The 119028-nt window shown below is 51.1% G+C and overlaps 4 protein-coding genes across 12 annotated transcripts; 2 read left to right on the top strand and 2 right to left on the bottom strand.

Moving 5' to 3' along the window:
- Nucleotides 1-26250: 26250 nt before the first annotated feature.
- Nucleotides 26251-33404, bottom strand: CLEC11A (C-type lectin domain containing 11A). 2 transcript variants are annotated; one of them, XM_081031221.1, is made up of 5 exons: nt 33367-33404; nt 28350-29281; nt 27865-28054; nt 27356-27547; nt 26251-26903 (listed from the first exon to the last, which is right to left on the bottom strand). In XM_081031221.1, exons 2-5 carry the CDS (start codon nt 28494-28496, stop codon nt 26470-26472), a joined length of 963 nt encoding a protein of 320 aa, XP_080887347.1. In that variant the 5' UTR covers nt 28497-29281; nt 33367-33404; the 3' UTR covers nt 26251-26469. The 2 variants fall into 2 exon arrangements, with proteins under 2 accessions (XP_080887347.1, XP_080887346.1); XM_081031220.1 differs by having other exon boundaries at nt 28350-29545; nt 33367-33385.
- SHANK1 (SH3 and multiple ankyrin repeat domains 1) lies at nt 32099-76397 on the top strand. 6 transcript variants are annotated; one of them, XR_013992128.1, is made up of 25 exons: nt 32099-32534; nt 34968-35265; nt 35464-35667; nt 36130-36201; nt 37247-37355; nt 37440-37591; nt 39252-39419; nt 39865-39981; nt 44104-44181; nt 44408-44474; nt 44755-45085; nt 46036-46229; nt 49526-49639; nt 49822-49897; nt 57810-57892; nt 58100-58224; nt 58731-58866; nt 59124-59204; nt 59734-59757; nt 59950-60018; nt 60393-60511; nt 66847-66943; nt 68637-71706; nt 73121-73197; nt 73598-73667. XR_013992128.1 is itself a non-coding variant. In XM_081031129.1 (25 exons), the coding sequence occupies exons 2-24, from the start codon at nt 35011-35013 to the stop codon at nt 73160-73162; spliced, it is 5787 nt and encodes a 1928-aa protein (XP_080887255.1). In that variant the 5' UTR covers nt 32099-32534; nt 34968-35010; the 3' UTR covers nt 73163-73197; nt 73598-73736. The 6 variants fall into 6 exon arrangements, 5 of the variants coding, with proteins under 5 accessions (XP_080887255.1, XP_080887254.1, XP_080887251.1 ...); XM_081031129.1 differs by having other exon boundaries at nt 73117-73197; nt 73598-73736; XM_081031128.1 differs by lacking the exon at nt 73121-73197 and having other exon boundaries at nt 32100-32534; nt 68637-71048; nt 71310-71706; nt 73598-76397.
- A 96-nt stretch (nt 76398-76493) lies between these two features.
- LOC308489705 (uncharacterized protein C19orf81) lies at nt 76494-80374 on the bottom strand. Its single transcript, XM_081031243.1, has 4 exons — nt 79705-80374; nt 79483-79603; nt 78115-78254; nt 76494-77254 (listed from the first exon to the last, which is right to left on the bottom strand). Exons 1-4 carry the CDS (start codon nt 79824-79826, stop codon nt 77059-77061), a joined length of 579 nt encoding a protein of 192 aa, XP_080887369.1. The 5' UTR covers nt 79827-80374; the 3' UTR covers nt 76494-77058.
- Nucleotides 80375-88214: 7840 nt separating this feature from the next.
- On the top strand, nt 88215-102630 carry SYT3 (synaptotagmin 3). Of its 3 annotated transcripts, none has more exons than XM_081031154.1 (11): nt 88215-88275; nt 90675-90801; nt 92293-92402; nt 95574-96099; nt 97307-97700; nt 98209-98427; nt 100725-100845; nt 101040-101211; nt 101319-101451; nt 101832-101900; nt 102120-102630. In XM_081031154.1, exons 1-10 carry the CDS (start codon nt 88239-88241, stop codon nt 101895-101897), a joined length of 1905 nt encoding a protein of 634 aa, XP_080887280.1. In that variant the 5' UTR covers nt 88215-88238; the 3' UTR covers nt 101898-101900; nt 102120-102630. The 3 variants fall into 3 exon arrangements, with proteins under 3 accessions (XP_080887280.1, XP_080887282.1, XP_080887281.1); XM_081031156.1 differs by lacking the exon at nt 88215-88275 and adding an exon at nt 89900-89918 and having other exon boundaries at nt 92293-92458; XM_081031155.1 differs by lacking the exon at nt 88215-88275 and adding an exon at nt 89977-90042 and having other exon boundaries at nt 92293-92458.
- Nucleotides 102631-119028: the final 16398 nt, after the last annotated feature.

Genomic DNA, 119028 nt, shown 5'->3' with positions numbered 1-119028 from the left:
TCAATAACCATGACTGAATGGATTAGTGGACTCAGACCCTTCAAGTCATGACCACCACTCACGCGCTGTGTGACCTTTGGTAAGAACTTCTCTGAGCTTCGATTTTCTCATCTGCACAATGGACAGAATCATGAGATGCCGCTTTTGGGAGTCCACAGGACCTGTGGGGCACAGGAGGTAATCCATACCTGCTAGCGGTCCTTGTAGGATGCCTGGAGGACTGAATCGCCTTCTTGAGTTCTCGTGGAAATCTTATTAGAGAAGGATTTTAAGTCCCTGTTTGGCACAGTAAGAATCTGAGGCTTAGGGCACCTTCCACAACCCTCTCTCTCTGAGGCTGTCCAAGGAAATGCTGATTCCCTCGCTGGGCCACGCCGGGGTGCTGCGCCCTGTCTGGGCGGGAATCAAAACCCGCTTGTCAACCATGCGGGCTCCCACGGCAATCTCCTGCAGAACCTTGCAGCCCGCTCAAAAAACCGCAGCGTCTCCTTGACAGACTGCTTAACCGCATTCATTAGAAAATCAATGAAAATTTAAAACCTCACCGGGATCCCACTATTCTCCTCGGAGAAGGAGAAGATCAAAGAGACTGACAGCGCGGTTGCCATGGCGAAGCGTGGGAAACAGCCTTGCGGAGCCCACCTGTGGCGGAGTCTGGCAATGTGGAATACGCCCTCTGACTCTGCCAGTCCCCGAGGAGGAATCTAGCAGATGAGACTGTCAATAATAGCAAACAGTTACATCAAACTTCCGCGCTGCCAGCAACAATGCACGAAATCGGCACAGCCCCTCTTTGAGAGAGGTACAATTATTATCCCATTTCACATAGGTGGAAACTGAGGCATGACGAATGGAAGCAACTTGACTGGTGTCACCCAGCCATAAGCGATTGTCATGCCATTTTGCCTTCTTGAGTATTCACCAAAAGACATCAGTACGTACAAATATAAAAGGATATTAGTGTTGGAGAAACAAAAGAGACAGAACCAGCTTCTTATCATTAGCCACTGTTTCTTTTTCATCAGTTGCCTCATTAATATACCTGTCAATGCTTTCTTTCAACTTTTAGTTCATTTGTTTTATTGTTCTCTTTATAGCCTCTTGAATTGTTTGCTTTGCTCATCCCCTTTTGAGCTCCTCCACCCCATTAGCATTTAAAGCTTTAGAGTTTCTGCAGCTTTGACCCCACCTCACAAGTTTTGATGTGCAGTGTGCTTATTTCTAAATAAATAGCACTTCAGTTTCATTCTATTATATAACCCAGGAGTTATTTAGAAGGGTGTTTTGAAATGTCCAAGGCAATCTGAATGTTTTTGGTTATCCTTTGTTATTAATTTCTCATTTTGAATGTGGCCTGTGTTACTTCTGCTTTAGGGAAGCAACCTGCAGGATGAAGTAACAGGAATGTATGAGCCATAGTCAACAAAGGAAACAGTTCATAGAAACAAAGATAACACCTCCAAGATAATACGGATATTACAATATGCAAAGATGTTAAAGCACCTAATCCAAGTATGGTCAAAGATTTAAAGGGAAAGATATGCATAATTTAAAAACAGTTGAGGGATCCTAGTAGGAAAGAGAAACTAACTATTTCAGTAAACTCCAAGCAGGATGAATACAAGAAAATCACACCCAGGTACATCATAGTCAAATTGCTGAAATTTAAAATATAAAGAGACAATCTTGGAAGCAGCCAGAGAAAAATGACACATTGTGTATAAGAGAACAATGATATTACTATTGGCTGACTTCTCACCACAGTGGAGGGGATGCCATAAGACAATGAAACAGTGCCTATAGAAGAAAAAAAATCTGTCAATCCAGAATTCTGTAAACATATCCAAAAAAAGAAGGTGAAATAAGGACATTTTCAGACAAACCAAATCTGAGATAATTTATTGCCTGCAGACCACAAGAATTGCTAAAGGAAGTTCTTTAAGCTGAGGAAATGACACTAAGTAGTAACTCATCTATACAGGAAAGTGTTTTAAAATCAAGGTAAGATGGATTGGGAATGTGGGGCATGAGGCAGAAAGAGGCTGCTGTAGTATGAAGAAGGCAAGAAAACATTTGAGCAAAGATTTGAAGGACGTGAGGAAGTCAGCCATGTAAAGGTCTGAAGGAAGAGGATTGCGGGCAGTGGAACAGCTTGTGCGGAGGTCCTGAGGTGGGACCATTTTTAGTGTGTCCAAGGGATAATGAAGAGGCCAGTGTGGCTGGAGCAGAATGAAGGACGGGGGAGGGGTTGGAGGTGAGGTAAGACAAGGAATAGGAGCAAATTGTGCAGTCACAGTGGTCACAGTGAGGACTCCCCCAGCTCTTACCCTGAATGAGGTAGATGCCACAGGAGACTCTTGACAAGAGAAGGGACAGGCTCTGACTTAACCACAATCGCTGTAACTTCTGAGATGAGGCTAGACTAAAGGGGACTAGGATGGAAGCAGAAGGCCAATGAGGAGGCTGCCCCGATAATCCAAGTGAGCAATGCATGGTGGGACGCTTGCCAACACTTCTAGACTTCTCCGGCTCCTCACTCACCCTCAATCACTGCATTCCAGCTTCCCTGCTCTTATCTCCCTTGCCAAGACTCACTGTGTTCCTCCTACGTCGGGGTCTTTGCACATGCTGCTCCCTCTGCCTGGAACACCCTTCCTTTCCCTCTGCTTTCTAAAACAACTAATTCTTGAGATCTCAGTAAAAATTTCCCTTCCTCCTCAAAAGCCTTCCCTGACAACCTTGACTGAAACAGACTCTCCTGTGGAAGCTTCTCACCTGCGAAAGCATTGTGGCAGGTAGCAGTTAAAACCTGAGTTCTTTTTTTTATATATATATATATAACTCTATTAGTTTTTTTTGTTGTTTGTTTGTTTTTTAATTTATTAGTTTCAGGTGTACAAGACAAGGTAATACTTAGACGTTCATCATTTATATCCCTCACACTGTGAACCCCCCCCATCCACTATCCCTCCGACCTCGCACCGAGCCATCACATTATATATATAAAATTATAGTTGGCATTCATTAATGTTTAGCTTCTGGTGTACAATGCCATGATCAGGCATCCACAGTATCTCTGAGGTGGTCTCCCAAATAGGACGCATGTCCATCGGATACCCAACAAAATCTTTACAACATTATTGAATACCTTCCCCAAATTAATTTTCAAAAACCCTGAGGCCATTTTGTGGTTACCAGCTGCTTCCTAATCCCTGCACCTTTCCCCTTATCCCCACCCCACAACCTCCGCCCATCTAACAACTCTCGGTTTTTTCCTTTTTGTCCCCAAAACTGTTTCTGATTAGTTCATTCACTTATTCTTTTCTTTAGATTCTGCATATAAGTGAGATCATATGGTACTTGTCTTTTTCTTTCTGACTTATTTCACTTAACATAATGTTCTCTAGGTCCATCCATGTTGTTGCAAATGATAAGATTTCTTTTTTCTTTATGGCTGCGTAATACTCCATTGTATAAATGTACCACAGCTTCTTAATCCAGTCATCTACCGATGGGCATTTCGGTTGTTTCCATATCTTGGCTATTGTGTAAAGTGTTGCAATAAACATAGGAGTGCATACAGATTTTTGAATTGGAGTTTTGGATTTCTCCAGGTAGATGCCTAGGAGTGGAATTACTGGATCATAGGGTAGTTCCATTTTCAGATTCCTGAGATACCTCCATACTGTTTTCCATAGTGGCTGCACTAATCTGCAGTCCCACCAACAGTGCACTAGCGTTCCCTTTTCTCCACATCCGCGCAAAACCTGAGTTCTTTAGGTGACCCGATTCACATCCATCTCTCCCACTCGACCCTGAGCTCCACAGAGGCAAGGCCACTACGTGGCTCGTTCACCGTCCCCCAGCACATAGTAGGCACTCAATACACAATTAACACATGACTGGTCCAAGAGAACAGTCCCCCCCTTTGTCACTTGGAGGATGGATCCAATTCACGTGGTCTGAAAATAAGCATCAAACCCATGCTGTCTTCCAGACATACTCCTCAGCATTGGGGATACAACAGTGAAGAAAATAGTCAAACAGTAAAAAACATCTCCCCTGGTGGAGCTGACGAGTGGCATGAGAAAGTTCTTCATCCTGAGGAGGTATTCCAGAACTTTCCATCTCTGTTGCCACCTCCTTCTTGTACACCCCGGTGGTGCTTCATCTGTCCTTGCCCCCAAGCCCTCATCCTCTGAGCTCCCTGAAGCCCCTCCCACCAAATTCCCGTCCCGTGTCACCGTGTCCTGTGTCCGAGGGCAGGGGTCAGGCCAAGGGAGCTTTGTCTGTCTCTGTTGCCTGTCTGTCCAGGACAGCCACCAGCCTTGAGGATGGATTGTGGTTGGGACATATGGCAGGAAGCTGGCCAGTGAGTTTCAGAGCAAATAAGGGTCCAGGAAAGAATCTTGAGCAAGAGTCGTGGTGGCCCCAGAGACCAATATCAGAACCTGTAACGTGTCCCTAGATGTGGGTCCTGATAGGCCTTGGAGGCTGGGCGGGTGGGGGGCTCCAGAGAGATCATTTCTGTGTGCCATTCCAATTCTCTTTGTCTATCCTTTCTCATGTCCCAGGCCCAGGCCCCATCTCAGAAAGGAGCTCAGCTTCCTTAAGCACCTGCTATGTGTTTTCCATGTGTTACTGCACGGCGGAGGGGTTAGAGTCAGGCAAGCTGAGTTGGAATCCTGGCTCCACCTCTTTTGAGCTCTGTGACCTTGGGTGGGTTACTTAACCAGTCTGTGCCTGAGTTTCTGCACCAGTAATATGCAGGTAATCATAGTTCTTGTTTTACGTGCTGGGCTTGGTGAATGTCAGCTATGCGTAATCCAGGGCGTGGATTTATGTGGACGTGGGTGTGGATGGTCACGTTCCGGACACAGTTCTGGCTGCAGTACTGAGACAGACACAACTGTTGTGTGGATAACATGAGTTCGTATTTATGCTGTGCTCTGGGCTGTACCCGACACAGAATTCATGTTTTGTGAGTGTCTGTTAAATAAGTAAATAAGCAAAGGGTTCTCAGGTAAGAGTTTGCAGACTATAGGTGAAGTTTTCTCCAGCACTCATGTAAAGGGGAACGACGTAATAAGTTTTTAAATTAAGCTGGATGTAGTTATTTCTGTCATTTTTTGATTTGCCTCCTTTTTTTCCGGCAGACACTGATAGCTGTCTACCCAATTTCCTACCCAGTTTCCCCTTCTTCTTGCCATCAAAAGCCCAGTTTTGTTCAGGGCACAATGGGCCCTGAGAGAATGATCTGCTTTCCCAACTTGCCTTGTAGCTGGTAGTGGCCACATGACACTGTTCTAAATAACCAGGTGTAGGCTGAGAGTTTCCGGAAATTGCTTGCTTTCCTTGATACAGGTACCATCTTATTTATTTATTTATTTATGTATTTATTTATTTAAGATGCAAGAGTTAGATTCTAGGATTGGAATTACTGGGTTAATAGGATGTGTGTTTGTAATTGATGTTGCTACACTGCTTTCCACAAATAACAGAGTATTCACATTTCCACATGGGCTGGATGTTGAAGGGAACAGGGTGAAACACACCCCCAGGCCCGGGCCCTGCTCATAGGAAACTCTGAGTGCTGAGAGAGACAGACAGGAAACCAACACCCTCACAAATAAGTGTATTTATTTACACATGGGGCTAAGTCTTCTGAAGAATGGGAACTTAGTCTGATGGGAGTTGCAACAAGGAAGACGTGTCAGGGCCAGAGGTTTGCTGAGGAAGTGACAATCAAAGTGAGATGTGAAGGATGACAGGTGTTTATTGGACAAAGAGGAACGCAAGAGTGTTCCAGAGAGTGGGAATGGCATGTGCAAAGTCCCTGAGGATCAGATCTGCTTTTCTATAGCCGCCAGGGACAACAGAGCCTGTGCCCCTTTTTATATTGCTGACGCTTCTTTTACCAGCAGTTTAGAATGGCTGGAATTTCCTAAACCAAGCACCGGAATTGCCATAGTTGACATTAAAAGAAAACAACAGATACGTAAAGCTCTCACGAATATGGGAAGAAGGTTTTCAGTAAGGGATTATTAGCAAATAGACAATATGGAGCGTGAAATGTTTTTACCTGCACAGAAGAAAGCCAAGAAGTCAGCTTTGAGAGGGCCCAAATATTTAGAAAATCAATTTCATTGAGATATAATTTACATGTAATAAAAATTTCCCATTTTAAACATACACTCGTTTAGTTTCTGCTAAATTTATACACCCATGCAACCAGCACTATGACCAAGATATACAACATTTTTATCCCCTAGATTTCCTCACCACACACCTAATCTGCCAGCTGCCTTAATCCTAGGCTTGCCAGTCTCCAAAAATACAAGAAACAAATTTATGTTGTTTCTAAGTCCCAGTCTGTGGAATTCTGTTGTAGGAGCCCGAATGGACTAAGACAGGGCAGTAATGAATTAAGCTTTCAATATCCAACCTCAGTGTTTAAAGTCTTCTTCTCCCCACAGATCATGCTGGTGGCCCTTGAACTTGTGGTCACTGTAGATACATAAACCTGAGGATGTAGGGAGCTGCAAAGACAGTTTGTGGAGAACTACACGGCACTCTGCTCCTAAAAAGCCCCAAGCTCGTCTCTGGCATGCAGGGCCCTCAGTCCTGTCTCCCCACTCCCTTCTCTTCTCTTTCTGAGATTGCCAGGGCTGTTGTGTTGATGAAATTAGTTAATACCTGCAAAGCACTACAACATTGCCTGACATACAACAGGTGCTCAAACTGGCAGCTCTTGTGATTAAAAGGATGGTTTCTTCTGCAGAATGTTTCAAAGGCTGCAAATGTTTCAAAGTTCCACGGACTCTAGGACATACCATTTTTATGGGTACCAGGAAGAAAGAAAAAGCAGAACCTATGCAATATAACACAATGCTTCTTACCACTCTGAGTTTTACTTTATATTGAAAAGATCTCCGATAGATGAATTTTGTGCATGCTCAAAAAGGAAAATGTAAGTGAAATACGTTAAGGTATTTGTAAACTTTCTTCCTGGTTGCCTTTTTGGTTGTTAGAAATTTTTTTTTATTATGGAAAATTCTTCAAACACATACAAAAGTAGTCAAAATAGTGTAATAACCGTTGCATGTACCTACTACTCAACTTCCACTATCCTGTTTCATCTCTATTCCCACGCATTCTCCCCCAGCCAGATAAATTGGAAGCAAATTTCAGATATACCATTTTATTTCAATATTTCAACTTACATCTCTAAAATAAAGAACTTTAAAATGTGCTATTGCATTATCACACCTAAAAATAATAATTCCTTAGTACACACAAAATAAATTCTGTCAGTGTTTACATTTGTAATTGTCTCATATATTATGTGTTGTATTATAGAATGCATTTATTTATTTTATATATATTACAAATTAGAATGTTTTGAGGGGTGGATCGCTTTTGACTCCGAATCATTGATGTTCATATATTTCTAAACAATACCCTCCTGGGTGCCACCTAGATCGGGGGTGTGCAAACTTTTTCTGTAAGTGTTGAAAACAAACATTTTCAGCTTTGTGGGCCACTCAAATTGCATGGTAACTACTCAATTCTGCATTGTGGGAAGCAATTACATAGATAACAGTGAGGTGGTGTGGCCGTGTGCCACTACGACTTTATGGACACTGAATTTTGAATTGTATATAATTTTCACGCATCATGAATATTGTTCTTTTGATTTTTGTTCAATCACTTTAAAATGTGAAAAACATTCTTTACATGCAGAGGATGTACAGAAACAGGCATGTGCCATGTTTTTTCCCAACCTTGAACTAGACCCTGATCTAGCTTTGGTGAGTCAGCCTTTCTTTCAGGATGACATGTGAGAACTAAAAATCATCACTATTGGGCTCTTCAGTAAGTTGCAATTCCGTGCCCTAGCCTATTATTGATTTCTGTTTCCGGAACATTCCCAAACACAACTTATCGACCACCAATCCCTCCGCCCCATGCAGACCAAGTCTGTTCCCAGGGGCTCAGGGTACCCCACTCTCATCTGCAGGATTTTCTTCTAGGCGGCAGACACCCTTTCTGCAGGTGTTCATGCTTCACCATGGGCAATTGTGCAGTGCCAGCCATTGGAAGATGTCTCCCAGTTTCAGAGGGGTCAAGGTGAGGGATAACGTGCTTCTAAGAATTGATCAAATATGTTACCTTTTTGATGTCCTCCTTTATCAAAGCCAGTTCCTTTTTTTAAGGGGAACACTGGGGGCAACTAGTAAAATGATAAACGTTCTCACCAGGCTATGCTCTACTTAGATATTGGGATTGCTTCTTGAAGTGGTGACATCATAAATGGTATACTCAAGCAGGTAGCCTTGTTTTGTATAATTCATTTCTAGAGTTAAGAATTTCCCCTGCTGCTATATATTCTTCAACCTTTTAAAAATCATAGTACCCCATGCAATATGTAGAGGAGAGACTGTTCCATGACATGGCCTCTAACTCGTGAGCTGGACCCAGGCCAGAATGGAGATTGCTTACTGCAAACCCCCCTTAGAGACTGTCTGATCATAATCATGTTCATTCTGACATAAACCAGCACCCCGCCTCTGTCTTGTGCTACATACTGGTTTCTGGACATTGTCCTTATCTGGTCAAGCGTGTGAAGTAATTTCCCGTACCTGCTGGCATTTACGTACTTGTACCTGTGACTATCCCGCTTTGCCCTATATAATTCTCCATCTCCTGCTAAGCAGCGCGCGATCTATTTCATCTTGCAGCTGCCCAAGACGTGCCTCATATGTAAGTTTCCTTTAATAAACTCTATTAATTACCAGACTGGATTGGTCAGCCTCTTTCTTACATCTTTCCCTGCCAGTCCCGGCACCTTTCCCTGGGTTTGTGTGTCTTAAAACAATAATTGTGACATACTTACCCAATTCCTTCTCAGGACAAATTTAAATTGTTCCTCCACCACCATGTGTTTTGTTATTATAAGTGGTGCTTCATATAACGCCTTTGGGGATAAGGCTTTTATTTTTCCATGTTTAGGTTTATTTCTTTGGGTTCCCAGAAGTGGACCCCAAAGAAGACCCTGAGGATTCGAGGATGTACAACAGGGGAGAACCCACCTCAGCCTCACACACCAGCTTTGGTCTTCTTGTTTAAAAAATGTCCCCCTTATTGATTTATTGGAATGATTTTGATTTCCTGTGTGATAGAATATCTTCCTGGAGTCGTTGGTTACTTACTATATATTCCCTCTTTTGTGAACTGTCTCTTCATGTTTTTTGCCCACTTGCCTCCTGGAATCCAAGAGTTTTGTTCCCTTTTCTGTCATTTTACATGATGACATTATTAATGCTATTTCTGTCACATGAGGTACAATTTTCCTGAAGTCTATTCACTTTTATTTTTAGTGTGAGTTGTTTTTTATACACAAAGCTTTTAAATTTAAGGTTGTCAAATCTGTATCCTTAATATGAGAAAAAACGGAAAAAACTACTTTAACTATTTTTAAGATTTCTGCATACAAAAAAATTCACTCTTTTTAGTGCAGTTCTAGGGTTATAACAAATGCATACATTGCATAACCACCATCCCAACGAAGACACAGAGTGGTTCATAACCCAAACACTCCCTTGCACCCCTTTATACTTTAAGTATTTTTAAACACAGGAAAGCTAAAAGAATTGACATAATAAATAAGCAACTGTTTTCTCCTAGTCACTCTGTATCTTTAAATATTGAACCCATGCGTGGGAGGTCTCTAGCAAATAAAGGTTATGGTAAAATTGGTTTCATTATACATTGTTTAGTAGCAACTATTGCTGTTATTAAGCAGACCAACATATGCATAATGGGAGTACCAGAAGGAGAGGAGAGAGACGGAGGAACAGGAAAAAAAATTGAATAAAAAAATGGCTGAAAACATTTCAATTTATTACACTAACCTACACATCTAGGAAGCTCAATGAGCTCAAATAGAATAAATATGAAGAGACCCCCAACCAGACACATCTTTGAAAAGTCAAAGACAAAGAGAAATCTTGAAAACAGAAAAGAGAAAAATGAATTTTCGCATGCAAAGAAACCCCAATAAGAAAAATAGCTGACTTCTCAGCAGAAAGGATGGAGGCCAGAAGGCAGTGGTATAACAAATTCAAAGTGCTCAAAGAATGAAAAGTGTCGACCAAGAATCCTATACCTAGCAAAGCGATCTTTCAAAAGTGAAGGCAAAATAAAGAAATACCCAGATAAACAAAAACTGAGAGGATTCTGTTGCTAGTTGATCTGTCTTATAAGAAATACTAAAAGGAAGTTCTTCAGGCTGAAAGAAAAGTGATTCCAGATGGTAATGCAAATTCATAGTAAAAAAACCAGCAAAGGCTATTATGTAATTATAAAAGTATACATGCATAGTTTTTTCCCTTTTTCTCTTAACGCTTTTAAAAGCAATTGTGTGTGTGTATATATATATATGTGTGTGTGTATATATGTGTGTGTGTGTGTGTGTATATATATGTGTGTGTGTATATATATATATGTATATGTATATGTATACATATACATATATATATATATATAAATCCGGGGTGCCAAAAAAATGTATTCACATTTTAAGAGATGTTATCGATGCTCAAGCAGTAGTTCACTATAATCAGAAGTGTCTGGACACTTTGATTACCTCTTGTAATTGCAGAAGTCAAACATGATTTGTATTCATCTTTTGTTATTGGTATATATTGAGTATCACAATTAATACAGTGTTTTCCTTCCTTAAAATGTGTGTACATTTTTTGGCACCCTATATGAGTGTATATATACGTAAATGTGTTGTTGGGCCTATAACACGTAGACATGTACAGCAGGTCATTCATTATAACACAACTTAACTCTTTTTTATATCAGTTAGTTTATGGCAAAATTGGTTTCATTATATATCATTTGGCTTAAAGTCACAGAATCTATCAATGATATTACTTACTGTAATATATTTACCCATAACAACACAAAGAAGGTGGGTGAGGAAAAAGCTTTATTGGGCTAAGGAATGACAACAGATGGTAAAGTATTAATGATAATAATGTGTATTGGGGTTTGAAATATTAATATACATAACAACAATACCACAGAAAGGGAGAAAAGGGAGTAGAGATATATAGGAGTAAGGATTTTCTATCTCGTTGGAATTAAGCTAGTATAAATCTGAATCTGGTTCTGCTCAATTCAAACATATATGTAAACTCCAAAGAAACAACTTGAAAACATAAAATATGTAGGGGTAGCCGGTTAGCTCAGTTGGTTAGAGCGCAGTGCTCTTAACAACAAGGTTGCTGGTTTGATCCCCACATGGGCCACTGTGAGCCACGCCCTCGACAACTAGATTGAAACAACTACTTGACTTGGAGTCACATTTAAATAAACAAAAACACAAATAAATTTAAAAGTTTTTTAATGTTAAAAAATAGAATATATAAAGAAGTCTTACAATTCAATAACAAAAAACAAAAGTTTTTTAAAAGGGCAAAGGATCTGAATAGACATTTCCCAAAGAAGATATACAAATGGCCAAAAAAGTTCATGAAAATATTAACACCATTATTCATCAGAGAAGTGCAAATCAAAACCACAGTGGGGAACAAATTCACACACACAAAAATGGCTAGAATAAAAATGTCAGATAGTAACAATGTTGGTGAGGACACAGAGAAATCAGAATCCTCATAAACAGCTGGTAGGAATGTAAAATAGGGCAGCTGCTTTGGGAAACAGACTAGCAGCTCCTCAGACAGAGTTACCTCATGAGACAGCAATTCTCCTCCTAAGTATATATCCAAGAGACGCTAATACAAATGTCCACAGAAAAACTTGTAGATTTGTTCACAGCAACATTGTTCATAGGGTGGAAACAACCCAAAAGTCCATCAAGTGACAAATGGATAAACAAAATGTGGTCTATCCATACAATGAAATGTCATTCAGCCATAAAAAGGCACAAGGTACCAATACTTGATACAACCTGGATGAACCTTGAAAACATCGTGCTAAATGAAAGAAGCCCATCACAGAGGGCCACATACTATATAATTCCATTCATATGAAATGTCCATAATAGGCAATTCTATAGAGACAGAAAATAGATCGGTGGTTTCTGAGGGCTGGGGTCAGAAGGGGAGATAGGGGTAGCTAAAGGGTATGCAGTTTTTTTTGAGATGGTGAAAATGTTCTACAGTTCACTGTGGTGAAGACTGCACATATCCAATCATACTAAGTACCACTGAATTGCACACTTTCCTGTTAAAATAATCCAGATAGAAATTTGCTTGCAATTGTATTAAATCTATAAATTATCCGTGAGATATTGACATTTATATAATATTTACTCCCCCCAACCAAAAGCGAAGCATGTCTTTGCTTTTATTCAGATCATCTTTTGGGTCCTTTATTAGACTTTACATGTTTTCCACAAAATCCTATGCTTTCTTATTTGCTAGTTCCTAGATGATCTCTAGATTTTGTTGGGATTGTGAATAGTATTTTTAATTACAATTTATGTTTGTTTACTTTTGGTATAGAGAAATGAAAATGATTTTTGTAGGCTAATTTTGTAACTGGCGACAGTTACTAACTGGGGACCTTGCTTATATCTCTTATTATTTGTTCTCATAGTTCGTTCATTCTATTGGTCTTATTGGGTATATAATTATATCATGTTCAAATAATGACAGGTTTTTCTATTCCCTTCTGCTATTTACACCTTTTCTTTTTCTTTTTTATAAAGCATTTGTCAGGATTTATGTACAATATATGTTAAGCAATAGCCATGATGAGGATATCCTGATGTTATTCTTGATTTTAAAAGGAAGGCATTCAAATTTCTGTGGTGTTTGCTGGAAGCTTTAAGAAGAAAATTCCCTTTTTTCTTAGTTTACTGTCGGAAGCCATAGAAATCCCCAGGCCTTGCCTAGGCAGAACTTCCTGGTCACAAAACCCAAAGCCCGCGCGCGCCAAACCCAGAGCCCGCGCGCGCCAAACCCAGAGCCTGCCCATTTCCTTGTACCTCATATGGCATCGCCCTGTCCTAGCCTATCAGCCCGCGACAAGTACCTCGCCACCCTATGACATAGCATATCCCACCCCCATCTGACATAGCTATATATATAACCCGCCATCTTAATAAAATTTTGAGGCTTGATCAGATCCCTGTCTTGCCTCCATTCTTCGCGTCTCCTGTCTCCCCTTTTTTTTCATCCTCAACAGGTTTCTTCCCCTCGTCCCACGTTGCATTGTCCTGCCGGTCGGGACATTTTGGCGCCCAACGTGGGGCCCGAGGTACGAAGATTCTATGAGGACACCTACTCTGGAAACCGCCGCGGCCCCCCCCCTCCCTGAGCCTCCACGGGCTGGCTTCTTTCGAGCCCACGCAGTTTTCACTCGTGGGACAAGACTCGAGGGCCTCCCCGGCGCGAGCGTGGCTTGTTTCGAGCCCGTAAGGGACAAGACTCGACAGCCCCCTCGGCAGTAAAAAGGCTCGTTTGGAGTTCACGAGGTATTCACCCGTAAGAAAAGACTCCAAGTTTGCCCGACGTTGGAGTAGCCGCCCAGCGAAGGACGAGAGATTGGTGAGTAGGTGATTGACATGGGACAGGAGTTGAGTTCACATGAACTCTTCCTTAAGGGTATTAAGGAATCTCTCAAGATGCGGAGAGTTAAGGCTAGAAAAAAGATTTACGTGAGTTTTTCAGTTTTGTCTCTGATATCTGCCCCTGGTTCCCCCAAGAAGGAACGATTGATCAAAAATATTGGAAGAGAGTTGGAGACTGTTTTAATGATTACTATCGGGTTTTTGGACCCAACAAGGTCCCTGTATCGGCATTCTCATATTGGAATCTGATTAATGATATCCTAAAAATACATTCCTCAGACCCAGATGTTAGAGAGATCTTACAGACAGGGGAAACAGTCCTAAAAGAGAGTTCCCGCCCCCCTTCTGTCTGCCAATCTGTTTCAATAGACATGCCAGAGGAACCTAAAAAACAAGCTGATAATCAGGAAGCCTCTGCCTTAGAGAATCACCCATTAAAAGACCCCCCTAAAATCTACCCTTCCCTTTTGGCCTTTAATAATCAGGACCAGCTCTCCCCAAGAGACCAGATAGATTTAGAGGAACAAGCTGCCCGCTATAATAAAAAAGAAGATCCCTGGGGCCTCGCCGCGCCAACCTTGCGCGCCCCTTCACAAAAAATACATACCCCTCCCCCTTATGTCCCCCCTCAGGAACTCCCAACATTCTATAACCCAGTCTTAAACCCAAACCCACCCCTATTCCCTCAAGACACCCTAGTTCAAAACACCCCATCCTTAACCGATCCCATTAGGCAGGCAAAAATATCTTTAACCCAAGAAATTTCTTCTCTTAGAGAGACACTCCAACAAAAACGCGAACATATGCAACTCCTAAAGGAGCTGCATGCCCTTGAAAAAGAACTTAAAACCTTAATGCCTAACCAAAACCCTGAAAAACCTCAAAAAGGCCCAATACTTAATAAAAAGACCCTAATGACCTTTCCAGTTACCCGCAGCCAAAACCGTGGCCCACCCTCTCAAGAGGATACAATGGAAGAGACTGACAATGAACCCCCCGACTCTCATAATCCCCCCTCGGCCGATGAGGCCTCTGACACAGAAGACCCAGAAGATAACACTCCCAACTCCAATGATCCCACTGGCCAAAAATATCACCGGCTAGGCATCAAACATATTAAAGATTTAAAAGGTGCAGTAAGCTCTTATGGCCCGACAGCGCCCTACACCTTGGCAATTCTTGAAGGTCTCAGTGACCGTTGGCTCACACCCAATGATTGGTTTAAATTAGCTCGTGCCACCCTTTCTGGGGGGGACCACGTCCTCTGGCACACAGAGTTTAAAGAAAACTGCCGAGAGATAGCACAGCGCAATAGTGAAAATAGAACAACAAGATCATGGACTCGGGATAAATTACTAGGAGAAAAACCCTATCATACCAATGAAATCCAGGCAACTTTTCCCCCGGGGCTGTTAGCTCAAATTCAGAACGCTGGTCTCAAGGCGTGGCGCCGCCTACCTCCAAGAGGCTCCGCTACCACCTCCCTGGCAAAGATTCGTCAGGGCCCCGAGGAGCCATATTGTGAGTTTATCAGCAGACTCACCGACGCCGCCGAACGGTTGGTCGGAGAAGGCGAGAACGACAGCGCCTTTGTTAAACATTTAGCCTATGAAAATGCTAACCCCACTTGCCAGGCAACCATTCGCCCCCACCGTGGAGGCAACCTTGCTGACTACATTAAACTATGCTCAGGGGTTGGAGCCTCCCATACCTTGGGACTCGCTATCGGAGCCGCCCTCCGAGACTTTGCCTCAAACAAGCCTCCTAATCAACAATCTAGGTTATAATCCACCTTCTGGGCCTTAAATCATTCCAACCCTTCTCTTGCCCAGGACTGCTGGCTTTGCATGACTATGGGAACTCCCATACCTACTGCAATCCCCTCCAATATCACAGTAAACACACAAATCTCTAACTGTTCCCGTCTCTCCCTTCCTCTTAGAGTTCAACCTGTAGGATTTAATACCTCCCCCTGCTATCAGGGACGATTTCAAAACAACACTTTTGATGTAGATCTAGGGTTTGTCACTTTTACTAACTGTTCTGACATCATTCAAGTTAACGGAACCTTGTGTTCTAGCCCTGGACAAGTTTTCATATGTGGGAACAGCCTCGCTTACACCACGTTACCCACCAACTGGACTGGACTTTGTGTCTCAGCTAGTCTCCTCCCTGATATCTCTATTATCCCAGGAGACACACCTGTCCCTCTCCCCAGCCTAGAATTTGCCACCGGGCGCCACAAGCGTGCTATTACAGCCATTCCCTTACTCGTAGGGCTAGGAATTACTGCTGGAATAGCCTCGGGTACCGCGGGAGTAGGTGTTGCAGTCCAGTCCTACAATAAACTATCACGCCAGCTGATAGATGATGTCCAAACACTTTCTGGGACCATCAATGATCTCCAAGATCAGATTGACTCTTTAGCTGAAGTAGTCTTACAAAACCGTCGAGGCCTAGATCTTCTCACTGCAGAACAGGGAGGTATCTGCTTAGCTTTACAGGAACGCTGCTGCTTCTATGCTAACAAGTCTGGGATCGTCCGAGACAAGATCAAAAAACTACAAGAGGACCTAGTAAAAAGACGCAAAGAACTCTTCGAAAACCCACTCTGGACGGGTCTCAACGGACTTCTCCCCTACCTGCTCCCCACCCTTGGCCCCCTCCTATGCATCCTTCTCTTAATAGCCTTCGGGCCATGGGCTTTTAGGCGCATTACTGACCTCATTAAAAACCAAATCGATGCTGTCTTGGCCAAACCAATCCAAATCCATTATCAGCGGCTAGCAACAGGGGACGGCCTCGAAGAAGGCTATCTTGGCTTCCTCCCCACGGGGACGACATAATACTAAGGGTATGTCTACTCCCCCCACGAGTTGGGGAGGGGTATGGGCACCGAGGTGAGTGCAAAGCAAAGCATTTGCAAGGAAAGGGCTCGACTCACAACGGTCGGCTCCCTTTAACTTTCCTGAGAACATACCTGGTTTGCATAGAGGTTGGTATCAAAAAATCTCTACCTCTCCTCCACAAAAGATACCCAAAACCATCCAATAACGAGCTCTGCTCGTTGGAGGAACCAGGCCTCTGTTCCCTCACTCGGTCAAGGCCCACCTCCTTAAAACAAACAAAAAGGGAGGAGATGTCGGAAGCCATAGAAATCCCCAGGCCTTGCCTAGGCAGAACTTCCTGGTCACAAAACCCAAAGCCCGCGCGCGCCAAACCCAGAGCCCGCGCGCGCCAAACCCAGAGCCTGCCCATTTCCTTGTACCTCATATGGCATCGCCCTGTCCTAGCCTATCAGCCCGCGACAAGTACCTCGCCACCCTATGACATAGCATATCCCACCCCCATCTGACATAGCTATATATATAACCCGCCATCTTAATAAAATTTTGAGGCTTGATCAGATCCCTGTCTTGCCTCCATTCTTCGCGTCTCCTGTCTCCCCTTTTTTTTCATCCTCAACAGGTTTCTTCCCCTCGTCCCACGTTGCATTGTCCTGCCGGTCGGGACAGTTTACTACATGTCTTAATTTTTAATGATGAATAGATGCAAAACCTTACCAAATTATTGTTCCACATGGATTAAAATAATTACATTTTCTTCCTTGGTCTATTAACACGGTGAATTACATTGAAATAGCATTTTTAAAAATTTTTGAACCATTTTTGCATTACTGGGATAAATCCTACTTGATCATGTGAATTATGACATAATGTTGGATTTAGTAGGCTATTATTATTAGAGTTAGGATTTTTACACCCACATTCACAGTGAAATGGACCTATAATTTCCTTTTCTTGTATCTGTTCCTTATCTGGTTTTGGAACAAACATTGCATTAGCTTCCAAAAGAAAGCTAGACAGATTTTACATGATTTCTAGTTTCTGGAACAATGTGTATAAGATAAGAATTAAACATTCCTTGAGTGTTTGTTGTCACTCACCTAGAAAACCATCTGTGCCTGTGGATTTTTTTTTTAAGAGACAGAGGGGAGATACTTGATTATAACTTCAAATACGTTAGTACTTATTGATTTATTCAAGTTCTTTGATTCTTATACAATTTTTAACATTTTATATATTTTTTAGTAATTTAACTATTTCATCTAGGTTTTCAGATGTTAGCACATAATTAATCATAATAGTATTTCATTATTTTTTTATAGCTCTGCCCTGGCTGTAATTATTCATTTCTACAGTTTGTGTTTACTCGGTCTTTCTCTTTTTCCTTACTCAATTTTTTTTGTTGTTCAAATGTCAGTTTATCGGGGGCCGGCCCGGTGGCTCAGGCGGTTGGAGCTCCATGCTCCTATTTCTGAAGGCTGCCGGTTGGATTCCCACATGGGCCAGTGGGCTCTCAACCACAAGGTTGCCAGTTCAATTCCTTGAGTCCCGCAAGGGATGGTGGGCAGCACCCCCTGCAACTAAGATTGAACACGGCACCTTGAGCTGAGCTGCCGCTGAGCTCCTGCATGGCTCAGATGGTTGGAGCGCATCCTCTCAACCTCAAGGTTACCAGTTCGATTCCTCGACTCCTGCAAGGGATGGTGGGCTGCGCCCCCTGCAACTAGCAACGGCAACTGGACCTGGAGCTGAACTGTGCCCTTCACAACTAAGACTGAAAGGACAACAACTTGAGGTTGAACGGCACCCTCCACAGCTGGGATTGAAAAGACAACAACTTAACTTGGAAAAAAGTCCTGGAAGTACACACTGTTCCCCAATAAAGTCCTGTTCCCCTTCCCCAATAAAATCTTTTTTTAAAAAGTCAGTTTATCTTAATAACTTCTTCAAAAATAAAAATAGCTGTTTGTTTTTTTAATCTTCTTTTTTTCCATTCAGTTCTTTGACTTCTGCTCCTACCTTTAAAAAAAAAATTAGTTTGCCCGTACTTTTTTTCCCCATTTATTTTGCTCTTGTTTCTGTGGATTTGCTTTATTGCTATTTTCCAACCATTTGAGTTAGATGCATAGCTCATTCTATATAAAAAAATTTATTGGATAAAGTTTTTATCAAATGTTTTTTCTCCATCTATGAAGGTTGTCATCTGGTTTTCCTCCATTAATCTGTTTGATGTGATGAATTAATTAATAGATCTTTCTAATGCTAAATAACCTTGCATATCTGGTATAACCTCATCAAGTATCCTATTTTTATATATTGATGACATCAGATGGTAATACTGTATTTAGGATTTTCTTATTCATGAGAGAATAGACTGATTTCCTTGTATAAGGTGTTCTTGACTTTTTTTTTGTATTAACATTGCAGTAACTTCATAACATGAGTTAGGGAATATTATTTCTTTTTATAATCGCTGGGAGAATTCACACAAAATTTTTTGTGCATGAAATTTTGTATAAAGCAATGGTTACTGAGACACTGTGGTCTTGGTGAAGGCTTAGACAAATAAACTAATGTGCAAAATAGAGAACCACAAATCTGAAAAAGACCCACAAATCCTAAAGTATAACAGCAGGGACCACAGAGAGCTTGGGAAAGGATAAATATTCAACAAATGCTGTTGAAATAATTGGTCATCCTATGGGGGGAAAATTAAATTGGATTTCTACTTCTCACCTCACAAAAATCAACTTCAGATGGATTAAATACTTAAATGTGGAATTCAAAAACTTTTAGAAGATAATGAAGGAGAATGTCTTGATCGCCTTGGGGCAGGGAGAGGATTTCTTAAATGAGTCCAGTAAAGGACCCAGTATAAACACTCATAAATTTGCATTAAAATTAAGAACTTCTGGGGGCGGCTGGATAGCTCAGTTGGTTAGAGCGTGAGTTCTCAACAATAGGATTGCCGGTTCAATTCCCCCATGGGATGGTGGGCTGCGCCCCCTGCAACTAAAGATTGAAAACGGCAATTGGACTTGGAGCTGAGCTGCGCCCTCCACAACTAGATTGAAGCACAATGACTTGGAGCTGATGGGCCCTGGAGAAACACACTGTTCTCCAATATTCCTCAATAGAATTAAAAAAGAAAAAAAAATTATTGTAAAAAAGAAATGAAGATCTTCTGATCAATTGACAACATTATAAAGAAAGTAAAAGAACAGGTGACAGATTTGTAACGCATAAGCAACAAAGTATTAATATGTAGAATACAGAAAGACTACCAATTATCAAGGAGACACCCAGTATAAAAAAATTCCACATGTATTTAAAATTGTATACGTAAAATCCTACAACAGGTACTTCAGAGAAGAGCATGAGAATATCAAATAAGCAGATAAAAAGACTCCCAGCCTCATCAGTGTTTGGGGACATGCAAATTAAGACCACAGCGAGCTACCATGTTCCACTTACCAGACTGGCAAAGCTTTCACACCTGATGGTACTGAGAGTTGACAATGACATAGAGAATTGGAAGGATGCATTGTTCACAATAGCAGAAAATGGAAACACAAATGCTCATTTGTGAAATGCACAAATGTCAGCCGGAACAAAGTACAGTCACTGTGGCATCTCTCCCAGAGGACACTGTACCACGGTGGCAACGCATGAACCATGGCTACAGGTACCAACATGACCGAATGTTTGTAATATATGTTTTCCTTTAAAAAGCAAGTTGCAAACTGTACACAGGTGTTTATATCAGCTTTACTTATAATTGCCAAAACTTGGAAGTAACCAAGATGTCCTTCAGGAGGTGAGTGGGTAAATAAACTGTCGTCCATCCAGACAATGAATATTATTCAGTGTAAAAATAACTGAGCTATCAAACCATGAGAAGACATAGAGGAACCTGAAATGCATATGAGTAAGTGAAAATGCCAGTCTGAAATGGCTGCGTACTGTATGATTTCAACTACAGGACATTCTGGAAAAGGCACAACTATGGAGACAGTAAAAAGATCAGTAGTTGCCAGGGGTTGGGGGAGAGTACACAGAGGATTTTTACTCTGTATGATACTATAATCATGGATACATGTAACTATACATATTTCTAATCTGATAGAATGTACAACACAAAGAGAGACCCTTTATGTAAACTTGGGGTGACGATGAAGTATCAATATAGTTTCATCAACGGTGGCACATGTGCCACTTTGTGGGAGATGTTGATAGTGGGGGACACCATGCATGTGTGGGAACAGGGGTATATGGGAAATCTGTGTACCCTTCTCTTAATTTTGTTGTGAACCTGAAACTGCTCTAAAAACAAACTTGAATAGTAAGGCTAGCTGCAGACGACATACAGTAAGATGTACTTATAGGATGAATTGTGGCCCCCTCCCAAAATTCATATCCTGAAGCCCTAGCCCCCAGTACTTTAGGATGTGACTGTATTTGGAAAAAGGGCCTTTAAAGTGATTAAGTTAAAATGAAGCCATTAGAATGGGCTCTATTCCAAGAGGATTCGTGTCCTTATAAAAGGAGGGAATTTGGACACACAGAGAGACACCAGGGACGCCCAAGCATAGAGAAAGAGGACATAGCAAGAAGGCAGCCATCTGTAAGCTAAGGAAAGAGGTCCCGGAAGGAACCAATCCTGCCGACCCTTTCATCTCGGACTTTCCACCCCCAGAACTGTGAGAAATAAATGTCTGTTGTTTAAACGACCCAGTCTATGGTCCTTTGTTATGGCAGCTGTGGGGAGGAAGGGAGGATGAGGAATGGGATAAGGGAAGGGTCACTTAAGAGTAATGCCTTATTCCTGGGTAGGGTAGTGGGCTAATCTGTGGTGTTTTTATACCTCAATATCTACACATATTTTACATGTATCAGATATTAATAATTGCCAAAAAGATTGTTTTTAAGGCAAAGCTGGTGTTCTACTTCTTGCCACCTCCCTCAACTCCACCCCACCTGTGGCTTCTTGCTCACAAGGCTGCCAGAAGCTGTCACTCGCGCAGGGTCAAAACCCGAAGTCCAGTTGTGTTTCGAATAGGTGGAAAGAGGGATTGAGAGGGGAAAGTTACTCGCTTCCCCATAGAAATTTCCAAAACCTGTGCTCACACAGACACAGGGTCCTGCTCACACAAACACCTGTGCTTTGAAAAGAAGCAAGTCGCTTCTAGCAATGATGACGCTGGCATTTTAGGAGGAGGTGGTGGCTTGGTGCCAGAGCAGAGAGGTTGTTCAAATGGAAGAATGAAGAACGGCTAGCATGGGAAAAACCTGTAAAAGCCAGGAAGGAGTCATGTTCAAGGAGAACTATTGACAACAGAAAAAAATGACTTAACAACAAAATAAAGCTGTTCCATGCTTTACACATTTCATCCAACAGACCCTAAAGAGGAAGGTCACACCTTACCTCATATATTCTGGTGGAGCATATGTAACCTGAAACCAATCATCACAAGGATACATCAGGCAAACTCAAGTGAGGAACTTCTATTTTTAAAAAAAGGGGCGGTGAGTTGTTCTTCCAAAATGTCAATATCATAAGTATGGAAATATTCCAGATTCAAGAAGACATGACAACTAAATGCGATACCAAACCCCGGGCTGGATTCTGAACTGAGAAGGGAGGTGTGAAAGGCATCATTTGAGTCAACTGACAAAACTGGCATGTCACTGGTAGATTAGATAAAAGAATTATGTAAACATTACATTTACTGACGTTGATTATTGTGGTTATGTAAGAGAATATCTCCAATCTTAGGAAATACACACTGAAGTATTTAGGGCTAAAGGGCCATGATGTGTGTAACCAACCCTTACATCTTATGTGCTTCAGGAGAAATATATACATGGTGTTACATATTAGGTATATATTATGTATATAATATACATATATCAAAAAATGTATACACATTTTAAGAAAGGAAAAAACTGTATTAATATATACGGATAACAAAAGATGAATACAAGTCACGTTTGACTTTGTGGACTGGCCAAAATAACTCTCCAGGAAATCCACCAAAAAGTGGTTTATTCAGGAAAAGAAAAAAGAAACCAGATCACCCCAGCAGTGTGTGAACAGCACCCCTCAGGCAGGAGATCCAACCGGCTGCACACGTGCAAAAAGAGAGCAGCGTGAGTTCCTAAGATGGCAAATATATATATAGTTACCACAAAGTTTAACAGGAAATCAGGACTAGAGAGTTAACAAGGGGCCCAGCTCCACCATAGTCCTCCCAGCTCTATGGTTAATCATCTTAAGATGCTAGTTCACTTTTATCAACTTCTGCAATTACAAGGGGTGCTCAAAGTAGTTACCATCAGCGTCCAGACACTTCTGATATATATGGAGAGAGAAAAAGAGAAACAATAACCAACTAGGACTGTAAAAATCTGCCTGCCAGCAGATATCTCTGGACACAGATAAAGCCAGTTGCAAAGTTAACAGCAAACCTCTCCCAGGAACACACCACAGCTGTAATGTGTTCTAACCACCCACTTTTGTGAGCGGCTACTGTTATCTTGCTCACCGAGAGACTTTGTTCTCTAAAATCAGGGATTTTGGAAATTTTGCTGTTTGAAATCATATCCATAAGAATGATGAAACATCCGGTTCTTGCCTAGAAGATCTAAGGCACTTTGACACAGACAAGAAGCCTCAATTTGCAGCCCTGATGCAGAGGTTTAGATAGTTTCTGGACACAACATGCCACATTTATCTTAACTTTGTAGTTTCCAAAGAAACAGGACCCTGATTCCATTTTGCAGTCCAGACCTGATGTTGACTCGTTTATGCACACCTCTGCTTTGCTCTGAAGCTATCAAAACACTGTTTCACTTAAATTTCACCCAAATTCCTCTCTTTCCACCAATCCTATAACTTGGTCACAGCTCCTCCTTTGAGGTGTGGGCTCCTTCATTGCAATGGGTCAGTAAACCTGACAGATGAACGGGTGGGGAAGATGGATAGATGGATAGAGATAAAGCTAAAGCAAAGGGCAAACTATTAACAATAGATAAACCTGGGTAAAGGATATATACTACTTGTATTTGTGCAAGTTATCTGTAAGTTTGAAATTATTTCCAAATAAAGATTTTTTTTTAAGTTAAGTTGGTTCGGACCAGCGTTTAGCAAACTTTTTGCAGGGAAAAGAAAAATTTTTGTTCTGTTTCGTACTGTAATTCAGTACATACTTAGAAATTTTGAGAACTATTTCTAACGATTTTCTATGCATTCTGATGTTTTCTATGAATTTATTTCACATTTAAAAAATGGTTTATGATATACCCGTGGAAATTCACTCGCATTTTGAAAAAGTCTGAGCGCCTTTTACAGTATAAGCCTAAATGAATATTAGACTGTGGCTTCGGGTTTTCCTACCGGTTGACACGTGACCGGACTACATTTCCCAAAGTGACTCGGGGCCACGTCCGCTGGGTGGGGAGAAGAGGGTCTGAGCTCTGATTGGAGACTGCTGAGCTCTGTCGTTTTGCGAAGGGCGTGGGCCCAAGCTTGCTGGGAAACGTAGGAGATTCTTCACGTGGAAAGAGAGGGCGGAGCTTATGGGAGGACCTGCGTGAGACAACCGATGGCTGCTGGGAAACGTGGTTCTGAAAAGGTGATAGAGGGCCTGTCGCTCAGCCGCCGGGGATTTGTAGTCCTAGCAAGTCCAGACGCTCTCCGCCGCCCCCCGTCCCCCCCGCCCCCACGGCCCGTAGTTGTTCCTCTGGTTGGGTCATCTCAGACCTTGCACGCTTCCTCCACCACTTACCTGGGACTCATTAACGCATCGATCCCAACTAGCTGCTGAGGCTTTCCTGGTCCGCGGCTGCCAGCTCTCAAACCGCAGACGCTCCGCAGAGAGCCAGGGAAGTGGAATAGGCAAATGCTGACCCTTGTGAGGCCTGGGAGGGCTTCTTGGAGGAGGGGGCAGGGTTGCTGTACCTGAGTCAGGAATCAGCCCAGAATGCTGATCTGATTCATAAACAATCTTTGCAAATGCCGTCTACTCGTCACTTCGGACCTCTGCCGACAACTCTGTCCCTTGGCTGGTATGACAGACATTGACCAGACAGTATAGCACCTAGAGTGATGAAGGGTGTGATGAGGAAAGCCTGGACCCCCTTGGGAGCCTAGGGGAGGCCAGGGAGGAAGAGAAGCAGCTAGAGGTCCAACGCATCTCAGGGTCCCCAACCTGGCCCCAGTCATCTTCCTTTATTCAAAGGGTCCCCACGTGCTAGGGGATGCTGGGGAAATGGAGTTAGGTATACCCAGCCCTGCCCCACCACCCCAGTCTGGTTGATCAGTGCTGGGTCAGAAGAGGTCTTACGCAAATTTGCCCAGTAGCTAAGTGGCCTAGGTAGGACTAGAACTTTGGCCATCTGGCTCCAGAATCCAGGCTGGTATAACCATTGAACTGCCCCATCCATTTACTTTCCAGAACGTCAGGTCTGTGAGGGTGGCCCCTGCCTGGGCAATAACACATACTCATCAATGTCTGCCTAATCTGCCTTCTGGTTACTTCTCATAAGACATCCAGCTGGCCCACATCCACCCTGGAAAACAAGCTCAGTGGGGGAAGAATTCTAAGCAAGGTCTTCAGTCCAGATTAAAGCCTTCCTGAACAGAGACCACCCTCCAGTCTCTTATTGTGCATCTCCTATGGCGGCTTGGGGCTGCAAAATGACTTCTGGGGGGGAACATGGTGCTCCCCCCTTTTGGAGATGACAGAGGTGGCTCGTTCCTCCCACCAGTGGATCCAATGGTGACACTTGAGGCTGGTGGTGCCATGGCTGAAGGAAGGGAAGGGGCAGAGATGTAAAGACAGACAGGGTCGGGCCGGCCCGGTGGCGCAGGTGGTTAGAGCTCTATGCTCCTAACTCCGAAGGCTGCCGGTTCGATTCCCACATGGGCCAGTGGGCTCTCAAAAACCAAAAAAAAAAAAAAAAAAAAAAAAAAAAAAAAAAAGACAGACAGGGTCACACTCTGGTTTCTGGGCTCCATGATGATGTCAGTGTCAGGACCATGCCAGTATTGGGGGAGACACTGGGGGTAGTCCCTAGGTGTCTTCATTGCTCCAGGACGTAAAAGTATGAAAAATGACGGGGAAGGAAATGTATCGGGTGGCTTCTATTCCACCGTTTCCCAAGTGCTCACATATCTGGGCTCACCTAAACATTCCGAGAGCCATACAAGGTAGGATTGATTGTGCCCATATATTCAGATGAGGAAACTGAAGCTCAAAGCAGGAAAAACTGGCTCATGGCCTCACAGGCAAGGAGTAGGAAACATTGGGAGGGAGCCTCAACTTCCAGGCTGGGTAGGTCCTCAAGTTTGTGTCTCAACACATGTCCCTGGGGATGGAGGGAGAGGAAGGCAGTGGGGCAGTGCCAGATTTTTTTACATGTTACAGTACCATCTGGTGAAACAAGTCTGAGACACACTGAACAAGAGCCTTTAGCTCCTTTGTGTTGCCCAGATCTCTTTGACCAGGACCAAGACCTGGGATAATGAAGGTCCTGGGCTCCAAAGACGGTGAGTGGGGCATGATGGGGATGGAGGCAGCAGCAGTGTGTGCACGCGCGTACTCCAGACATCTGTGTACAGAAATGGATGACCGTGTGTACATACATATTCACATGTGTTCTCCGTCACTCTGATTACGGGGTTCAAATGATACCTGTAAAAGTGGGACAGGACAGGCATCCTGTCCCAGGCCAGTCTTCCCTTTCCAGGCCTCACTGTCAAGCAGTGAAATAAAGACCAAAAGTGCCACCACTACCCCTCAAGTCAGATTCCACAAGGCTTTATTGTCGCCGGACTTAACCTGGTACTCATGACTCCCAGAAAAAACACTGGCAAGGAACAGGCCCCTCAGGAGCCCACCCTCCCAAACCCAGGGATCGCCCAACCAGGCAAGATGGGAAGGAAGGAGGGGTGCACAACCCTGGCAAAGCGCCGGTGGTGGCATGGAGTGGAGAGGCGGGGCACAGGCCCCGCTAGAAGGGGAACTCGCAGACGTAGTAGAGGCGCCGCTCGCAGTCGTGGTCCCACCAGGAGCCGTCGTCCGAAGCCTGCGCCACGCAGTTCTCGAGTGTGCCGCCGTTGGGCTGGTTGGGGCTGAGCGGGTGCGGCGCGGCGCTGGGCTCGGGGTGGGGCGCACGGTGCCAAGCGAAGAAGGACACGCGCTGGCCGTTCTCGAAGAGGTACAGGCCCTCGGAGCGCCGGTCGTGCACGCCTACCCACACTGGCCAGTTGTAGGGAGCCAGCGCCCCGCGCAAATAGCGGGTGAGCGCTTCCATCTGCTGGCGGTCGGCGGGCTGTGCCAGGCTCCCGCCCCGCGCCACGCATCGCGCCTGCGCCGCGGCCTGCGCCTCGAAGTCGCGCGAGAGCAGGAAGCACTTGTGGCCAAGGCGCAGCCCCTTCAAGCAGCCTGCGGGCGGGGAGGGGTCAGGGCCTCGGAGGGCGGGGACAGGGCCTCGGGGGCGGGGTGAGGTCCTCCGAGAGCCGGGTGGGCGGGGTCAGGACCTCCGGGGGCGGAGAAGAGGCAGGGCGGGAGGAGTCAAAATCCCCGGGAGCACCGAGGCGGAGTCAGGTCCGCCAGAGCCGAGCCAGACTCTGGGGACCCGACTGTAGGGGGCGTGGCGCGTCCAGAGTGGGGTCGACCCCACCACGTGGTGAGGAGCGCGCCTTCCCCACCATCCGCCTGCTCTGGGCATGCACCCTCCCCGCTACTCTAACCTCCCCTTCAGCCAACACACCCCAAGTCTCCAGGAACTCCCTCATCCCTAGGGTCCCCAGGCCTCTCCGGGCACCCACCTCCCGCCAGTTCCCCGCCCGACCCAGAGCGCCCGGCTTTCCCCGCCCCGCACAGTGCGAACTCACCCTCTAAGCGGCCATGCTCGCGCTCAGCGCGGCTCTGCGCCTCCTGCAGGGCTTGCACTGCGTCGCGGGTGTCGCCCGCCGCTGTTCGCAGCTGCCGCAGCCCCTGGGTCAGCTCAACCACGCGGGTGTCCAACACGTGCAGACGGACGTGCAGCTGGTGCAGGCCTGCGTCTAGACCGGCCAGGCGGCCCACTGCGGACGGACAGGGCGCACACTGGACGGGGACCCCGAGGGCGGAACCGGGGGGGGGGGCGGGTGCCGGAGGTCTTGGGCCACGGGGATCTAGGGCTTCTGGGGGCGGAGTTGGGGAGAAGGACTCGGGAGTCTAGGAAGGTCGGTGGCCTCGGGCTCTTGGGAGGCAAGGCCGGGGGCTCTGAGCTCCTAGAGATGTGGGGACGACGGGCTGGCGGTGAGCACTTGAAAGGCCCCCGGGCAGTGAGAGGACAGTTCATTTTTTGTGAAAATGACGGCGGAGGCCTGGAAGCAGGGAGGAGAGTATGATAACTCACGGATATAAGTGACAGGGTCCTCAGGGGTGGAAGAGGGGCTGGGGCTAAAGGAGAGGGTAGGCGTTGCTTCCTCCTCCTCTTCCTCTCCCTGACGGGTTTCCTCAGTCCCCCAGGCCCCTTTGTCTTCAGGGGTTCCTTCAGGATTCCCGTCTCCCCTCTCAGCGGGCAGTCCCAGGGCCTCCTGTAAATGCTGAGGCAGGGGAGGGGTGGTCAGTGACAGCCTGTCGCCCCATTCTGACTCCCCAGATCCTCCAACCACCCCTCTCCAGCTGTAAGCTGTCTTTCTGCCCTTGAGTCCCTTCTGTGAACCCATCACCCCTGTCCTCTGAGCCTATCCCATCACTCCCCTTTGTCCATTTCCCCAGCACTGGAATACCTCCTCCCAAGCCCACAGTCCCCCAGAGTCCCAGCACTCCCCACTGAGTCCCAGCACTCCCCACTGAGTCCCAGCACTCCCCACTGAGTCCCAGCACTCCCCAACTCACCTTCAGCATCAGGGCCTCCCGCTCCCGCTCCTCCTCCTGGGCTCCTCCCCAGTCCCCCTCCCATTCCCTCTCAGCTCCTTGAGTTCCAGGGCTTAAGCCCAGGAGCTGGGGGACCACCAGGGCCCCAAGGAGCCAGGCTGACTGCATCAGGCTGGGCTTGCAGCACCCAAGGCTTCAGATGAATGTCTTGCGGAGGGGATGTCTCTGGGAACTGGAGTGTGTATACAGATCACTAGCCCCCTAGTCCCTGCCTCTCCCAGCTTCTCTCTGGTCCCTCTCCTCCCAATTCCTGTCTCTGTTCGTTGGTCTCTGCTCCTCAGTGTGTCTCTCTCCGCCTCTCTTGGCTCCCCCGAGGCCCTGCCTCTGTGGCCGGAAGCCTCCAACGTTCCAAAGCCTGGATCCCGCCTTGGGTCTCCCCACACCCCCCCTCTTCCCACTTTCCAGAGCTCACTTCCGCCCTGCTCTTTTCTTCTGCCCAGTCCAAAAGCTCCAATGGTTAGTTAGGAAGAGGATGGAGCTGGCTTTCCAAGGGATCTTGGGAACACAGCCTCTGCCCAAGAACCCCCTTAAGGGATTGTTGGGGCTTGGCCCTGCTCCCCTTTGTCCCCCTGACCAATCCTCAGGAGGGGGGAAACCACAGGGTCTCTCTAAGGTTGTTATTACTCTATGGTCACCATCACCCACACACCCTGCTTGAGGAGACTTTCCCACCGTTCTCAGGCTCTAGGGCAACTTCTGCCCCCACACCTCCCATCCAGCCCTCCAAGCCCTTGCCCCAAGATGCAAGTGAGTGTGTGGACCTGTCTGTGGAACACATATGAAGACCTCGCATTCAGCTGTGCTTGCAGCAGGAGGCGGGGCTCTGAGATTCATTTGCTGTACTTCCTGGAAGCCTCCTGCAGGCCAGGCTGTGGGTGGGGCAATTCTGGGGACTCCAGACAAGCAGAAAGAATATCCCACTGGGTGAGGGGCTGGGGCAGAGGGTTGGGAGGAGCATGGGTGGATGGGGCGTCAGGGAAGCTTTCTGCAGGAGGTGGAGTCAACACGCTGAGCTGGGTGCACAGAGGGCTCTGAGCAGTCAGCGAGGTGCGTCTCTTGCCTGGACCACTGCAGTCGTCTCCTCCTGCTCTCCCCCTCCTTCCTCCCAAGCCCCTCCAATCCACGCAGCTTGCCGCAGCCAGAGCAATGCTTCCAAACTGTAAATCAGATCACGTCACTCCCCACTCCCCTGCTCCCCCAGCTTCCCATCACAGGCAGGAGGGAAGCCAAACCCTGTCCTCTGCTCAGGGCCTGGACTGCCCAGCAGGGGGCTGGGAAAGGTGGACCCCTGGCCCCTCTGTAAGCTCATCACCCCCACTTCCCTGGCCCCCAGGTTGCAGCCACACTGTGGGTTGCCTCTTTACTATTTCATGAATGCTAAGCTCTTTCCCACCTCAGAGCTGTGCACTAGCCTTTTCCTCCTTCTAGAAGGCTCTTTCCCCAGCCCCTTCTCATTGCTGAAATCTCAGCTCAGAGAGGCCTCCCCCCACCATCACCTACCGTCTTATCTAAAGAAGCTGTTCTTCCACAAGTTACTTTATTAAAACACCCCATTTTATCTTTTTGGTATAAATACTCAAGACTGGTATTATTCTGTTTGTTTACTTGTTTGTGGTCTATCTCCTGCCAATGAAGGCAGGCATTCTTGTTCATTGCTGTATCCCCAGGTCCAGAACAGGGCCAACCTATCACATAGTAGGTGCTCAATCAGTCTGTTGAGTGAGGAAGGAAGTAGCCATTTATGGCAAGGTAACAGCCAAAAGACTGAAGGTTTGACTATTGTGTTCAGGTGGCACCAGAGTTCCCTGAGGCAGGGGCACAGGGACATGAAGGAGGGGGTCACGGGTAGCCAGGGTAGAGGTGGTGAGGGCTGCACAGACAAGGGAAGCAAGAGGCCATACCATGCCCACTCTATGCCAAACCCGTGACTCATGCAGGGCTTTCCCAGCTTCAGTGCAGCTGGTTGTGCCAACGAGAATGGAGCTCACCAGCCAGGGATGGCAGGGGCCACTCTTCAAGGGACGAAACCAAGACTCAGAGAGGGGGCAGCTCAGCCTACTGGAGGTCACCAGCTAGTCAAGGCATCTGGCTCTAAGCAAAAGCAGGGAACCTGCCCTCAGCTGCTGGGAGCCCCAGGATGGGCCTTGGACGTCAACATGTCCAGGCTTCCGTTTTCCAAGAATGCAGAGGGCAGTATGACCTTCGGGAGGCTGCTCACCATCTCAGAGCCTAGACCTCTCAGGTGCATATTAGGAGTCTGGGGACCCCTTACCAGCAGCTAGAGGCCTCTAGAGATACTGCAGAGGCCAGGAATGGCCTCATAAACTATAAAGGAATCCACAGCCTCTCTTGCTGCTGGTACCAACATGGGCAGCTGTTCTCTCCCAGGTCCCAGCTGTTCCCCACCTGGGATGGTGGGTGTGTATCCAAAGGGAGGCCTCCCAGAGCTGGGTGGGCACCAGCTGCAGCTCATGCAGTAGTACCCCGGAGAGGCTGCCTAGACCTGCCCTCTGCAGCTGCCTGTGCTCCAGCTGTCACCCCTGGAGGTGCTGTTGGAGCTGGGAGAAGGGTAGGGTCTGGGGGACACTCTATTGCTGCCCTATGGGGTCTGCCCTGTCTCTGTGGGTGCTTCCTGGGGCCCAGCAAACTGAGCTGTGAAGGAGGATATACAACTATAGTATATCCCATAGTGAACAATAGCAGTGTGGAGACTTTGAGCCAGTCTACCTGCCCCTGATCTCTGGCCCCACCTCTTTAAAGCTGGTGATCTTGGGTAAGTTGCTTAGCTTCTCTGTGCCGCAGTTTACCCCTCTGGAAAGTGGGAATGGTGAATGTCCCTAGCCTATGTGATTGGTGGGAGAAGTTGATGAGTAAATCCAGAACAGAGCCTGGCACACAGGAAATGCTCAAGACATGCCAGCAATAATTATCATGGAGGGGAGCAATGGTCTGGCACTATGCATCTAAATGGGCATGTGCACACGTGTGTGATGGATGGTGAGGTGGATGAGTGTGATGGGGACATGTGCACACATCTCCCTACAGTGTGGTCTGTTTCTGGGTTGCTTGTGAGCTGGTGAGTGCATACTGGGATGCAGGCCATGTGTGGGGTATGTGCGCGGTGTGATATGTACATGTTCTAGCTGAGTGTGTTTGTGGAAATGTATGCTCAGGTAGGTCGGGTCTGGAGAGTATGTGTATGTGGGGATATCTGCACCTGCAGGGCCAGCTAGTGACTATGCACCTGTGCCTTGGGGGAAGGTGTGTATACGTGTGTGTTGTGGTGTGTGTGTGTGTGTGTGTGTGTGTATGTGTGCGTGTGTTGGGTGGGGGGACAGCACAGGAATCTATATCTCTCACAATTCAATTTGAGGGTGTAGAGTCCAGCAACAAATATTTATTGAGCCCTGCTGCATGTAGAGAGGGTGGGGAGCGCTCTGAGAAGGGGCAGTCCAGGGGTGTGTGGAGGGGTATTCTTAGGGGGGCGGGGCCCCATAATCAGGGTATGGGGTCAGGCACACCCTGGTACTTGAGTCCGGGTTCGAGGATCTGGTGGCGGTGAGGAGCAGTGGGGGACGGCAGGGGGAGGGGGCGGAGCCAATTGTGGGGGGGGATGGGCGAGGTTTGGGGGCGCTGGGAGGGGCGATGTCTCCTCCGCCGGCTCCCGGAGGGAGGGGAGAGGGCGGAGGGAGGGGAGGGAGGGAGAGAGGGAGGGAGAGAGAGAGAGACAGGGTGAGGGAGAGACAGCGAGAGCCAGAGAGCAAGAAGGGAGGCAGAGGAGGCGCGGAGCCCGCGGTGGCGGCGGCGGCGGCGGCCTGAGAAAGAGGAGGAGGAAGAGCCGGCGGAGCCGGGCGCCCGGAGCTGGCCGGACCAAGCCGGGGGCGGGCTAGCCAGGAGGGGCGCGGCGGCCGCGGCGGAAGGGGGGGCGCTCTGCGGATGGCCAGGCACGGCCCGCGGGGGGGGTGAGGTCCTCGGGCCCCCCGCCCTCCCCCCCGGCCCCCGCCCGCCCCCTCCCTGGGCCCGCTTGCCCTCCTGGGCGGTGGGGCATGGCCTGAGGGTCCCCCGTCTCCGGGGGGGTGGGGGGTGGGGGGAGGGGGGAGGGGCCGCGGGCGCCGCCGACCGGGACTCAGCAGCCCCGCCAGGCAGGTAAGAGGGCTGAGAGGCAGAGGGTTTGGGGACGCCGCGGGGCGGGGGCCGCGGGAGGGGGCGGGGGCGCCCGGATGTCCTTGGCCATGCTCCGGGCTCCGGGCCCGGGTGTGCGTTGTGGGGGGGACCAGGAGCGGAGCGTTGCCCCGGGCGACGCCAAATTGGGTTACGCCCGGGTCCCCGGTGCCCCGTCCCAGATCGCAGACTTGATGGGTAGATGCGCCCCCCAACCCCGTCAGCAGAGCCCCCATTCCGAACCCGCTTCCCGGCCCTCCAAGACCAAGGGCTCGGTCGCTGTACCCGCCTCCTGGCCCTGCCCGGCCACTCCCCCGCCTCGCCCACCCTGGCCCGAGGAGGCCGGTGGACTCCTCCTGCTGCCCCACCTTGCGAGGCCCCTCCCCCAGGTCACCCTGGTGCCCACCGCCTTCCAGCAGGGTTTGGGCCTTGGCCTCCTCCACCCCCTGCGACCCCTTCTGGCCCCTGCTTCTCCTTCCAGCCTCCTCCAATCCGCACCCACCCCCTTCACAAGCTCCCCCCATCCCCACCCCGTCGCCTGTCCCTTCTTCACCGGCCGGCGCGCCCCCTCGGCTCCCGCCCCCGAGTACCATTCCCGGGTGCCCCCGCCCCCTTTCCCCGGCCCAGGGCTCTCCCCCACCAGCTGCTCAGCCCCAGCCCTGGCTCCCTCTCCCGCCTCTCTCCGCCTCCATTCATTCTCCCGGGTCCCGCTCTCGGCCACGCCAGCCGCCCCTCCGTCACCCCGCAGCCTCCCAGGGCACCCCCTCTCTCCCGTTCTCCAACCCCCCCCCTCCGATTCCTCAGCCCGTCTCGGTACCAGCTGCGTGCCAGCTATTCTTAGCCGCGGAGCGTTTGATTCATGCCGCCCCGGCTGAGTGTGCCGGCTCCCTCCTTCGGGGCCGGAGGGGGAGGGGCCGGAGCTGGTCCTGGGGTTTGGGGGCAGCTGCACGCACGGGGCGCCGGGGCCAGGTTTGCTTTCATCCCACTGGCCACCTCTTTAGTGTCGGGTGGAAGCTGGGGGTCAGCCAGGGTCAGCCGAGGGGGAGTGGCTGCGGGCCTCAGGTCGGGAGGTGGGGTGTGGAATCGCGCGGAGTGCAGGAGACCCAAGGCTCTGCTAGGGCTAGGCGGGGCAGCAATGCCCAATACCTAGGGTGGGGGTCGCGGGGGGGGGGGCTTCGAAGTCCTGGGCACTCGTGGGGGAGGGGTTGGCCTGCCGATGGTGATGCTGGCTCGCCCACAGCTCTTGGAACTCTTCTCCCCACACACACATTTTGTCCTCCCTCCCCCAACCCCCCAGCCCATCCCCACTCTCCCAAAGTCAGCAATACCCTCCACTGCTTCCCATCGCCATGGCAACGGTGCAGGAGCCGGGCCTGGTGTGGGGGGGGGAGGGACCAAACCAGACATTCTGGTTTCCGGTGCTGGGGTGGGAGCTGGGGGATAAGATGAGCCAAGTGGACCCCATTGGGGACCCACTCTCCTAAGGCCACTTCAGGGGAGAAGAATAGGGATTCGGAGATGACCTCTCACCCTAGTCCCCCAGACCCTCTCCCCACTCCTTAGTTTCCCTCCCAGCCCCCTCCATCTCCGTCAGAGTGGGGCCACCAGTACTAGGCAATGCTGATCCACCCAGCCTGCAGTGCCAGTCCTCAAACATGTCCACAGGTCATCTGCAGCCACCTCCCAGTGACCCACACCCTCTTCAGATGCCCCCAACAACCTGCAAAGGCCGCTTCTTGTGGTTCCCTCGGGTACACCCCATGCATGATTCTTTGCCCTGTGACACCCCCATTCGGTGCCCGGGCTCCCTGGGCCACCCATTCCCCAGCCCTCTGCACAGGTTGTCAGCCACACTTCAGTGAAGTCCCGGGCTCCACCCGCTCCAGGTACCACGAGGGCTCCTGCTTCTGCTGCCCCAGGCTCATGACACCTCCCTCTCCCTCTTTCAATATCTCAGCATCCCCCCACCCCCAGCTATCTAGGAGGAAGATGGGAGGGCCTCAGGTGAGGGGCCAGGCTGGGGCCAGGAGGGCAGGATGCTGGTGAGTCGTCCACCTGTCTGTCCTCAGCTAATTTTAGCTGCATTTTCCCTGGCCTGGCAAAGTGGGCCAGTAGCTCCCGCGGTGATTCTGCGGTTTCTGGGACACTGCCACGCTGGGTCAGCGGCAAAGTGGGGCGCAGGAGGGGTGGGGGCTCGAGCAGGGCCAAGGGCAGGGAAGGAGACATGTGCTGGCAGCATGGCAGGGATGGGGTTGTGTGTGCAGGAGGCAGCAGGAGTATCTGGGGGTGTGTCCAGCCTCCTTCCTGCCTACCTCAGGCAGTGTGGGGCTGCTGCCCTGACCACTGGTCCACTGAGTATGCCTGTGGCCTCTGATGGGTTGGGGCTCCTAGTCTGACAGCCGCCCTTGGCCCCAGCAGCTGCCTGTGATGCTGCTGTCCCCCGTCGCCCCGTGGCCCCACGATGACCCACAGCCCCGCCTCAAGCGAGGACGAGGAACGCCACAGTGCCAGCGAGTGTCCCGAGGGGGGCTCAGAGTCCGACAGCTCCCCAGACGGGCCTGGGAAAGGCCTCGGGGGGATCCGGGGCCAGGGCAGCGGGGCGCCTGGTAGCCTGGCCTCCATCAGGGGCCTCCAGGGCCGCTCCATGTCTGTCCCGGACGACGCCCACTTCAGCATGATGGTCTTCAGGATTGGCATTCCGGACCTGCATCAGACAGTGAGTGACCCTGTCACTGGACAACATGGGGACGGGTGCAAGCCCACACCAGGGGGCCCTTGGTGCTGGGTGTCCTCCCACTTGGCCCCCATTCGCAGACCCCCACATACTTACTCAAATCCCCCACCTGTCCCCAGAATCACCCCCCAATCCCTCCCCAAAGCACCTCAGGCTCCTCCCTGTCACCTCCCCCACTAGAAATGCCTGCGCTTCAACCCTGATGCCACTATCTGGACAGCCAAGCAGCAGGTGCTCTGTGCCCTGAGCGAGAGCCTGCAGGATGTACTCAACTACGGCCTGTTCCAGCCGGCCACCTCAGGCCGGGATGCCAACTTCCTGGAGGAGGAGCGGCTGCTGCGCGAGTACCCCCAGTCCTTCGAGAAGGGGGTACCCTACCTGGAGGTGAGGCCCACAGCTCTCCCAGATGAGAGAGGCGTGTCCCACCATCTGTCCTCTCCCCATTTTTCTCCCAAGACTGTAGCAAGGGAAAAACCCAAGGGGCCCTTCCAGATCTTCAGGCACCTAAAAAGTCACCTAAGAATCAGAGTCAGAGATACCTGAGTTCACATTACAGTCCATGCTCTGACCAGTGGAGTGCCCCAAGCTCGTCCTCCACCTGTCAAATTGGGGAAAGATTCCCAATTACAGTAGGTATTCCAGAACATACCCTATGGGGTCCATACTCCTACTCCTTCCTGTTAAGGGTTGCAGTTTGCACACCCCGCAGTGGCCCTACACCCCTCTGCCCACCCAGCCGAGACGGGCTGTTTCCACCCTGACCCTGAGCTCAGAAGGGAGTCCAGCCTCCTCCCCAGGCCCCTGACTGAGTCTCTGTCTCTCCCCTCACCCCACCCCTGGCCTCAGTTCCGGTACAAGACCCGAGTTTACAAACAGACCAACCTGGATGAGAAGCAGCTAGCCAAGTTACACACGAAGGTGAGAGAATCCTACTGGCATGTACCTGCCCTCTATAGCACTCCTCACCACCCGGAATGCCTTCCCCAACCACTTCCTCTGCCACCTTTTCCCAATAGCCCACCACATTTCCCAACCCTTTTGTTCCTCTGCCAGGGTCCCCGTTTGGAGATAATTTGGGGTAGCCCCCAAAGCTCCCCCATTTCTCCCCATAACCCCTTCTTAACTTCCGTTTTTATCGCTTATTCTTCTGCCCAGACCCACACCACTTCCACTTGACTCCCACTTTCTTCATTCTTGAGCTTGCCCGTTTCATCTCCCATGTCCACACAGGACCCCTCACTCCTCTTAGCTTGGACTCTGACATCAGTGTCCCGCTGCCTGGGGCTGTTTCATAGACACCTTGCAGCTTCCCCAACTCCATGGCCTAAATCTCTACTAGATCCAAGGATGGCCCCTCCCCAGCCACACTCTACTCCAGTCCTTGGATCATATGTCCCTGTGTCTCTCTTGGTTCCCTAGGAGCCAGAAGGAAGCCAGGGAGCTGTTTTGGTCAGCAGTAAAGTGAAGGATTCTGGACACTTGGGAAAAATCCCCCTGGTTCCTCCTCACCACCTCTGCCATGCATTGGTCCTTGTCGTCCCCAAATATTCCATTCCTCCACACCTGCATTGCCCACGGTGGGAGCCACCAGCCACATATAGCTTCTGAGAACTTGCAGTGTGGCCAGTTTCCACGCTGAGCACACTGTGAGTGTGAAATGCAGGTCAGATCTCAAAGACTCAGTACCCCGCCCCCCTCCAAAGGTAAAATATCTCCTTAATAAATTTCATACTGATTACCTAGTGAAATGGTGGACGTAGTAGGTAAAAAAGAGATGTCATTAAAGTGAATTTCAATGCTATTGACAGTTCCCCTGCCTTTTTTTACAAAAGTGGCTCCTAGAGACTTTTTGATGTCATATGTGGCTCACTGTGCATTTCCACGGGACAGCAGGGCTTGAGACCCCAGCCTTTGTCCCCTGCTCCCTGACATGACTGTCTTCTCTCTCTTGTCCATGGCTCAGACGGGGCTGAAGAAATTCCTGGAGTATGTGCAGCTGGGGACCTCCGACAAGGTGGCACGGCTGCTGGACAAGGGGCTGGACCCCAATTACCACGACTCAGATTCAGGAGGTAGGGAAGGAGCTGAGGACCTTGGTGGCAGCACCCAGCATGAGGCCTGGGAGCTGCATGTGACTGGCCTGTCCCGCCTCTCAGAGACACCCCTGACGCTGGCTGCCCAGACTGAAGGCTCCGTGGAGGTGATTCGAACCTTGTGCCTGGGTGGAGCTCACATCGACTTCCGGGCCCGGGATGGCATGACAGCACTGCACAAAGCTGCGTGTGCCCGGCACTGCCTTGCTCTTACGGTGAGGTGCCACCTCCCGCAGGACCCTCCCCTAGATCTGAGACGCCCCCTAATTGCCGTGTTTCCCACACAGACTACACTGTGTGAATTGCCCCAGACCCTCCCTCTTCCTCTCCTCCACTGTCACTCCTCCGACTGAATCTGAGACCCTCCTCACACCCCAGGTCACCCACTCTCCCCGGCTCACAAACAGCTATAGCTGATAGTCACGCTGGCCTTTCCCCTACGCCCAGGTAAATGACATTCATTACTCTCCCCACGCCCAGACACTTGGTGTCCTCCATTCCCTCTGACCCAGCTCAATGTGAACCCCTACCTCTGTCTCGCTGAGGTGTAGACCCTCCTAGTGTCCCTTAGAATGTAGCTAGAGACCCTCCTCCATACATAGGCCGCAAACACAGCCCCTCGGCCTGCATCCCCAGACACTGGCCCGCGTGCTTCCCAACACAGCCCCTTGCCTACCCTTCCAACCTAGTGTTCACTCTTCCAAACGCACGCCCCCTTCTCTAATGCAAACACCGCCCTCTCCTACCCAATGGATAAAACTCATATACCTACAAAATGCATACACGAAGTTGGCTTGCCTAGTTGCATTTGAAAATGCACTTCCTTTCTCCCCACCGCCCCAGCCAAGGGCGCTCGATCCCTCCTCACGTACAGGTCAGGATAAACTGCCTCGTCGCTGTGGGTAAACACCCTGATTCACAGATGCCTCAGCTGAATGGACCCTCCTTCCCCTTCTCCAACCCTTTCTTGAAGGATCCTAAATGCAGTCAGGCGCCAGCCACAGAGACCTGCTCTATGCCCTGGCATCGGCAGACTCTCTTTATGGACCCCCAATGCGCTGCCCTCCCCCAGACCTACATCTTGCTCACACCCCACCTCAGGCCTCCAGAACTATGCTGTCCAATCCAGTAGCCACTGTTTAGATTTGGGGCTGTTTAGATTAGAATTTATTAAAATAAGCTAAAATCAGAACTTCCGTTTCTTGGGCTCACTAGCTCCATTCAAGAGCTCAGCAGCCCACATGTGGCTGCCATGTTGGATGGTGAAGTTATAGACTGTTTCCATCACAGTGGAATGTTCTGTTGGACAGCACTGCTATAGGCTGTCCTCACACCGGGCCACCGCCAACACTCTCTCCTAATAATACTCGGGGACACCAGCCTTCTGTGCGCAGAACTGTTCTAAGTGGGATCGCTCCTTGCCCCCAATCCCCCGGCCCCAGTGAGGCTAGCCCAACTTGCCTTAACCCAAGCTTGCCCTTTCCCAGGCCTCCTTCTGTACCCCATCTTTGGGATCTTGGTCCTAATAACCCCTCCCACTTGACCCGGAGCCTCCTGCATCCACACTCGGTTCTCTTATTTGTCCCTACAACCATCCCACTGGGTAGGTGGGCACTGAGGTACTGAGCTCCTTCAATGGCTCCTCTAATGTCAACCTAGGGGGAAGGGTGGGCAGGATGTCAGAGTGGGAGGGTCCTCTGGAGGCCTCTTCCCAATCCCCTCCTTGTTCACAGGGGATGGGAGAGACTTAGAGAGACCCAGGAAGCGGAAGGGCCAGACTCAAGGTCACACAAGGGCATCGTGGCTTGGCTAGTGTGCTCCATCAGCTCTTCAGAAAGAGATGGTGCTCTTGTGACTGTCATCTGTCTTGTCTAGGCACTCCTGGACCTTGGGGGCTCCCCCAACTACAAGGACCGCCGGGGGCTGACCCCTCTGTTTCATACGGCTATGGTGGGGGGTGACCCCCGCTGCTGCGAGCTGCTTCTGTATAACAGGGCCCAGCTGGGCATAGCTGACGAGAACGGATGGCAGGAGATCCACCAGGTGCTCCCCACTTGGCCAGGAGGGGCTTGGGGCTGGGTGGGGGTGCCTGGATTCCAAGGGGTACAGGGATCAGGGACCTTGGTCATAAGGGCTGGGGTTCCAGATGGTGGGCGCCTCCAGAGGGTGGGTGTGAGAGATCATGGTCCCCCCCCCAAAAATGGGAGTGTTAACACTGGAAACTTAAGGGGCATGGACTGGGGGACGGAACACCTTGGTCTCTGAGATGGGTGGGGATAGCCTATTAGGCCTCTCGAGGGGCCAGACCAGACACCCAGGCCTTGGGACGACTTGTGAAGCTGACAACCTGGGTCTCTAAACAGGAGCAGGGGCTGAAAGGAGAAGGGGAGGTGGATACAAGGCTTCCTGACCTCGAGGCGAAGGACGTAGACAGACGCCATGGTCAGGAGGGTCTGACCCAGCCTCCTCGGCTCCTTGTCGTCCCCAGGCCTGCCAGCGGGGTCATTCTCAGCACCTGGAGCACCTTCTCTTCTACGGGGCTGAGCCTGGAGCCCAGAACGCCTCAGGAAACACGGCCCTGCACATCTGTGCCCTCTACAATAAGGTCTGCCTGGCCCTTCTCCTGACTCCAGCCTCCCTGCATCCTCTGCTCCTTAACTGTTTCATTCATTCATTCATTCATTTATTCATTCATTCAACAAATATTGACTGAACATCTTCCTTGTGTCAGGCTCAGAGTTGGGTGCTGAGGACCAAGTAGCAAGCAAGAAGGACAGACCCTCCAGCAGGGGACATACGTGCCATTACAATCCAATGTTCAGAGGGAGGTCACAGGGAATCCAAGTCCCTGTGGGAGCCCAAATCTGGGCTTGGGCTTGGGGCTGGGGTGGAGGTGGCTCTGGAGGAATGCCACCTGTGCTAAGATGAGCAGTAGTCAGACGAGTAGAAAGAGAGAAGAAAACGTGTTCCAGGCAGGAGGCATGGCCTGGGCGAAAAACCTGAGGGGAGACAGTTGGGACCGTTACCAGAGGGAAAGGAACTCCAGGCTCCTATTCCCCTGCAAGTCTTTATTCAGGCGCCAGGGGAGCTCCTGCTGAGCGCCACTGCAAAGGACAGAGAAAGGCCAAACCCCAGCCCCCTGAAGGAGACAAGAGTGTGTTGCAAATTGTAGCAATTCAGGACTGGGGGGACGGCCCCCACTTCAGGAGTGGAGGTGAGCAGGAAGGAGCTCGCAGGGCGTCTCACATGCCTGCTCCCGTGCTCTGTCGTGGCTGGTTGGGTTGGCAAGGACTGTGGCTTTCAGCCCGATGACCCTGGCCCCTTGCTACCTGTGTGACAGACAGTCCTAAGCAGGTCAGCCCCCTCAGAGCCTCAGTCTCCCCACCCACCTCCCACAGCTCCCTGTCCTTAGAGAGTTGTGGTGGGGACTTGGGAGGACAGGACCTGGCCCGCTGCTGCTCGTTCATTAGCCCCTTCTTCCCTCTTCCAGGAAGGCTTCCAGAATAGCTCCAGCCCCTTCTGCCTCATCAGAACTGGCAGTGCGGGGGAAGTGGCAGGTAGCCACATGCCGCCTCGTGGCAGCAAGCAGTCTGCTTGGCGCCTGCAGAGGGAGAACTCAGTGTTTGTCAAACTCAACCAATGCAGTGCCTGTCACTTCCCCTCCTGGTGCTTCTGTCTCTCCTGCTCCTTGACTCTACCTCCTCTGCACATGGCCTGTGGGCTGCCTAGGGCCCCCAAACTAGCCCTCTCTAAGGCTCCATCCTCTCTCTGAAGTGGAAATGACATCAGCTGATTGAAGGGACGAAAGATCATGTATATTAAGTGCTCATCCCTCGAAGGCAGCCATAATAATAATTATTATTATCATTATCGTAACTATTATCAGTCAGGAGATGGAAACCATACCATTAATTTGAACAGGGAAAATTTACTGTGAAGAATGAGACAGCAGGAACGATTACTCTTAGTGAAACAGATGAGCCAGTTGTTTCCCCTCCTTTCATCCCCTTTCCAATCTGTAAAATGTGTTCATAACCAGCGGGTGAGGGGTGGCCAGGTAGCTCAGTTGGTTAGAGCATGGTGCTAATAACACCAAGGTTGCCGGATTGATCCCTGCATGGGCCACTGTGAGCTGCGCCCTCCTGAATGTGAATGTTTGCCTGCTGTCTGCAAGCTGCTTAACAAATAGATGCGTGGCACACGGGAGGTCTTTTTCTACTTCTCTTCCCTTGTCTTTCCTCCCAGACTTTAAACTTCCCAAGGCCCAGAACTGCGTCTGACAGTTTTCCTCACTCTCTGCCCACCTGGCCTCTTGGCGTGCTTGCCTGCCCCTGATGGTGATGGTCTAGTCTGTCCGTTCATCAAGGCCGGGGCTAAGTCTGATCAATCACTCTTTCCCAAGAGGCCTAGGTGCATCTTTATGGAATGATTGAGTGAGTGAGTGAGTGAATGAATGAATGAATAATGGGTCAGCCACTTGGATTTCCCCCAAGACTTCACAGCACCCAACTCAGAACATTCAACAGGTTTGCTTCAAGATGGATTGAATGACTCAACCAATGAATGAATGACTTGAGCAAATGAATTTCGAATGACTCAGCAGCACATCCTCCATCCTCATCCTTTCCGTGCATATTTCTTGAGCACCTACTGTGTGCCAGATGTGAGATGAATCAGATGCAGTGTGGCACCTGCCCTAGGGAGGGGAGAGGGAGTTCACAGTCTAATGAAGAGGCAGATGTGTAAATAAATAATTGCAGTGCCGTGAGATAAATGCTAGGACACCAGTAAATACAGGGTTCTCGAGGAGTAGAGTGAAGAGCTGGTGTTGATGCTCTGGCCATGTGCTGGGCAAGATGGTGGCGGGGGTGTGCAGGCATGCAAACACACCTGGCAGAGCTGAGCAGTCTAGTTGGGGGGATGGCACGTGCGCACACGGACACACACTCTCAGGGAACTCAGAGGACTGACTTGTGCAATTGGAGTTGTGTGTTCACAGGAGACGGATGAGCACTAGGATTAGAATGCCCACTTGGAGCCCTAGCTGCTCCACTACCTGGCGGTGTGACCTGGGGTACAGATTTGCCCTGTCCGAACGTGTCGTGTGGGATAAGCGTCCTTGGTGGGTTTGTTGTTTGGAGGTGAGACCAAGGAGTTACTTGGTGAATGCTGGCGTGGTTAGTATCAGGAGAGGTGAAGAGGAGCTGAGCTGGGGGCCAGGTTGGGTTTGGCCAGGCCAAGACGAAAGGCAGAGGACCTTCTCTCATCCACCTGTGATTGGGCAGCTCCCGTCGGCCAGGCACTGTTCCAGGCCGTGGGTGCCACAGACAGAATTATGCTCCTGTGACACAAACTGTGTCGTGAGAGGGATGCTCCAGGGACAAATAAAATAGAAATGTCGTTTCAGGAAGACAGTGTTATGAAGAAAATGAGCTAATACTGGCTTATGCCTGGGACATAGCAGGTGTCATAAATAAAATAAAGCGGGGAACAGAACAGGGGGTTATTTTTCATAGGGTGGTCAGAGAGCCCTCTTTGAAGAGGTAGCATTTGAGCAAAAACCTGAGTGAAGTGAGAAAGCCAGTCACGTGATATGGCAGGGCAAAGAATTCCAAGTAGAGAGAGTAGCACGTGCAAAGGCCCTGGGGCAGGAGCATGCCTGTCGAAGGAGGCCAGAGTGGCTGGAGCAAGGGGAGATGGTAGAAGATGCAGCTGGGGGAGCTGAGGGTGGCGGGGCCAGCAGATCAGGTCAGATGGTGCTTCTTAGGCCATGGCAAGGACGTTGGGTTTGGTCCAAAGAGAGAGTGACGTGAGTGACATGGGTAAGGAATTGACCTGGTGTGGATGCCATTCCTGCCACACTGCCCCCTTCCTCTGGAGTTAGCAGAGCGTGTGATTAAGAGCATAGGCTCTGCAAGCAGGCAGACCTGGTTTCAATGTGAGCTTGAACTCCTTTTGAGGGCTTAGTTTCCTCATCTGAAAAATAGGGACGATAATTTCCATCTCATGGAATTTTGGGGTGATTCAGTGAGCTTTTGCCTCTGAAGTGCTGAGCAGCTGGCATGCAGTAAGCCCTCTGTGAGGTGTACATAGGGGGCCTCAGCTGTGAGGTTTCTGCCCTCCAGCGGGGACATCTGTCACTGTCTGCAGCCATTCTTGGTTGTCACCACTGGGGAAGGGAGTGCTACTGTCATCTAGTGGTAGAGTCCAGGGAGGCCACTAAAATCCTACAGTGCATGAGATGCCCCGATACTAGGAATTACCGCACCCCAAGTGTCAGCAGTGCAGAGGCTGAGTGAGAAACCCTGGTTTAGGTGAAGTCATCCCATAAGGACAGCACCCATCACATGTGGAATTGTAAATGTCCCAGGAAGTCACATTTTTTTAAGAGGAAAAAGGAAACCGGTGACAGTTTTAGTACCATGTTTTATTTAACCCATTGTATCCAAAATAGTGTCATTTTAACATATAACCAATATAAAAATGATTAGAGATGTTTAATTTCTTTTCATGCTGAATCGGGTATGTCTTTTACTCGCACAGCACATCTCAGTTTGGCCACATTGAAAGGGCTCAGGAGCCACACACGTGGTGAGTGGCTGCTGTCCTTGGCAGGAGAGGTTGAGATCAGATTGTTCTGAGGTTCTTAGCACAGTGCTTGTCTGCTCGTGGTGACCTTACTTGGTTTTTTGCCCCTTCACGCTCTGCCACCGACCATGGCCCTCAGGAGACTTGTGCGAGGATCCTCCTCTATCGGGGGGCCAACAAGGATGTGAAGAATAACAATGGACAGACCCCCTTCCAGGTCTGGGGCTGTTGGGGCTGGTGTGAGGGTAGGAGGAACAGAGAGGGTCAAGGAAGGTGGGACAATTAGGAATGCTGGGAGAGAGGGAGGGTGGAGGTGCTGGGGTGAAGGTTCGGGTTTGGGGGCACAGGGGTGGAGGGAGCAGCCAGCAAGGTACTTCACAGTGCTTCCTGCCCACTCTCCCTGGTGCCTGGGCCACCCCATCTCCTATCACCCCTCTTTCCAGGTGGCAGTGATCGCTGGGAATTTTGAGCTGGGGGAGCTGATCCGAAACCATCGAGAACAGGATGTAGGTGAGTGGGGCTGGGGCTAAGGGAGAGCCTAGGGTATGTGGGGGTTGCGTGGCAGGATCAAGGAGTCAGAAGACCTGATTTCTGGGCCAGGATGGGATCGAAAAAACCTTGAGAGATCTCCAAAGTCTGAGTAGTGGCAGGGGCATGATTCCCAGCCCCTCACTTTTGCTCATCTCGATCTTTCTCCCCTCATGCCTCTCCCCACCGTGTCTTGCCCACATGCCCCCCACCTGCCTCTGTCTCCCCTGCCACTTCTGCCCCTGCCGCTGTGCCCTCTCAGTGCCCTTCCAGGAGTCCCCCAAGTACGCGGCCCGGCGACGGGGAGCCCCAAACGCCGGGCTCACGGTGCCCCCCACGCTGCTGCGGGCCAACAGTGACACCAGCATGGCCCTGCCTGACTGGATGGTGTTTGCTGCCCCGGGAACCTCGTCCGCCGGGGCCGCTGGCCCTACCTCAGGGCCCCAGGGCCAGGCGCAGCCCTCAGCCCCCAGCACCAAGCTCAGCAGTGGGACCCTCCGGAGTGCCAGCAGCCCCCGGGGTGCCCGGGCCCGCTCCCCATCTCGAGGGAGGCACCCTGAGGAGGCCAAGAGGCAGCCTCGTGGACGGCCCAGGTACGGGGGCTCAGCCCTGGTCCCACAGACAGACCCCAGACCAGCCGAATCCCCCCTCAGAGCCACATCGCCCCCAGGCCAGCCCAGTCACCTCCCTTCTGTCCCACATATGACTGGTCCTCCGTCCATCCCACTTCTTGGCCCCACTCTCAGGCCTCCAAATCTCTCTCCTGACCCTTGACTAAAGGGGGATATTGCGAGCCACAGTTTTGCACCCACCCCCAAATGCATCAAAATTTAGCTGAGAACCTGCTCCGTGCCAGGGGCCTGGGGGTGGACTCCAAAAGAAATGTTGGTTCTAGCTCCTGAAGACAGACAGAATGGCAGGGTGAGGGGAGAAGAGGCCGAGCAGGGCAAAAGTTGTCGAGGGACTCAGGGAGAGGAGTCCAAGCTTGGGCATGAAGCTGGAGCAGAGGAAGGTGGCAGGGGAGCAGAGACCATTTAGGGCAGATGGGAGGATGGGAGAGGGCATTCTGGGGTAAAGAGGCCAGGCAGGCCAGAGGAGGGGGACAAGGGGCTTGTGGCTGACCAACATGTCCTAAAGATGTGGGAGAGAGGAAGCTCATGGCGGACTGGGAATGGCGGGCAGGGGAATTGGACCCAACCCAGGAGGAAGCTGGGAGTCACTGAAGGTTCTTGAGCAGAGGGATGACACAGCTCAGCTTCAAGAGGCTAAATCAGGTGGAGCAAGCAGGAGCAGGACCCTGGGAGGGGGCAGAGCCAGAAGCCAGGAAACGTAGAAGGAGCCTCGGGGGCAGCAGTGGGCAGAGAGGGAACCCCCAGATGCCCTCTTCCCCCTGCCCTCAGGATGCCAGAGCTGGGAATCCACTCAAACCCCCTCCCCCACCCTGATGCTCCATCTCCTCCCTGCCCCTCCAAGGACCCCTGTTCTCCCAGAGGTGCCCCCTCCTTTCACTCTCCCCTGCCTCTCATACCCTCTGTGTATGCAGCTCCAGTGGGACGCCCCGGGAAGGGCCGACTGGGGGCACCGGGGGCTCAGGGGGGCCTGGGGGCTCCCTGGGCAGCCGTGGGAGGCGCAGGAAGCTTTACTCAGCAGTGCCTGGACGATCCTTCATGGCCGTGAAGTCCTACCAGGCCCAAGCCGAGGGGGAGATCTCCCTGAGCAAGGGCGAGAAGATCAAAGGTAAGGGGGAAGGCAGGGTGGGCTGAGGGCAAGGAGGGCGGCAAGTGAGCTTCCCACTCAGGGAGGGACAGTCAGGACAAACAATGTCATGTGCTCTGGAGGCCTCAGAGAGCCCCGAGATGCCCCCTCTGCCTGGAGGAGCAGACAGTATAACTGTGATGATGCCATCAGGAGAGTGGGACCCTGAAAAAACGCCCGTCACGGGGGGGCACTTCCGGGTGCGTGGTCTCCGCCCACTCAACTAACGGCCCTTGTGGGATGGTGTCATGAGCCCATCGCACAGCTGGAGGACCAGAACCTCAGGCATGGGCAGCGACTTGCCCCAGGTCCCCTGTCCACACCCGCAGTCTTTCTCTACCTTGTGCTGCGTGCCAGGGCCAGCACCTTGACTTCACCCATTGCCTCTGCCAGGCATTCTCATCAGAGAGAGGAGGTGGTGCCAATTTACGGGCCTCTGACGCAATGGCAGGTGTGCGAAGCCGGGTCCCTGCTGAGGGCTCCCCACATGGGAGCTGCTGTTATAGGGGTTCACCTAACTTTGGTTTTCCTGTCTTCATCTGGAAAACAGTGCCAGTAGCTCCTCTATGCAGACTTGGTGGGACAGGGTGGTGCTTTGGAGATGGGAAGTACGCTGCAGATATGGTAGTTAACACAAGGTGGGGGAGCGATTCTTTGCCTGGCTCTAGGCTACAGCGCAGTTGAGAGCCAGGCTGCCTGGGTTCAAATCCTGGCTCCACTCCATCTTAGCTGGGTGACTGCAGGCAACTGGCTTCTCTGTAAAAGGGGGCCCTTGTGAGGATGAAAAGAATTGGCTCACGTGAAGCACTTAGAACAGTACTTTGCACATAATAAGTACAGTCATCCTTATCATAAGCAGCCCCCCACAGCAGGCAGTTAGGGAAGAGAGACCCCGGCCACCTGGGGAAGCCGGGAGGGTCCTCACATAGGAGACAGAGTTTAAGTGGGGCAGGGATCAGAGGATTGGGTGGATTGTATAATTGCACCTGTCTTGTAATCTGTCTCCCCACTGCCTAAATTCCTGACATTGGTCTCTGGGTTGCTAGGGTACAGTTTAATGACTGCACCAGGAGACCTCAATGCACATCTGCGGAATGGGTGACTGAATGAGTGAATGAATGAATGAATGAATGATCAAATGTAGGACTTCACAGTGGGAACAAGGCAGTATGCCTGGGGGGGAGAGAAGGAGGGAAGGAGAAAGGAAGGGTGGGAGAGAGGGAGAGAAGGTGTGTGTGTGTGAGAGAGAGAGAGAAAGAGAGGGAGAATGTATGGGTCAGGGGTTGCTCTGTGATTTGGAGGGTGAGAAAGAAGAAATGGAAACTGAGGCCAAGAATGAGGGACCTTCTGGGCAGGCCGAGGGCCATGGGCGGTATCTTCTGTGTGTCTTTCTGAACTCCGAGCCCACTACTTCTATGCAGGGGGAGGGCACACTGCCCTGTTTTTGTATCCTTCCCTTCCATTTAGAGACACTTCATTGCCTCAAAGCACGCCCACATCTATGATGTCACTGCGTTTCACCACAGCCAGAGAAGGCAGCAGGTTCCCTTTGCTCTCAGGACCCAAACTCAGTGCCTTAGCCTGGCCTGCAAAGCCCTCTCCTGCCCATCTACCCACCTCATCTGATGCCACTCTTTTCTTCACTCACAGGTTCCTGGGACCCCGTCCTTTTTCCCAGTACTCAAATGCCCCAAGCCCTTTTCCACATCTTTGCATATGTTGTTTGTTCCTTCTGCCTGGATAACCTTTCTTCCCTTTCTTTGCCTCCTGAACTCCTAGGATCCTTCAGGTCTCAGCCTAGAGGTCACATCTTCTGGGACACTTTCCTGGTCCCCCTTTGCCATCCAATTTATGTGCTCCCATCTGGCCTCTCTCCAGACACCCTGTCTTTTTCCCTTGAACGCTGGTCTTGATTTCCAATCATGAGCTCACTTACAGAGTTATGCCTCTAATGGGCACCAATGTGAGAGCAGGAATCACATTTGTTGTGTCCAGCAGCTCTACCCAGTGTCTAGCCTGTCTCGTGATGGGCGCTCAATAGATATTTGTTCAGCGAACAAATGACTGAGTCCAAGACCACCCAGCCAGGCATGGCAGAGCCAGCCAAGAGCCCAGACCCTTTGTCACCCTATCTCCTGCTCTTCCTTAACCTGGAGCATCTTCTCCATTTTATTTCCCAGATCCTCTCAGGACATGTGGTTTTTGCAGGGAAAAGCATCAGATGGCCCCAACTCAAATCCTAGCACGACTCGAACCATCTCTGAGCAAGAGACTTTGTGGCTGTAGCTTCCGCTTCTTCACCTCTAGAATGGGAGATCAGTTGTTACCTGTCAGGGTGGGCATGAGGATTGAGCAAGGGAGGTACCTGAAGGGCCACGTGGGGACAGAGTCGTGAAAATGCAGGAGAGATGGGAGACTTTGTGTTGAGCCAAGTGCTTGAACAGGGAGGTAGCAAACATTCGTGACTAAAAGCATTCACTCTGGAAATGGCCAGAGCTATGTTCAAATCCAGGCTCTGTCTATTACAAACCATATAACTTTGAGCAAATGACCTCGGATCTCCAAGCCTCAGTTTCCCAATCAGCAAAATGGGGATAATAAAAGGACCACCCCCCTTCCGTGAGGGCTCTGGTCTGGAGGGAGAGTTGGATAAAAATTAGCTGCCTCTGTTGTCCACAATTGAATGGCAGTGGGAGTACAGCAGCACTGAGCACGTGGCAGGCTAGCAGTAAGGTGGAGACAGCAGGAAGGGGCTTCCGGTTATGGGTGGTGGAGAAACAGAGAAAGCTGATTCTAATCTCTTCTCCCTTCTAGAAGCAGGGGAGGCAGAGAGGCGCAGAGAGGGGTCTGGGAGCAAATTACAGAAGATGACGTGGCAAAGAGACTTGGGAGATGGCAGGGGCAGGGACACAGGGACTGGGGGGTCTGCCTAGGAGGTGGAGGGAAATTACAGAACTGAGCTGTAACTGGTTACCAGGGGAGATGAGGGCCAGCTGTGGACATGTCCCTAACCTGCGGAGACCATATGACGGGACATGGCCCTTTTCCCCCGTGCCTCTTGATGTCTCCCATTGGATTCAAAAAGCTAGAATGCAAGAGTGACATGATTTGCCTCTCCCTCCACCCCTTTTTCCCTTCCTGGGATATTTCCTAAGGATGTCCTTGGGCCAGGCCCTGTGACGAGTGCAGGAATTGTGAAAAGGGGTAAATCGAGTGTGGTGGGGGCGGGGGCAGCATGGAAATGTAGAAATGTTTCTATGTTCCTGCTCCCCACCTAGTGCTTAGCATCGGGGAAGGAGGCTTCTGGGAAGGTCAGGTGAAAGGTCGCATCGGCTGGTTCCCCTCTGACTGCCTGGAAGAGGTGGCGAACCGCTCCCAGGAGGGAAAGCAAGGTAATGGGGAACCTCTGCCTATCCCCAATTTACCCTAGGGTACTCGTGTCCCTTCCTTTCCCCCTCCTGAGGGGGGTGGACTGCTGGGAGGTAGATGGGAAGGCGTGGGCCACGAGGAGCCCTGGGGGTGGTCTTGTGGTTTCCAGAGTGAGGGTCCAAGGTCATCCCTTGTCCCCCTGCAGAAAGCCGCAGTGACAAGGCAAAGAGACTCTTCCGGCACTATACTGTGGGCTCCTACGACAGCTTTGATGCCCCAAGGTAAATGTCCTTACACCCTGGCGTATCCCCCACCACCCTTCACACTCCACCTTTTAAATAGTTCCACCACCTCCAAGCCCCCTTTCTAGCATCTGCTCCCTCTAAAGTTGGATCTGGGGTGGGGGAAGGCAGAGCTAGCTAGCTTCAGGCCACACAGCCCAATCCCAAATCTGCCTTGGCAGCCACTGGACTGCCCAGCTCTGGGGTAGCCAAAAACCAGTGGGGTGGATGCTGGGGTTGGGGGTTGGGGGGGAGGTGTTGATGCCCGGGGAGCTCGTGTGTATGGCTGGCTAGAGGCCCTCATCTCCTTCATGTGCCCCATCTCTGTGCAGTCATGTGCAGTGGAAGTGTATGTATCCCATACCTCAAACTGGGAGTGGGCAGAGCCCCGCCAGGTGGGGTGGGGGCAGGGAGAAGGGCACACTGACACCTTTCCCCTCCCTGGCTGCTGGCTGACTTGCTTCGGAAGCTTGATGGATGGGATTGGCCCAGGGAGGTGCGATGGGAGGGGGAGGGAGGGGACATTTCAATAATGGGAAGGAAGGGATGCCTGGGGCTGTATGGATGTGCGTGTGCACAACTAGAGCTGAAGTTTCCCATGAGTGAACGTCTTACACAGGCGAGCGCCTTGTCCGATTTCCCCGAGTGTGTTCTTGCCTGGGTGTCTCGTAAGTGCGCACGACACGTGTCTGTGTGCATGTGTGGCTGGAGGCCCCTAGATGTGTCGCCCTGTGCATATCCCCGTGACAGCGAAAGGGTCTGTCCCGCTCTGTAGAGATGTATGCATCTGTGGCTTTCATTTATGGCTGCACGATTGGGGCACATTCTGTGCCTGGCTCTGCACATCTGTGTGTCCTTGAATCGGGACGTCTGAATATGAGGGCAAGGGTTTCTCGAGCTGGCAGTGTGTCTGCTTACCGCATACGGACAGGTGGGTCTTGGCACAAGTCTGTCCCTCTCTGTGCATGTCACTGTGTGTGCACATCAGCACATGACATTGGGCGCATGCATTCCATCTGTCTGATTGATCTGGAATTCAGGACCGGGGGTGTTTGCGGAAAGGGGCACAAGAGAGGAGGGCTCTAGGGCTTGGGCTTCCAGAAGGGCGAGGCTGTGGTGGCGGGATGGGGATGGTGGGAACCGAGCGTCAGAGATGACACCCGCCCCTGCTACCCCCCCATCCAGGGAAGGGTCTCCTTGTTCCTAGCATCCTTCCATTAAATGTGTCCAAACCTGTGTCTGTGTTCTGGCCAGTGGGGATGGATTGCGGGTGGAGAGAAAGAGAAAGGACAATGTGGGGAGAGAGGGTGGGGTTGGGGTGCCACCCCGCGCCCTGAATGTCTGAGGCGCTTGACCATTGTGCGTGTTCGCCTGGCACGTCTCCGGCTCTGGGCCCCGGGTGAGTACGGAAGTCCCCCCCACCTGAGTCTCCCCATCAGCCTGCGTTTGTCTTTGTCAGTGTCTCTGTGGGTCTCACTTGGGCCTTGGTCTGGGGGGTCACTGGCTCTACCAGCTGTATGGGGGTGGCCTTTCTCCCCCTCACCTTCTTCCTTCTCCCCCAGTTCCGTCCTGTCAAGTGCATTTCCTCCTCTTCTCCACTTTCCTCCTTGTGCCCGCTGGCATGTGCTGCTCCGTGTGTGGTATGCGTGAGCTTCTCCTGCTCCTGCCTCCCCCCTGCTCTGCAGGACCCTTTCTGTGCTGGCCTGGCCTCCACAGTGTTGTGCTCCTGCATCCCTGCTGGAGCTGTGTGGTCCTGCCATGCGTAGCCCCCGGTGGCCTGTGCGCCCCCGCTCCTCTCCTGGGGGCTCCCGTGTGAGCTGTGGTTGTGTATGTCCCTCTGCCTGGCCTTCTTTGGGGGGAGGGGTGTCTCTCACTGCCTTGGTGCCCAGTCTGAATGTCCTGGCCTTTCCTTTCCGGCCCTTCCAGACTGTGTTGGGGTGCGTTTTATGTCAGTCTGCGGTGGTGGGCTGTGTGTCCCCTCCTGGGGCCTCTCTCCCCGTGGTGTCTCCGCACTGGAAGCGGGGCTCGGTCAGCGCGTCCCAGCACGCGGTTGCAAGGCATCGTGTGTGATGTGCGTCCCTCTCCGCGCTCTCTCGCTCTGCACCTGCGCGGGAGGGCTCTGGATGGGGGAGGGGGGCTAAGGGGGGGCCCAGACCGGAAGTGCCTCCCCCTTCTCCTCCCCCCAGCCTCGCCCCTCCCCCTTCTCCCGCCAAGGGGGGGCCCTGCGTTCCCCTCCCGGCCCCCTCCCCTCTGCCCGGCCCCCTCCGCCGCCCGGCGCAGGACGCCAAGGGGTTAAGCCTCGCGTCCGCCGCCCGCCGCCCGCCGCCGGAGCTGTCCGCGGTGCTGAAGCCGGCGCTGTCCGCGGTCCTCGCGCTCCCGCGGCGGCCCGACCCCGCGCCCCGCGCCCCCGCGCCCCCCGGCATGTGAGCCCCCGGCCCTGCCCTCCCTCCCGCGGGAGGGTGCGCGCCCCCTCCCCCTCCCCCCTCCCGGCGCGGGTCAGCATGAGGCGGGGCCTGGGGGCCCGGACACGGGGGTTCGGCCGAGCGGGGACGGGGACGCGGCGGCGGCGGCGGCGGCGGGGGCGGCCGGTACCGGGACCCGGGCCGGGGCCGCGGCGGCGATGGCTTTGTCTGCGGTCGGCGGCGGCCCCAGTGGGGGCTCCCTGCCGCAGCCGCCCCCCGCGCTCTCCTCCAGCTGGCCGGCCCTGGGGCCCCGGCGGCGCAGCGTGTGGTACATCTACAGGTAACGGAGCCCGCCGCCCCTTTTCCCCGCGGCGCGGCCCGCGGGGACGACCCCTCCCCGCCGCTGGTCCCCGACCCTCCCCCCTAACCTCCGAGCTAAAATCTTTCCGGGCCCTCTTCTCAACCCTTCTTCTCATCCCTCTCCTTGGGCCTCGCTTTCCGAGGCCCCCCCACCTCAGCCCCGGAATCGGCCCTTCTAGGCCCCCCTCAGTTCTTCCTCCAAGACCTTGCCCCCCGTCAGGCCCTACACGCGGACCCTAGTCTAGGGTTCAGACCCCATCCTCCCTTTCTACTGCCCTCACCGCCCCCTCTGTGCAGCCCTCCCCTTGGGGAGCCACAGCGGTTCTCCCTCAGGCACCTCCACCCCAGGCCCCTGCTCCCCATATCCCCACACCCCTCCTCGGACTTGGCAAGTCCCCCCATTCATACCCCTTTCTCCCATTCACAGTCGTCCCCCCAGTACACACGCATCCCGCCCCCGGGCTCCCCCCTCCCCTCCTCTTTTTCCGCTGCGTGTCACTGTGCATGTGTCAGTGTGGCTCTGTCGATATGCGTGCGTGTGTGTGACTGCCTGCAGCCGCGCGCGCGTGTGTGTGCGTGTGTGTGCCAGGGAGAGACAGAGACACGCATGGAGAGGTGCTGGGCTCCCAGCCCACCCCCCAGCTGCGTCCATCTGTGTGTCCCTGTTTGACGGCGTCTGTCTCTGTGTGTGACTTGGAGTGATAGAGAGGATGTCTGGGGAGTGTGCGTGTGTGTGCGTGTGTGTGTGTGTGCGCGTGTGATGGAGTGGGTCTGTCCCAGGCACTGCGGCTGTTTCCCCACACCCACCTTCTTGTGCCAGGCCTGCCCCCTCTCCCACAGCCCCCCTTCACTAATCCCTCTGTGTGTCTCTGTCCCCGTGTGCCACTCTCCCTGCCCCCAGGGGGGTCTGAGCCTGTGTGGGGGCACGTGTGCTGAGCCATGGCTGAGCTTCTGCACGGGGAGCTGCATCTGCTGTGTGTGCCACTTCTCAGCATGGGAGGGGGCTGGCTTCCCTGCGTGGGGGCCTCTGTGCCAGCCGTGAAGATGGGTACATAGGGAAGGGCTGAGTACTGGAGGGGGTGCCAAATACAGCAGCAGGCTCCGGGCTGTGGGATCCTGGGTGTGTGAGAAGGACCTTCAGCGTGGGGGTGGGGGGAGTGGACACTGCTGCAGTCTTGGTGTGTGGGGTCCAGTGAACAAGAGCTGGCCGCTGAGCTCCAGAGGCTTCCCAGGGTCGCTGAGAGATGGCCTGGGGGAGAGCATTGTGTGTGTTCCTGCAGGGCAGGTAGTCAGCAGTATAGAGCATGAATGGGGTGCTGCGTGGGTAGTGAAGACTGGAGCAGGGGGTGGGGTTAGAGGGTCTGGGTGGGAGGGTGTCAGGATGAGAATGGAACAGGGGAGAGTGGGGGATACGGGAGTCTGGGGAAATGGGGAATACCTGAGCGTGGAGTGTGCAGAGAAATGGGGTAAGGAGGGGATGCAGGAAAACGGGAAGATTTGGGGGTGGGGATTTAGGCAGTGTAGAGAGAGGGTGCAGGAAATGGAAATGAACTGCAGTTGCAAGTAACAGGAGGTGGAAAGGTGTGTGATGGAGTGAATTGAGGATGGTGAAGGAGGAAGAGGCTTTAAACGGGTGAGAGTGGGGGGGTGACTAGGGAGTATAAAAGGAACATAGGGTACTGGAGGGCACACAGTGGGGTTCCATGCAGAAATGCAGGCGGATGTGGAGTGGGATGAGGGCAAGGGAGGGGGCAGAGGGGACATGAGAGGAGGGAGACATCACAGAAGTCTCAGGAGGGCACTTTGGTTTGAAAGGGGATGTGGGTGTGTATAAGAGCAAAGTGGGGGGTGGAGGGATGGCCCCGTGGGTGTGATAAGGGGCCTTGGGAGTGAGGGCTGGCAGTGGGTTAGGGTGACATGCAGTTTTCAGGTGACATGGAGGAGTGGGGAGCAAGGTGCAGAGAGGGATGGGGGCACACACAGGAGTGAGGGAGAGGGAGTATAGAGTCACAGGAAGCTGGGAAGTTCAAGGAGAATGTAGTGGGATGAAGGAAACACTACATACAGCTGGGGATTAGGTGAGAAAGTCACAAGAGTGGGGAGGAGACAGGAGTGTGTACCTGATGGGGACATTGGGGAGGGAGGGACAGAGGGGCGTGCTGTGATGATCTAGGTGTTTGGACATTATTGGGGGCTAGGGGTCGCCTGTCGGGATTCAATCTTGGCTTTGACACTTCTCTAGCCTGGTGTGATCTTGAGCAAGTTATTTCTCTGTGCCTCAGTTTCCTCATATATAAAATGGGAACAATAATAGTCAATCCCTATCCCCCAGGGATGTTGGGAGGACTAAATGAATAAATAAATGTACAGTACTTGGAACTGTGTCCGGCATTCAGCGGTGGTTCAATAATGTCACCCGTTGTTATTGTGCTATGGCACAGCCTGAGACAAATTTCACGCAGTGGAGGGGTGCTCATGGTGGTGAACTTGGGGCAGATGTATCTGTGCTGGGGCATTTGGGTGCTGTGGAGTGAGTGGAGGGTATTACTTCTGCAGTGGCCCAGGTATTTTCTTGGAGATTGTTGAAGGACATTATGCGCTGTGTGGTCTCAGGCAAATTGCTTACCTTTTGTGGGTCTCTGTTTCCTCACTTGCAAAGTGGAAATAGTGCTCATATCTACTTCAGAGACTGGCTGTGGGGGACAGTTGAGTTATTTCGCTGTGAAGGCTTCAAATACTGCCTCACACGTAGCAAGTGCTTCTTCCTGGCATTTAGTGGATATGGGAGTTTTATTGAATTATAACTGGAGAATGGGGTATTTGGAGAGGGCCTATGTATGGGGCGTCAGGATAATGTGGGGGTAAAAGAGAGGTTCCAGGGGCAGGGGAAAGATGTGGGAAACGTCGGGGTTTGTGTCATGAATGAAGGAAAGTGAAACTGCTGTAAATGAGAAATAAAGGAGAACTGAAGGGCACTGCTGGCCATTGGGGGGGGTGCTGGAGGTCTGGAAGGGACATGGGGGCAGCAAGGACATGAGGGCTTAGAGGAGGTTGTTCGGGTATGTGGTGTGGGGACAAAGGTGGGACAAGGGCATCACAGAGTGCATGGTCAGCAGCAGGGAGCTCTGACTTCTCCACCAATTTCTCCTGGCCTTGTCCATTCGTTGTTTGAGCCTTCTTGGCCTCCTTCCTGCCCTCTTCTCTCTTTCCATTCCCTCCCTCCCTCCTTTCAACCCCTTCCCTACTCTTCTCACACCCCCTCCACCCAGCTACCAAGGTGGCCCATCCTTGGGTTGAATATATGATCAGGAGGATATGGGTGTGGTGTGGACCTGTTTGCAGGACCATGGTGAGCTTGGAGCAGGGACAGTGGCTGGGGTGAGACTATGTGTCCACGTGTGCTGTTGAGCACACCGAGTTACAGTGAGGGGGGCTGGGCAGAGCTGGCATAAGGGTGCATGTGCAGAACACTGGCTGTGGTACAAAATATGGGATTTGACAGTGGAAGTCGTGGGAGAGTCATGGGAGAATACAGGGGTGCTTGTGTGGTGTTGGTGGGGTGCCGAAATACAGTGAGAGCACATTAGAGACCATTGGTGTGTGCTGGGATGTGTTCAGGGGGCATGTTATGGTGATATACTGAGATCCGAGTAGGGGGGAGCTACTGGAGCATACTGGGAAGTGTGGGGGTGTTACTGAAATATACTGGAGTATTCCTGGAGGGCTGTTCTGCGGAAGCTGTGGGGTAGCTAATTGGAGTGCACAGGGAGCATGCTGGGCTGTTCCTGGAGTGTGGTGGGGCCGGTGGAGGTTATTGGAATATGCTAAGGGGCTCTGCCTGCCCACTGGGCGGGCTGCACACAGGACTGCAGGGTGCTGGGGTGCAGCCGGCCATGCGCTCCGCTGGATCTTGGTGTTCTGGGGCATTCCAAAGGAAGTGGGGTTGGAGCCAGGGTGTTTGGGTATTCCTGCTGTATATGGGGTGACTGGAATGGAAGAGACCTGTGACCTTCAGATACCATGGTGATATCAAGGTTTGGGGACTGCATCGGAGGGAGCCCCTGCAGGTGTTGACATGCATGGGGGATGTGTGTGTTTAATGGGTGTGTGAGCGTCACCTCCATGTGCTGGCAGGCTTTGGAGGCCTTCCTGGCAGCCATCCCCATCTTCACAGGGGGTTTGCATTTTACCACACTCTACCCACTGCATGGAGGAGATACATTTGAGACACACTGGGGAGTACAGAAGTCAGTGCTGTCCACTAGAAATGTCCGTGGCGATGGAAATGTTCCGTATCTGCACTGTCCAGCATGCCGGCCACCAGCTTCACGTGGCTACTGGGCACTTTGAAATGTGGCGAGGGACACTGAGGGACTGAATCGTTCTCAATGTCATCTTTAACTAATTTGCATATACATCGCCACATGCAGCTCGTAGCCACCATGTTGGACCTTGCAGAATAAGCAAAGTTACAATCAATATGCGTGGGGACCTGAGGAGGTGTTACTGTAGTATATTCCTATAGTGTATATATAGTCACGGACTTGGGAGGGCGATCATCAAAATACATGTGTCCTCTTGACTTAACTTGACCAGAGACAGCGAAGGAGTTCTACTGAGCGCATAGGATGTGGCGGGCACTCTGCTGAACACTCCATGTCCTAAGCTACTATGGTAATCCTGTCGGGTAGAGCCTTCCATTGCCCCCGCCCGCCCCCATTCTAGATGCGGAAACTGAGACCCAAGAGGTTAAAGTCTGGGCTCAAGTTCGCAGACAGGAGGTGGCTAGCAGGGCTCCCAGCCAGGCTGTCTGCTGAGGTGATGGTGTCCCTCCCCATCTCTCGCACTGTGCCTGGCGCACAGTGGGCTTGGTAACTGCTTGCTGAATGGATGGGTGGATGGGTGCACGGATGGATGAATGAGGAAAGAGTGAGTGGGAGAGCAGGCACTCTGGGCTCGCGGGGGAGGCCTGTCAGGGCTGCTGTGAGCAAACGTTCATTCCCAGAGTGGGTGAGGAAGATCCTAGGGGGCGGGGTGAATGGTCCTGGAGCAGGGGATCAGGTCACTGGGTTGCCCGCTGGCTCAGTGTCTCATGATCCCTTCTCCGCCTGCCCCACCCCCGCCCCTCCCTCCCCTCCCCTCCCCTCCAGCGATTACATCATTAAGGAGAAGACGGTATTGCTGCAGAAGAAGGACAGTGAGGGGTTTGGGTTCGTGCTCCGGGGGGCCAAGGGTGAGTGCCGGCCGGGAGGGGACGGGAGAAGGGCTGTGTGACCCAGGGGGATGGATAGGGGAAGGGACCCCAGCCTTCCCACCACCCCACCTCCGGGTGCTGGTCCCTCAGCTACCGTGAAGCCTCTGTGACTTGGGTCTGAGCCCCATCCCCTGCTCGGCCTCTCCACCCCCCGCCCCCGACCCCGCCGGCTCCTCCCATCTGCAGCGCAGACCCCCATCGAGGAGTTCACCCCCACCCCGGCCTTCCCGGCACTGCAGTACCTGGAGTCTGTGGACGAGGGTGGTGTGGCATGGCGCGCCGGACTGCGAATGGGAGACTTCCTCATCGAGGTGAGGCCTGGTCCCCAGCCCCAGCCTCCAGCCCGCCTTCCACAGACACTCCTCTCTCTCCTGGATCCCTGGTGACAAATCCCAAGGCCCTTTGTAATCCACACCAGGATATGGCTGCCCAAGTCCAGATTCTCCTCTGGCACCAGGCTTCCTAGCTTCTACTTTCTTCACAGATTTAATCCGAAGGCCTTTCTGAAGTATCTCAAAAGATGACAGAGCTGCCCCCAGCATGCACTCACACACACACACTCTCTCAATGCAAGGGGGTCAAGGAGGGAGAGAGGGGTGAATAGGGTGGTCCTAACCCCTTGCCCCACCCTGAGGCCAGGAGAGTTACAAGAACAGAGAGGTGGGGCTTTGCAAGAGAAGGGGGTGGTGGGGAGGGTCAGAGGGTGGGACAAGTGGCCTACAGTACAAGGCAGGAGGCCACTTTGCTGGGGACTCTGAAGCTGAACGCACCCCTCCCTCACCTACTGGGTGTGGTTTGGGGGCTGTCTGTGCCATAGGTGAATGGGCAGAATGTGGTGAAGGTTGGCCACCGACAGGTGGTGAACATGATTCGCCAAGGGGGCAACACGCTGATGGTCAAGGTGGTGATGGTCACCAGGCATCCGGACATGGATGAGGCTGTCCACAAGAAAGGTGCTCCTCCCCCACGTGTGCGGCCAGGCCTGGCACTCCACTGCCACCAGACTAAGACCCTCAGAAACCCCGATGGCGGGTGTTCCCTTCCCTAAGGCTGCTTGTTCATGACCCTTATGGGGAGAAACTGAGGCAGGGAGGCTTCAGCATGCTGGTGGTGGCTATTCTCTGAGCTCTGGGAGCACTTTGGTGGTGGGGAGGGGTGATGCGGTTCTCCCCATGGTACTGATGCCTGACCCCCACTGTCACCTTTGCAGCACCGCAGCAGGCTAAGCGGCTCCCGCCCCCAGCCATCTCCCTGCGTTCCAAGTCCATGACCTCAGAGCTGGAGGAGATGGGTGAGCCTGTGGGGCTGCTGGGCCCAGGTGCTGGGAGGGAGAGGAGCAGAGGGGCGGGACCGTCCCTTGAGTTTGTTAGTGTTGTTAGTGACCAGGGGTCCTGTCCTCATCCTGTCCCCGTCCACGGGCCAGACTCTCTCTGGCCTGCGTGTGTGTCGCTGGGAAAAGGCGTCTGAGAGTCGATTTACCTCTGTCCTCTTGTATCTGTTTCTCTGTCGGGGTCTCTCTGGGTCTGTATGTCCCTCTCTGCGGGTCCCTGTTTCTTTTCTAGCCCCTATCTATTCCTCCACCCCGTTCTCCATTATCCACCACCAGCTCCCCCAACCCCCACTAACAGGAAGGAAGGCGAGCCCCTTCCTCCAGTCAGAGTGGACCTGGAGGGTCCGATTTCCCCTGACAGGGGCGGGTCGGGCAGCTGACTGCCCCCAGCCCAGGGCCCTGAGGGAGGCGGGCGTTCCAGACAGGGGGCCCCTCGCCTCCCCCTGAAGTCCTAACTCTTGACTCCTCTACTGCCTCTCCCCCGGGCTAGTCTCCCCCTGGAAGAAGAAGAGTGGTGAGTGGGCACAGGACTGGCGGGAGGGGACCCCGTCCCGATTCCGCCGGCGGACTCGCCCCTCCCCGCCCCCGGCCCCTCACTGCCCCACTCGCGCTTGCGCACGCACGCTGGCCACGCCCACGGGCCGAGCCCGCTCCGCCCCGCCCTCCGGGAATGCCCCCGGGTTTCAGCCGCATCCTTTGCCCACAGAGTATGAGCAGCAGCCTGCGCCAGTGCCCAGCATGGAGAAAAAGCGGACCGTGTATCAGATGGCGCTCAGTAAGATAGCCCAGCCTTGCTCCCCGCGCTGCCCAGGGCCCCTGACCCCACGCTGCCTGGGGTGCCGCTACTACTCTGTCCATCTTCCCGCCAGCTGATCGCCCCCTTACCCCACCAAGTCTGAGCTCCCATCTCTGTCTTCCACCTTCCCTGCCATGATGGCTGTCCTGTTCGCCACCCTCACCCCTTCCCATCACTGGGTCCTGCCTCCTGGGCTGGAGATTATCAGGGCCGCCCATCCACCGGGGAGGAGACAGGGGTGTCCTTTTCTGGTTCTTACAAGACACTATGTGGGCTCTGGGCAGCTCTGTCTCTGCGCATGGCCAAAGCAATTTTAATTTCACTGTCCCCACCCCTTTTCTGCCTCCCCCTAGACAAACTGGATGAAATTCTGGCAGCAGCTCAGCAGACCATCAGTGCAAGCGAGAGTCCTGGACCTGGTGGCCTGGCATCTCTGGGAAAACACCGGCCCAAAGGCTTCTTTGCCACTGAGGTAGGCGGCCTGGTCTGGGGAACTGGGGTCTTGGGGGTAGGAAGCTTGAAGGGGGTGCATAGATCAACCTGGAGCCTCCATCCCTGTCTTTGCAAACCCTGCCTGACCCCCTGTGTTTAATGCCACCCCTGAAGGGCCACCACCCTTTCTGCGGTCCACTCTGGGGCCTCCTTTCCTCTCTGCCTATCCTCTTCCCTCTTATTCTATCCCCAGATCCTGTCTCCTTACTCCACTCTCCATTCCTGCTACTCACGCTCACTCCCTCTCTTGTCCCACCTCTTTCTGACCGCCTCTGTCCCACCTCAAGAGTCTCAGGGAAGGTAAAATGATGTCATGATGGATATTCGTGGCACAGACCCAGCACATAATAATAGGTGTTCAACAAGTGGTAGTTATTAAAATATTAATCATATCTCTGCCTCGCCTCTGCCCGCTTTTTCCTATGACAGAGGCTAACCCACCGTGGGTGTTGATCATATTTTGGACACTACGTTTTACATGGATTATCTCGTTCATTTCTTAGAACCTGTGAGTTATGTATAACACCCATTTACAGAGAGCAAACTGAGGCTCAGAAAGGAGGCTGGGATTTCAACCCAGGCAGTCAGGCAACTGGGTCCATGGTCCAGACACAGCCCTGGCTCTTCTGGTGGGTCCCCGTTGGACCCTCCCTGGCTGTTGTCCCCGTTGGGCTGTACCCCTTCATGGGAACACATCCCCCACCAGGTCTGCCAGCTCTTTCCCCCACCCTCCAGAGGTCACCTCTGTGCTACTTCTCTCTTAGCACTTCCTTCTCTGCCCAGGCCCTACTTTCTGACCCTGTCCTCCAAACCCCTCTTCTCACAGGCCACACCTACCACCTGGTGACCAAGGGGCCATTTATCCTAAAACTAGGTTCTTTGGCTCTTGGGGGGCTGTGGTCCCCTTTGGTGGGCTGGCATAGAGCTGAGAATTATGCTTATAAAAGCATACAGTCAAATACACAAGGTAACAAAAGAAGCCAGTTACACTGAAATGCAGTTATCAAAATATTTTTAAAAAGCAAATTTGTGATATAGGAATATGGGTGCCTTTTTGTCAACACACTAGCCAGCAAGATCACGTGGTGGATGGATCTTAACTACTCTTAACTTCAAAGACATGAGGCGCATAAACACTGTTTTGAGAAACTGCAGCCAGTGAGATGGGATATGGAAATATCTGATTTCTGTTGGGGGTACAGTCATACACAGGTCTTGCTAACACTAGCATGCTTTGTGGCCGACATGTTTAATTGAGGAAATGTTGCACTTTAAACAATAAAGATGTAATTTTTCTCCCATCCAAGTGCATATGCCCCCTGAAGTCTGTCCGCAGCCCTCCTACAAGTTTGACTACCTACTCTAGAGGGTCTGCTACTTTTACAAGAAGCAAACGCAAGTGGCACATTTTGTTCCTGGACTCCTAGAATTTCTTTCTGCTTTAGAGGCTGAGGGTCGTTGGCCACTTTTCAGGGCTTGGCAGAGTGCCCTGCATGCAGTAGATCCTCATTTCACCCCTGTCCTTGGTTTCACAAGGAATTGGAGGTCCCTGGGGCTGTGAGGGTCATCTTCTGTGTCCACTTCCCCCAACCCCTAAGGTCAGTGTAAGAATTACAAGTGCACGGGCCGCCACAGAACCAGGCAGACCTGCCTTCAAATTCTGACTTCTAACTTACTGTGTCACTTGGACCATACTACTTAGTTTCTCTGTATCTCAGTGTCCTGTTCTGTAAAATGGGACTAAAGCAAGTATTGCTGGTTCTTAAGAGGACGGAATGATAGCAGCTCCTAGCACAGCAGGCTCTCGACAGATGCTGAGCCACCCTGGGCCATAAAGTAACAAACTGGAGACCCCACTGGGACTCAGGCCCCCCGGAGGCCCCACCGTAGCATGTCAGGCTCAGTGCAGAGTCTGCAATACACATTAGGGCATTTATTCTATGAATGTGTAGAGCTCCCACGATGTGCCAGGCAGCCCCAAGGTGCCAGCCTTTCCCTGTGTTACAGGATAGACAAGATCCCAACCCTCACAGACTTCACCGTCAGAGCTCCAAAGACACCCCCAGATGGGCCCAGACAGTGGCCAATAATAACACCAGTTGCCTGCCTGCCCCCACTCACCTGAGGTTTTCTATGGGGCCTCCCTTCTCTCCAGGTCCTGGTGGCAGTGGTCTTTTTCCCTGTTGGACCTCCCCTTTTCTTGTCTCCCTCTTGGGCCTGTACCTGGGCCTTCCCCAAGCCCTCCCTGTCATGTTGGGGGCTCTCTCTTCCCCTTCCCACCAGCTGTCCTGACCTTTCTCACCCTTAGTCAACACAGGGGCCCCTTCTTGATATTCCGTGTCTCCTTTCCATGGGTGGTCTTGTCCTCCTCTCCCATTTGTTTCAGTTTCTGTTCCCTCTTTGCTCTCCCGCTTGAATCCCTCTGCACCTAGACCAGAGGGGGCAAGCACGCAGTGTGGGGCCCAGTGGGGCCCCAAGGCCTCTTTTATTGGACCTGTACAACAGTGAGCAAGAGCAAACTATTACCCAAGACTGCTTAAAAACTTAAGAATTGGGAGATGCCAGCCCTCCCTGAAAGACATACCTCTGCATAAAACTTAAGGGGGTGGGGAAGACCCGCAGATGCCAACAGTGGGGGTGCAGACCCCAGGCTGATCCAGTGTAAGTCAGGGTGCCTCTTGGGCCTGTCTCCTCCCAGGGCTCTGCTGTCCGTGCTTCTATCCTCCCCAAAGTGTGGCTTTGGTTTTCTCAGTTACTGACTGCTGCCTGGTCACTGACCCCCAAGGGGTCCCCTTCTTCCCCCTCCCCAGTCTCTGTATGGGTGCAGGTTTCAGCCTTTCTCTGGACTCTTTTTCTCCCTCTAATTATTTTTATCACACCCTCTCGGCTGCATTCTCTGCCTCTATCTTGCCCCTCTGGGACAGCTCCAGCCATCTCCATCTTAGGACCTCTCAGGACCGACTTTCTCTCCCTCCTTTGGACCTGCATCTCTGTCTCTGTCTCCCTCATCTATGTCGTTGTCTATATGTGTCTTTCCATCTGTCACCCCCTCTACTCTCTCTCCTTTGACCCCTTTCAGGGGCTCTCTCCCTGGCACGAATTTCCTAGCCCATCGTCAGCCTCCAGCCTGTGCTCAGCAGCAGGCACACACTCTGCTACTGAGGCACCAGACCCAGGGCTGACCCAGGAGGAGGATGGACCTCTGGCCGACTCGCTGGGGAGGAGTCTGCTGGGCAGTCAGTGACGTTATGTGCACCTGGTGCGCTGATTGGCTGCCTCCCCGCGGGAGAGGAGGCTCCGGGTTTGTTGATGGACGTCAGCCTGTCCCGCCTTGAATCAGTCTGCCCCTTCGGCAGTCAGTTCCACTGCCTCTTCAGATGCTTTCATGGCTCCTGGGTCAGTCTGACATCTCCTGTGCTATTCAGACCCCTGTTACAACATCAAGCTAACCCATTATTTGATCCCTCCTTCCAATTCAAAGTGTCTTCTGTCAGTTTGCAAATCTGGTGCCTCTCCCTTCATTCTGCACCCTCTTCAGTTAGGGGCACCATTCCTCTATCACTCTGAGTCCTCCTCTCTCTTTGACCCCTCTCCTGTCACTCTGACTCCCATCCTGTCACGCTAACCCTTCTCCTGTCACTCTGACCCGTCCCTCATCACTCTGACCACCACCCATGCCTCATGCAGGAGGTTTCCTCCACCTTCCTTCCCTCCTCCCAGTTATGCCCTTGCCCGCCCTCCCCAGCCTGGGTGCTACTCAGTGGCTCTCCAGCCTGCTTCTGCCCCTCAGTGGTCCTTGCAACCTTTCCGACTGGTCACACCCCTTTTCTTCACTCTTTGTAACCCTTTCTTCTTCCCTCTTATTTAAGCTGAGGATTTTCTAACCACTCCAGTTTGTTTTCTCCAATGGCTCTATAACGTTCTCCTTACTCACCGGCTGACCTAGGACATGACTTTTCTCCTTTGGTCTAGCCTCTTTTGCAATCATTAAAACAGGTGTAATCAACCTAACACACAAGTTGAGGATTCAGTGAGGATTTATGCGTAAAGCAGATGGCAAAGTGGTTTGCACAAAAATGGCTCCCTTCATTTTTCATTGCTCTCTCTCTCTCTCTCTTCTCTCTCTCTCTCTCTCTCTCTCTCTCTCTCTCTCTCTCTCTCTCTCTCTCTCTCTCTCTCGGCACCGCCACACAGTCTCTCTGTCTTTTGGGGGTTCGGCTTCTTAATACCACACAGATCATTACGAGCTGCAGGACAGGATGGAAAACCAAGCAGGGTGGGTGTTTGGCTGAGGCTTAGGGAGAAAGGGCTTAAAGAGAATGTTTGAGAAAAACATTTGGCAAAGTCAGGAAGGGTTGGCAGGCTGAGAAACCTGCTCTGAGAAGAGCAGAATGGGAGGAAAGCAGTGAAATGGGGGTGTGTTCAGGAGACACTTCCTGACTCCTTCTCGGGGCCAACCCTGTGGTGTTTCATGGGGATGTTCAGGAACAGGACCGGGGTTTTGCCTTCAGGACGCTCCCTCCATCTTTTCAGGGTGCCCTGTATCGCTTCCAATCAGTCCTTCATGCTACAAATATTTATTCAACACCTACTATGTGCTAGACCTGCTTCTGGGCTCTGGGGGTGTAGGAGTGAACCAGTCAGACAAGGTCACTTCCCTCAGAAAAGTTACATTTTAGGGGGATTTTGCACAATTGGGTTCTGCTGTATGTAAGAGAAACCGCCAAATAACAGTGCCGGACGTTGGCTCTTTCTTAGTCACTTGTTCATTTGACAAGAACTTGCAGAGCATTAGGCCCTGTTTAGGGACTGGGGACCCAGCAGGGAACAAGACCAACAAAGTCGCCACCCACAGGCAGGCTGCATTACGACTTCCTTGGATCTTTGGCAATTTTGCCTTCGTGAGCATCCCCTTCCTAAAAATAAAAAAATAAAAATAGTTTAAAAATCTATATTTTATGACTGTGTTGATACAAAGATGAATATTATTCAAGTTGGATTATAGTCTTTTCTTTTTCCCTTCTGATTTTAAAAGAAATGAAAACATTTCCCCTAAAAGTATTGTGGGCCCTAGGCACTGTCCCCTTGCTGCTTGGGACAATATATGCTGCCTTCAGGGAGCTGACATTCTAGGTGGGAGACAGACAATAAACAAGCAAACCAGATCATTTCCAATGGAGAGAAAACTGGACAGGGACATGCAATAGACAGTGATGGGAGGGGACAGTGGAGTGGAGAACTTAAAGATGGAAAGAATCTGGACGATTAGGGGAAAACCATTGTAGAGAGAAGATCCAGGGCTTGCAAGTGTTCTGAAGGACCTTGGGGCATTGGAGGAGCAGGGAAAGGGGGGACGTGGTGAGACCAGACTGAGCAAAAAGGAGATGCAGGCGGGACTACATCGTCCGGGACGTCTGAATCTGGGTCTCAGACAATCAGAGCCAGACAAAAGGATTCTTGTGCGAACAGTTCTCTGAGGGGGAACCTGTCACAGAGTGAGGCAGGCAGGATAGGCTGTGGAGAAAGACAGCAAACCTGGTTCCTGCTGGAGTCCACCTTCAGTCTGATCCCTCAGGGAGCTCTGGAGAGTGAAATGCACGAGGGAGTTGATCCTGCAGCGGACCTCCACGTCCGTCAGTCTTTGGCTGTGGGTGGCTCCCAGGAGTGGGGGCATGTCACTGTTTGGGCACATCAGATCCTTTGGGAGAGGGTGATTCTCCAGAGCAGGCGGCAGGTGACACTCACAGCAGCTGGGGATGAGCACAGCATCGCAGCCAAGGGGATCTGGGTGGGTACCAGCAGAGCGTCTTGAAGACCAGAGGTCAAATCCCCTGTTAATTGTGGTGTGATATAACTGTAGGATTTTAAGCAGGGCAATAGCATGACCTGAATTTATTTTTGAAGATTCCTCTGACTTTGGGAAGCAGACCATAAAGGGGTGGAGGAACAAGGGTGGCACCAGGGAGACAAGGGAAGAGGCTACTGCAGCCATCGGGCAAGTGATGGTGGTGACTTGGACCTGGGAAGTGACAGCAAGAATGGAGAAAAGTACCCAGATGAGTGATCAACATGGAAAGTAGAGCAAACGGAGTTGACTGAAAATATGCTTTTTCTTTCTTTCTCCCCGCTGCCTGGACTCAGAAAGCCCACCCCCCACCCCAGATTCCTTTTTACCTCCTCTACTCCCCTCTCCCTTCCTGCAGAGGCTTGGAGGAGGAATGGGGGCTGGCCTTGCGGGGAAGCCTTGGCTCTCCAGGCCCTGACTGATCTCTCTGCTGTCTTATCTCTCTCCTCCCACTGACTGCCACCCCGAAGTCGAGCTTCGATCCCCACCACCGCTCACAGCCAAGTTACGAACGTCCTTCTTACCTGCCTCCAGGACCTGGGTTTATGCTCCGACAAAAATCTATCGGTATGTCACTGAAGGGTGGGTATAAGGGATGCCGGTGGGGGAATGGGAGGCTGGGAGGGTGACAGTGTACAGTGGGGGAAAGAGGGGCCTGGAAATGTTCTCTTCTACTTCCATACGTGACCACATTTCCACCAAGTCAGAGAACTCAGGCTTTGCTGTTGGGCAAACCTGGGTTTGAATCCTGGCTCTTGTCCATCCCAGCTGTATAACCTGGGGCAGGTGGCTGTACCTCTCTGGGCCTCAGGTTCTTCATCGTGAAGATGAGGAGATTATTGGCCCTCTCTGGATGCAATGAGTCAAAGGCCCCACCACAAATCCTGGTTCCTTCTCTCTTATACCTGACTCCATTCATTTACTCATTTATTCCACAAATGTTTAATGAGTACTACCATATTCTAGGCTAGACTTCAGGAGATATGTCAGTGAACAAAACAGACTAAACAGTCCTGCCCTCGTGGAGCTTACATGAGGGGAAGACCGACAACAGATTATAAGGATACGAAACAAGAACATTGCATAGTATGTTAACTGTGCTAAGTGCTATGGAAAAATAGAAAAAGAGAGGTCAGGACTGCTGGCGGGGGCGGGTTTGAGTTGAAATGGGAGATGAAGCAGGGAGCCTTGGGGATATACATGCGTAAGGTGTTCCAGGCAGAAGCAGCAGCCAGTGCAAAGGTCCTGAGGTAAGACTGAGTTGCTGTTTGCTCCGCTGGAAGATACCGTGGGGTGGGAGGAGATCAGGAGCTCAAGTGGGGGCCTGCTGGGTTTGAGATGCCAGTGAGACATCAAGTGGATGCAGCATTTGGATTTAGGAGCCTGGAGCTCAGGGGTAAAGGATAGGGCCCAAGGCAGAGGTCTTCAGCAGAGAAGTAGTGAATGAAACCATGCCACTGGTTGTAATTGTCAAGGGAAAAAGAGAGTAGTCAGAAGCGAGAAGAGGGTCCAAGACTGAGCCCTGACAGTTGATAGATAAGCAGGCGAAAGATTTCATTCCACACTCTTCTCTGAGTCGTCATCTTGCTGATTGGATACAGCTTTTCCTCAGCTTCCAGTGTGGATGTTGCCTCTGTGAGATTCATTTACTTCATATCGTCATTTACTTAATATCGGCCACCTGTAAATCTACCTAATTTCACTGTCTTATCAGTCAGCTCTTTTGAACATTAGCCTCATCCTAAGCAGTTCTGTCACAGGTTTGACGTGCTAAAAATCACGTGCTAAAAACCTGAAATCACAGGTTTGACGTGCCAACTGCATTCTGTTTTGCCTATCCATGAAAAGAAATCTATAACTACGCACATAAACGTGGTATCTCTTCCTGGCTCAAGGCGCTTTTGCTCACCCCAAACCATCTCTAGCGTATACTTGCTTTTGTGTGAATTAGAAAAGGCCCCCCCTCCTGGCCCGGGGAGGAAGTTCGGCTGAATTTTGCTGCAACCTCCCCCTCCCCCCACTGTGTGCTCCCTCTGCTGTTTGCTGTTGTGCAGTGCACAACCTGTATTACTGTATCAAGCAAATTAGGATTTACTTGAGCTGTGAAGGTTCTGGACTAATCCATGTGAAGCTTTTCTTACATATAGTGGGTGCTATTATTATTATTGTTAATTATTATTATTGTATTTAGTTCAGGGGGATAGGGGAGAAGGGAGACCCCAGCCCAGGCCCTGCTCCTGGATCCTCTGTGTCTTCCCAGGGGCTGCAGAAGATGATAGACCCTACCTGGCACCCCCAACCATGAAGTTCAGCCGCAGCCTGTCTGTGCCTGGTTCCGAGGACATCCCCCCGCCTCCCACTACGTCCCCTCCGGAGCCTCCCTACAGCACACCTCCCGCCCCCTCCTCCTCCGGCCGCCTCACCCCCTCCCACCGGGGAGGGCCCTTCAACCCCGGCTCTGGTGGCCCGCTCCCCGCCTCTTCCCCGGCATCCTTCGATGGGCCCTCCCCTCCTGACACCCGTATGGGGGGCCGGGAGAAGAGCCTGTACCACAGCGGGCCCCTGCCCCCCGCCCACCACCACCCACCCCACCATCACCACCATCACGCTCCGCCCCCCCAGCCCCACCACCACCACGCGCACCCCCCTCACCCCCCGGAGATGGAGACGGGTGGCTCCCCCGACGACCCCCCACCCCGACTGGCTCTGGGGCCCCAGCCCAGCCTGCGCGGCTGGCGGGGCGGTGGGCCCAGCCCGACCCCAGGAGCCCCGTCCCCATCGCACCACGGCAGCGGGGGCGGCGGCCCCTCCCAGGCCCCTGCCCTGCGCTACTTCCAGCTGCCCCCGCGGGCGGCCAGCGCGGCCATGTACGTGCCCGCTCGCTCGGGCCGCGGGCGCAAGGGCCCTCTGGTCAAGCAGACCAAAGTGGAAGGCGAGCCGCAGAAGGGCGGTGGTCTCCCACCCGCGCCCTCGCCCACATCCCCGGCGTCCCCGCAGCCGCCGTCGGCTGCGGCCGCCCCGTCGGAAAAGAACTCCATCCCCATCCCCACCATCATCATCAAGGCTCCGTCCACCAGTAGCAGCGGCCGCAGCAGCCAGGGCAGCAGCACCGAGGCCGAGCCCCCGGCCCAGCCCGAGGCTGCGGGTGGCTCCTCCGCGCCGAGCCCCGCCCCGGCCATGTCGCCGGTGCCGCCGTCCCCGTCGCCCGTGCCCACCCCCGCCTCGCCCAGCGGCCCGGCCACGCTCGACTTCACCAGCCAATTCGGAGCGGCCCTGGTTGGGGCGGCTCGGAGAGAAGGGGGCTGGCAGAACGAAGCGCGCCGGCGGTCCACGCTCTTCCTCTCCACCGACGCGGGGGACGAGGAGGGCGGCGACGGCGTGCTGAGCGCAGGGGCGCCCCCCGGCCCCAGGCTGCGCCACTCCAAATCCATCGACGAAGGCATGTTCTCCGCGGAGCCCTACCTCCGGCTGGAGTCTGCGGGCGCGGGCAGTGTCGGCTACGGGGGCTACGGGGCCGCCAGCCGCGCCTACGGGGGCAGCAGCGCCTTCACCAGCTTCCTGCCGCCGCGACCCCTGGTCCACCCGCTGACCGGCAAGGCCCTGGACCCAGCCTCCCCGCTCGGGCTGGCCCTGGCGGCCCGCGAGCGGGCGCTGAAGGAGTCCTCGGAGGGCGGTGGGACCCCCCAGCCCCCTCCCAGGCCCCCATCGCCCCGCTACGAGGCCCCGCCGCCCACCCCGCACCACCACTCGCCTCACGCCCACCATGAGCCCGTGCTGCGTCTCTGGGGGGCTTCCCCACCCGACGCCGCGCGCCGGGAGCTGGGGTACCGGGCAGGGCTGGGCAGCCAGGAGAAGTCCCTTCCGGCCAGCCCACCAGCTGCCCGACGCTCCTTGCTACACCGCTTGCCCCCCACAGCTCCCGGGGTTGGGCCCCTCCTGCTGCAGCTGGGGCCCGAGCCCCCAGCCCCGCACCCAGGGGTGAGCAAGGCCTGGAGGTCCGGAGCCCCAGAGGAGCCTGAGCGGCTGCCCCTACACGTGCGGTTCCTTGAGAACTGCCAGCCCCGGGCCAGTGGGGCGGGTGGAAGGGGTCCCTCCTCGGAGGACGGCCCGGGGGTCCCACCGCCCAGCCCACGCCGGTCTGTGCCCCCTTCGCCGACCTCCCCGCGGGGCAGTGAAGAGAATGGGCTCCCCTTGCTAGTCCTGCCGCCCCCAGCCCCGTCGGTGGACGTGGAAGACGGCGAATTCCTCTTTGTGGAACCGCTGCCCCCGCCCCTGGAGTTCTCAAACAGCTTCGAGAAGCCAGAGTCACCCCTCACGCCTGGGCCACCTCACCCGCTGCCTGACCCACCCACCCCTACCACCCCCTTGCCCCCTGTGACACCCCCTGCCATCACTGCTGCCCCTCCCCCCCTGGACTCCACAGCATCCAGCCTGACTTCTTACGACAGTGAGGTGGCAACGCTGACCCAGGGGGCCCCCGCGGCTCCCGGGGATGCCCCTCCACCAGGCCCACCGGCCCCAGCTGCCCCTGCCCCTCCAGTCCCGCAGCCTGGCCCAGACCCTCCACCTGGCACGGATTCTGGTATCGAAGAGGTGGACAGTCGGAGCAGCAGTGACCACCCTCTGGAGACCATCAGCAGCGCATCCACGCTGAGCAGCCTGTCTGCCGAAGGTGGTGGCAGTGCAGGGGGTGGTGGTGGTAGTGGGGCCAGTGTGGCCAGTGGGCCGGAGCTTCTGGACACGTATGTGGCCTACCTGGACGGCCAGGCCTTTGGGGGGAGCGGTACTTCTGGCCCACCATACCCTCCGCAGCTCATGACTCCCTCTAAGCTCCGGGGCCGGGCGCTGGGGGCCAGTGGAGGCCTGCGACCTGGCCCCAGTGGGGGACTCCGAGACCCTGTCACTCCCACCAGCCCCACTGTCTCCGTGACAGGGGCTGGAACCGATGGGCTGCTGACCCTGAGTGGTTGCTCAGGACCTTCAGCAGCAGGTGTGGCCGGGGGTCCAGTGGCTGTAGAGCCAGAAGGCCCACCGGTGCCCTTGCCATCTGCTGCCTCCCTGCCTCGGAAGCTGCTGCCCTGGGAGGAGGGCCCGGGCCCACCACCACCACCCCTGCCTGGGCCCCTGGCCCAGCCTCAGGCCTCAGCCTTGGCCACAGTAAAAGCCAGCATCATCAGTGAACTCAGCTCCAAGCTTCAGCAGTTTGGGGGCTCCTCGGCAGCTGGTGGCGCTCTGCCCTGGGCCCGGGGAGGCAGCGGGGGAAGCGGGGACAGCCACCACGGGGGAGCCAGCTATGTCCCCGAGAGGACATCCTCCTTGCAGCGGCAGAGGTGAGCAGGGGCTGGTGGTTGGTAGTCAAGGTCAGAGGGACCAATGCTGTGGATACCAGTCACCTTCCCCATAGCTGGGTCCCTTTAGGGTCCCAGGTGGTAGAAGGAAAACAGAAATCATGCTGGCTTGGCGAAGTTTGCCGTCAAAGAAGCATGTTTTCACAGATGCTTTAAACTTCCCTTTATCAGTGGCTTCTGTGGTCTCCTCCCATCACCACGACAACCCACATCCCATGATGAACAAAAAGAGTTATTAACAAAGGAGATTGGAACACAACTTGCTGATGTCTGTTTCCTTGGTGGATTGTCAGTTCTGACAATCCCTGAAATCTGCAAGTCCCTTGAGCCCAGTGTGGCTCAAAACAAGATGCTTTAGGGCACAGTGGTTACATATGCATTCTGCAGCTGGGTTTCTTGGGTACTGGTCCCAGCCCTGCACTTTCTAACTGGGTGACCTTAGGCAAAGGAATCCACCTCTGTTGACAGGAGACAGCATAGTATCCACTTCAAAGGGTTTTTGAGGCCATTGTTAGAACATGAGATGGGGGAGGGGAGAGGGCCTCTTCCAAAAGCCCAGTAAGTATAGATGGAAATATGATACGATGCAGTTTTCCAGAGCAGCTAGCAAGGTGAAATCGCCACAAAGTTCAAGTTCATTCAAGATCTAAGAAAAGTAGTCACAGTCCTGGTTCAAACACAGAGAGTAGAGAGAGGTTTTTAAATCCCCTTGTCCATCTGCAGAGCCCACTCTAATACTTTTTGAAGGTCTGATGTCCTTATAGTTGATATTCAAGTATGGTTTTATCACACCTTTGAAATCTTCAGGCAAATCACTGATTATTCTTAAGTATTCTGGATAGAGCAAAGGAAGCTGACTTTAGGTGACCGCTGATCCAATTGTTGATTTACCACCTACTATGTACTAGGAGTCCTGGGTGAGAGGAGCCCCCACAGTGGACAAGACAGGCAAAGCAATGCCCTCATAGAGTACATAGCCCAATGAGGCAGAAGTGGGGGGCAGATGACAAAATAATTGCAATTATCCTAGGGAAAAAAATACAATAATGGATGGTTAGAGAAGGTGTCTCAAATAACGGGCAAGATGAGCAGAGACTGGAGGGGAGGAAGCAAATCACAAGGTTGCTTTCGGGAAGAGTGAGCTAGGCAGAGGGAACAGCCAGTTCAAAGGCCCTGAGACTGGACTGTTCTGGAGGGAGCTAAAGGGATGAGGGGAACCTTTTTCTCCCCTTGTTTCTTCTCTCTTTCATCTCCCTCTCCTCATCTCTCTCTCTCTTTCTCTCTGTCCCCTGTCCCCTTCCATCTCTCTCCCCTGAATGCTCACCCTCTTTTTGTTCCTCTCTCACCGTCTCCCTGTCTTCCACTCTGCTGTGACTGGCCATAACCCGAAAGGCAGTATAGAATAGTGGTTAAGAGCTCAGACTTTGGTGCCATATAACCGGGCTCTGCCACTTCCTGGCTGTGTGTCCTTAGGCAAGTTATTTAACCTCTCTGTGCTGCTGATAATAATAGTAACCTGCATCAGGGCTGTCATGGGGATTAAATTGAGATGCAATCTGTAAAGAGCACTTAGAACAATGCCTGGCACACGTGAGCATCAGTAAGTGGTGGCGATTATTACTATTATCACTTAATGTCTCTTTTTCTTTCATCTCTCTTGACTGTCACCCTCTCCCTGTCCTCTCATTTTTCTCTCCCTTCATTTCTGTCCTGACATCCATCTTACCCCTCGCTCCTTCTATCTCTTCCCATCTCTACCCCGCCCCTATGTCTCTCTTCCTCTCTCCCTATATCTTGACCTCTTCCTCTTTCTCACCCTGCCCTGACCCCCCAAACCCCTCTCCTCCACCCCTGCCCCCTTGTCACATTCCAGACTCTCGGATGATTCCCAGTCCTCGCTCCTCTCCAAACCCGTCAGCAGCCTGTTTCAGAACTGGCCTAAAACACCTCTGCCGCCACTCCCCACAGGAACCGGGGTCCCCCCTTCAGCTGCTGCGGCCCCAGGGGCCACCTCACCCTCAGCCTCCTCTTCCACGTCCACCCGTCACCTCCAGGGTGTGGAGTTCGAGATGCGGCCACCTCTGCTCCGCCGGGCGCCCAGCCCCTCGCTGCTGCCCGCCTCGGAGCATAAGGTCAGCCCTGCGCCCCGGCCTTCCTCCCTGCCCATCCTGCCTTCTGGACCCCTCTATCCGGGCCTTTTTGACATCCGCAGCTCCCCCACTGGAGGGGCAGGAGGCTCGGCTGACCCCTTTGCCCCAGTCTTTGTGCCACCGCACCCAGGGATGTCCGGGGGGCTTGGTGGTGCCTTGTCAGGGGCCTCCCGTTCCCTCTCGCCAACCCGCCTGCTTTCGCTGCCCCCGGACAAGCCGTTCGGCGCGAAACCTCTGGGGTTCTGGACCAAGTTCGACGTGGCTGATTGGCTTGAGTGGCTGGGCTTGGCTGAGCACCGAGCCCGCTTCCTGGACCACGAGATTGATGGCTCCCACCTGCCCGCCTTGACCAAGGAAGATTACGTGGACCTGGGTGTGACCAGGGTGGGCCACCGCATGAACATCGATCGGGCTCTCAAAGTTTTCTTGGAGAGGTGATGGCTGGCTTGGACGGACCAGCCGTCCACAGAACCCTTGAGCCCACTGGCCTCTTGACCTCTGACCGTCATTCTCTCCCAGGGCCAGGGACTCTGCTAAAACTGCACCCTGCCATCATCTCCCAAGGCTGGAGGTCACCAGGTGGCCTGATTCCTGCCAGACATTTGCACCTCACTGGAGGGGGCAGCTGACACAAGACTGTGTGTGTGGAGCGGAGGGGGTGGGAATTGAAATCACAGAAGGGGATGCAGAAGGAGAGAAGGGTCGATTCTGGGGAGGAGACAGACAGAGCCATAGAGGGCCAGCCCTGAGCCTGACTGGATGGGGATTGCCCCCAGGCCACAGGGGAAGGGGGTGCCCTCAGATTCCACCACCTGCCACCCCTCTAACAACCCTTTCCCCCCTCTCCAGGCCCCTCTGTTTTCCCTGCCTTCCCCTCTCCCTAGCACACACAGCAGCCCCCAGCCTCTTGCACGCTCCTTTGCACGCCTGCTTGCCTCTCCCCTCCCTGGGCTACAATTTTGCACAAATTTGCCCTCTCGCTGTCTTGCACATTCCGCCTTCACTCCAGCTTGCCAGCCCTCTCAGCTCTGTTTCCCTTGCACACATTGCATTTCTTTTCCCACGCTCCATGCCTCCTGTTCTCTCCAACTCTTGCTTGCACACTCTTCCCTTGGCACCCTCCCTTACACACCTCACTTCTGAAAATTTCTGGGCCCTTGCTGCAGACACACTTGGGACACCCTTTTCCCTCACCAACTCACAGGCTCTGTGCACACGTATTTATTCTCTGGAATACCCTTCTCTTTGTTCAACCCTTGCACACTCGCTATCCTGTGCACCTCTCCTGAGGTGCCTCCATTTTCTTTAAGCACTTTCCCCTCTCATTCTTGAACCCCCACATTCCTACTTTACCTACTTGTCTGTCACAGTAATACTCTGATGCTCCTCCTTCTCTCTCCTCCTCTTGCACCGTCACTTCTTATGGCACAGCTTGCACACTTGCTTCCCAGGAACTGTTTCTCATTCCTCTTCTCTTCACCAGACTCCCACTCCTTTCCCCTCTTCATTTCCTAATCTTTGTCCATCGCCATCCTTAACTCTTGTGGACTTTCTTACACACTCACTCTTGCACACACCTCCTCGCTGGCACTTCCACTGCTCTCTTTAAGCCTTTTTTCTTTTCCTTAACAATGTTCTTACACACCATGGCTTTGCTGCACACTCATTCTTGAATCCCTACTTGTCCTTGTCAGCTCCTGGGTGACTTTCTCCAACTCCCTGGGGGAACACTGCCACCTCTCTTACCTTTCGCACATGCAGTCTACTTCACACACACTTGGGCTGTATTGGCATTTCTTTCCCTGGCACCTTTAGTTTTTGTCCCTGTGAAGGAACAGCTTTTGCAGCCATTCTCTACCTGTTCTCTTATGTCTTTAAGCTCTTTTCTCTTTCTGGCAAGAGAAGACCCGAGGCACACTCACTTCTTGCTCACCACGCTTCCTCCTCTTCCTGCTCCAATCTTTGCCCTCCCGCACATCCTCCCTCCTTTCACTCTTTCCAGTCCTTCCTAGGCCATCTGTCCATCCATTTTGCTCGAAGATGCCCTCCCCCCCCAACCCTTCCATCTCTCCAAGAAATTCCTCCCTCTGGCATGGCTGTACCTTCCCCGCACGCTTCACCCCTCCCTTTATTCCTGGGGCTTGGGAATTTTAAGCCACCCCTTCCCCTGGGAAGCCCCCTCCCCTACTGTGGGTAAAGGGGGGAGGGCATCGCCCTCAGGTCCCCCCATGTTCAGCTGCCAAAGAAGGGAGCTCCCCCTCCTCCCCCCAAACCCATTCTCCCTCTGCTGCCCCCACCCCCAAGGGGGGGGCTCCGTCCATGGGGGGAGGGTGCTTGCAGCCCTCTCCCCTCACCATGTCAGGGATCTGCGGGAACCTTGTGGGAGGGCCATGGGAGGGGGGAGGGGTGACGAGGAGGGGGGCGGACGTCGCGCTGGGCCCCTACCCGCCCCCTCCCCCTTGTCGGCTGCCCCCCGTCCGCAGGGGGGCCTGCGCGGCGCCCGTCTATCAAGGGCTTGTTCATTCTGGATGGGTGCCGCGGGGTTGGGGAGGGTGTAGGGGGTGGGGAGGGGGGGAGGAGAGGTCCGGGTGGGGAGGGGAAAGGGACTGGATGGGGGGCAGCGCGGGGCGGAGAGGAGAGACAAAGCAAAAAGAGGAACAAAATAACAAAAGAAAATACAAAAAAGAAAAAAAAAACCTAGAACACAAAAAAATCCAGAAAAAAACCTGAAATAAAAGCCCGGAGAATTGTCTTCCAAGGGGGGGGGGGGGGAGGAGGCAGAAGGGGGGCGGATGAGGACGTCTGGTTCTCTCTGAGACAGTGGTCAGCGCGCGTTGAAAGCCCCGACGCCCGGGTCTTCCCTCTCGCGGGCCTCAGTTCATTCCTTAAGGGATTGGGACCCAGGCGTCCATTTGCCGGGACTGGGGAAAGATTAGGGAGGCGGGATTATATTATGGGGGCTCGTCCCTACCTCCCATCACCTCCCCTGACTCCCCACCAAGATTTTGCAGAGAGAAATGGCTTTTGTACCAGGTCATTCTTTATAATTAAACTCACAGTATCCACCCCCTCGAGCCGGCCCCGCCTCCTTCCTGGGGAGGCAACGCCCCCTTCGGATTTCCGGGGGGGTAGCCAGAGCCAGTTTGGGTGGTACGCAAGTGCGCCCGGCGTCTGCTCCCACGCGTCAGTCTTCCTCGGTTGGCTCCGCCCCCAGAGCTTCAAGCATGCGCCGTCGGACGAGGGAGCGGCGCAGGTGCAGGCGGTAATCGCCCAGCAGCAGCTCGTCGTGGCGCACGAGCGGGTGCGCGAGTCCGCGAAGGCGGATACCGGAGCGCAGCAGGCGCGAGCGGGTCTGGAAGTCTGTGACGGTGATGAGCCACCTGCAAGGGGGCGGAGACGGGAGGGGAATCGCCGGTAGTACTAGTCCCGCCTCTGACTGTCGAAATATCCCTGCCTGGTCCCTATTCGTTTACCGACTCTGGCCCCTCACCTGTCACCCCATGCCTAAACCCGTCCCCAGCCCTGCCCTCTCGCCTAGGTCAACCTGTACTTCGGCCTTCACCTGGGTCGTTCTAGGCCCCATCTTCTCTCTCAGTCTAGTTCTGCCCCCTAATCGGGGTCTGCCGAGGCTCCAGCCTTCCAAACCGCCGCTCCGGGGCCGGCCCTCATCCGGTAACTCCAGGCCCCGCCCCTTCAATGTGCCTCTCCGGTTTCTCCCCAGTTGTCCGCACCTCCTTACCTCCGGCACCCGCCCCCAATTAGACACTCCAGGCCCCACGCCCTCCAATTACTGCGGGGCCCCCCCCATAATAAGCAAAGTCCAGGCTCCGCCCCCTCACAGCTGCCTGCGGTGTCTCCGACCCCACACGCACCCCTGTCACTTCCTCGGTCACTCTAGGTACTGTTACTCCAGATGCCACCTTCTCTCGGATCTCACCTGGGCCCGCACCCTCACCGCGCTCACACTTGGTGCCTCCCCTTCCCGGTTCTCATTCTTATCCCCGTCGCCCCGCCCTTAACATCAAGCCAGCTCGTCTCGGGTCTCTCCAGTCCTTGCCCCACCACGGCCTGAACTTCCAGGCCCCGCCCAGTCAGCTCCTTCGCCCCGACTCCGCCCCCTCCCCCACGCTCACTAGACCCCCTCTGTCACCGCCCTCACTCCTAGCCCCGACCTCTCGCCGCGCCCACCATCGCCTCGCACCTCCCGGTCGCTCCAGGCCCTCCCCCGCCGCGGGCTCACCGGTCCCTGCGTCCCGCTGTCCCACAGATGACGTTCAAGTTCTCAAAGCGGATGCTGCTGACGCGGCCGCTGTCCATGGTCCCGGGCAATTCGGCTTCCAGCGCCTCCAGCACCTCCAGGTGGGTTAGTTCCTCCTCGGGCTGGGGGAATCAGAGCGCCTCAGCTCCTGACACCCGAGTTCAGTACGGATTCAGAAGGCCCCACCCTAAACCCCACTTGCAGAACGTGCCAGAAGCCCAGGTGGCATTTGAGGATCAAGGATCACTTTTGATCACAGGGTCCTGGCCCTCTCTCAGGCAGAAAAGCATCTACTGACTCATTCAACGTCATTCTCCAAAAAATCAATTCTCAGAAGCTGATTTGTCAAAAGTCAACGAACAGTTGGCTGAATGATTCACCAATTTGGCCAACTTGACCAATCCACTGAAAACTTTTCCAGCAACCTGCATAGGATGGCAAGTTTTTAGCAGCTCTTGAAGATTTCCGCAAGGATTTAAGTGGTACACTTTTCCTTTTATAGTCATATTAGCATTTTAAAGAACGTTTAGTTGTCAAAAACTAAGAGTCATAGGGGGTTTTGACTTCTTGTCAATCTATTTAACGTTCAGAGACATATATTAATCACTACCATGTCAAAGATGATTTGCCATTGTTATAGCATATAAAATTGCTGAGGTACTAAAACAAAGTCATGAAATTGGTCACCGCCAAGAAGGCAAGTCTTGGGTATGTGTGTATGGGGGTAGGGGGGGAAGTCTCATGTTCAAAGCTATAAAGAAGAGGAGTGATGGGGTGGGAATTTGTCCCTAAAACAAGGACAGCAATCCTTGTGTTGGGCTAAAGTCACCCAGGTCAGCTGAGGGAGAGCCTCTGAGCCACGTGCCTGGCACACAGTAAGCGTCCCATTAATGTGTCCTCTTCTCATTTAACTCCTGCATGAGTGAGACTCTAATAGATACATTCTCTGACTGAGGGCAGGGAATGCCAATGAATTCATACATTGAATGACCAGTTCACTGAATCTATCAAAAACATGTGGTTTTTCTTATGCTTTTGCTGTACTTGTAAACTTCACAGAATGTCATAGTAGATGGATTAGCAGGACTCCCTTTGTCCTCAGTCTTTCCCTTTCGATCTCTGCCCTTCTCTACCTCTCGTTCTTCCCCTCTCTCTGCCATTCTGGGATCTGCAGTGATAAGTTTGACAATTGACTCCTTGACAAATTCAGTCAATTTTCAGCAACCTGTCCGGGTGCCAAGACTACAGCTGGTAAGCCCAGAGCCTGGATTTAGAGTCTGTCCACCTGGCTCTATGCCTGAGCCCTTTCCACCACCCCAGCCAATGCCACAAGGGCTGGGGGCCACTCACTGAGGTCTCCACGCACAGGCAGAGGGGCTGGGCAGTGGGCGGCGTGGGGAACTTCCTGATGCATGGGAGCTCTCGGTCCAGTGCCTCGTATTCTGCAACAACCTGGCGCAGGTGCTGCTTCCTGGGGAGAGAGCAATCGGGCAGGGACCTCTGAGGTTGGAGGTCACTGCCATCGCCTTCCAGAGAGCTGAGGTCAGAAGTTATGCCACCAGGGTCACTCACGAGGATTTGGTGGACCTGCCCAGGCTCCAAGCCTGTGTCTCCTCTGGGGTCTTGAGGTCGATATGGAGGGCTCCTAGGGACATAGAACTCAATGTCAGCTGCCCTGAGCACTCCTCACACATTATTATGCTTAAATGGGCATCACCAAGTGCTGTCCATGCCAGCCCCGGAATAGATCTTGTGCCAGTTATTAAGCTACTGTCTCTGAGCTCCAAATTCCACCCTTCTACACCCAGCTCTGTGATACCAGGAGGAGGACTCTACCAACCTCATTTCCGTTCTGAAACTCCTATGAGGTTCCTATTAGGCTCTGCCTAAAGTTGGTACTAGAGGGAGACAGCAAGGCAGGAGGAAGACTTGCCCCTTTTTGCTTCCTATTCCAGTCCTCCCAGCCTCCCTTCTTCACCACAGCAGTACCAGTTTGCTCCAGCAGCATTTGAATCCAAGTGTGGTTTTTCCAACACTCAGAATCAGCTTCCTGATTAGAACTTGACTGATAACAGCTCTCAAATCTGGGCCCTTCCAGACAACCCCTCCACTGGCTAACTGGTCCTTTATGGCCAGCTGCTGGTTGTCCCACATAATCCATTTTCCGCTTCCTCTGCAATCATAGAGTTTTAGCTGCACATGGCCGCCCAGCTAGAGACAACAGTTCCCAGCCTCCCTTGCAGCTAGGTGTGGCCCCATGACCAAGTTCTCACCCACTGTGTTAGTGGGAGTGGAGATGCATCTTTGGAGTCAGTTGCTTAAAAGAGATTGTTCGTCTTAGACTTGTTGTCCCTTCCTTTAGACCAGAATGTGGATGTGGCAATAAGCCAGCTTCAACCATGCTAGAGGTAATAGAGCCACAATACAGAGAGAACCTGGGTCCCTGAGATCTCAGGGGCTGAGATCTCCCACTGACCTAGACCACCTCTCTCTCATTACATAAGAAATAAACTGTCTTCTTAATGCCATTGTGTTTGGGGGTCTCTTTGTTACAGCCCCTGAACAAAGCACTCCCTGACCCCTGACAGCCAGGAGCTGGCCTGGCCCTCCTAACCAGGCCCTGGTGCTCTCCTGTTGACATAAACAATTTCACAGGACATCAGCCAAGGCCACAATGTGGATCATGATGAACCAAGGTAAAAATAAGACTACTCTGGAGTCATGTCTCAACACAGCAAAATGTGAATGTTGCCCAAATCACAGAATGACCAAACATCCCCATTTTGGCTGAGAGCTGATTCTTTTCCAATCATAGCATTAGCTCCATTCATTCTTCCTGCCTCAGACGTTGCCTCCACTTCCTGCCAGCACCTGATCCAGAGCAAAACCCCACTTCCCTGAGTCCTCCCAAAGTCACCTAACACAGCCCAGTTCCTACAAAAAGTTCTAACACCCTTTCATTCAGACTTTGCATGTGTTAATTATGGTCTCCCTCATTACCAGTCAATAAACCCAGCAGTGTGTTTCTCTCTCTCTCTCTCTCTCTCTCTCTCTCTCTCTCTCTCTCTCTCTCTCTCTCTCTCTCTCTCCTCGTGCATATATGTGCATGCACACACACACAGATTGCAGCACTTGCCAGTTTTCATGGTATCAATACCCCCACCATGACCAACTGCACGCTACCCACAGTTTTAACAACCAGTTAAACTCACGGGCTCTTGTGAGCAGGTACAGGCTGTTTCCAGCACACAGCTATGACACAGCTATGCTCCTGGTGGTCTGTGATTTCAGGGAATCAACATAGCTTAGCTTGTAACATAGTAAGTCCCCCTCTCTTGTCCCTGTCCTCCCACCTCCCAGATGTTCCTGCAGGGCAGCTGGGGTAATGTTTTCGTCTCAGCATCCCATGCTTACAAACCATCAGAAACTTCCTTTACCTTCAGGATCAAGTCCCCTTGTTTGAAACACAACATTTCAGGCTCCCACCCCAGATCTACTAGATCAGAATCTGCATTTTAACAAGATACTCTTTGAGAAGCACCTACCCTGCACGTGCTCACCCCTGTTGACCTCTCTGATCATTTTCCTGCAGCCATACTGACCTCCCCTCCATTCTTCCAACACAATAATCTAGTTCTCAACTCTGTCCACTTAACAACAATAATAACTACGTTTACCATCCCTTTTAAAAAGCCAAGCACTTTTCCAGTGCATCCTCATAACACCTTTCTGAGATAGTGTAGTTTAACAAATGATGAAACAGAAGCACAGAAAGGTTCAGTGACTTGCCCAACGTCACACAGCCCAAAGTGATGGAATCGGGATGAAAGTCTAGGTGTCTGGATCCAGAGCCTGTTCTCAATCTCCCCAGTCTGCTGCCTCTCACCTCACTCTTGTCTGAACAACAGCTTCCTAACTCCTCTTAAATTCTCTCTCTCTCTCTCTCTCATCACCCCATCAGAATAGCATTTGGAAATAAGAATCTGATCATATCTTCCTCTTCTTCAAAAACCTCTGAAGACATCTCATTATCATTGGGGTAAATTAAGCCCAAAGTTCTCCCTGTGGCTCACAAGCCCACACATGATCAGACACTGCTGATTTCTTAAGCCTGTTCAGGCATCGTCGTGATCCTGATTTGCTGCATTTGGGAAACTCTGTCCTTCTGTGACTGGAACTCTCCATGCTCCCTCCTGCCTCAGGACCTTTGTCTTTCAGCAAAAGAGAATATGGCCATCTGCAGAAACTTCCCAGAATCCTCTTCAGCCTCAAGACTAAGGAGCACTTATGTCCATTGTAGGTTATTAATTATTTGTGAGATGGTGTGTCTTATGTCTGCCCTCCCTGCATGAGAACCGGCTACGTCATTCCATTCTTTAGGCTCTGCAGGTAAAATGCTTGGGACTCATGGGCTTTCTAATAGACTATGCCAAAGTTTGCAACCTGATAAGCTAAAAATGTTATTGGTTCCAAAATACCACAAAGAAAACAGCAAAACTGAAAGTGAACAATTATTGATGTATAAAACCGGCCAACTGGTCAACTCAATTCCACTCAACTTTTCTGGAGCTAGACACAAATTATGTTGATCAGGTGGGGGCCTCAATCTAGATTAGAGATGGTGTGGGGTGGGGTTTCCAAAAGACAGAGGCCTTCAAAGACACTAAAAGAAAACCAAGGGCAGAGAAACAGTGTGTGTTTTGCCACCTGGGCATTTGCTATGCCTAGCATAGCACCTGGTACACAGTAGGTTCTTACAGCAGACACCTAAGAAGGAGACCCCTTGAGCTATTCCCGTCCTTTTTCCTCCATTTCGTGGGGGTCCATTCCTCATCCATGTGGCTCAGAGGAGGCTTACCAATCTCCAGTTCCCTCAGGAATATCCCCTTCAGTTTAAACCAGTGCCTTCCAACCCTTACTATTCATCATAACAACATTATGGCAAACATTAAAAAAAATATAGATGGTAGAATCCCAGTCCTAAAGATTCAGGTTAAATTGGATCTGAGGTGGGATTAGGTATAAACCTTAAAAAATCCTCCCACCTGATGTGTAGCCAGAGTGAGGACCACTGACTAAAATAATCAATTTAATTCCTTTTGCCAGCAATTAAAATAAGAGTGAGCAGGTGACTTAGTGGTGGCCAGTGAAATGTGAGGAAAGATCATTTGGGAGTTCTTAAGATGAAAACCATTGGAAGTGATGCCTGGAACTATGGCAGCCAACATGTGACCGTGAGTAAGCAAGGTGGTGTGCAAAGAGAATATATCCCAGACCAAAAAGCAAGGAAATGGAGACTGGGTTCTTAATGACATCATTAAACTGCTGGCTCAACCAAACCCAAATCCCACTCCACCTGTGGGCTCCTTTTGGGGTGGAAAATGACTTTCCTATTCTTTACACAAGTCTAGTTTTCTATTACCTGCTAGCCAAATGTATCCTTACAGAGATATTACTCAACATATATTGAATGAATGAACAAATGAAAGAATGGATTCTGCTAAAGTAGAGTGAAGGTAGGGAGCCCTGGAACATGAGCCTGAAGTTGTCAGCTGTTGTCACGCCACACAAGGCCTTGAACACACAAGGCCCCTCACCAGGCTGAGGGGCTGGGACTCTATCCTGGAAGTGATGAAGAAGGAAGGAAGCTGTGAGCAGGGGAGAGACAGAGTCAGCGATGGGTGTCAGAATGAATCCTCTGGAGCCATGTGGGGAATGGGTGGAGGGGAGAAACTGGAGACCACAGAGTTATGTGGAGAAAGGGTCCATATGGAAGAGGACAAGAACTGAGCTGGGGGTGTGGGGATGGAGAGGCAGAGGGTGGGTAGGAAGGTGGGGCTAGGGACTGATAGCTGTGGGAGGGAATGGGGAAAGCAGCACATGGGGTGTAACCCAGTGACTGGGTTGGTGGTGGGGCCATTAGAAGATGGGAAGCAGGGAGGAAGAGTGGCTTTGGGGGAAGACGCTGAGCTCAGAGTGGCAGTCAAGAAGAGGGTGAGGGACCAGGGTGGGGCGTCTAGGGGAAATAATGGCCTCAGAAGAGTAATTGAGACCCCAGAAGTTCATGGGAAATGAAGTTCTGGGTCCAGAGCACTGGCCAGGGAACTGCAGAGGCTCACGGGAAATGTAGTGAGGTTCAAAGGGTACTGCCCAGGAATCTGGTCAACCTGAGTCTGGAGTGGGTGGCTCTCTTTTTGGAAGGCCAGTGACTTGCTTAAGAGCACACTGCAGGTCAGGACTATGACACAATGCATGAAAAAACTCCTTCCCCTGCCCTACACAAACACACAGACAAGGCTCATACCTGCCTCCCTGTGCATGCTGGGTGTGCCCAAGGTAGAGGAGCACAGGGGCTCCACCTCTTGCTGCAACCTGGGAAGGTGGGTGGGGGATGTCTCAGGAGGGTGGAGAGAAGAGCTCTGACTAGGCCACCCACCCCAGCTCCTTCTCCCTGCTGCTGTCTCCTCCTTTTCTTTGAAGCCCCAGGGAACAAATATGGAAGAACTGGAAGGTTGAGAAGACCACATTGAGATCCTGGTTCCCCTAACCTCTGGGAGTCTCTGTGTGCCCCAGTTCCTTCTTTCGCACTTTCCTGTGTCTTCCTCTACCTCTCCCTGTCTCCTTGAGTCTCTTCCCCCAACCCTCTCTCTCCCTCTCTCTTTTTCATCCTCTTTCCATGTCTCTGCCCCCCTCCCCTTCTCCATCTCTCCCCATCGTGCTCCCCTGATTTCTCCTAATCTCTCTCCCCATCTCTCTCCCACACATTTCCTTGATTTCTCTGTTCCTTTTCTCTCCACTTCTCTCCCCCTCCCTTGTTCCATCTCCCCAGTCTCCTCCTATATCAGTTTCCCCAACATCTCATCAGCCCCCTGTCCCTCCCTCTCTTCATAGTTGTCTGTCTCTGTCTGACCCTATCACCCTCTCTCTGTCTCCCTACCTCTCTTCCCATCTCTCCCCAGTCTCCTTTTCCATCTCTCCCCGTCTCTCTTTTCTCAGAGCTGCCTCTGCCCCGCTTCTTGGCTCTCCTCCCCTCTGTCATCCCCTTTCTGTTCCCACTTGCCCTCTGCTCATCCCTGTCTCACGCGGGAACTGGTTAGACACAGGTGAGATTCAAACAGAAACTGGATTCTGTATGGGGGAGGGAAAGGTGGGCAAGGGCCTGGTTGCCATGGTACCTCCAGGGGGAGGGGGAGGGGCTGGGGGGCTCAGTCTCCAGGATCTGAGGGGAGGGGGCTGGGGTCCTGAATTCCTGGGGCTTCCTGGGCCCCAAGTGCAGGAGTCAAGTGGTCTAGCCCCGTGAGTGCCTAATAGGCATCCCTTTCTTTGTGCCCACAGAACAGTGGAAGAGGAGGCTGGACTTCCTCAGGTATTTTGTCCGTCCTCCCGTCTGCCTCTGTGCCTGTGTCTCTCGTCCTCTCCTGCCCACTTCCAGGTGGCCTCTGTCCTGACTGCCCATTACTCCTGCTTGATAAGTATCAGTTTCCTGCTCCCTAGGGAACCTTGATTTTCTGAGTGATTTGTTTCAGGGGTGAGCTTAAAAATCAACCAAAGAGGGGTGTCCAGCTGGCTCAGTGGGTTAGAGCGCGAGCTCTTAACAAGGTTGCTGGTTCAATTCCCTCATGCCTGAAGCCCTCATCCACGCAATTAATTTTCCCTTATGTTTAGGTCATTTGAGTTTCTGTCATTGGCAATGAAAACGGTCCAGACTTAAATAGATTCATTTCCAGACTCAGTTCCTCTGTGGCTACACATTCTCATGTTTCTTTGTCTCCCATCAGGCTGTCCTCCATTTCCAGTTGCCAAGTCCATCCCTATGGGAAAGGGGACATCTTTCATCCCCGTGACCAGGCACCTATCCCCCAGAGCCCATCAGACTTCAGGCTCCATCCCTTCTGGCTCCTGACTCTGCTGCTTCCTCTCCTCCTCATTCCCATTCAGGACACCACTTAGGCTTCATTCTCTCCTGCCAGGGACCTCAACCTGGCCTCATTCCTTTCCCCACAGGGTTCCAGAGGGGTCTTGCTGCACCCAGAGCTGCCACTGCCCCTCCCTTGCTCACCACCCTCCCATGGTTCCCCAGAACCTCTGACAACATTTCATCCCCTCAGCCAGGCGTTTGAGATCCTCATGATCTGGTCCCACCCTCCTCTCTCACCTCACCCCTTTAAACATTCTCCAGTCACCTTTTATTATAATAATTATTTTATTTAACGAATCCCTCCAAGCCCATTCTTGTCTCCATTCCCCACATGCTATGCCTTCTGCCTGGAATGCCTTTCCAGACTCCCCGTTTCCTTTATTAAGAAACTTAAATGCCCCCTCCTCCAGGAAGACTTCTCTGACTCCTCCTCCTCCCAGTTGTGTTTTATGTCTCCTTCCTCTGCACATTCTTTACCTGCTCCTTTTCCAGACCTCTGAACACTGTCCACATCATCTGTCATATTCAGGGATTTGAACCTGTGTCTGCCTCCCTTGCCAGACCAGCAGCTCCTAACTCATCTCTGGGAATCTGGCATCACCTCACTCATGGAAGTGCAGGACGTGTATGCTGAGTGAATAAACAGATGTAACGTTTTCTCTCTATTGCTATAAACCACACTCAACAGCCCCAACCCCATCTGCCCTCTCCCTCTTGGTCCTCCCACAGCAACATAGGGTGAAGAAGAGAACATGGACTCTGGAGTTCAACAGAGCAGTATTGAATGCCATGTCCAGGCTGTGCAACCTTGGGCAAATGTCTTCCCCTTTCTGAGCCTAGTTTTAGCTGCCCCTTCTGGAGCTCTCTCTTTCTTCCCTCCTTGGAGGTCTCTCCCTCTTTCTCTCCTTCCTTCTAAAGTCAGGGTCTCTATATTCCCATCTCTGTGTCTCCATTTCTCTCTATATCTTTATTTGTCTTCCTCTCTCTGTCTGTCTCTGGAACCCGGTCTTATTTTAATATAATATAAGACCTGTATAATATACAGGTCTTGTATAATGTAATATAAGACCAGGCATAATATAATATAGTCTAAGATAATATAATGTAGTAAATACTGGGTCTAGTGTATATAGTATAAGATAATATAATATAGTAAATACTTGTATTAATTTTTGCTCCAAAAGACACATTAGAGCTGATGGTCCAGCTAGGTTTTATTTTCAGGGAAACACAGTATCTATGACTTTCCGTATCAGCCTCTCATTCTGTGTCTCTAGACCTGTCTCTCTCTCTCTCTCTCTCTCTCCCTCCCCCCCTCCCTCTCTGTGTGTCTTTGTCTCCATTGCTCTATTTCTCTATCTGTTTCCCTGTGTCTCTCTATTTATCTTTCTGTCTCCTTCCCTGTCTCTCTGCCTTAGCCGCACCGGCCTCCCTCTGCCACTCACCCCATCTCCCTCGGGCCACATCTGTCCCACTCCCTCACCTGGCACACAGCTTCGGACACAAATTCCTTTCTCAGCATTTTGTTCCTATTCTAGAAATTCTGGCAGTGCTGCAGTGGGGCTGGGGCCGCACATACCCCTGGTCAGAGGGCTTGCCTCCCCGCAGCCTTGGCCACACAGACCCTGGCCAGCTTGGCCTACCACTCTTCTCAGTATTTGTTCTCTCCAGGAGGAGCACCAGGAGAAGAGGTGAGTTTGTCTTTACACACACGTGTGCATGCCTCTGGGTGTGTGCATTTACTTCCAGGCATATTTGTGTGCAAATCAGTAGGTATTTGTGCAAACTCTACCATTCCTTCATCCATCCATCCATCCATCCATCCATCCATCCATCCATCCATCCATTTACCCATCTACTTGTTCCTTCATTCAACCAATGAATATTTATTGAGTGCCAGGTAAACAAAACGAAGTGCTGCCTCCATTAAGCTACGTGCTTGGCAGTGCCCTCAATGAGCCAAATCTCCTCCTGCCCCAACTCTCGCACAGGCTGTTTCTTCTCCCTGGAGCAGTTCCCCTTACCACCCCATCTTCACCTGACTCAGGCCTACTCACCCTTCTGAGCTCAGTATAAACATCATTTGCTCAGTGACCTCCTTCTCACACACACAGGACCCTGGGCTTTCCGTCATGTCCCCTGTCCCAAGGCTGGGAGTTTGTCTGCCTTGTTCCCAGCTGCAGCCCTGATGTGTAGAACAGTGCCTGGCACACAGCAGATGTCCAGTAAGTATCTATCAAATGGCTGCATGGATTGAATTGAATGAATACAGAAAACTCTCTGTCTCCTGGTTCCCTGTCCAGGGCTCTATGCTATTCTACACTCCCCGTGGCTATGAGAGGCAAGGTCCTCAAACTTCCTGGATGCAAACAAGGTAGGGGATGAATGCAAGGGCTCTAGAATCAGACCCACATGACTTTGAATCTCAGCTCTGACACTTCCCAGCTGTGTGACCTTGGGCAGAGCACTTCCCCTCTCTGAGCCTCCATTTTCTCACTTGTAAAATGCAGTTAAAGAGTACAGAAGCAGATGCATGTAGTTGCTAATTATGACAATACTACTAAATACTAACATTTTTCACCTCGTATGAATTTAATCCTCAAAATACCTTAATGACAGAGAATCTGGGTTTTAAAAAAATTATGCTCATTTGCAAATAGGGAAACTGAGGCACTGAGAATATAAGTAAGTCATCCAAGGTCACACAGCAACGACAGAGCAGAGCTGAGATTTGAATTTCAGTGCTTTGCCCCCAAAGTCACACACATTGACCAGAGCACGGGAGCTGCCTCTCGATGCCTGGGCAGCCTCAGCATCTATCTGAGTGTCTCTAGGAACATGTCACATGGAATCTGGTATTCCCATCTGTGCAAATACCTGTGAATATGTGCACTGTGGCGTACTTCCTTCTGTGTAGCTTTCCCTGTAGATGGAAACTACCTGTGGACCCTGGGCAGGCCTCAGCTAGGTGTGAGGGTTGGGGCTGTGATAGTGGGCTTTGGGGTGCCTGGACCTGTGTATATACGTCTGTGACGACGTAGCTCTGGACGTTCTCCAAGGGATTTAATTCCATGGGCCTCAGTTGTCTCCTCTGTGAAATGGGGATAATATAATTGTACCCATCTCCTAGGGCCAAAGTGAAGACTAAATGAGAAAACTCTTTCAGAGCACTAAGCCCAGTGCCCAGAGTCTGTGGCAAGTATCAACTGCTATTAATATACCAGTAACTGTTTCTTGCTGCTTTTAAGAAATATTCATTAAGCACCTACTTGGTGCCAATGCTTTATCTATATTGGCTGTTTTTTCAAACCTCTGCACCCCTTAGGAAACAGAGGTCTATGTTTTGTTGACGAGGAAACCGGAGCTCAGAGTAAAGAGTGCAAGATGACAAAAGGCAGGAGCAGTTTAGGCAGGATTCAAACCCAGGTTCCTGCTGGCACACCCACACGGGGCTGAGACTCTGACTGCTGGCTCTGAGGCATTGTTTCGCCTCCCACTGCCAACCCTAAAAGCTCCCCAGATGCAGGACTTCAAGTCCCGGGTCCTGTTGAAGAGTGCTGGAGGGACGGAGACTCCTAGACCCGGAGGAGGAGGGGGTGGGAAGGGGTGGATTCCTGGATCTGAGCATGGAGGTGGGCGGGAGCTCCGCACCCTGGGTCCTGGGAGAGGAGGTGACTGGGGTCCCCGGCTTCTCCGTCTGAGAGAAGAGGGGCTGGGGGCCAGAACCCCTGGATTCTGGGGAGCAGAAGGTCATGATCTCAGATCTCTGGATCCTCTAAGGAAGCGCTCTGGGTCTCTGTCTCGTCAGTCCGGGGAAGTCTCTCTTCTTCCTTGCGGTGGCCGCGCGATTTCGGCTTCCAAGCCTCAGGTTTGGAGGGGAAGAGGGGGGGTGCAGGGGGAGGAGCCGCGGACCTGCGCCAAGGGTGGGGGGAGGAGCCGAGCCGGCACCGCGGCTGGCGTGCGGGGCTGCTGCGGCGGCGGCGGCGGCTCCGGTGAGTCCGCTCCTCCCCTCCCCCTGCCACAGCCCCCGCCCCAGCTCGATCCTGGGGGGCGGCCCCGGCGCGTGAGGGCGGCGGTAGGTGCAGAGGCGCGCAGATCCCCGGCCCCGGAGAGGGAGTGCTGCAGAGCTCGCTGGCCGCCCCGGGAGAGGGGCATGTGGCCCTGGAACCGGGGGACCCGAAACACCTGGGTATACCCCAACCTCGCCCACCGATCCTTTGGGCGTGGAGATCGTTTACCCACTTCACGGCCCCTAAAGACTTAGGACTCTGCTGCTCGTCGAGGTCCCAGACTTCATTCCTGTCCCCTGCAGTGCCTTGGGACCCCGGCATCTCATAACCCGCCCCCCCCACCACCACCTCCAAAAAAATCACCATCCTCTCTGCAGCCGGGAGAGGCATTAAGGACTTCAACTCCCAGTAGTCCTTGCAGGGCCGGATCTGTAAAGCCGCAGCAGCGCGAACGCAACGCCCGCCGGGAATTGTAGTCTCTAAGCTCGAGCTGGGGGCCCGGAGGTGGGAGGGGGTAGCTGTACCTCCCGGTCGCCTGGGGTCGAGCAGCCGGCCCAAGTAGGACAAGATGTGAGACTCGGGCTAAGGCTTTTTTTTCCCGGCCACGACCTCAGATCCGGCACCCGTCTCACCACCTGGCGCGTGGGGACCGGTCTGCAGCCCCTTGTCCTCCCTGCAACCCCCATGGGCTGCCGCCAACCGCCTCGCCTGCCACCCAGGACACGGCAGGGATAAGCGCAGGTGAGTCTGACCATTTCTGTCGCGGAGTCCTTGCTTGTGCAGCACCCCCACGACACCTGTCTATCTGTGAGCCCTGATCTGTCTGTTCCCAGGCTCCCCGTCAATGTCTTTCCAGTCCATCTCTGATGTCTGGCTCCAAACCATGTGTCGCTCATTCCTCCTTCCTCGTATCCACCTTTCTCCTGGTCCTCTCTCATTTATGCTCTGCCCATTCAACCCCAACCTTCCTTCTGGACCCATGTCTGTCTGCCCAGCCCTCCTCCGTATCCTTTTGTCCAACAGCGATCTCTGGCATTATCTGTCTCTCCTTTATTTGTGGACTCCATACATCCATTCTCCTGTCCACTGTGTCTCTCTCAAAGATATTTTTGTCTACACTCTGACCTGGCCCTCATCATTGCCCCTCTGCCCACCCATCTTTCACACTCCTGTGAATTACACACCAGCCCATTCTTTACCAGTGTCCATCCCAAGTCTCAGTCTCTGACTTCTGTCCGTCCATTCATCTGTCCCTCTCTTTTGAGCCCCAGTTTGCCCTTCCATTACCTCTGTCTTTCCTCCCCTCAGCTCTCTGTCTCTCAACTTATCCCCATCTCTGCGTGCTGCATCTCCATCCCTCCCCAGCTACCACCACATAACCATCTCATCTCTACCACCATCCATCCCTTTTTCTTGGTCCTCTCCCTGTCAACTCCAATCCGGCCTCCTTTCCTTCTCTTGGACCCGCCAAGTCCTTTCCCCTCCTAGACCATGGCTCATGCTGTTCCTTTTGCTATGAGTGCTTTTCCCCACTCCAGACCCACTGGTCAGCTCCATCTCTTCCTTCAGGTCTCAGAGAGCACCCTCCACAATACACCCCCCCACACACACTTCCTGGTTCCTTTGTGGCCCATCCCCCCACTATTTTTTTAGAGCACTTCTCAAAGTCTGAGATTGTCTTGTTTGTTTATGTGTGTTTGTTGATTTTTTACTCTGTCACCTCTCAGTGGTTGTGACTCCAGGAAGTTAGGGAATGCGTGGATCGTTCCTTGCTGGATCTGCAGCAGCTGGCACAGTGCCTGGCATGTAGTTGGCACTCAACGACTATTTGTTGAATTCATGAGTGATGAATGGCTGTCCCCTTGTCTGTCCATCTCTAAATTTTGTCCCTTCACATCTGTACCCCTACTCTTTGTCTCCTTGTCAATCACCCCTGTACTGCTTCATCCTAATCTCTGCCCCTTGACTGGCCTTCTCAGTCTCTTCTTCCTGGTCCATTTGTCCCTCTTCCCTGTCCTCTTGTCTATCCATGCCCATATCTGTCTCCTTGTTTGTCCATCTCTCATCTTTTTGCCTGTCCACCCCTAATCTCCATCCCCTTGTCTAACACTCCCCATCTCTGTCCCCTTGCCCATCCTTCCTTTCCTCTCTTTCTCTTTCCACCCTTTATCCACTCTCTCTCCCCCAACCCATTCCCCATCTGCACACTTGCCTGGCCCCTCCCAAGCACAGGACCCACTGGCCACCATGTCAGGAGACTACGAAGATGACCTCTGCCGGCGGGCACTCATCCTGGTCTCGGACCTCTGTGCGCGGGTCCGAGATGCTGACAGCAGTGACAGGTGCCAGGAGTTCAACGACTTGCGAATCCGAGGCTATCCCCGGGGCCCAGATGCAGGTCAGCACCCCCAGCTGTCTCAGCCAGGACCCTGCCTCCACTACAGCCAGGATTTTCAGAGATTCAAAGCAGACCGGCCCAGTTTTCTGTTCCCTGTGGGGCTAGTTCCTCTTAGAGTCTTGCCTCCATCCTGCCTGCTGCTGTTCCCCGAAATCTCTGATCTAAGGAGAAGGAGCTGTGTGGTCCATTTGGCCTCTGACCTTTTGGGTTTTGCCCTGTGGGCCTCCCCCACCCCCACCCCACCCTCCACACTGCTGCCACATACACCCTTCAGACATCTTTGTACATCTCACACAGTGCTTAAAAGCTGAGGCTCTTGAGTCAGACTGACTCGCCGGGGTTCAAATCCCACCTCCCCCACCTACAAACTCATGGCTTTAGGCAAGTGATTCTTCTGTGTCTCAATTTCCCCATCCGAACAATGGGATAATGAAAGTGACTACCTCATGGGACACCTGAGAGATTCAAAGGATGTAACAGATGTGAAGCACTTAGAACAACCTAGGCATACAGTGGCCATTTAATAAATGTTGGGATGTACTTATTAAGCACCAACTGTCCCAAGCAGCATGCGAGGTCCTTCCCCTATCTCATCGATGACTCACAGTGACCATTTGTGGTACATATAATCCCCATGTGCGGTGGGAGAAGCTGAGGCTCAGAAGGGTGAAGTGACTTGCCCAAGGTCACCCAGCCAGGAAGCAGCCAGCAGGGTTCTAAGAGCTAGGAAGTATTTTGAGTGCCATTGTTGATGAGGACCCCTGCAGAAGCATGTGTTGGGAGGTTTAATGATGGTCACCCCTGCTGAGTGCCAGGGCAGGGCTTGGCACCTAAGTGCAGGATGTCCAGGGAACAAGGATGAGAGGCCCAGAGAGCTGCAGGTGTGTGCTCAGAGTGTCACAACCTGTAAGCAGAAGAGCCAGAACTTGTCCTGGGAAGCCTAGTACACTACTGCAACCTGGGGTGTTCCCAAGACCACACTGAAGTTCAGTGATTTCCTAGAAGGACTCACGGAACTCAAAAAAACTGCTGTACTCACAGTTACAGTTTATTACAGCAAAACGATGGAGATTAAAATTGGCAAAGGGAACAGACACATCAGATAGGGTCCAGGAGAGACCACACAGGAGCTTCCATTGTCTCTCCCAGTGGAGTCATACATACAGTACCCAACGATGTGTGAGAACACACACAGAGTACGACCCACCAGGGAAGCTCATCTGAGCCTTAGTGTCCAGGGTTTTTATTGGAGGTTGGTCACAGAGGCATGGCTGACTGCCTACGTGACTGACCTTGGTCTCCAGCCCCTCCAGAGGTCAACTGATAGCACGTGTCCCAAGGCCCCACCATCAATCACATTGTTACACAGACGACCTGGTGTGGCCCAAGGTTTCTCAGGTGAACAAAAACACTCTTTCAGACAGGACATTTCAAAGGCTTAGATGTTCCCTCAAGGGCCAGGCCTTTCTTTGGGCAAGGTGAATTTTTTACTGCATGACTCCGTTGCCTTGCCAAGCCTAGTGGCTTCCCAGTCCTGGCCGACAGGAAGCAGAATTATGTTAGCAATCTGAAAATTGATGTTTTTACTTGGAGAGGGTCTGGGTCAGGCTGACAGTGGGGGAAAGCATCTGTTCAGTTTTCTCCCCTCTTCTCTGTCTTGTCCTCCAAAACAACCCCTTTTTCTCAGTTCTTCCCATGTTCAGGAGGCTGAAAAGTCCTTGCTCTGATATCTAACAGAACTCCAGAATTCAGCAGATGTCGGTCGCTTAGAAAGGGGCATCCTAATGGAGATGGGAAACTCAGAGTTCTGCCCCTGCCTGCTGTATTACCCTGCGGGGTCACTTCCTCTCTCTCAGAACATCAGTTTCCTCATCTGTAAAATGGAACGTTATCTCTAGGGTACACAGTGCCATGAGGATTAACACTGGGCCCCAGACTTATGTAGATTTCCTGGGTAATTCAGGACTGGAAGGCATTCCCTTGCTTCCCAGCATACCCTGTAGTGACAGGACACAGCCATTCCACTTAGCTGTCCTTGCTGCCAATGGCTAGTTACCTGCTCTCCTGTCCCGTAATCCATGGTCAATATGGAACAAGAATTTCCCCTCTACTCGATCTTGAATAGACGCAGGTGTCGATCCCTAAACAAATTCACATTTCCTTGAAGGTCTTTTCTGAAAAACCCCACTCCTGGTACCGATTACGGAATGAACCAGAACCTTTGGTTCAAGAACTAGGCTGTGCTTGGGTTTCTGTGAAGGCCACACCAGTACACAGCAGGCATTCAGAATGTGTTGGCTGTGCTGCTGGTGGTGGTGGATACACATGACGGTAGCAATGAGCTTTAGTATTCTAATAAAAGGTCACGTTTGAACTACCATTTATTGGGACCTATCGAGGTGTGGTAGCGTAATTGTAAAGACCATGGACTCTGGAGCCAGGCACACCAGAGAGGCAGAACTGATTTCTCCTACCTGGCAAATGGGGAATATAAGGCTCAGAGTGGTTAAGATACCTTCCCAAGGCCACAGAGCAAGCTAGGATTTGAACCCCGACGTGCCTAACTGTGCTATGAACTCTTCTCTCTTTGATCATCGCTGAGCATTTTGGGAGACCTTGGTCCTACTTCGGATGGTGTGTCCTCTTATAGAGAAGCAGTGTGGGCTAGCTAGTAAGAAAATAAAATCTGAAGACAGACTGCTAGTTCAAGTTCCAGATCTGTCATTTACTACCTGTGCAGCCTAATACATACAAGTCATTCAGCTTCTCTGCCTGCTTCCTCATCTTTAAAATGGTTATATGGAAATAAGCACTGCCTCATAGGGTTATGGAGTTTAAACTAAATAATATACGTAAAGTGCTTAGGACAATGCATGGCAAATACCAAAATTTATTTTTTTAATTTATTTTTAAAAAGTTAGCTCTTTGGGGAGGCAGGTTAGCTCAGTTGGTTAGAGCCCGGCGCTCTTAACAAGGTTGCCGGTTCCATCCCCGCATGAGCCACTGTGAGCTGCGCCCTCCTTTAAAAAAAAAAAATTAGCTCTTTGGGGACAGCTGGGGGAGGATAAACTCTGACCCCACCCTGACCCCTGACCTCTGTCCTCACTCTCTTCAGACATCTCCGTGAGCCTGCTGTCGGTCATCGTGACGTTCTGTGGCATCGTCCTTCTGGGCGTCTCCCTCTTCGTGTCTTGGAAGTTGTGCTGGGTGCCCTGGCGGGACAAGGGAGGCTCTGCAGTGGGCGGTGGCCCCCTGCGCAAAGAGCTAGGCGCTGGGGTCGGGCTGGCAGGCCTGGTAGGCGGTGGTGGGCACCACCTGGGGGCTGGCCTGGGTGGCCATCCTCTACTCGGGGGCCCACACCACCATGCCCACACCGCCCACCATCCGCCCTTCGCTGAGCTGCTGGAGCCAGGCAGCCTAGGGGGCTCTGACCCCCCTGAGCCCTCTTACTTGGACATGGACTCATACCCAGAGGCCGCGGCTGCTGCAGTAGCCGCTGGGGTCAAACCCAGCCAGACATCTCCTGAGCTGCCCTCTGAGGGTGGGGCAGGCTCTGGGCTGCTCCTGCTGCCCCCCAGTAGTGGGGGTTTGCCCAGTGCCCAGTCGCATCAGCAGGTCACAAGCCTGGCACCCACCACCAGGTGAGACAGGGTACTGCGCTGGGGATCCACTCGGAACTTCTGCTCCTCCTCTGTGTTGCCTATCTATGGCTCCCCTGAGTCCTGGAGGAGGAGAGGCGTGGAGGACCAGAGCTCTGAGTCCTGGGACAGTAGGGGGCTTGGGGTATGGACTCCTGGATTCTAGAGATAACGGAGACTCAGGCTCCAGACTCCTGGGTTGGGGCTGAGGGGTGGGAGCCTAGATACCTGAATCTGAAGGAGGAGGGGCTGGGAGCCTAGAGTCCTTGGACCTGAGGGCTGGAGGCCTGTACTCCTGGATCCAGATGGAGGAAGAAGCTGGAGACAGGACTCCAGAGCCAGGAAGGTGGAGAAAATGAGGGTTAGACCCCCAAGTTCCTGTTGTGCAAGGCAGTTCCTCCCTTTCACCGTAAGCCAGGACTGGTGGTGGGAACGGGGGGCTCTGCTCATTAGTCCTCATCCTGCACACGCGTATTGAGCACCTAATATGAACCAGGCCTAAATGTGGGAAACACAGAGGTGAGCAGGCAGACAGACTGTGCTCTCAGGTCACTCGCAGTTTAGGGGAAGTGGGTTCCTAAACCAGCTGTCTTGGTCCACCCAGGCCAGAACTGCAGTAAAGCAGCTTAGGAGACTATGGCTGCGGGATATGATGGATCATGTTTCTTGATTTCTGGGTGCTGAACCACCCTTGTATCCCTGGGGTGAATACCACTTGGTCATGGTATATAATCCTTTTAACGTATTGTTCAATGCAGTTTGCTAATATTTTGAGAATTTTTGCATCTATGTTCATCCGGGATATTGGCCTGTAATTTTCTTTTTTCAACAAAGAAGAGAGGACAGATTGGGAAGACCTGGAGAATGGCGGATGAGGGTTGAGCGGGTCTGGCCTGTGTGGGGCCCCAGGGGTCCGTAGGGCAGTTATTCTGGGTCACCAGCTTTGGGTCCAGGAGGTGGCTTCTGGAGGCTGGTGCCCACACAGGTCTGGGCTGGAGCTAGCTTACAGAAGGGGACAACCCCCAATACGGGTGGGGAAACTGAAACTCAGGGAGTGCAAGTGGCTTGCTCCAGGTCACAGTAAGCAAAAGTGGGGACTTGTGGCCCCCTTGCTGTGGGGTCTGGGGAAGAGATGGGGGGAGTCTCCCATGTCTTGAGATGCAAAGATTGGAGCCACCCACCCCACCTTGGTCTCCTCCCACCCCCGCAGGTACCCAGCCCTGCCCCGGCCCCTCACCCAGCAGACCTTGACCTCGACCTCCCAGCCAGACCCGGGCAGTGAGGAGCGGCCACCTGCTCTACCTTTACCCCATCCAGGCGGCGAGGAAAAAGCCAAGCTTATCGGGCAAATCAAGCCGGAGCTGTACCAGGGGACAGGACCTGGTGGCTGGCGGGGTGGCGGGGCCCCAGGCTCCGGAGAGGCCGGCACAGGGGCGCCCTGTGGCCGCATCAGCTTCGCCCTGCGGTACCTCTATGGCTCAGACCAGCTGGTGGTTCGGATCCTGCAGGCCTTGGACCTCCCTGCCAAGGATTCCAATGGCTTCTCAGACCCCTACGTCAAGATTTACCTGCTTCCTGACCGAAAGAAAAAGTTTCAGACCAAGGTCTGGGGTGACAGGCTGGACATGGGGTCCCACAGAGGTGGGGCTGAGGGTCTGGACCCCTGGGTCTGAGGGAGGAAGGGCTTAGAGGTCTCATGAAAGTAGCAGCTGGGGTCAGGGAATGAGGGAGCTGAAGGCACGGGGCTAGGTGTTGAGGGGACCTGTGGTTGGAGAAAGCTGGGGCCAGGGTTTTTGTGTCTGAGAGAGGAGGGGTTGGGGACCTGGACTCCTGGGTCTGAGGGAGGAGGGGCTGGGGGCCAGGTCTCCCAGGTCTGAGGGAGGAGGGGCTGGGGTCCTAGGCTCCCGGTTCTGGGGGAGGAGGGGCTGTGTACCTGGACTCCTGGGTCTGAGGGAGGAAGGCCTGGGGGTCAGGACTCTGAGTCTGAGGGAAGAAGTGGGGGACTAGACTCTTGGGTCTGAGGGAGGAGGGGGCTAGAGGCTGAGAATCCTGGGTCCTGGGGAGGAGGGGCTCGTGGGCATGGTGTCTGTCTCCCTCACCACCCCCTGCTAGGTGCACAGGAAGACCTTGAACCCCGTATTCAATGAGACATTTCAGTTCTCCGTGCCCCTGGCTGAGCTGGCCCAGCGCAAACTGCACTTCAGCGTCTATGACTTTGACCGCTTCTCGCGGCACGACCTCATCGGCCAGGTGCTGCTGGACAACCTCTTGGAGCTGGCTGAGCAGCCCCCCGACCGCCCGCTGTGGAGGGACATCGTGGAGGGTGGCTCGGTCAGTGGCCCCTGCGTCCGCTTTCCCTGCGACCCGGCACCCCTCCGTTGGTGACCTCCTTCCACTTGGGCTTCATAGCCTTCTAACTTCTTGACCCTGGAGTTCTCTTTCAAAATTTAATTTTATTACAAAATATTACAAGTGTACAAGCAAGAATAGAGAATGATATAATGGACCCCCCATTCCCCCCACATTTTGTCAAATAGTAACGTCATGCCTAGGCCCCAGATTTCCCAACTTTTGACCCCCACTGACATCTGGTGGTAACAATTAAGAAAACTGTCATAGACACCCATGTACCCACCAGCCAGCTTTATCCAAACTTCATGCCATGATCCTGTGACTTCTGCTCTCTGACCCAACTTCCTGACCCCAGAGTTCCCAGCTTTTGTTTTTCCAACTTCCTTCCCCTTCCAACCTCCTGATGTTCCACTTCCCAGGTTTCCTGAAAGCCCAACCTCTCTGATCTCCAAACGTTTTACATTTCCAACCCTTGACCTCCAAACTCTTTGATCTAATCCTGTTTCTTCAGTTTCCACCGAAGTCCTGATATAGCCTGATCCCCCAGGCCTCAGATATTCTGGGACCCCAATAGCTGACACCCCCAATTCCTCAACATCCCGATTATAAGACCTGTCACCCTGACACCCCACCGGCCTCCTTCCTCATCTGTTATGGTCCTTGCTTTCTGGAATCTCATTCTCCTGTGTGCCCCCTCCTTCCCCAGCCTGCTCCTAGGTCCTTGTTGGGTGCTGTGACCCCTTCCTCCCCCATGCCTCAGACCCCCAGCTCCTAAGCCCTCTTGATTCCAGTCTCGGGTAGCTGTGTGTGTTGGGTGGGGGTATCAGCCCTATCCTCATATCAGGGGAGAGCTGGCCCCACCAATGGCTATGCTCAAGGTCCTTCCTTTCTCTGAGCCTCAGTTTCCCCATATGTACACTGATATAGTTGAACCGGGTGCTTGTGACTCTTCCTACGGTCCCCTTCAGGGGACTCCCTAGCCCACTTGCTCAGTGCCCAAGCCCAGCTTCTGAGAGCCAAGTGCCTAGTTACAGAGTCCCTGTCTCCAGGGACCTCATTGGTCCCACCAAACCCCACTCCCTGCCATAACCTGAGGCAACCCCACGCGAAGGCCCTCTATCTACATCCATCTTTGTTTTTTGTAGCTGTCACTTGTCATTTTCTCTACCCCTCATTATCACTCAATTCATTCATGTATTCATTCATTCCTTCAACAACTGGTTTTGTTTTTTTCAGGATCAGGATCCGGGGACCCCAGACAGTTCTTGGGAGCTCCGGGTCTAGGTTGTCACAGTTTGCTGTCAAGGGCCAGCAATATGGGGGACAGGAGAAGCATCTGCTTGGGGCTGCAGGGGCTCTGGGAGCTTGTGGGAGGAGGTGACTGCTGAGCTGAAGCTTGAAGATTGAGAGGAGGGAACAGCCTGGGCCAAGGCCTGGAGGGGAGTGAGTGGGGGAGTCAGGGACCCAGGCCTAGGTCAGTGAGGTCAGGAGGCCAGGGGCCCGTAGGAGGCTGCAGGGCTGGGTGGGGGGGGTCGTAGGTCCTGGCTAGTTCTGGCCACCGCTCTGGGTCTGCCTTCTTGTAGCCTCATTCTGGGTCTGGGGGTGTCTCCTTCCCTCCCTAAGACTGACTTCTCTGTGTGTCTCTTCTCAATCTCTGTCTCACTGTCTCTGGATCTCTGTCGTTCTATCTGGGTAGGTCTCTGTTTTCCTGTCTTTCTGGGTCTTTGCACATCCCCTCCCATTCTGCTCTCTGGGTCTCCATACTTCCACCAAGTTTCTTTCCGTCTTTCCCTGGATGTCTGATCTTGCCCCTTGGGACTCTGCCCGCCCCCAGGACTCTGCACTCTCCCCTCTGTGGAGTCTCTGCTCCCCCTATCTTGCTCTGGGCCTCTGACACTCTCTCTGGACCTCCATCTTCTGTATCTCTGTTTTTCCTACTTTAGAACTCTGTGGGTCTGTCTTTCTAACTACATTTCTTAGTGTTTTGGCCTCAGTCTGTTTCTCACTGCATCCTTCTCTCTGTGTGTCCCTCTCTCACTTCTCCCCCCACTTATGCCTCTTCCCATCTACCCTGCAGAACAAATAGGCTTTGACAGAGGCGGGCAGCTGTGGCCGGGGAGTTACCAGGTTTGGCCCAGAGTCAGATTGTTAAGTGGATCAGAAAAGTGAGTCCTGGATTTCAGGGAGGAGAGCTGGAGCTCGAGATGAAAGAGGAAGTGAGGGAGAGATGGGGAGACTGAGGCAGGGCATTGCTGAACCCCTTTCCCAAACTGCAGGAAAAGGCAGACCTTGGGGAGCTCAACTTCTCACTCTGCTACCTCCCCACGGCTGGGCGCCTCACCGTGACCATCATCAAAGCCTCTAACCTCAAAGCGATGGACCTCACTGGCTTCTCCGGTGGGTCCCAGGAGGCCTGGCATTGGGATCTGAGGGAGTGGGGGGGGGGGTCTGCTAGATCCTGGGTCTGGGGGAGGAGGGACTAGGGGAGAAAAGGATGGGGACCCCGACCTGGGGGAGACTTCCGAGAGAGGAAGTCGAGGTTCAGTGCTGTCCCTGCCCCGCCCCCTGTCCCCGCCTGTCCCCCCCTCCAGACCCCTACGTGAAGGCCTCTCTGATCAGCGAGGGGCGGCGTCTCAAGAAGCGGAAAACTTCCATCAAGAAGAACACGCTGAATCCCACGTACAACGAGGCGCTGGTGTTCGATGTGGCCCCTGAGAGCGTGGAGAACGTGGGGCTCAGCATCGCGGTGGTAGACTATGATTGGTGAGGGGCGCCGCCCGGCACAAGTAGCAGGGCGGGGGTAGGGTGCCGGACCGCCACCGCCCCCCCTGCCTGGATGCTGATTGCCCACCCCACCCCCCCACCTCCAGCATCGGGCATAACGAGGTGATTGGCGTGTGTCGCGTGGGCCCCGACGCTGCGGACCCCCATGGCCGCGAGCACTGGGCCGAGATGCTGGCCAATCCCCGCAAGCCGGTGGAGCACTGGCATCAGCTGGTGGAGGTGAGTGGGCAACCACCCAATGCCACTCCCCAGGGCATTCACCTGCTCGCCTCTGCACCCCTTCATTCACCCAACCCATCGCATCTCTGCTCACAGCCCTCCAGAGACTCCCCAGCACCCCCAGGACAGAGTCTTAGCCCCCCTGAGGCCCTGCACCCTCTGAGGCCTCATCACTCCTCACGTTTCGATTGACTTCTTTGTGCCTCAGTTTCTCCATTTGTAGAATAGAACTGTAATACCACCGGTCCCATCACTTCAGAGTCGAGTGAAAAAGAGCACTGTGAATGAGGAAAACAGGACTGCTGTCTTATTATGCTGATTATTAATGATTGTTTTGCCTTTGTCCCCCATTCCTGAACCTTTTGTATTTCCCACTTCAGGAAAAGACTTTGACCAGCTTCACAAAAGGCAGCAAAGGATTGTCAGAGAAAGAGAACTCAGAGTGAGGGGTAAGGAACCCAGACTAGAGGGAGGGAGATGGGGGCCTGGTCTCCTGGGTCTGGGGGAGGAGGGCTGGGGGCCAGGGCTCCCGGGTCTGAGGGAGGAGGGGCCAGGACTCCTGGGTCTGAGGGAGGAAGGGCCAGGACTCCTGGGTCCCTGGGGTGGCGATGGAGCTGCAGGAGGTCGTGGGTCTGTTTTCTGCCATCACTGACATCTTCTCTTTGCAGATCTTACAGGTCTGGTCTAGGGCCAGGATCGGACCAGGCCCCCTCTGGACCCCTTCCCTTCCTGCCCGGACTGTGAATTCATCTCTTCGAAGCCATAATGTCCGAGCTGCGTGGTGCCGGGCAGCCCTGGGCTTGCCCGTCCTTTTACCCCCAGAAGTGTGAGGGTGGGAGGCAGGTGGGCCCAGCTCCCTGTTTCAGGGTGGGGGGCATTCAGTTTCCACTGCGCCTGTCTCTCCTTTCCTGGGGCTCCCCTTCCAAGTGAGGGGCCATGCATGTCTGGGGGACCCCAGCCCCCCAAACCCTCCGTCTGTCTATTTATTTGCTGTTTGTTCAAGATTTGGTGCCCTGATCCTCATTCTCACCGTGAATGTCAACAGATCAATCCACCGTGTCCTCCTAGACACACATACCTGTGTCTGTCCCTTCTGTTCACCACACCCCGCGTCTGGCCGATCCCCCAACTGCTGCTGCTATCAACGCCAGAATAAACACACACGTGGGTCTCACTCAACCTGGGACTCCTGTCTTCTTTGGGACTGGGAAGCTGGACTCGGTTCAGAGAAGTGTTGTATCCACTGGCTGGGTGACCTTTGGCATACTTGGTCTCTGAGCCTTAGTTTGTAAATGTTACATTGGCCAGGACCACTATGGTTATAGGACTTAGAATGCAACCCAAACTGCTGTAAGCCACAAGCAGAATTGAAAGACCTCTGTATATGGCAGAGGTCTCTTACTCTTCTGTAGTAAGAGACTACAGAAGGGCTTCAGGCATGGTTGGATTCAGGTGTTCAAGTGACTACTTCACTCTTTACTGGCTTCATTCTCAAGCAAATCTTTGCAATGGTAATAAGAGGACCATGTGGAGCTCCAGGCTTATCACGCTGCGTCTGTTATGATGCCTTCAGCTGCATAAAACAGAATTCCAGTGGAAGGAATTCAAATGACAGAGACTTCTTTTGCTCATATAACATAACCTTCAAAGACACACAGTCCTAGGGTTAGTTCAGCTGCTCAACAACATCAGGAGGTGGGTTGGCATCTCTGAGATTCGCTTTGCCTTCCCGTCGTGAGTACAAACTGCCTGCGGGAGCACCACACATTATGTCCTTCCACGGTGGCATCTAAAGCAGGAAACGTGGACACAGGCCTCCGCTTCTGTGTGCATCTTTTCTCTCCCCGGAAGAGATCTATTTACTTCTCATTGCCAGAACTGGGTTCTATGGCTACCCTGAGTTGGAAAGCAGTCTGGGGACGTGAATATCTGTCATTTCTAGTTTCCATCGTAAGGTGCGGGCTTTGTTAGCAAGGCAGCTCAGAGGGGATGACTGTTGGAAATTAACAGGACCTGCTGTAATCACCCTCAGAGCAGATAATTTCAGAGGAAACAAAATCTCTCTCTCTCTCTCTCTCTCTCTCTCTCTCTCTCTCTCTCTCTCTCTCTTTTCTCTCTCTCTCTCTCTCTGTCACACACACACACACACACACACACACACACTCAGAAAAAGGATTCTGATGGGTCACTTCAGGCCAATCGTGTCTTCTATTGACAAGCGTGCTCTTGGTCCCGCTCCTGCCATGACTGACTCCTCCTCCCCTGCCCGTCTCACCGGATTGGCTCAGGATCCCTCAGGATCTCATCCCTTCTTGTCCAGCTGTGAATTCATCTCCTGAAGTCATAACAGTTTTTTAGTAGAGAACATAGGAGTCCCTTGATTGACATCCCAACAGACCCACATGGCACTGGGCAAGGAAAAGTCCTTCAAACTAGTAGATGTCCAGGGCATTCTGCCCTTGGCTACTTGGCGTTAATTCACATCCACTTGCCCGTAACCACCACTTGAAAAAAATTCTCCCATGAAAAATGGTACAACTACTGTATTAGTCTGCTAGAACTGCATACCAAATAACCACAAACTGGCCAGCTGAAAACAACAGAAATTTATTCTCTCATAGGTCTGGAGGCCAGAAGGCTGAAGTCATGATATCAGCAGGGTTGGTTGTGGACTCTGGGAGAGGCCCTCCCAACTTCTGGGGGCTGCCGGCAATCCTCGGCTTCCCTGGCGTGTAGACGCTTCACTCCAATCTCTGCTCCCGTCTGCACATCGCCTTGCCCCCTGGTTTTTTCTGCCTTTCTCTTTTTATGCCCATATAACACTGCTTTTTTTTTATTGCCCTCTAACTAGGAGTATATTTACTCTCTTTTCTCAAGGAGTGAGCAGCACTTTTCAAACCCTAATAAATGTCAAGCTTAAAAAGGTTGTAAAGTTCAGCTTTAAGATAAACAGGGCAGTCTATTAGCATCCACAAGAAATGCAAGTAAATTTTAACCTAATAAATATCCTGAAAATACCCATAAGAAGACAGTCTGGCATGTCAAAGAGACTTCTCCTTTAAACCAATGTCATACTCTATGGTTTCTTGGGCAGGCTGTTAGTTTAGTCTTTGCAATCTTTGATAATACCACTGTCGTCAGCAAGTTTTTATCTGGTACACAAGTGAGAATTAAAGTCAGACAGCCTAGATTGAAATTCTTTCTCCCCACGTATTAGCTCTGTGACTGGGTAAAATATATAACTTCTCTGTGCCCTAATTTCTTTAACAGTAACATAGAGAAAATAATAATGCCCACTTCATAACAATGTATTGCAGGTTAAGTGAAATAATGTATGTGAGACACTTAGCACAATATTTGGCATGTATTTGGCAACTCAAATGTTAGCTATTAATATTGATAATAACGGTGATTATAATTGCTAATGATTATCATATATTTTTAGAATGTATTTGTGTATTAGGAACCTTTGTAACCACTTCAATATTGACCGACCTAATATATAAGTATCAGCTGTTCCAGAAAGGAGCAAGATGTAGGGAAATCTAAACAGAATAATTTTTTATCACCAGTTTGCTTTGAATAAGCATAGTTGGTTATAATCATTCCTACATAACATAATTTTTTTCTGCCTTTCTCTATATGGGCACCTGTCATTGGATTTAGGGAGCATTCTAAATCCAGGATGATTTCATCTGGAGATCCTTAACTTAATTACATGTGCAAAGACCCTTTCCCAGATCAAGTCCCATTCACAGGTTCTGGGAGGTTAGGTTACATCTTTTTGAGGCCACCATTCAACCCACTAAAGCTACCTTGAAAAAAAACAGTTTATCAATTTCTTATAAAGTGAAACCTGAATTTACCATGTGACTCAGTAACCCCACTCCTACGTATTTACCCATGAGAAATAATAACATAGGTCCATGCAAATATTTATAGCAAACTTGTTCATAATAGTCCCAAGCTGGAGAACTGGAAACAGTTGACATGTCCATCAACAGGAATGGATAAACAAATTGTGGTATGTCCATAGAATGGAATACTACTCAGCAATAAAAAGAACTACATACTGATAAGTGTAACACCATGGCTAAATCTCAGAAAAAATGTGTCTTGTGAAGGAAGCCAGACACTAAAGAATACCAACTGTATGACTCCGTTTATGTGAAATTGTCGACAAGGGAACACTGCACTATAGGGACAGAAATCAAATCAGGGCTGCCTTGAGCTGAGGGAAAGGGGATAAGGAGTTACACGCAGGCAGGAAGGAACATGGGATCATGGAACCATTCTTTCTCTTGCGTGGAGATGGTCACACACTGTACACAATTGTCAAAACTCATTGAAAAGTACACTTAAAATCGGTGCATTTAAAAAAGTTTTAATTGTAAATTTAAAGACACACAACATAAAATTTGCCATCTTAACCCTTTTTAAGTGTACAGTTCAGTGGTGGTAAATACATTCACAATGTTGTGCAACCAGTCTCCAGAACTCTTTTCATGTTGCGAAATGGGAACTTCATACCCATTAAACAACTCTCTGTTCTCCCCTCCTCTCCGCCCCTGGCAACCATCATTCTCCTTTCTGTCTCTATGAATTTGACTGTTCTAAATACCTCATATAAGTGGGATCATAGAGTATTGTCCTCTAATTGTAACAAATGTACCACACTAATGCAAGATATTAATAACAGGGGAATTGGGGTTCAGGGTTCTATTATACCACATTCTCACTAGGGTATACGGGAGCTCTCTATACTTTTTACTCAATTTTTGTATAAACCTAAAACTGCTAAGTCTATAAATTTAAAAAAAAAATAATGGGGCTGGCCCAGTGGCTCAGGCGGTTGGGGCTCCGCGACCCTAGTGCCGAGGGCTGCCGATTCCCAAATGGGCCAGTGGGCTCTCAACCACAAGGTGCCTGTTCCATTCCTCCACTCCCACAGGGATGGTGGGCTGCGCCCCCTGCAACTAGCAACGGCAACTGGACCTGGAGTTGAGCTGCGCCCTCCACAACTAAGATTGAAAGGACAACTTGACTTGGAAAAAGTCCTGGAAATACACACTGTTCCCTAATAAAGTCCTGTTCCCTTTCCCCAAGAAAATCTTAAAAAAAAAAAAAAATCATGGATAACAGATGTCAGGCAAAAACAACAGGTGTCCATTACACGGGTCAATAGCTGCAGTAGGCGTCCATTCTAATAATAGTTTGCACGACTAGGGGTGATTAAGGTGAATGCCCTTTGAATATTTAAGGTTTGAGACCAAGGTCATACACTGTTCTTGGGCACACAGTTTCTTCCCTTCTATGATACAATTTTCTAGGCCCGACTTTGCTACTGCAGAGAGACGGAGCCAATCAAGAGTGGATCACCAGTGACGTCTGCAGTCACCATGGCCTCCAAGGGCCCAGCACACTGTGGTGCCCTCTGGCGGGCAAAGGGAGGATGTATCTGTGAGAGCCCTTCTAGTCAGCTGACTCCGGCAGAGTTCCAGTGCCCTGTGCAACACCCCTCACGCCCCCTGGTGACTCAAGTCACTTTCCATAACCACGTTGCCAGTGCTTGTGGGAGAGACCCCCATGAGAGAGAAATGCTGAGAAGAAGGGAAGATCAAAATCCCCTGGTATCCAATCAGATACAGCCATAGACTCGACAAGCATCCAGTGAGATGAGCGGATCCAACCAAATAGTAGCTCAGGTATCCAATTAGATAGGGTAGAGTTGCCATGACGACACAAGTCTCTGTAAGGTTTACAGGGTCCAAGAGCTCAGACGCTGAGTGCCACCTGGTGCTTGGCAACGATTGGCCACTTACTCCACATGCTGATCAAAGGCAGCCAATAAAGCGAGATAAAGGCTCGGTGACGTCACCAGTTGCTGAGCCGACCAACTGGAGCGTGTGAGCTCGCCTGTGAGCTCCAGCGAGCCTGCAGGCAGGTTGTGAGCGCTTTCTCCAGTGCGCCACTTCGCGCGCATGTGCTCGTGGTTTTCTTTTTCTGTTTTGTTTTGCTCGAGGGAGCGGTAAAGAATGGAAAAGGGCATAAGACAAGGCGTGAAGCTAGAGGAGTGACAGCGACAGCCACGCTGACTGAGAGATGGACCCAGGTGGGCCGCTCTGTCCCAGGAAAGGCCTGGGAGAAGACGTAGCCCCATAAAATTCTTGTGGAGGGACAGAACCCTGACGAGAAACACCCAGAGACAGACTTGGAAAAACAGAGCTCCAAAGGGACAGAGACACCCCCCCACTCTGACCCCCCACATACGTAAACCCACAGGAACAGAAGATGATTCCGTGATGGAAGAAAAGCCACAGCGAAGGAGAAGCAGGAAGTGAAAGGGGAAGAGAATGACCCAGCAAAGAGAAGGGCCCAGAGGGAGACAGACAGTGACCGTGATCAGGACTGATGGTGGTCGTGTTATAGAGATGGAGGAGACAGAAGAAGAGCCCATGGTCACAGACAGAGGGCCGGACGGCACAGGGGGTACAGAAGTGAGGGTAGTGAGGACAGTAACAGAGAAAGAGTTAGAGAAGACAATAGAGGGGACCGTGTCAGAAGTGCAGTAGACTATGTTGAAGAGTATTGTCAGAGGCAAAAGGAAAAGTAGCAAAGACAGAGAAGACAGTGAGTCAGGTAGAGGTGAAAGTTCCAGAGAAGATGGAGGGAGATCAACAGAGACTGAGGGGCTGAGACAAAGACCCCAGGGTTTCTGGACAGAGTCCAAGGGGTCTAAGAAAGAAGGGCAAGAGATCAAGAGGCTAGTAACAGAGACAGAGAGAACAGTGTAGTGGCGAGAGAGAGGACATTGACAGAAGGGACAACTACCAAGGGGACAGTGATAGAGGGGGAAGAAATAAGGGGGACAATGGCAGATATATAGAAGATGACGATCATAGAGCAGAGAAGACTAGAAAATCAGAGGTGACAAAGATTGAGGACAGTGAGGGAGGGACGGAGAGAGAGAGAGAGAGAGAGAGAGAGAGAGAGAGAGAGAGAGAGAGAGAGAGAGAGAATAGAAAACAGGAGGCAGAGAAGTGAATGGCGGACTGTGGATCGTGTGGCTACTACTGCGTGTGTCTCGCCCTGCTGCCAGAGAGAATATAGTGGTATGACACCCCACTAAAAAACAAACAAACAAACAAAAAAAACAGAAGTAATGTAGGGGAAAGTTACAAAAATAAAGGAAAAGGTGCCAGAGACAAAATTGGAGGCAACAATGACAGAGGCAAAGAGAACAACTGCAGATGGAGGGGGCAGCAATAAAGGTAACAATGTTAGAAACACAGAAAACTATATTAGATGAGGAGTGGAACAATATACAGAGGAGACAGAATGGAAACAGCAATGGAGGGAACAGAAGTAGTGGGAACAGAGACAGAGCTAGAAAGTTCAAAGAGAGGGGACCATGACAGAAACAGAGGAAAAGAAGAACAGGGGACAGAGATGGAGGTCTCAGAGTTGGAGGAGACAGAAGAGACAGAGACAGAAGAGGGAAGGGCAGTAATGCACAAACTTAGAGTGGAGAGCAATAGTGGTGACATCCAGAATGGGAGTAATGGCACATGCAATGGCACAGCAACAGATGAAGACATAAAAGCAAGAGAAATGGTGACAGAAAGGACGGTGATGGAGACATGTGGAAACATAACAGGCATAGAGACAAGAAAGGGGAGTGGGACAGAGACAGAGGGATTGGTGACCAGGATAGAGGTTAGCTTGGCAGATATATTGGAGATAAAGTTAGGGAGTATGGGTGCGGACAGAGTCAGAACAGTTGGAATTGTGTCTCATAGAGGGAGTTAGAGACAGAAGGACAACTTGACCAAGACACAACAGAGAAAGACAGGGACACAAAGACAGAGATCAAGTCATAGAGATGAACAGAAAGACAAGAGCAAAGAGAAAGAAAATGGGAGAGTCAGAGTTACCTGAGACCCAGTGAGAGGTAAGGTGACAGACAAAAGCAAAAATTGGTGGGGAAGTGAACAAAGTCCTAGAAAGACTAAAAGGGACATACCAATCCATGAATACCATCTGTGACCCACCACCCAGCTTAATACCTGATCCTGGAGAGTACTGAAAACCAGGGAAGCTCGAGCTTACCTCTTTACGCCACTCTGATAAGTTGTGACCTTGATTTGGGATTGTGCTTTTAAAAGTCTCCACACAGATTCTAGATTTATAACTGTGTGTCTGAATCTCCCAGTTGTCTTGCTTTGGCCCATTGTAGCTTCAGCAAAAAGAGATTGCAAAATTGCTCTTTTTTTCATTCACACATTCAACAAATGTTGAGTACTCACAATGTGTCAGGCCATAACTGAAGGGAAATTTAGAACCCAGAGACGTAATCAGAGTATTTCAGCCCTGAGGGAATTTTACAGTCCTGGCAAATTTGAACTTTTATTTTGATGGTTTCTTACATGAGGAGAATGAAAAAGCTCAGGGCTCACCCAAGGTTGGGAGTCCACAGTAAACTGGGAAAGCAACGGCTATACCTTCAAGGTAAGGGAAACTACAAGTAAATTGACCCTCATTTGTGAATTTCCAGTCCATTACATAGGTGGTCCAAAAGATCTCAGGTTGTGAATTTAGTTTAGTCTTAGACCAGTAGTGTTTCTAAGCTTTGACAATAGCACACACAAAAAGTGTTCTCTGGTGAAAAGATACTTCATTAAAGGCCTCAAGTCATTCCTGTAAATATATTTTCCAGGGAACACAGGTCAAAAGAAATTATTCACAATGCATCATGAAGAGACAGGTTAGAATATGTATAAAAGAAGTTAAGAGACATGAAGAATAAAGTGAGAGAGTCTTATCTATGTTTATTCCGAGACCCCAAAGAAAGAAGAGTGAAAATATGGCCAAAGGAATATTTAAAGAAGTAATGGTGGAATTTTCAAATTTTCTAAAATTGATGAGATTTTAATTCTAATCTGAAGATTCTAGAAACCCAATGAATCACAAGCAGGATAAATATAAAGAAATTCACACCTAGAAACATCGTTGTATATTTGAAGAATACCAAAAGCAAAAAGATCTCAGTAGAGAAAACAGATGTTCTTCAAAAGACCAATAGTTAGATAACAACTGACCTCTCAACAATAACAATGGAAACCAGGATAAGATCAATATGCTGATAGAAAATAACTGCCAATTTTATACCCGATGAAAAATAAATTTTAAGAAAAAGGTCAAGGAGCCGGCCTGGTAGCTCAGGCGGTTAGAGCTCCATGCTCCTAACTCCAAAGGCTGCCGGTTCGATTCCCACATGGGCCAGTGGGCTCTCAACCACAAGGTTGCCATTTCAACAACTCGAGTCCCGCAAGGGATGGTGGGCAGCGCCCCTTGCAACTAAGATTGAACATGGCACCTTGAGCTGAGCTGCCGCTGAGCTCCTGGATGGCTCAGTTGGTTGGAGCGTGGGCTCTCAACCACAAGGATGCCAGTTCAACTCCCGCAAGGGATGGTGTGCCCCCTGCAACTAGAAAAAAAATGGCAACTGGACCGGGAGCTGAGCTGTGCCCTCCACAACTAAGATTGAAAGGACAACTTGACTTAGGAAAAAAAGGCCTGGAAGTACACACTGTTCCCCAATAAAGTCCTGTTCCCCTTCCCCAATAAAATCTTTAAAAAGAAAAAAAAAAGAATAAGGTCAAGATACATTTTTGGATTTAAAAAATCGAGGAGAGTTTACCACTAGGAGCAGATCCTTAGCAAAAGATATTCTAAAGGATATAATTTAGGCAGAAAAAAAGGTGGATCCCAGATGGAATATCTGAGATGCAAGAAGAAATAAAAAAACAAAGAAAGTGAAAAATATGTAAATAAATCTGAACAAATTTTGGCTGTGTAAAACAATAATAACAATAATAATGATGTCTTGTATATTAAAGAAAGATAAAACGTAAACACATAACAAAAACACATGTTAGGAGGGGTTATATGTTGTCTAAGAAATAAGTAAAGGTGTTGATTAATTTTCAGATTGTTAAGTTAGTTTGTGAGCTTTGATTTCTAGGATAAATACTAAAAGAAATAGAATTTATTACTTAAAAACTAGTATCTGGGGTAATGCAATGATAGAAATTAATGAGTTTGAAAGGAAGGACATGAGAAAAAATAAAAAGAGCAGATAGAAAATTAGCAAGTGCAAAAATATTAGATCATAAATTTCATCTTAGATATAACAGTAATTTCATTATATGTATATGGACTAAATACTCCTGTTAAAAGATTGGCAGATCTCTCTTCATTATTTATAAACACCTTCAAATGGTAAGGAAACAAACAAACAAAAAAAACAACCCAGTGACTTAAAGGAGGCATTATCTCAGAAGTAGAGACTAAGTCCTCTGTACCCATGGATCAGAACGCAGGAAGCAGACAACTGCCTCTAAAGGTTTCAGTTCTACCAAGTTCTGACCTCTGATACTAAAGACTCTGCTACGCTAGAACTTAATTCTCTTAAAGATTTCATGTATTTATACATAGGTTTCCAGGGTGGCTTGGGTGGAGACAACAGTATGCCAAAGAAAGCACCAAATCCTCGCTCTGAGAAGACATCATCTCTGTTTTGAGTGAAGACATACCTCTGAGACTTGAGTACTGCTAGAAAAGAGGTCTTGACACAGGAAGTGTTACCTTGGCTTTCTAAAGAACCTCAAAACCACCCGAGTCAGAAGCTCGTCTGTACTCATCTTCCGCCTGGACCACAAACTCCTATCAGTCAGTCACCCTCGGTAATGCTCAGGACTCTGCCTTTACAGATGAGCTTTAGCACGAATTCATCTCCTTGCTTAAACAAGCAGATACACTTGGTCACTTTGGTTGAACTTGATAACAATGGCAATAGGAGTATTTGTGATTCTACAGCCAAGCCACTAAGGATGGCATCAGAAATTGTTTTCATAGTTATCACAGCTGACAGAATAAGACTGAGGAATTATACTTAGGAGTATTCGAGTCCCCGGATAAGGAAAACGCCAGCTCAGGAAGCAGTAAGTCCCATGTCATCGGTGGGCTATGCAAGCTAGACTGCCACTTGGCATGCATCATGTACGGGACATGTGCAGAGAAATGAGTAGCCTACATATACGGTCTCTTCTCATCTGGGAGTCGGTGAGTTAAAATAATGCTAATGAGCAGTGGGTTCTGGTCGATTTATGGGCTTGAGGATCAGAGATCACAGATGTGATCTGGATTCTGGGAGTTGGGATACCTAAAGATTTTACTGAACATAATCCTGCCAAAGTGACCACAGGATGATTTTAAGATACTCAATAATTATGCTCTAACGTGTCCAGGAAGAGCTAATAGTTTGAAGGAAAAATGGAATTTCATTAAAACAAACGATAAAAGACACTAACCCATCAAAAACCAATGCCTCGAGCCCCTGTGACCTTCCTGTGTAAAATACTGTTGTTACTAGTGTGGTTGAACAAAACTCTCTCCAACTTGTTTGCCTCTGAATACTAAATAAATTGCAGTCTCCCTGCAAAAAAAAAAAAAAAAAAAAAAGATTGGCAGATCGGTTGTTGCCAGATGGGAGGGTGTTGGGAGGCTGGATGAAAAAAGTGAAGGGATTAAGAAGTACAAATTGGTAGTTTAAAAATAGTCATGGGGACGTAAAATATAACATAGAGAATATAGTCAATAATATGGTGATAACTATGCATAGTGCCAGGTGGGTACTAGACTAGTCACGGGAATTATTTATTAAATTATATAAATGTCTAACCACTATGCTGTAAACTAATATAAAACAATATTGAATGTCAACTGTAGTTTAAAAAATAAAATTAAGGACATGAAAAATAAATATATTAATATAAAAAAATGATTGGCAGATGGGATTATTTTAAATCCAACTCTGGATATTTACAAGATACATTTAAGACACAAGAATATAGAAAAACTGAAAGTAAAACCATAGAAAGGAACATATTGTACAAATAGCAAAATAAAGCTACTGTGCTATAATTATCACATGAAATATAATTTAATGCAAAAAAATTACTAGAGGTAAAGAGATATTTTAAGGACAAAAGGTTCAATTCACCAGAAAGTTTCAAAAATTTTAAAGTTGTATGTACCTAACAATACAGCCTCAAAACATATCAAGTAAAAATTGACAAAACTTAGAAGAAAACTAGATAAATCACAGTGAAAGATTTGAACCCACTTCTCAATAAATAATAGAACCAACAGAAAAAAATCATTAAGGATACAGAATATTTGAAAAACAAAATTTTGACCTCAAGAACATGCATAGAATGTAACCACTAGCTGCATTCCATTAAAAGAAAGGGGAAAAAAGGGCCAGCCCAGTGGCTCAGGTGGTTAGAGCTCCGTGCTCCTAACTCCAAAGGCTGCCGGTTGGATTCCCACATGGGCCAGTGGGCTCTCAACCACAAGGTTGCCTGTTCAATTCCTTGAGTCCCACAAGGGATGGTGGGCAGCGCCCCCTGCAACTAGCAACAGCAACTGGACCTGGAGCTAAGCTGTGCCCTCCACAACTAAGACTGAAAGGACAACAACTTGACTTGGAAAAAAGGCCTGGAAGTACTCACTGTTCCCCAATAAAGTCCTGTTCCCCTTCCCCAATAAAATCTTTAAAAAAAAAAAAGTACAGACAGTACATTTAGAACAACTGACCTTATTCTGGGTCATAAAGCAAGTATCAACAAATTTCAAATGTTTGAAATCGAACAGAATATGTCTTTTACAACAATAAAATTAAGTTAGAAATTAATACCAAAAATATAACTTTAAAATCCTCACTTACAAGTTAAGAAATGTTCTTTAAGATAGCCCCTGAGCCAACAAAGAAGTCTTAATGGAAATTAGAAAACATTTTGATCTGCACAATAACAAAAATACTACCTATATACTAAAATTTGTGTGATGCAGTAATGCAGTACTTAAAGGGAAATTTTTAAAGGGAAATTTTTAGCATTTATCTCAAGGAGTTAGGAAAAGAAGAGCCAAATAAATCCGAAAAGAGTAAAAGGAGCTAAGTGAAATACGTCGTACTGAGAAAGGCAAATACCATATGATCTCACTTATATGTAGAATCTAAAGAACAGAATAAACATGCAAACTAAACAGAAAAAGACTCAGAGATACAGAGGAAAAACTGATGGTTGCTACATGGGAGGGAGGTGGGGATGGGGAAGAAGGTGAAGGGATTAGAAAGTGCAAATTAGTAGTCATAATATAGTCGCGGTGATATGAAATACAATATGGGGAACATATATAATCAATAATGCTGTGAAGATTATGCAGGATACTAGATGGGCACTGGACTTATCAGGGGGACCACTTCATAGACTGTGTAGATGCCTGACCACTGCGCTGTACACCTGAAGCTGAAGTAGAATAATATTGAATGTCAACTATAATTAAATACACACACACATACACACACAAACACACACACACCGGAGGTGCCAAAAAAATATATACAAGTGGACACTTTGGTCAACGTGGCTCAAGCAGTAGTTCGCCGTAATCAGAAGTGTCTGGACGCTGATGGGAACCACTTTGAGCACCTCTTGTAATTGCAGAAGTCAAATGTGACTTGTATTCATCTTTTATTATCGGTATGTATTGAGTATTACAATTTTAACAGTTTTTTCCTATCTTCAAATCTGTATACATTTTTTGGGCACTCTCTCTATATGTGTAACCACAGGATGTGGAGTACAGCATAGTGAAGATAGGCAAAGGAATTGTAACAGCTGTATACGATGTCAGAGGGGCAGTAGATTGGGCGGGAGGGTTATCACTTTGTGAGGGGTATAAATGTCCTTCTATTACATTGCTTTGTACACCGGAAACTAATTTTAAAAAAAAATCCTGACTCCGAGGAAAGAAATAAACAGAAAGCCAACATACAGTAGGGATGAGCAAATTACCTAAAAGTAGGTTCCTTGAAAAGTCTAGTAAAATTGTCAAACCTCCTGTGATAAAGAGAGAAAAAGGACAAATAGCCAATATCAAGAATTACAAAGGGAACATTGCTACAGGTGCTACAGATACTAACAAGGTAAAAATTGGATATTAAGAACAACCTTATATTAATTAATTTGAAAATACAGAAGGAACGGACAAATCCCTAGAAAATTACAACTTACCAAAAATGACTCGAGAAGAAATTTAACATTAGTCCTAAAACTATTTAAACAAATCAAATCCATAACTTAAAAAAAAACACACACACAAAGAAAATTTAGGGTCCAGACATTGTCACTGCTCAACAGGTAAAAAATAATTCCAGTATTGTGCAAAATCTTCCAGACATTGGTCACTCTAAGGCTAGCTTAACTTTGACAGCAACACCTGACAAGGAGAGTATAGACAATGCGAGGCCAATATTCATTTTAAAAATACTAAATAATAAAATAAAAGGAAATCCATGTTCTGGTTTTTCCCGTAATGGCTTCTTTGCAATATTAAAATTTTTCCTAAAGATTTCTTTTTTTTGGAGAGCCCATCCTTTGCTGGTCCTTGAACATGTACTTGATCTGCCCCTTGGGTTGTCCAGTATTGTTTCCAGGCAGAAGAAAGAGCAGCGGAAAAGGAGCATGTTTGGAGCATTTGAGGGACAGAAAGAAAGCCATTGTAGCTGAAGGCAGCATAATGAATAAAAGGGAGAGGGACTCAAAATAGGCACACTGAGGCCGGGGGCCAAAGTACATATGTAAGGCCTTTGGCCATAGTGAAATGTGTCTTTCTCATTCTAAGGAAAGGCAAGCCATGGAAGGATTCCTTATACGAAAAAGTGAACTAGGCCAGAATTGAAAGCCTTTGTCACACATTAGCTGTGTATCTTGGGCAATTCACGAAACCTCTCTGATCTTTAGTTGTCCCAAGTGTGAGAGGAGAGAAAAGAGAGAAAAAAATCCAGGAAGGAGATTCAAGAAATGTTGAATTTCCCCCCATCCTACACCCTCCCTCCAGTAGATCCCAAAAGAGGGGTGGGGTGGGTTGAGAGATTTTCCTCAAGGAAGCTAAGAGTGAAATTATCCCAAAGAACATTTTGCACCTTCCACAGAGAGCTCCCACTTTTAATTCCCTGGTCCAATCATTAGACTATGATCAAAGCTCCTCTGCAGGATTGCAGGGAGGAATTCTGGACTCCCTGAAGACATTCTCTCTTCTTTCCTTCTCTTTGATGCCTTGCTGGCGGCGTGTGTTTGGAACAGAGCGGAACTTCATAACCTGGGGCCTGACTTCAGGGGGTCAGAAGCTCCCCCAAAATTGTATACGAAGGGTTGTCTGCATGTGTTTTTCTCCAGAGAAAGGGTTTATAGCTCATCAGAGTCTCAAAGGATGATTTCACCTTCGAGGGACAAAAACTCCTGTTCAAATTGGCTGTAAAAGGGGAGGGGTTGATTTTTTTGACTCATGCAAATGAAAAGCCCTGGCTAGCCCAAAACTTCAAGCATGGATCCAGGCAGTAGTCCACAGGACAACGTCTTCACACTTCTGAGCCCTGAACTCCTCTGATTGGCTTCTCTTCACACAGGCTCTCCCCTCCTGGTGGAAATACGACCTTGTGATTACATTGGGGCCCCCATTAGATAATCCATGCTACTCTCCCTACCTGAAAGCCAGCTAACCAGCCACCTAATTCTCCTCCACCATCTAAGCTGACATACTCACAGATTCTCGGGATTAGGACGTGTTTGGGGAGCCTTTGTTCTACCTACCATAGACGGGATAAATGATGAGGAGGTACCCACCGAGCAGCCTCCACGTCTGACTCCTGGTTTAGAAGCAAGGTTCGGGTTAGGAGGGGCTGGGAAACCAAAGGGAAAGGAATGAGCACTTAAGTGAACGCATACTACTTGTCAGACACGATTCTTGGAACTTTACAGCCATTATTGTATTTTCTATGATAACCCTATTTACCATAACCCCATTTTATATGTGAGAAAACAGAAGTTCAGAGTGATAGAGTGACTTGTGTCACACAGTTAGCTGGTGGCAGACACAGGGTTTGAATTCAGACCTGTCTGCCTTTAAACGACCTTTAAAATGAACCTTAGGTTATATCCATAGAATCATGTATATATGTATCGTCATATACAGAGGGTGCAAAAAAATGCATACACATTTTAAGAAAAGAAAAAACTGTATTAAAATTGTAATACTCAATATATACCGATAACAAAAGATGAATACAAGTCATGTGTATACATATTTTTGGCACCTCAGGTATATTTCTTTCCTTTTAGGGAATTATTTTTCAATAGTGTAAGTAATATACAGATAGATTGTCTTTGCTTTTTAAAACCAGTGTTACAGATAAACCTAAGTCCCCTTTGGTTACCTCTTGCCAATCTAGGTCTCTTCCCTGGCAGTAACCATGGTTATCAGCTTATGGTGGGTCATTCCAGACCTTTGTCTAAAAGTGTGTACATATTGTATATTTAGGAATATCGTGTATGCATAGTATTGTATAGTAAATGAGTAGAATTGTTTAGAGCAAGCATGTGAGTGTGTTTTAACATAAATGGGATCATACTGTCCATATTGTTCTGCAGCTTGCTTTTTTAACTCAACAATATGGCTTGAAAATCTATCCAGATTTATTTAAATCGCTCTGTACCATTTCTTGTAAGAGCCACAGTGGTACTGCAGAAAACTCGTGTTTCTTTATTCATTCTCCTGTTGCTGGATTTTTGGGTTCTTTCTTGTTTCTTTGCTCTTACAAAGAGTGTCACAAGTTTCCTTGGGTACATGCGTGTTTCTTATGGTCAATAAGAAGGGGCATTATCAGATCATGTGAACATGTTCATTTTAATTTCAATAAGCACTTCCCACAACTTTCAGCTGGTGCTGTACAATGAATACCAGAAACTCAGGAACTTCAAATAACAATCGTGTGTTACTGTTTATGTATCAGCTGATCAGCCTTGCTTGTCCAGGGCCACTCTGCCCTCGGCTGCAGGGCTAGCTGGCTCAGGGCTGCTCCAGGTGGAGCACTGTGGGGCCCAGGCCGAGGGAGGGTCAGCTACGACAGAAGGCTTCTGGAGGCCACAGCAGAGACACAAGAGGACTAATGGCAACATGCAAGACCTATTAAGTCCTAGACTCAAAATGGACACACTGTTGTTTCCACTCACATGCCATTGGCCAAAGCAAGTCATGTGACCATGCACAAAGCTAAGTGCTGTGTTTGTTTGTCCAACTCTCCCATTCTAAAGATGGGAAAACTGAGGTGAAGGGATCCTTCAGTGAGGTCCGTCAGTCTCCTAGTAAACATTGTGAGCTTCATGAAGGTAGCTTCTTTGCTCCGCACTGTTTCGTTCTTCACTATATCCCCAGCTGCCAGCACAAAGCTTACTCCATAGATGACCTGAATGAATGAATGAGTGAATGATTAATAGATAGGGCAAGAGTGATTAGAAATAAAAACAATAGGATACAGGTACAACGACTTCCCCAAGATCACACATACTCTATTAATTTTTAACACTTAAGTTTTTTCAAATCTGGCTATTAACAAATGATACACATTTTTGCCTACCTCTCTGATTGTTTCTTTAATATAAGTTCCTAGGA

This window comes from Rhinolophus hipposideros, assembly GCF_964194185.1.
Source record: "Rhinolophus hipposideros genome assembly, chromosome: 21".
Taxonomy (NCBI): Eukaryota; Metazoa; Chordata; class Mammalia; order Chiroptera; family Rhinolophidae; genus Rhinolophus; species Rhinolophus hipposideros.
The sequence above is the reverse complement of the archived record's forward strand: the minus strand, read 5'-3'. Positions and strand labels throughout refer to the sequence as shown.

Excerpts from the sequence above, each read along its gene's own strand:
- CLEC11A (XM_081031221.1), bottom strand. The coding sequence starts at position 28,496 with ATGCAGTCAGCCTGGCTCCTTGGGGCCCTGGTGGTCCCCCAGCTCCTG. Across the intron at positions 27,548-27,864 it reads GGACCCTGTCACTTATATCC|TGGGCCGCCTGGCCGGTCTA; the intron begins GTGAGTTATCAT and ends GTCCGTCCGCAG. Across the intron at positions 26,904-27,355 it reads CGAGCATGGCCGCTTAGAGG|GCTGCTTGAAGGGGCTGCGC; the intron begins GTGAGTTCGCAC and ends CCCCGCCCGCAG.
- SHANK1 (XM_081031125.1), top strand. The coding sequence starts at position 35,011 with ATGACCCACAGCCCCGCCTCAAGCGAGGACGAGGAACGCCACAGTGCC. Across the intron at positions 58,225-58,730 it reads TGGGAGACTTCCTCATCGAG|GTGAATGGGCAGAATGTGGT; the intron begins GTGAGGCCTGGT and ends TCTGTGCCATAG. Across the intron at positions 60,512-66,846 it reads AAGGCTTCTTTGCCACTGAG|TCGAGCTTCGATCCCCACCA; the intron begins GTAGGCGGCCTG and ends GCCACCCCGAAG.
- LOC308489705 (XM_081031243.1), bottom strand. The coding sequence starts at position 79,826 with ATGTGTGAGGAGTGCTCAGGGCAGCTGACATTGAGTTCTATGTCCCTA. Across the intron at positions 79,604-79,704 it reads GGCAGGTCCACCAAATCCTC|GAAGCAGCACCTGCGCCAGG; the intron begins GTGAGTGACCCT and ends CTCTCTCCCCAG. Across the intron at positions 77,255-78,114 it reads ACAGCGGGACGCAGGGACCG|GTGGCTCATCACCGTCACAG; the intron begins GTGAGCCCGCGG and ends GCCCCCTTGCAG.
- SYT3 (XM_081031154.1), top strand. The coding sequence starts at position 88,239 with ATGTGTAGAACAGTGCCTGGCACACAGCAGATGTCCA. Across the intron at positions 98,428-100,724 it reads ACATCGTGGAGGGTGGCTCG|GAAAAGGCAGACCTTGGGGA; the intron begins GTCAGTGGCCCC and ends CCCAAACTGCAG. Across the intron at positions 101,452-101,831 it reads ACTGGCATCAGCTGGTGGAG|GAAAAGACTTTGACCAGCTT; the intron begins GTGAGTGGGCAA and ends TTCCCACTTCAG.